The sequence below is a fragment of the Barbus barbus genome (assembly GCF_936440315.1).
Source record: "Barbus barbus genome assembly, chromosome: 45".
Classification (NCBI taxonomy): Eukaryota; Metazoa; Chordata; class Actinopteri; order Cypriniformes; family Cyprinidae; genus Barbus; species Barbus barbus.
Window position 1 is genome coordinate 2,955,239 of NC_136723.1, and position 124,555 is coordinate 3,079,793.

Here is a 124,555-nt window from a genome sequence, read left to right on the forward strand (position 1 = left end):
TGCCCCCCCCCCCCCCCCACTGTCAAAAAGATGCTAAACAGATCGACTATCTGTTCTCTCCATCGGACTTTAAACACATTCCAAAGAGAACTAAATGACCCTCGGTACCAGGCCTGGCTGACCAGTCGACTACCCCCACGATTACAAGACACATAACACACACATAGAGACATTTTCTTTATTTAGACCATAATTAATCAGTTACAAATGTATCTGGTATATGCATGTGTTGATTGTATGTTTCCTTATTATATTAGCCTAGCTACCACTCGTTATTCGTATTAGTAAGCTCTAAACACTCATATTCAGGTGTATGAAGATATCTCTGGTTTAATATCTTTTTGATGTCTCTTTCTTGATATCAAAATGATCTGCTCTTTATTCGTCAAACAATGACGTACACTATGTGATCGTGAAATGCATCATACTATTTTTACTGTCCTGTGGGAAGAATTACACCGATTCTCCAGACCAGTCATTAAACATCCAAATGAGGTGTCAAGTGGGACAAAGAAACACTTTCCCGCTGAAACTATGCGCCTTGTTATTTAACACAGTCTCATCCCAACTCGTCACATATTGACGCTTGGTTTTTGCGTCGCTTTTTGACGCTCAAGGTACCCCTTCGACGTGAAGGGAAGGTAATTTTTTTAAATAGGAAACACTTAGCGTATATTAATCATTTTTATATAAATTATGCCAGTACTTGCATCTGCCTCCTATATCTTGCGTTTTCTTCACAGATGGTAGGTTTAGGGGCAGGGGTTGGGTAAGTCACTATTTTGACTGTTTACATTCAAAAATCCCACCCCTACATATATGCAATAATGGCAACCTTATTATGACGATAAAATTCCCAATAGCACGTTAGCATATCGACGCCGAAAAGTTACGCTTCCCTTCACGTCGAAAAGTGACGGTAAAGGGGTACCTTGAGCGTCAAAAAGCGACGCAAAAACCAAGCGTCAATATGTGACGACTTGGGATGAGACCGGGTTGTGTTATTGGTCAAACTAACCAAAATGGGTGTTACAGGGAAACCAGATAAAACTTCTCCCTAACCCAAAAGGCGAAGTCTTCTCTTTAATTTTGGTGCCCTGGAGACATACTTATCACCTTGGAAATCTCGCGGCTCCCCTTCCAGGGGGAGTTTTAAGTCCAGTAACTTTGTCGATTCACTTCGGACCAATCAACCCATGGCTGGAATGATGAAGCTTTCACTCCTCAAGGAATTCATCAAGAATCTACACATTATACATGCACCAGGACACTTTACTCAGCACCAACAAAACCAGTGCAAGTAACCGCTTGTTAACTAGTTAGATGCACTTCTAGGCTTCGACCCCTTTTAATTAAGGTGATGTGATTCTCTGATGGTTCTTAACAGGTTGTGTTTAGCTGATGTGTAAATCCTGCCATTACACTTTACTCTCTTGTGCACGAGCGCTCTCTTCCTTCCTTGCGTTGGCATCTATGTTTAATGTATGTATGTTTGTGTCTAGTTCGATGTTGCATATTCCCCTGTAGTGTAGTTTAATAAACATCCATATGTATTCACGCTTGGTTGTCTGTGTCTGCTGCTCACAGAATGAGGTCACTTTAACGTTCCGGTTTTGTTACATACTCTGTGAGCAATGTATTAGTAAGGAAATTATTTTCCGTGGCCAGAGAAATTATTTTCCTTAGTCAATAGACGATTAAAACTGTCTGTACTGCGGACGAATAAATAATTTTATTGGACTATTAATGCTACAGTTAATCCCTAAAGATGAATATATAATTGATAACAACCCATTAATTGATAACATTCCGAGTAATTATGTTCATCTCACTTTGAGCTAATTTGCTACACCTTTGTTGGATACCCGTAGTCTTTGGGCTCTCAGACGACACTGCATCACTCATCGGCATGATTCTGTCATTGACATTACTAAATGGGCCCAGGAATACTTCCAGAAACCACTGTCGGTAAACACAATCCGCCGTCCCATCTGCAGATGCCAACTAAAGCTATATCATGCAAAAAGGAAGCCATATGTGAACATGGCCCAGAAGCGCCGTAGTGTCCTGTGGGCAAAGGCTCATTTAAAATGCACTGTTTGAAAGTGTAAAAGTGTTCTATGGTCAGACGAGTCCAAATTTGACATTCTTGTTGGAAATCACGGACACAGTGTCCTCTGGACTAAAGAGGAGACCTTCCAGCGTGTTATCAGCGTTCAGTTCAAAAGCCAGCATCTCTGATGGTATGGGGGTGCATAAGTGCATACGGTATGGGCAGCTTGCATGTTTTGGAAGGCACTATGAATGCTGGAAGGTATATAAAGGTTTTAGAGCAACATATGCTCCCCTCCAGACGACGTGTATTTCAGCAGGACAATGCAAAACCACATACTGCAGCTATTACAACAGCATGGCTTCATAGTAGAAGAGTCCGGGTGCTGAATTGACCTTTGACCAGATCTTTCACCTTTAGAGAACATTTGGCCCATCATTAAACGAAAAATACGTCAAAGATGACCACGAACTCTTCAGCAGCTGGAAACCTATATCAGGCAAGAATGGGACCAAATTCCAACACCAAAACTCCAGAAACTCAGTTTAAACATTTATGTTATCTATGTTCTATTGTGAATAAAATATTGGCTTGTGATTTGAAATTCTTTTAGTTTTCATTTTATTCAAATTTAAAAAACGTTTCAACATTTACAGAATTCAGGTTGGAGAAATTCTGATCATATCAGTTCAATTTTAGAATCGCACCACAGAAGGACATAGAGACATTCATATATGACTCCTAAACTTTGGAATAGCTTTCCTGGCAATGTTTGTAACTCAGATACACTCTCAGTTTAAGTCTAGATTAAATACGAATCTCTGTAGCTAAACAAATAATTATTCACCTTGATATTTGAATGCACATGAAGTACAGATATTTTAAGTATGACAAAATGTTCATAAATTAATTGTGTTATTAGTGTTACCGGCCTATGCAAGTAAGCGCTAAACCCTCCAACACCTGCATCTTTATAAAAAACAAACACACACACACAAATGCAATAGGAGATATTTGCAAAACAGTGAATTTATGAGTTTTGAGTCAAACACATCGACTAAGTGCGTTTGCTTGTTTTAGGTGAGAAACTGTTAACAGATAAATACACAATTATAAAACATAAAGGCAGGCAAGATTCATAATAAACTGAATGCAACAGGAAAGGCAGCAATGGTGAAAACTTTTATGTATTTGATCTATTAATAACAGTCTTTATAATTTCTTAAAAACAGTTCTTTATAATAACTCTGATTATTATTTGATAAACAACCATTGTAATAAACCAATTCTTGTTCCAAATCTTTTTTAATCTAATATCGTCTTGTCTACATCTGTATGGGCATTACATCAGTACAACAGTAAATAGCAAGATAAGAACAACAACAACAACAAATCATTATAAAAGCAAAAATGGAAATATGGCTTTTATGCTTTATAAAAGATATCATTTTGATAGAAATGCTAGTAGACAAAGTTGTCACAAGAGCAAACATTGACACTGCAAAAAACATTAACAGGAGATACTATTTGTAACATTTCAATTATTATTCTTTTATTTAGAAAATGATATGTTTTCTCTATGAATTGTTTCAACGCAAAGTTAATCATTGCACCACTGGTCCAAAAAAAAAAAGGTCCGAATGTTGTCTTGGAAAGCTTACAAACACTGTTTGGCCCCTGCCATGATCTCGAGCTTTCAAAACACACACTGCTCATCTAATCCGACTAGTACTGAAAAAAAAATATTATAGATCTGTTAGAAGAAATTAAAAAGAATTTGTATATGCTGCACATTATCCAAATACAAAAAAAAAACAAAGCTGGAATGGCAATTCTCAAAAAAATTAAAATGACAGAAATAAAACGCTTTTAAAATAGACATCCTGATACATAGTTCACTTTTTACTCATTGCATATCATTACTTTTCTCAAACTCTCAATGTCATTGATTAGTCTCTGATGCGGCTCACTGATCCTGTCCATCCTCTCTGAGCTCTGATGGCAGGAACTTGTACTGTTGCTGTCGGATCATGGCCAGCTTCCTCCTGGCTTCCTCCAGCTCTCTCTCCTTCCTGAGCATCTCCTCCTGAGCAGCGATGATCTGAGGGCACACACACACAGATGAAAATCCACAATGCATGCAAGATCTAGATGTAAAAACTCTACAGTTACACTTCTGCTGGACATGCTCTAACAAAACAGTTAATATGCATCTAAATGTGCTAGTGTTTGACTTGTAACTGATATTCTCTTTACCTGAGCGATACCGCCCACCATCTTGCTCTTCACCATCACAGCCTGATCATCTTGAGCCTCAAACGCAGCCTTCTGTGCCGCCTTCACCAGGTTATCTGATGCCCTCTTGACGGCATTACCTGCGGCCTAAAGAAAAAAAAAGACATGTCAGAGGGCTTTAGCATGCCAACAAAACCCAATGAAACACATTCTGCTCACAAGTACAAATTATCTGCTTTAAGAAGGCACTGAATCTCATCAAACTCACTTTGAAATAACTAAGGATGACTGCCAATGCTCAAATATGAAATACTGCAGTTATGCCAAGGTCACAGGGCTGATTCCTAGTATTAAAGCACTCTTTTATTGCTCTTCTCTTGGTGTATATATGGGGGTTCTCAATGTCTGGTTTCACAGAACTACCGGTTTTCTCCCAATAAGTTAATATACAGCCTATTAAGATAATGCTGTAAATAAGAATCTGAAAAGAAAGAAGCTTTAAATAAATATTTTAAAGGGCATGGATAAATCCAACCACCCCTATAGATTTAAATTTCACTTTCCATAATCCGTGATCGACAGAGGATCTTGGCGGCAGGGGTTTAAATCTTTAACAAGACTCAGATTGACACAGGCAGAGTGAAAGACTGGATTTGTTTTGATCAGGTAGGGTACAAGTGACTTCAAAACATTTCAGCCGGTTTATATATACAGTATATATGGTGTAAATATTATTTATCTTGTATAAGAGGCATTTGGTTGGGTTGTGCAGATAGCCTATAAAGTCTTAATATTAACGTTCTGTTGTATAAATAACAAAGCGTATAAGCGGATAAATCCCATTGATTAAAAACCTGCTATCAAATGCTTCATTTTACTAGTCATCTTCAGCGTGCGCAGCTCAAAACAGAAATGCAGAACATTAATAACTAAGGGTTTCACTGACGTTTAATGTTAACTATCTTTTAATCAAAACATAAAACATTATTTTTGTATCTGCGATGTGTCCGTAACACATTTTCCCTGTGTGTTAACATCAGTAGGCTATTTATGACGGTCTAATGACTTGATTCTTGGTAATGTATTTTGCCCCGCCCTCAAACATATGATTCTATCAGTCAACTATCAGCAAGCTATGAAAATCCTTAGTCGGGACACCCCTAATGTAAACACTTATAAACAGCATGGACATTATCAAAAAAAGAATCATGACAGCTATTTGAACAAGTAGAGGTTTGAAGTCAGACTCCACATCTGCCTGATCTGATGTTTGTAGGAAGGTTCTGCATGTGTCTGGACTCTAGGCATGGCTTTATAAGGAAATGCAGCTGTGGAGAGAGCAGCCTGAACCAAACACATCTCCGGCGATCCTTTGGCAAACGTTCCAGGAATATTTTTTTTTCTATGCCTTTTGAGGCATTGTGCAAGGCTGAAGATGTGATTTAGGGCTGAGTGTGTTCAGCTGTCAAGAGTCTGATTTATTTCTGTAAGAGGAAGGACTGGCCTGCAACTTCTACACAAACTAGCATAGATAAGAGATTCTGCACTGCTGCCACAGAAGGCATTTTACATTACTGCATCTTGTAACCAAATACTGCTGGTGCAACATGTTATTTTGTGCAGATTAGAAGACTTTTCTCATGGACAGGCTGATAACAGCAGAAGTGGGATGATGCAGAAGGGGAAGTATATCACAGGTAAAAACAGATGTGCTATATCTGGAAAAACTGACCAACTATGAATGTATTTTGCAGAGAGAGGCAGACAGACACAGAGCGGGTGCAGTTCTGTGAATAAAACTGTAGTGGATGAGCGACACCAGTTTGATCTTCTGAAGGTGCCTTTAACTCGTATTTCAAAATACTGTCATCTGCTGCTCTGATTGGTTTGAAGTCAGCTCTAAGTTATGACTGGTCAGAGTAATGTAGGCGGTAGCAAAGGAATGATTGGGTACATACTAATGGTTTTAAAATAATTAAGACAATCTGTATTGGTTAATGCCAGCATTCTACATTTGACAAATTTCTCGATCTGTTCATCACTAGTTATAATCTATAATTATTAATTTGCTTTCATATTTAAAGAGTGTGTTCAACAGAAAATTAGTGTTTCTAACAGAACGTGACAAATTATCCAACTGTGTTCAATATCTTGCTTTTCAGAACTTTGTTATTAATGTCTCAAAGCTTAATAAACAGTACACTGAATTTTTTTAGAACAGTATATTGATATAATAAATCTAATTCATGTACTGCATTCCTGAGACTGAGGACCATTTCTATAAAATGCAGAAGCCTCCCAGCAGCTCTTCACAGCGCCTCATCAGCACTGCTGTTATCACAAGCACTCATCAGTGCACATTACACATCAGACAGCTGGAGTGTGTAAGACAAGATGATGGAACTGCATCTATTCCTGCTCCAGCATTACATTCATCTCACTGCTGCAAGGCTAAAACACAGCTAAACTAAACATGGAGCTTTACCAGAGATTCCTCTAGGAGAGAGCACAGGAGACTGCAAAATGGAAAACGGCATCAGATACCGTAGATACACATATACTGTATATGTCCGAATGCCACTGCATGACAAAATAGCATGCAGCATCAGCTAACTAATCATGTTACTGATTTGCTCAGAACCAGCTTTTTATGTGTGAAAATTCAATATGGTGTCTATCCTGACTGAAAGATATGATGGTGATCAGGTTTTAAATGTAAACCTCAGCCTTCACCCTGTGCAGGACGACAGCTGTCTGACTGGAGGCAGGAGGAGTGCAGTGGGTTTCACTGTGTCACTGAATATTTAAAGGCTTTGTTGAGAGGCGGACACACTACAAACTAACTCATTGTTTATTTGTGTCAGACCACTGCAGGAGGAAAATACGGGTTTTTAAAAACACTCATGTTAGGATGCGGGTCAATTTAACCCATTTCTAGTTGTCTGAAATACTGGGTAAGCAATGATATTCCCCTTAAATAAATAATTATAAAAATATGAATTTAGTGCCTTTTTCATTTAAGAAATCACAAAATTTATATTATAATATTTGGGGGTCAATCGTTTATGCATTTGGCAGATGCTTTTACCTTATATATATTATAAATATATATATATAAATAAATATATAAATATATATATATATATATATATATATTATAATAGCGCCATGGTATACTGTTTGAGTGAAAACTGAAAACAAATAATGCTTTTCCACACTTCCTATGTTTAAAATGTTTTCTGTGATAACCAACAACAGTTTTAAAATGTGTTTTCATGTTTAATTTTTTGTAATATGTGAGAAGTGAATATTAATAATAAAGGACTACTGTTTTTATCCGATTCTTTTTTCACAGACAAATTTTAGGTGAATTGTACTGAATCCAATTAGGATCAATCTGACTTCCACTATTACTATTATACTGATGTTTGTAACCTAATACAAGGGTCTTTCAAAACATGTAACTGAAAAACTACTTCATGGAAGTCACACACACACACACACACACACGCGCTGACCTGCAGTCTCTTCATGGTCTGGGAGTCCTGGTCAGCCTTGACCTTACAGGCCACCAGCAGCTGAGCGGTGGATGCTGCCACCTGTTTGGCTGAAGAAATGAGTTTCTCCTCGCTGGCGTGACCCTGAACGGCAGAGTTAGCCGCTTCACACAGGTTGTTAGTAGCTGCCGCCACCATACGGGCCTAGAGTCGATGAATTTATGGACAAAATATGTTAAAACATCAACCTCATCAAAAACTACTTCATGTATGTATCCCTATCTGAAACCTCTGCATCTAAATATATTTTAGAAGAAACTGAGAAAGTTAAAGTGCTAGTTCACGTTCTGTCATCATCTACTCTCCTCACATGGTTACAAACCTGTATGATTGACTCTCTTGTGCAGAACATGAAAGAAAATATTCTGAAAACACCTCGGAGCTTTCATGTCCACATATGAAAGTCAATGGAGACCCAAGATGTTTTGGACTTCACTAACTTTGGCCAAAAATAATTGAAACAATATATCTTCATTTGTGTTTATAATCATATAAGGGTATAATATGACTAAATAATGACAGAGTTTTCCGTTTTGAGTGAACTACCCTTTAAGCTCAAAAGCTTGGTAACACTTTAGAATAGGGCACACTTATTCACTATTAACTACGACTTTTGCTTATTAATAGTTAGTAAGGTAGTTGTTAAGTTTAGGTATTGGGTAGGATTAGAGATGTAGAATAAGGCATTAATATGTGCTTATTTACTACTAATAAATGGCTAATATTATAATAATATTCTAGTAATATGCATGCTAATAAGCAACTAATTAAGAGACCCTAAAATAAAGTGTTAGCAAAAGCTCTTCTAGCTCTACTTGTGACAGTGACGTACAGCTGAAATGAGACCCTGTGACCACTGTCCATCATCCGCCGCGTTTGCTGGGATCGCCCCGACCTGACAGAGAGAGAGAAACGCATTACTGACTGAGCAAAGCTGAACAAAGCACATGATTTCCAGGCATTCTGGATGAAGTTTCCTTCAACAGCACGTTCATACCTTCCCTTGAGCCACCAGCTCTCTCTGAGCGGCAGACGCAGCTTTGACCAGAGCGCTGGTGGCCGCAGCGATGGATTTGGCTGCTTCCAGAATCTGTTCCTCGAAGTTTAGACTCTCATCAGCTTCCTGTTGATCAGAACAGAGCAAACAATAATTTCCATCACTGTCTGAACATTGTGACTGATCTTAAAGGTTTATCACATGCGTATGAACACATCATCACAATGGTTTTTCATTCCAGTATAGATGATGATGATGATGGAGGTCAATTCATGCTGCATTCATAATTCATATGATTTGTGTTACCTTAAATCCAAATCCAAACTGGGCAATGCAAACGGGAACAGTTTCACAAATGTGACACAATAATCAGGAACATAAGCTTCAGAGTATATGAGCACTGAGTGAGATTTTCCAAGCTGAATGTAAAATGTCAAGCAGTATAGCGTGTCAGTTAAGCTGCTCCTGAGGGATGTGGGCAAACGTTTCCTCACCTTGGGTTTGGCTCGGGGTTTGAGCTGCTCTAGTTTCTTGGCGGCAGCTTCAATGGCAGCTGCGGCTCCCAGCAGCTCATTTTCGGCGATGACGGTCGGGTCCTCAGGATCCACCCACTCTGTACCTAAAGAAAGTATCACAACCAATCAAACTCTTTGATTAATAGCAAGTTCAAAAGGAAAGCATTTATTTGAAACAGAAATAACTTTTACATGTTTTACAGTCACTTTTGACCAATTTCATGCTTGCTTAAAAAAAATAATAATAATAAAAAAAAAATACACTGACCCAACTTTTGAACGGTAGTATAAATTCATAAAGGAACATATTTTCCTTTATGTGCAATAAAACTGAAGGACAAAGACAACAGCAGAAAGTGTATCTCATATTAAATATATTTTTGTACTCATATAAACACTAGATAGGTAGAAAGACCTTTATTTTATATTACTTTTCTTATTTTTTACACAAGTTGGCACCTACAGTGGTAACTCCTCTCTCTCACACACATACACACACACACAGATTCTCCTTGTCTCTCATCATGTGTTAAATGAGGGTCTGGGTATTATCACCCCGAGCTCTAAGATCACTTTCAGTGATGGGTTGCAGGGATTATCCTGATAAATCCTGCTTGGATTCCCTGCTCATGATGCAGAACTGGAAGCGGATACTTGACTTGAGCTGATGGAGGGGACAAGAGGGCAAGAAGTACGAGAGAAGCCCTAGATCTAGAGCCCTGCAGCCATAAGATGCGTTCCACTGACCGCTGGAAGGTTAGAGTAGAGTGTGTGTACTGAGAAACATGACACACACAGAGCGCTGTCGTACCTTTCATGGCCTCCGCAGCCTGTATGAGCTCCGTCACTGAACCGGCCACACGTTTGGAGTAGTTTGCCAGCTGCTGTTTAAGGTCATGACTTGGTTTCTGAATGATCTGTGGGTAGAGATCACATGACTTCAATCAGATGAATGCATTGAAACATCCTAAATAAGAGATTGTTAAATCAATCTGATGACATATTCAACTCTTCACGAAGCGTTCATTGCTGTTAGACACTCATGCGGTCAACTAGAAGACACTAATCTAGTGATTTCTGAGGAGTGTGTGTGTGTGTGTCCTCGGAGTGTCCTCCAGGGTGGTGCTGGTGACAGTGGAACAGGTGCGTGGCATTAACAGAGCTGTTCCTTTGGAACAGACAGCTAAGAAAAGACTTGGCCATGAGCAGGAATGCTGGGAATGACAGACAATACCAGAAACACACACACACACACACACACACACACACACACACACACACACACACACACACACACAGACAAACATATGCTGTCTGTCTATACAAACCCTACAAAAGCACAAAAGGCAGTCTGTCTCTCTCTTCACAGTTCGCATGTTTTGAGCAATGCATTTCATCTGTTCCAGTCGTTCATGATTTTTGTTTTGAGACTGGGGTGCATTCCTCTTTAAATGTCAGGTGACTAGCCTATATGTGACCCTGGACCACAAATCCAGTCTTAAGTCGCTGGGGTGTATTTGTAGCAATTGCCAACAATACATTGTATGGGTCAAAATTTTATGATTTTTTTTTTTATTCCAAAAATCATTAGGATATTAAGTAAAGATCATGTTCCATGAAGAAATTTTGTAAATGTCCTACTGTAAATACATCAAAACTTAATTTTTGATCAGTAATATGCATTGCTAAGAACTTAATTTGAACAACTTTAAAGATGATTTTCACTAAAGATGATTTTTTGCTCCCTCAAACACCAATGATTTGTATATGGTATGGTATTTATATATGTATATATGGTAGTCATTTTAGACACATTCAAAACTTTTGCAACAGAGATGGAAATACAGTTTTTAAATACGTGAAGTATGCTTCCATCTTTGTTGCCACAGTTTTGTAAGTGCCTTTTTCTGTTCTAAAGAAGGGGGTGTCCAATACTTTTGTCCATATAGTGTATGTACAAATCTTTGGTGTTTGGTGATGAGTTTTTGGCTCAAGATCTGCATATAAAGTCAGAGGTGTTCAGCTGGGATCAGGACTTGTCTTTCTGCAGACCAGTCAAGTTCTTCCACACTGACTCAATCAATCATGTCTTTCTGAACCGTGTCTTATACACAGAGACACTGTCATGTTAGAATAGAAAAGGGTCCTGTCCAAACTGTTGCTATAAAATGAGAAGAAATACAATTCCCTAGAAAATCATTATATGCTTAAACGTTAAGATTTGTACTTATGGAAATTGCTAAAGTAGTCAAACCTGTTCATTAGGGTGGGGTGACCCAATACACACACTCAGCAAAGTCCAACGGAAAATACTCATACGTGATCACAGTGAAGTCTAAAATGTGGCAAATGGCAAAATGCTTCTGCAAACCATTCAATGACATTTCATTCAGTATATCTGAAAACTATAACAAATGAGTCTGTAAACAAATCATTAAGACTAATCAAGATGCTATTAATATAGGTCTCAGAATGCATCCAAATGTCATTTTCACGAAAACGAGCATGATCAAGTCACACCAGTTACTACATTAATAGGTTTTACCAGTGGTTTTACTTCAAGACAACAGACATACAGTGCAAACTAATGATTTTCAAAAATAACAATTTATCAGGATTCATGTCAAATTTCCTTTTCCTTAATCAAATGGTTGCAGAGTTTTTGTTAGTTTTTTTGTAATGCTTTTTTTTGTGTGTAAAGTTTTGTACTAAGCTTTGTTAGCTGGTGGATTTTTAGAAGATCTGACAATTAGACAAACTGGCTAATATCTGTAAAATGATTTGTAAAATATGAACTCTTTGAAACTTTTTTTTTGTGAGAGATATACATGATATGAGAGATTATACATGACTAAATTTATATGAAACACTCTAAACAGAAGTTTAAAAAGTCAAAGTCAAAATGGTGCACAAAAAACGAAACATCTGAAAATAAATATAGATCTGCAACCCACCGGTTGAGAAGCACTGCAGCACACATTATATTATGTAATTTTAGTTGTTAAGAGGTTGTGCAGTTGAGCACACACACACACACACACACACACATGCACAATGAGCCACCTTTAACTCACCGGCTATCACAGCGAACCCACACATACACAGAGAAAACAGGAAATACATTAAGGTAAACACTGAAATGAATTTCTCAGACCTGCATAGCAACGATCTAAACTTTACCTCATACAATCTCAACATCCCACATTCAACAACTCAAATGTACCTTTACAAATAAAAAATATACAACTACCTCGGTTTTATCTTATTTTAACTACCCTTTAATACATTTTAGACAAATATTTCAGTCACAGACCCAGTGATTGGCAAACATACTGTGAGTTTGTGAAATATGTGCCATTTCAGTGTGCCCTTAAAATACAAGACCAAAGGCCGTGGAGGTTATTTCACACAGCTTTAACCCTAATGATCCCCCTATAGGAGCTCTAAAGGAGTGTGTGTGTAACTCACCACTAGCACATGCTCCAGCAGGCCCAGGTATCCTGTGGCGCACTCAGAGCCGAAGTGCAGCGCTCGAGCCTGGACGTCTCGCTTCACCTCCGGGTGGAACACCGCTTGCTGAACAACACAGCAGAAAAATCATTTACACTTTAGCTTAACAGAAACACATTTACACTACAAGTCAAAGTCTGAGCACACTTTCCACATTTTTAAATACATTTACATTTAGCAGATGCTTTTATCCAAATAATAATAATATATAATAAATATTAAATAAATAAATATAATAATAAATAATATTAAACTCACTAAATAAATGATATGGAAATGATTTTTTAGATGCTTTTCTAAATTCTTTTTTAAATTTGATCCCTCCACACAGGACATTGTGTCAACTAATTTGTTTTTAGCCTTTAGCTATTTTGTCTGTTTTAGACACGCAACTATTTGTTGAATTTAAGTTGCACATAGCACAACTCAAGATTACAAAATAAGCATATTACATCATTTTACTTACATTGTTTTTTTTTTTAAATCTATGATGCTACACATAGCACACAAACATATAAAATATAATCATAAATAAATGAACAACAATGTAATTTTGAGTTTATAGCATCATTTTACAAACTAGATTTCAACATTTTACAAAATTGAATCCATTTTAAAGGATTTCATATGATAAGACCCCTTATGAAGTGCATCTGCAGTCATTAATATCACCGTGTATGAGAGTGGTCTCACCTTGCAGGAGTGCAGCATGTCAGCGATGGCTCGTCTGCTCAGGTTAGCGGTGGCGATCACGTCCTCTTGACGGCAGGAGTTCCCAGCAGCCACTGCTTTCGCCGTGGCCTGCGTGATGCCTTTGGTCATGCGGATGAACTCTTCTGGAGTGGCGGTCTTTGGAGGAGGATCTGGACTGCTAAACACCTGAACACCAACAAAACATATGATGTTTTTTGTCAAGGTTTCACTTGCTCTTCTTCATCCCAGTGGACTTTATATCTAATAATACACTTTTTCACTGTAATATAGTGATTGTGCATATTTTCAGCAGAGTTCAGTGGGAGCGTGTCTCTTACAGTCAGCTCTTGTTTGATGTGCTCTATGGTGGCCTCTAGTGCTCGTGTGCCTTTAGTGGCCTCGTCCTCCACAGCCTTCACCGTCTTCAGTAGAGACGTCACATTTGTCACCATCACCTGATCCCACAGAAACATCACACATCAGAACTCGACACACTTATGCATTATGACTTTATGATGCTATGTCATTGAAGACAGTGCTTAAAGTACTCAAAGGAGAATAATATATGAACGCAACAATACAGAAATGCTTATAATATTTAAGGTTAGCCAGTATTAGGAATTGATATTGTTTGGCACAGAAAAATAGTTGCCTGGTAAGCCAAATCAGACTAATTAATAAAAAAAAATTATTATCCAAATAATGAGCAAAACTGGTCATCATCATACTGTGCATCATTAGTAGAATATGGGATATATAAGCAATAAATAATACATAATAATAACCTACAAACTTTCAAAAAACATACCCTTACTGACGGTCTCTTTAGGAAATAAAGCTAAATAAAGAGCACAATGGAATCTCTGTTAATGATAAATTAAAAAATACCAGAAAAATAACCATTAATTTATTGTGAAAATATATCCCATATGCTTCAAATATAATTATAAAAATATAATTTAACTTGTGGTAATGAATATCCTATATGAAATACACTATTTCTCTAGTTTGTGTGTGTTAAGTATTTTAAGTAAGTATTATTTTAGTTTTTTTTTTATACTATTGTAGTATTTATTTTTTTGAGTTAATTAAGATTTTAGTTAGTTTTTTTAGTTTAAGTTTTTAGTAAATCTGTTATATGATTTTATAATTTTTATTAGTATTTAAAATGAGAAATATTGCCTTAGCATCCAAGTGAAAGTTTAAGTTTTTAATCTAATATTCATATATATATTTTTTCGATTTTATTTCTCTTACCGAAAACATTTTAAATGTTTCTTTTTCAATTTTTTTGTGCAGTTTTAGCTTTAGTTTTAGTTAACAATAACACCACCAATCTGAGTGCAAATCATTCGCAGTTCTTCACTTTGTTGGTCAATCGGACTGACTCCTGATTTCAGGTCACCTAATATTTTCTGGCAGCCCATAATAATCAGGACTGTCATTTTGATTGAGATCAGTTATTAAAGGCCTCAGGCAGAGACGGACTGGATGTGTGGATGAATGAGATGATCCTGCTCTGTGTGTCTTTACCTTAGCAGAGCTCTTGAGCTGTAACATGGCGGGATCGTCGTGAGGTTTGCCGGCCGCAGCCTTCGTGGCACTGATCAGGTCACCCAGAGCTTTAGCCACATCCTTCACCGCATTGATCAGAACCACCTGCGACACGACAACAAACACATGATCTCAGACGGCAGTGGCAACATATGCATCAGCATCATGACTTAACATGCTGCCTACATAGACAGATGCATCACTGAACCACAAACATGGGCATAATCTCACACCTGCATGAGACAGAATATATGAAGCCGTGAGTGAAACGTATAAGTACAAGAACTGTACTATAACAGTAAATGAAGAAGTCTCACAGCAAATATAAAGTTATATAACACAACTGGAAGCTGTTATGCAAATATTAACGCTGGATAAAAAAGTATCAGTCACATAACAGCATATTATCCTGACTAGCAATAAGAAGTACAAAAATGACTAGAAAAACTGCAGTATGGACACAAAGACCTCACTAAAATCCAATCAAAAACAGCTGCTGCATGTGGAACATGAAAATACAGATCTTACATATACAGTAGGTTTGAAGATAACGCTTTTATTATGTTCATAAACTTGAAAGGAGATTGGAGTGTAATTAAACCTTGCCTTGATGGCTGAATTTCCTTGAACAATACAGCTATAACAAGCTTTGAGAATATGCCATGAATTATTAAGTGTTGCCATAGGAACAGCAGAAACCCAAGAATTGTTGCCAAGCACTGGACACACACACACACACACAAACACATACAAACACAAATACACACACTAACACTAACACTCACTCACACACACACTCACACACACAAACATAAACACACACACACACACACACACACACACACACAAACACGCACTCACAGACACATACAAACACAAATACACACACTAACACTAACACTCACTCACACACACACTCACACACACAAACATAAACACACACACACAAACACAAACGTTCTGACAGCAGGTCAGCTTTGTTTGGTGTGAAGAGTTGCTGTTTCCTGTTTGAAAGTGGACAGGACAGGAAGCGGGTGTCAGTACCTGTGTCTCAGGGTCTTCAGCGCCCAGACTGGCTGCTCCCAGTTTGACCACATCAGCCAGTTTAGTGATGGTGTTAACAGACGACTGCGCAGCCTGAGCCAGTTTCTCCTGACTCGCTCCTGCTCCAGACACCAGCAGCTTCGTGTCCTCCACCAGAACTTTAGCCGTCTTCAGGATGTGCTCTCTGACAAACCACAGGAAACACAAAACTATTAATATCACAGTCCGCTAATGACAAAACTAATTTATACTAACGGATAAACAAACACATACAGGGGGCGACAAAGGTTATACTAAAGGAAAGACACTTTTCTGTGCAGTAAAGTGCATCATGTTGTTAGATTACTTCTAATAATAAAGTAATGAGTGAAGTCTTTTTAACTTAAAACATGCTAGCAAAGCTAAAACATACTAGAAACAGGCTAGACTTTTTGCTAAAACAATCTAGCAATGCCTAGACGAGTGGTCTAAATGTTTCTTTGTGGTCTTTTGAGGTTTAATTGGGTCTGAAAAGGTTTACTGGGGACTGAACTCATTTGAAATGGTTTCTTGCGAGTCTAATGAGGTCAAATGGGGTTTGAAGTGGTCTAATATGGTCTATTTGATTTTTTTGTTTTGTTTTCCGGTCTTCATCTGACTTTCTTTCTATCAATCTGAAAATAAAATCTTCAAACCTCAAGCTTTTAAAACAGTTTCACACTTTAAGGCCAGGCTTTTTCAAGCTAACTTCCAACGTTTGTCTTCAAACTTTATCTGTCTACTTCAATTTGATGTCATAAGAGTTTCATTCTGTGATTTCTAAAATGTGATCAGATCTGCTAAAGCTGACAGCATAAATGTCACATATAGGGACTGGAATCATTAGGAACTGAATGATTCTGGTTCTTTAATGGTTTCATTAACAAAACGTCCCTGGCATCTGGGCTGATCTGCAAACAGTTGTGTTCCTGTAGCTTAATAAGCAGCAGAGCAAGGTGTTTGGTGTGAGCGAGCGGTGATACAATAGCTGTGTTTTATGACTCTTCAAAAACCTTTTCATTTCACAGTCACTCAAATGTCCACTGCGCAGTATGGGCGCTGTAGTTTTGGCGGAGGGAGTACCTGTGGTCTGCAAAAGTCTCTGCGTTCTCTCGGTTGAGAGAGCCTGCGGTGGCAAACATGATGGTGGTGTCCAGATCAGCGATGATGCCAGAAACAGCACTGGCAGCAGTAATGCAGGCCTGAGTGCCACGATTGCCCGCCTGAAGAGCCGCCAACACGTGAGACACCTGAGAGAGAGAGAGTAAAGACATCAGGAGTCTGATGAAGACTGAAATGACACTCATACAGTATATCCAATAAGAGAACAACTACTGTGAACCTTCTCGGAGACTTTGCGAGCGCTGTCGATGAGCTCTTTCTTGGTGTAGGAGTCGTTTGGACTGCACTGCAGCGCTCCTGCTTTACTGACCAGACCAGTGCAGCTGTTGCCCAGCTCTGTCACCTGCTTCCTGATGTGAGAGCCGATCTGAAGAGCAAAACACTTAACTGTTAACTTAATCTTGAGATTTCAATCAAAGAAATCAAAGAAACAGCTTAACTATGCAAAGTATCTCATTTTACCTGACATATTTCAAAGTGCAACAGAATATTCCACAACAAATGTAGGGTGGGATTTGATTATATTTATTGGGAATTGACTGGATGATCAAAAGTGGTCTCTATCTGACAGCTGATTGGGGGAGGAGTTAAAAAATAAGAGGGCTCGGTGAGTTGAAAAGTAAAAGAAAATGCAATACTGTTAAAAATTTTGGGGTCATTGAAATTTTAGTCACACTTTATTTTAGCATCCAGTTCTCGCTATTAACAAACCATTAACTTTTGCCTCGAACTCCTAATTTGCTGCTTATTAATAGTAGTTAAGTTTAGGTATTGTGTTGGATTAGGGTTGTAGAATATGCTCATGCAGAATATGTGCTTTATAAACACTAATAAACAGCCAGTATGTTAATAATAGGCATGCTAATAAACATCTAATTAATTAGTGACAATTGGTCCCTATACTAAAGTGTTACCAAATTTTTTTTATTCAGCAAGAATTTATTTAATGTAAATATATATCACATTACAAAATATTTTGAACTTTCTATTCATCAAATAAATCTGAAAAAAAAAGATCTGTTTCCACAAAAATATGAAGCAGCACATTTTCAACATTGATAACAATCAGACATGTTTCTTGAACAGCAAATTAGCATATTAGAATGATTTCTGAAGGATCAATATTTCACAATATTATTGCTTTTAAAACAAACCTTACCGACAAACATTTTATGGTTAATGTTTCTTTACTAAGAATACAAAGCTCTCAATAGGACATGCAGAAACAGTAAATGGAGTCACTTTCATATAAATTATAATATTATGTGGAAAGGCCATAAATTCCACAGAAAAAGAAAGCATATGTCACAACACCTCGTCATTCTCGGCTGTCATGGCTGCACATCTGGCCTCAGACGCCAGGTCACCGAACTCTGTGGTCAGCTGATTGGCCAAACCTCCCAGCTCATCAGGGTTGGCGTTGGATTTGGTAACCTGGCAACACAGCATTTTAAAAGCACACTGTCAGCCTCTACTTCTCTATAAATACTGCATAATTATCCCCTCTGGAACTATTTTGAACCATAATATCGAAAACAAAAATAAATGAAAAACATATTCGAGGCGAGCATTTGTAAGTGAAAATGCGACTGTGGAAAAAAAAGCTAACTCATTAATTTATATGATACCAACAGAATAAAAATGTTTTATTATGCAATTGGCTGCTTGTCCTTCTCTTCTACTGACATCAATAGAAAAATGTATGTATAAAATCTATTATAGTTTCTACAATTGATTTTATCTCTGTGAACCTGCTTTGACCCAATCTGTAGTGTATAAAGCACTATATATTTATAACAAAAATAACTTGACAGGGTCTGAAATGAACTTTTCCTACAGTGCATCTTCTCTTCTACTGACTACTCAACAGAAAAAGCATGAATAAGTTTGCTGCTGTGTAACAGAATGAAGGCATGGCTATTAATTAACCCACCTCTGTCTTTCAACAAATTCATGAGCCAAACATAATTAACAATTCATGAGAACATTACTGGCTTTAATTAACTGGCTTTTCATGAATATCATTAAAGTTTGATTGACATATTTCCATGTTTGTGCATATTTGAACACTCAAAAAATAGTTAAGTGTTAAACACTACATAATGTTTGTTAATAAGTTTTTATAATACATGTTACAATATAGTTTATCAGATGTTCTTAAGGTGATTATTCAGGGGTTCACTATAAACACATTATTTACACACTTTTTAAGTTAATGTCCTTCGTCACAAGTCAAGTGTATTTCTGAATTCTGTACTAAACCCTAATTCTGTTTTCAATGCATGTTTGTGCATATGTATATTGTATTTTGCCCACTAGTCACACTGGTTTTCCCATTTTTTCCCACAATTCCTAATTCTACAGTCACTCAGACTGTTCCAGCTCTAGTTTTTACCATCTCCTGAACGGTGACAGCGATAGCTTTGGCCGTCTTCACCATCGTGGTCTGATAATCCACAAACGTTCCTTCAGGTTCGATTCCAGGCCCGTCTTCCATCTTATTGATGGCTTGAGAGATGGAGTTGACCATGCCGCCCACTGCTCCTGCAGCGCTGGCCGCCTCTGCTAGAGTTGCAGCCAGATCATCCACCGCCTCCTTCATCATCTGAACCGACTCCTCCAGAGCCTCCTGCGTGTGAGCCGCCTGAGGACACACACACACACACACACACACACACACAGAATACTGTGAAACTGAGCACTACAGCAGATCTCCCAACAGATACACAACCGTTCAAAAGTTTGGGATCAGTCAAATTTTTAATGGAGTCTGCTCATCAAGGCTGCATTTATTTGAACAAAAATACAGAAAAAACAGTAATATTGTGAAATATTATTGCAATTTCTAATATCGGTTTCCAATTTTAATATACTTTAAAATATAATTTATTTCTGTGATGCAGTGCTGAATTTTCAGCATCATTACTCCAGTCTTCAGTGTCACATGATCCTTCAGAAATCATTCTAATATGCTGATTTATTATGAGTGTTGAAACTTGTGCTGCTGAATATTATTTTGGAAGCTGTGATACTTTTTTCTTTGATGAATAAAAAGTTAAAAAAGTACAGCATTTATTCAAAATAGAAATCTTTTCTAACAATACACAAGTTTTTACTATCACTTTTTATCCATTTATTACATCCTTGCTGAATAAAACTATTAATTTAAAAAGGAAAGAAAGAAAAACTGTACTGATCCCAAAACGTTTGAATAGTAGTACATGTCGTGACACAAAATGTATATTTTAAATAAACAATGTTCTTTTTAACTTTTTATTTATCAAAGAATCCCGAAAAAAGTATCACAGGTCCCAAAAAATATTAAGCAGCACAATGTTTTTCCTCATTGATTATAAATATTAGAATGATTTCTGAAGGCTCATGTGACACTGAAGACTGGAGTAATGCTGTGATGCTGAACATTCAGCCTTGCGTCACAGGAATAAATTACATTTTAATTGTAATTTTTAATTTCAAAATTTCTGTATTTTTGATTAAATAAATTCAGCCTTGATGAGCAGAAGAAACTTCTTTAGAAAATCTTACTGATCCCAAGCTTTTGATCTGCAGTGTATAATCAAAACTACCAGAATGCAGCTGCTGTGTTTGGCTGGTGGCGTCTTACCTTGTGGTTTCCTCCAGCCTCTTTGGCCGTGTAGAGCATCTGTAGAGCAGACTCAGCCAGAGTCTTGGTTTGATCCAGCACGCTCATCTGCTGCTGGCTGTTCAGGATCTTAGACGCTGTACCGATGGCAGCCATGATGAGCGGCTCAAAGTAACTGACCATCTGAGACACCTGTGACATGACGGCACACATTTAGCTTCCAGTAAACACTGAGACTCGCGTAACCACGTTTAGAAAGGATTCAGACCTTGTGACCCAGCTGAGAGGCGTCGGAGCGGGCTGCGATGGCCACCGGCTCAATCAGGTTACTGATCTCATGCACAGACGCCGCCATCTGCTCGTGAAGGGCCTGCAATACAATATTACAATAGCGCTGTATTACATTAATGAGGAACATGACAGCTGCGCCCTCAGCTCTGAGGATACTGCCGTAGTTTATCATGACGGCTGTAAAGCCTCACCTCATGGGAGATGTCGTCTCTAGGCGTGAGCTGCTGGCTGATGGCTGCCAGAGACGCCTTGTCCACCTCACGGATGCAGTTATTAAGAGCCTCAATGGCGTCATCACACTCCCTCTGACCTGGAGCCTTTTCCCTGAAACCATTTACATGACAGTATATCAATATGATACATGGAAAATATGATATCATTCACAACTGAATTGCATCTTGCAACACTGACACTGAATCAACACTGAACTGACTCAAGCTGCAGAACGAGCATTGCTGACTGATTTTAGCTGGATTAAACTTGTTTCAGATTGATAAAACTTCACACTGTCATTGATCTAAACTAAACCAACCCTGAACTGGCTAATAATGACACTACTGTCTTTTAGAACTGCTTTACAGCAGAATCTCCATGAGTTTCCATAATTGATTCTGCTTTTCCTTTTTATCTCCGTGAAGTTGCTTCGACACAATCTGCATTGTATAAAGCACTATAGAAATAAAGGTGACTTGACATAACGTGACAACAGGGTCTGACATCAACTTTTCTATTAATTCATTTCTATTTACCATTTTTGGAGGATTGTTTTCTTAAGTAAAATATTTGAATGTTAATTAATTCAATCAAACTATAGTCTGTTTTATTTTATCAACAAAAGTCCCCTTTCATGACTTCTCACATGGCATACATGTATTTCTACAACTACTGCATAATGATATGAGGTTACGGTTGTTTTAAATAGCCTATGTAAAGTGTATAAATTATAATTCATTCATAATTCAAGGTAGGGCTGCAATATAAAAATATCATTCTTGTCAATTATTGCCCTTGATATTGTAATGAGTAATAATGATGATTAACGGAATACATTACAAACGTGTTTGTGTGTGGAGAAAAGGCACATCATATTCTTGTAGGCTACACAGACGAAACATGCTGAGAACCACTTATGAATGAGTTTTTTATGTATTAGAAAACCAAGACTTCACACTGGTTATATTAGTGGCCTGAAAAACACAAATAAATTCAGTTTGGAAATGTTCCCATCACTGAAGTGCTATTCCTTTAGTTTAATAGTGCTGGGGCATTTTTTGCCTCTGTATCTTGAATTTGGGGGATATTTTTGTTCATTTTGGTGCCATTTTTCCCATAACCACCTAATGAGAACTAAAGGTTTTACACACATGGTTTCACAGACAGTTGATTGTTGAATAAAGGCTACAAATTCTGTGAATACCTCATGTTGGTGATGAGTTTCTTGATGGAGTCGGACACTGTTCTGGAGTGTCCGGCCAGCACAGACCATTTGGGCGGGTCTTTGGGGTTGACGGCCAGTGAGCGGGCCATCTGGATCAGGCCTGTAGAGCTCTCCAGCATGGTCTTAGCGGCAGCTACGATGGGCTCCATCGCTGCCAGACCCTGCAATCAGACACAACAGAACTTGTAACTTCCAGCATGGTTTATTTCAGCCTGGAGTCTGGCTCCCACTCCTGAGCCATGCACAACCCTGTCAATTCTGCACTCATATATTCAATTTGTATATAGACAGAAAAAAAAATAGAAGAGTGACCTTTTGGCTTCTAAAGTCTGAAAGAAATTAATATGCTCTAATATGTATCCACAATTTAAAAAATATAACAAGGCAGAAAACTGTTTGTCATAGATGGGTCTTTGGTTTTTGAAACATAATGACACTTTTTGTGTTGATTTGTTAAGTAATCTTATCATTTTTTTCAAACTTGTTAATTTAAATAAAGTTTTTTTTTAAGTTACAAGATTATTAAAGTAAACTTGGACATGTAAAATATAAAATATTTGGAAGTTGAATTTGCAGCAAAAATTACTATATTGTGATATACACTACGGTTAAAAAATATGGGATTAGAAGAAGCCTCTCACAACAAGTCACATGATCCTTCAGAAATCATTCTAATATGCTGATTATAAATGCCTTTGCTGTCAATTTAATGTATCCCTTCTGAATAAAAGCATCAATTTCTTTCAAAACTGGCCCAAACTATTGAATGTTAGTATATTCTGTGATATAATGTGGTACCTCTGGGCTGATCTGTGCAGGTACGCTAGCAAACTCTGGGTTTGAAGCAAAGGCAGTCAGGTTATCCACAGCCTCGATGAGCGGCCCAGTGGCTTCCTTACACTTCCGTCTGTTCTCCTGGTTAAAGGCCCCATCAAGAGCCTGACGTTACAGCACAAACACAGAGTTACATTCACCATAATAATACCAACACTGCTGATCAGAAACAGACTGATCTGCGAGTCTCAAACTCACTTTGATGGACTTGACGAGGTTGGCGGTGCTGTTGGCCACCTCTTTGGCGCTCTGGACAAACTGTCTCTTAGCAACTGGGTTGGATGTTTTGGAGGAGGCGAATCGGCAGGCGTTGCACAAGGCCGAAGTATGTTTGGCAACAATTGTGGCAGCAGAGAGGACCTTGGGAAACGACGGTGCATAAAACACGGGAGTTATTTTGTCAGGTTAATTGTGATGACTTAAAAACTAGGTCAATGCGTTCCTTTAAGAATTCACTTCCTATTTTGAGCTGTGAGTTCAAAGGAAATATCCAGATGTGAAATACTGTATAATAAGTTGTGGAAGTCAATCAGACACTGGGAGTCCTGCTTGGCCATTTAACAGAAGCTTTAAGGACTGCACATTATCATTTTTGCTAAATTTTGTAAGCAAAAAATGTCCACTATCTGTTGGTCAACAGTGAATCCATGTAAACAACTTCAACACAAGCGAAATCTGCATAAGGAAATTGTTCGTCCTGACACAAAACTCACGAAAGTGTAGATTGAAATAACTGGATTTTGCCAGCAAAAAACCATCAAACAACTGCAGTAGTTAATAACACAGATTCGAATGCCATGTCAGCATCTGAGGCTATCTTCGTGTCAAAAATTCATGATATAAATTACAAGCGTTACAGAAATACAATAACAACAAACCCCCCCCCAAAAAGAGAGAACATTTAAAGTAATACAAGATGTATTACAAGCATTTACATATGATAAAAGTTAAAATCGTATTAAAAAAACAAGTCCTTAAGTGAGCTTACTATATAAAAAAAGTTGTCTAATTGCATTAAAAGCGGGAAAGTCATCAAACAACTGTAAATGCGATCACACCTTTAGTTCTCCCTTGTGTTTTCTAAAATCTCCAAACAGTCACAAATATGCTTTTAAATATTAAAATATTATTAAAATACCTTATCAGTAATCTACTACTACTAATAATGCACTCTCAGAGATCTAATATCTTGCCCAAAGTAAACCAGACCTTAGGTATGTGTTTGCTCCTATCAGACCGTTTCTATCTAGGAAAGAGTCATGCTGTTACCTGGGATTGGTTGCAGGACGGGTCCACTAGGTTCTGACAGGCCATCTGGATCGACTGTTTGGCTCTGGCGAACTGTGAGGGGTCCACAAGCCCCTTCTGCCCTGCGTGACTGTTCGGGTCAGACACACCCACCAGATATGCCCCCTGTGAGTGACACACAGAAGACCCGTCACTGCTGTTCTACACTAAACAATTCAAACACTCATCATTCAGCTCAGCTCAGCAACAACAACCCTCCACACACACACTCACTCAGTGACTCAGTCACACTCACACACTCTCTCACACACACTCTCACACACACACACACACACACACACACACACACACACACACACAGTCACACTCACTCACTCACTCACTCACACACACACACACACACACACACACACACACACACACACACACACACACACACGCAGCTAATTTAGATAATGAGGACATTCCATAGATTCTAATGTTTTTATATAAAACTAATTACATTTACATTTAGTCATTTAGCAGACTCTTTTATCCAAAGCAACTTACAAATGAGGACAATAGAAGCAATCAAAACCAACAAAAGAGCAATGATATGTGAGTGCTGTAACAAGTCTCAGTTAGCCTAACACAGTACACATAGCAAGGCTTTTATATAATAAATAAAAAGAAAATAAGTAGATAGAATAGAAAAAGAATAGAGAATGCTAGTATTAGAGGATCATTTTTACAATAAATAAAAAGATAGAATAAAAAAACAATAAAGGTGTTAGTGTTTTTGTTTGATATGTTTTTTAAATATAATATCATTTTTTAAATTAAATATATATTAGGGCAGTTGGGTGCAAAAAAACAAGATTACAATTACAGCAAATAGCAATATTTACAATATTATTATTTACAGTATTATAGACAAATAGTTATCTTCTGTAGAGGTTCTTTACAGCTAAACTGAATTCATTCATAATCCATGAATTTTGATTCATTGACAGTTATTGAACTGAAGCTAACAGAGCTGAATAATGATACTATTGTCTTGTTAGAGCTGCAAAATTTGGATTTGCCTCATTTGTGAACTTTGCATCATTGCCTCTGTTATTTGTGTTCATTACTGTAAAGCTGCTTTGAAACAATCTGTATTGCAGTGGTTGGCAACAGGCGGCCCGCGGGCCAAAAGTGGCCCGTCAGCAATAATATCTGTCCCGCGCCCATAGCCAGATTATTTTGATAGCGGCTGATTCTGAAATAGATCTGTCATGACAGCAACAGTTAGCCTACTCACAACCAGAGTACGTGAGCGGAGGGCGAGTGGAGCGGCGTGGTTTTCACTCGCTCCAAGAGCACTTCATCACCGCTCCTTCACGAGTACAATTGATGCCATAATATAACTGCATATTTAGCAAGAATTCACAAGTTTAAAATATTTAGCTAGCTTGATAGAGAAGGATCACTCAAATCAGAAAGAATGTGAATGACGGTAATGGACATGAGCGGGAAGTTATAATAGTTCAAGGAATTTGTTTGTTACTTCTAGATACTGAATATTTTGAGCTGAAAGCATGATTTAAACAATTACTACAACACTTATTCACATGCAATCGCTCTCTCAATAATGCATTCAAACAAATGTAATCTTTCATCTGTATCCGATTTCGAATGAGCAGAAATCTGTAAGAAATGCATCAACCATGTTATTAGCTTGTCATGTGGTAGGAAAAAAAGTTTGCACACTAGTGTTCCAATAAGCCACGTTGAAACAATCTTTTATTTATTAAATTTTTTAATATAGGCCTATGAACAGAACTGTGATACTGAAATACTTCAGCCGCGGAGCGAAGGCAGAGCGGTGTTTCTGATTTCAGTGAGCGTGGAGTGGAGCGGGAGCAGAGTTATTAAATGCCCGGAGCGCGGAGGGGAAATTGTTGACGCTCCACTCCGCTCACATAGCCTGCTCTGCCTGTCACCGCCACACAAATGTGACATTTTGTTAATGACTGTCCTACCACAGGATTTAACACCGAGTAACAGCTCACAGTTACAAAAGACACTGTAACAGTCAGCCACAGTTAATTCTAGTTGCATTTTCCATAAATTAATTTCTTAAATTATCCTTTGACTATTCTCCTTTCTGTCACAGAGGGAGTTTTGGTTCCTTGGCGCTGTCACCTCTGGCTTGCTCAGTTGGGGACACTTCATTTCTAGTGATTATCGTCAATTTGATTTGTTGAGCTAGACAATGACATCTCAATAATGAAATGCCTTTAACTGAAAATTGAGTGTTTAATCTTATTTTTATACATTACTGACACTCTATCCTCCAATCTGATACTGTTAAGTGCTTTGACACAATCTGTATTGTTAAAAGTGCTATATAAATAAAGCTGACTTGACTTGACAATGTTCTGGCCCGTCATCTAGTGGTGAAATATGTTTTTGGCCCGATGCCAAACTTACTTGCCAGCTCTTGTTGTATTGTATAAAGCGCTAAAGGTGTCTTGACTTGACAATATAAGGAACAGTTTTCAGCTTGTTTTGTTGATGTACACATCTACAAGACCTGCATAAACAATGTGGTATACCCTACACAATATAAATATTTTGATCTAAATTCGACTAGCCTATTAAAAATGAAAAATTCTGATTACAGCTTTAAGAGAGTTATGATTTTTTATCAAAATCAAGCAGCCTTAGTAGAGAAAAACTGAGTCAAGCACACACACAAATGAAATGAAGCACTTCTGAATCAAATGGCAGCTGAGTGTTCATGAAACCGCTTTTAGGACAACACACAGGAAGCAGTTAAATATGACTCACTGCCCATCAAAGCTTATAATGAATTCTATTTGCACAAGTGTGTGTTCTTGTGCCTGTAAATAATAAAAGCGTGACGGTGTGTGTGAAAGCACAGGCAGCAAAGGAGAGACCAGGAAGGCAAATGTGTTTGTTCATTTAATGCGCTCCTGTAACTCCAGATGTTTAATGCATCATAGCCCTGGCACATTTAATCATGCACTGCTTCTTTAGGTCGACTAATTTAGCAGAGAGGAGTTTCTCACACACACACACACACACACACACACAGTTTTTACCTGAGCAGCTGCCTCGGTGAGACCACACAGCGCTTTAGATGCTGAACTGACAGAGTCTCCAAATTCTGGCAAGTTACTGTTCTTGGCATTATGGGAAATGCCAGCCATGGCCTCACCCAAAATCTGCACACAACATCAACGTTAACATCAATGGCGACTGGGTGAATATATGGCTATATATGGCTTTTCATTGTGAAACTGATCTGTGTTGCACCTTTGAGTTCTCCATCACACTGTCAATGCAGTCAAAGTAGCCCAAATCATTGACCGCTTCTGTGGGATTCTCCAGCATTCCTCCGACCGTCTGCAAACACACACACAGTTAGCACACACAACACACAAAACAGATACAGCAAATTAACATTGCTCTGAGGTTTTTGGTATGTTCAAGTTTTAGGATTTAGTTCTACATAAAATCACATTCTAGAGAAAGCAAATGCTTTCTTGTGCAAATGTTTTGCTATTAAACATTAAGTGCTGTTTAGGTTTATTGTAAGATGTGAACAAATAAAATGAACACTGTATGTCCACATTAGAACAAAGATCTTTACCGTTCAGATTACATTTCTTAAAAAAGAAAATCTTAAAGTTTGGAGTCAGTAAGATTAAAAAAATAATCCCTTATTTAGCACGGATGCATTAAACTAATCAAAATGACAATAAAATAATTTATGTTACAAAATATTTCATTTTAAAATAAATGCTATTGATTTCAACTTTCTTTTAATAAAAGAATACTGAAAAAAGTACCACAATTTCCACAAAAATATGAAACAGCACAACTGTTTTCAACATTGATAATAATCAGAAATGTTTCTTGAGCAGCAATGAGTAACGATGCTGAAAATTCAGCTTTGATCAAATTACACAAAATATTCACAGAGAAAACTATTTTAAATTGCAATTATATTTTACAATATTACTTTTACTGTATTTTTGATCAAATGAATACAGCTGTTGTGAGCAGAAGAGACTTCTTTAAAAAACATTAAAGCATCTTACTGACTCCAGACTTTTGAACATCTAACTTGTCTAAAAAACCCAAGTATGGATGGATTCTGAATGTTTTAGCTGAGAAGAAAAATCTAAACAATGCTGCCTTGAAAATGTGTTCTGTTGCTTTGCTGACATTTCCAATATCATCCAAAAACAGCACAACAAATAACTGCAGCTCAATATCAAACAGGATTTAAATCATGCAACATGTGTGTACGGAAGAGCATGTATATACAAAACAAATACATATTTTTGAAGCATTTTATTACATTATTGTAATAAATAATGTAATAAAACAAAAGGGACAACTCGTGGCACAAAAGGTGTCATCTCTCCTCATAAAACACTGTAGAGTTCAGATTGAGATCAAATCTGAATATGAGAGAATTCAATCCCTGCACATGAGAGCGAGTCACACAATCTGATGAACATACAGAAGATGAGAAGTAAAAGAGAGAGTAGAAGCACCTCAAGCTCACGGAGAGCGTTGTCACACTCCTTCTGTCCCGGAGCCTGCTGGGTACACATGCTGATCAGCTGATTAATGCTGTCTGTCACCGCGCTATCGAGAGAGAGAGAGGGATAGACATTAGAGTTTGCAAGGAAGGGAAGGAATAGTGTGAGAGATCCGTGAGGAACAATCCACCCACATGCGTTACCACACACAGACTCTCTCTCTCTCTGATGCTCTGTGAGGGAGTGATGGGAGTTTTTGGATTGCGAGCGCTATAAAGCCATTAGCTGCTGTTGTTTCATCCTGTCTTCCTCTTCCCCTCACACACACATCAGAGAGCAGCAGCGATACAAACAGGTCTGCTTTTGTAGATGCCCATTACATAATTGTGCTCATTCCAACTCAGATGTGTAGAAAAGCGAGCATGCCACTTATGTAATGTATGTCAATAGAGGAGCTGTGTGTGTGCTCGAGTGCACGGTTTCTTTCTTACTATCACAGGCACTGTTTGGCTAGCATGCCATCACACAGCACAACATCTAACTTATCCTCTGAAGAAAGAGAGCAGGACTCTGTTCTGAATCACAGCGAGCTGCATTTTAGATGCTTTCAAATAGTAATTGGATAACTATAACGACCTACTTTTAGCCAAATTCTAAAGATGTGCTCACATTTACCACTGCTTTGTGAAATTTTGTGTGATTCCAATAGGTCACATGGATTCCTGTGTGTTACCAAAAAACTGCTAGGTTTGAAAGTGCCTTCTGTTTGAGCAGTGCTTTATACATCTCTGTGCTACAGATGATGGAGATTTTTCTTGCTAGAGACATTTTGCTGCAGTTTTGCTAATGTGACTGCACTTTAAAACAGCATCACATTTCCCAATCCCAAAATACTTTGCTACAAGCTAGGAGTGTCACAATATTAACCACAATATTTAAAAAAATGAAATACTCCTATCATATAAATACTGCACATATGATAATATTGTAAATAATACAGCACCAACAACCTGGTAGAAATTAAATTAAATTAAATTGACAATATAGCAGGTGGCACTATTGCATCTGTTTGTCACCCCTCATAAAATGATGATTTGGCTGTGTCCAAAATCTCATTCTCTCGGAGTAGTTACTGCTTTTGAATAAGTAATTACAGAGCGGCTGGTAAAAAAACGTAAGTTCTACAATATATGTAGGTATGAATATAATCTGGACATGCTACATTCATCGTGATGTCATTGTCACATGACCTGCCAGCATCAGTTGCACCACTTCAATGCCATTAGTAAATTTTAAAGTGTGCACACTTCAGAATCTCGCCAGAAATCGCAGGTCATCCAGGGACTTTTAGCCAACTGATTAATCCTGTGAATTTGAACTGCTCTGTTCACATACTGCTTCTAGCCTACTATATAGTAGGGAAGTATGTGATTGCGGATGCAGTCAGTGTGTGGCTACTACTGCTGCGCAAAATTATATTGCCAGAGATGACAGGCAAAAGCGAGACACTAATAACTGCACCTGAGACGGTTTTTGGATTGGTAAAAAAGACGGGAAGTTCAATATCCAGGAAGTGCTGATCAACAATAAGTTTGTTTTTACACTCTCTCTCCATTACCCTACATTTGTGTTTTGAGTGATTCATCTGCCAAAAAAGAGAAAAGACAAACTCGATTTTTACTGATTATCATTTAGCATTACATTTTTTCCCAAAATCTCTAAGATATTGCAATAACCGCTTTATTGTGAATATTAAGGCAACAATAATCATGTAGTTAAAATCTGATATCATGACAGCCCTATAACTTTGCTAACAGCCTTTGCTCACTTTTGTACAAATTTGCATTCCTATTCATGCAATGTCATTCTAGGGTGCAAAATCCTTCTTCTAATTATCCAGACCTTACAATCACAGTCTTTTTGCTTATAACCTTCTATGCTGATGCTTGTTGACAAAGCATGAATTGAACAGCAGAAGAGAGCTGATTCTAACCGAGCGGCAGCAGCGAGCTGGTTTTTCAGGTTGGGTGAGTTGGGGTCTGTGGACAGAACTTTAGCAGCCAGCAGGAGTTTTCTGGAGGACATGGAGATGGTCTTCAGGTTGGTGACCACTTGAGTCTGGTCCTCTTTAGACTACAGGAAAAGACGAGAGGAGAAGACATCGTTCAGCTATACACTCATCCATTCATCTATCCATCAAGTGTCAAATGACTCACTTATGATGACTCTCTTGTATCAGTAGCATAAAATAATCACACATCAAATGATTCTAGAGCTAGAATAATTCAGAAGTAGGTTATGAGTGTAAGTGCTATAGTCTTCAAAGTCTTGATAAAATGAATTTGACTGTCCACACCTGGGATTGTCCAGCCATGTCCACTCCAGCCTGCAGGAAGTGATTGAAGTCTTGTCCGAACTTCCCGGAGGTTTTGGCCAGGTCCTGGGTGGTGCCGCGTGACGCCTGCACCAGCTCATTGGCTGACTGGTTCAGTCCGGCCGCCGCCTCGTTCAGATTCACCTGAGCCTCCTGGAAACTCTTCCCGTTCACTGGGAACTGAAGATCAGATAGGAACAGTAACTGTGATACGGCTCAGTGTAGCATTTAACAGAAACAGGAAACACAAAGTAAACATCACAAGTAAAACTAGACAAAAAACAAAACATTTCTAGACAGACTTGGTTGTTGGCTTGAGAAACCCTGGCTAGAAAGTTTCAAGTATTTCAAGTTTAAAGTTTTGAATGTTTTAAGGCCATGCAGTCGAATGGATAGAAGGATGCACGTTTGGTTAATGATGGGTGGAATAATTTTAAAGCCAGATTGAAAGATGTATGACAACAATCACGTTGCGTAGCATCTCATGCCATAAGCGGCATGTCAAGTGATTTAATATTTTTAACCAAAAGTTATTTTTTGCAATTAATCACACTAAATTAAAACATTAAATCGACAATCCTAATTAAAACACATTTGAACGGTTTGTGAGTTTTTAGTTTCTCTTAGTTGATAGTCACATTGGGCCACATATTTTCAGATTTTCAACATGATTTTTCTGCTAATTCTTCTTTGGCAGATTCAATTTCCATGTGACTTTGGTGTTTGTAGTTTGTAATTTTACTGGAAAGTGGCAAAAAAAAAAAAAAAAAAAAAAAAAATGCAGAGGTAGACAAGGTCAGAGCTGTGCAACTTTACATTTCTGACACCAACAAAGAAAGTCGAATAGTATTAGTCTATTTTTTAAACAGTTGTTTAGATTTTTGCATTTGCTATTGTGTTTATCAAACATGGTTCCGGATTCTTCTTCTGCTTTTTACTTTTCTTTAGCAAAACTTTGTTTGTGAACACCACCGAGCCTACCAAGCGACTATTAGCGTGTCCCTATAAGCCTGAGTCTCATTGGTTGGCTAGTTTTCTTTAAAGAGAGATGCAAAAAGAGATTAGGATGGCTCTCCATGAATAATTATGTCACACTGACAACATGCAATTTCAATTACGTTATATAATTACGTTATATAAGGCACTTTAGTCACAGGACCATCCAGATGACAACAATATTGCAAATTGCATTCTGGAAAATACTTTGTAAAATGTCTTTATGGCCAGGGGGCTTACTTTATCAGACAGGAGTTTCTTGCTGGCTTCTCCTACAGTTCTGATGGCATTATCCACGTCTCTCTGCCCCGGCAGACAGTTCACAGAGCGGTTCAGAGCCTGAGACACAGCCTTAGCTACCTGCAAAAACACACACACACTCCAGTTGATGACAGAACATTTAAGATGCTTCTCCAGTAATGCTAATCATAGACACACAACAGGCAATTTTCTTCTCAAAATAATGGGCACTTCACCCTACAGCAGACCAAATCTCCCATCAGCAATTAAAAGGGAGGTTTCGTTACTGAATTTAAACCCACTCTATTGAGCTATTCTCATAAGTATTCAAGCTGAAGTCGGGTTTAACCTGGGCCAGTCTCTGCTGGCTGTCAGGGTCTCCCGGTTTGGCAATGGCTCTCTTGGTCTCCTCGATCAGGCTGGCGGATTTGTCCATGACATCTGCGGAGCAGTCCAGCATGGCGTTACGAGCATGAGGGTCCTCGGTGTTGGCGGCCACTCCACGCGCAGCCGAAGCCAGCGAACGCAGAGCCTGAGCCACATCACGAGCAGCCATACCTGAAAAACACAGGTAAACAATGCAGAAACAGACATTAGGAGAGATTGAGGGTGCCCACGATGAACACATGACTAACCCCTTATGGGTTTCTTATGGGTTGAGTTACGAGAAGGAGCTTTAACCACTGTGTCTGTGTTTGCTACAGCAGCGACAGATGAATAATATATTCCACAGACAGGGGGCGCTGCATAACATCGGACAAATAGCTAGTGGTATGTGAGGTTGATGGGGTTACCTGTGTAGTTCTCATTGCCTTGGGTGGCTTCACTGAAGAGCTGAGCAATAGCAGAGCTCACGGCTTTAGTGCTGGAGCCCAGATCCTGAGAACACTTCTCCAGCTACACACACACACACACACACACACATCTTTTAAATTCAATTGCAGTATTTTTTCGAGCTGAATGTTCTTCTGGATTCCCACTCTTGTTAATTATTAATTTGCATGTCTTTTCCAGTTGTTCATGATTTACTGGATTAAGGATAATGATTTTAAGAATATTTTTTACATAACCACAAAAATGTATATTCATTACGAAAATGTTTTAAGATTATTATTTATTATTCTACATGACTATTTCAGATCTAGAAGGTAGAAGAATAGGTAGTTATGTGATTATTATTCAGATTTTTCTTGATTATTTTAATTACTGCTTTGTCTTATTTAAAATTATCTTAAAGCCCACTGGTTGAAATCTACTTCCTAAAAAGATCAGAAGAACAACACAGATCTATCAGATCTATGCTGCCGCTCTAAACTGGTTACTGACGCCTTGAAAAGGAAAAATACAAAATAGTTCTGTCAACAGCTTATAACAGAATGTTTCTTAGCTAAAATGTGCTTTAAAAGACAAATAAATACCAGTGTAGTGGCTTCTGTCTAGCAGCTGTTTTTGTGACATGAAGCACATGACTTGGGTATAGGTGTGAAAACTGACACAGAAGAAATCATGCTTGCTCAAACATATACTAGCAGTCAAACATTTGAACACAAATACTCATTCTTCATTATATTAAAATTTTACACATTTAGAATATTGATAAAGTCAATGTGAAAACAATGAAGCAACACAAAGGGAAGTTTTGAAATTACACAGTGATGAAAACACTAGTTTCCAGCTCTGCTCACTCTGAGTATTTTCTCAACTAACTTTCTCAGGTGTGTCCTGGGATGCTTTTTGAACAGTACTGAATGAGTCTGCATGCATGCTGGACACTTACTGTCTGCAGGGATGTTCAGTGTTGGACTGGAAGTGTACAAACAAATGCATGTAGAGTAGGGCTGCACGATTCTTGCTCAAATGTGAATCACGATTTTTCATGGGAATTCAGATCACGATTCTCTTACACGATTCTCATTTTTTCAACCAAAATGTATTGCACTCAAGTACAAAAAAACCCCACAGGACATTCAGTATAATAAAGTGCCGGAGTAACAAAAAATTGTCTCTTTTCTTTATTTTAGACCCCTTAAAGTGAATCATTTTAAAGCTTTAAGTTGTTGAACATAAGAGAACATTAACAATAATAAATAAAAATATTCACATTGACACGGGGCGTCGGCGTCAACGCCTCTCGTTTACTTTGAATGGAGTGACGTCAAGCGTTGCCGAACTGAATTGTGGGTCCCTCGCGTCGCTTCACTGGCGTTGCTCGCGGCAGAAGTTGAAAACTTTTCAACTTTTCAAGCGCCAACGCAGGCGTCAGCCAATCAGATCGCCTTATGCAAATACCCTAGCGCAGACGCTAGCCAATCCCATTCATGCAGCACCAGAAAAGTATGTGATTGGCTGTTATCACTATGATGGCGCGTCAGCACCAGAGTCATTGAGAAACTCCCATAGGCTTCCAAAGGAACTTAGGAATGCAGAAGTTAAGCGTGTCATGGAGCAGCCAATAGTTCCAAACAACTGATAGTTTCAGCATTGAAGCCCATTCATTTCAGTGCTTCTCAAACACAGTCGCCAGAAAGTTGAGGAAATTACAGCATTTTTCCCATTTTAACACATTAGTTTACCTCTCGGAAATCTGACCAGTAGTTGTATTTTATGAAACGCGTTATAGTTAATGTTTATTTTTAGATAATAGGCAGTATATGCTATATTTGCTGTTAGATAACGTGGATATATTATATAATAAAATATTTTGATGAATACAGTTGGTTGCCTTTTTTATTTTGAAGTATTTGCAAAACTTAAATTTACATTTTTTTCATTTACATTTAGCAGACGCTTTTACGTGACTCCGTTTAGGTCTGCCGCCTTGTTACACGTCACGTGAGTGACAGCGGACCGTGGCCAATGAGGGAGAGGAGAAAAGTGATCAGATTTATGATTGATTGGTGAATTAATAGTGTTTTGTTATTGTGTGAGTGTGACCAATAACACGTGAATGCAGCATGATCTGAATGCAGGGAAATACACGGAAGTGAATCGCCGTCATTTAGAAACGAGATCGCATTTATGTATGAATCGTCATCGTGATTTTTTTTCGATTAATCGTGCAGCCCTAATGTAGAGCGCATTCTGTGCACTGATACACTCACCGTTTCTCCAGGCAGGGGTCTGAGTTTGCCTTCAGCAGCTGAAGCTTTGGCCTCCTGCATGTCCCTCTCCAGCCCCCGTACCATTGTGAGCGCGTTATCAATCTCCAGAGGACCACACGCCTCCTGAGCCTGAGACAAACAGAGACAGACAGACAACCGTATGAAATTCACTGCAAAAGAGCTACATATGTTCACCAAGCCTGTGTCACGTTCACTTATTTTGTATACATGCGTATATCACAGTTCTAGCAGTACCGTTGCAGAAACGGACCCTACTGACTTTCTAAATAACAAGTCCTCAATCGTCCTGTGGATGATTCATCTGCGGATATAACAGGCTTCATTATCTTTCATCGAAATGTAATAACTTGCTCTGCCTCTGAAATGACTTTCCTAGTCGGTGGACGACACCAAGCTCTTATATTTTAACTTTCAACCACATGTCAAATATAGATCATTCAAAAAAAGTTTCCTATATTTTTCTAGTTGAATGTTCTGGTTCTTCACAGAAGTAAAGTTGAGTTGCAAACGCATTTAGGTTCTAAATACAACTGGTAAGTGTGTCATTATCAGGGCACTGTTTGAGAATCTGTACCCAGAATATAATAATTAATAATATTTTTAAATTGTATTACTTAAATTATAACAATTAAACAAATAAAGAAATTAATATATAATTTTTTGCAATAATGCTGTGGTACTGTAAATTATAAAAACAAGTTTTATAATAATAATAATTTTACAGAACAAAAGTAATATTACAATACACAACTGTCTTGATGTCTTTATTTTTAAACATTCATCCATAAAGCTTTTATTTCGGTGGAAAACCAAAACTTCATTACATGAAAAGAAAACCTAACACTTCTCCACAACCTAAATGATCTGTCAGACTGCATGTAAATCTCTGCTGTGGTACCTTCTGGGCAGCGGTGCGCAGCTCAGCGAGAGCGCTGGCCAGGTTTTTGGAGCACTGACTGAGCTGCATGGCAGACGCCTGGTCACTGATGGTGGGAACCGTAGCTTTGGCTGCCGTCACCATTTTCGCTCCGGGCTGATGAAGAGAGCAGACATCATGAGCTCAAATGATGCAGATGTGCACATTATAACAGGAAGTGAAGGTCAGAGGAGTGAAAGGACCTGCATGAAGTTCTGACTGGCTCCGATCAGGGCGAGCTGGGCGCTGGGGCTGTCGGGCTGAGCCTGACTCCCTCTCACACCCTGAACCAGCTGAGGGATCTGCTCCGCCACCAACTGCAAACAAACCAGCACAGTGTTCATGTTCAGTTACTCCTTTAGCTCATATGTGATTACATAGGCCTTGTTTACTATACAGTCAAAGCAAAAAATTATTCAGACACCAGATATAATTTTAGATATCTTTTTACTAGTGGGTGCAGGACACTATAGTTCATAAATGTAAGTGATGATAGCAAAATAAAGTAAACTCTGACATATTGTACCCAAATGGACAATGGACTACCAGTAAAATTTATAAAAATTTGGGAGCAAAAATTATTCAGACACTTTGACCTGAGCATGTTTTGCTGAAGTGTTTTTTCTTTAATTGCTAATGCGACCTTTTACACCACAGACTGAACTAAATTAAGCATTGCTTGGTAATCACAAGCATTGCTTGGCAATTACCTACATTTCACTGCTGGTTATACTCTGTATAATTGTGTATGTGACGAATAAAACTCTTGAATCTTGAATCTTGTAATCAGTTGACCTAAATTGGCATTATCTGATTGTGTACTTAAATTAAATCCATTTACATACCTTTCTATCAAAGTTATCTGACATTATCAAGATGAATTTGTTCTGACAGTTTAACTCTGAGTTCTTGTCATATTTTATGACCATTTTCTAAACTATAGCAAATAAACCGATAATGTGAGAAACATTGAAGGTGTCTGAATAAATGTTGGTTTGACTGTATATCAATCATAACAAACTGCAAGCAGGAAAACTGTAGCGATTTATCAAAAATGAGTGTTAAGCACAGAATTATGCTTTATGTTTCACGTCTGTTCACATCAGCCAGTCACAAACACAGTGCCTATGTGAACTAGTTTTAACCCGAGAGGAACAGGAAGTGGGTGTTGAGACACACACCTTGCAGCTCTGCACGAGTTGCTGCTGGGCCGCAGGGTTCTTGTTGGAGGAGGCGGCGTTCTGCGCAGCAGCGATGGTCTGAGTGGCAGCCGCCGCCGCCTGTTTGGCTGCATTCTGACCAACAGATATGACACAAATATATTTATTATAAAACCACACATATAGCTGCCATAGATATAGACCAACTTCTATCTACCTGAATGACGAAATTCTGAAATCTCAAAAACTGCTTGTTAAACTCACATTTAAACATTTATTTCAAATCAACAATAAAATCTGCCATCGACTGTCAACCCTCAAATTGGTGATTGGCTCTTTTATTCAGAAAGCAGGACTTATTCTGCCATATCTGCGCATTGCATTTGCTCCCATTCATAGTGAACGGTCTCTGTATACATACACTACTGGTCAAAAGTTTGGAATAAATACAACTTTTTAATGCATTTAAAACAAGTCTCTTTTGCTCTCCAAGTTGAAACTTAGGTCCCACTTTATATTAAATGGCCACAATATGACCATAATAAGTACATTGTACTTATTTTTGATGTAAGTTCAAAGTAGTAAGTACAAAGGCCACTTAATATAAAGAGGGACAGAAACTTATTTATTACTTTTTAAAATAATGGTTTTCTTTGAATATTTTAACAATTTTAAAAGGATCACATGACACTGAAGACTGGAGAAATGGCTACTGAAAATGTATAATGGTAATAAAATGACTAGTGCTGTCACACGATTAATCGCATCCAAAATAAAAGTTTTTGTTTACATAATATATGTATGTGTGCTGTGTATATTTATAATGCACATACAAATACACATACATGCAGGTATGTATTTCAGAAAAATATGTTATTTTTATATATTAAATATTTTATTTATAATATAAATTATATGAATATAAATGTAGACATGTAAATACATGTAAATATTTTCTAAATATATACTGTATGTGTGTGTATTTGTTTATACATAATCAGATCACACACATATATTATGCAAACAAAAACTTTTCTTTTGTATGTGATTAATCGAGATTAATCATTTGACAGCACTAAAACTTACATTTAAAAAAACATTCAAGCATTCATTTTTAATGAAATAAATGCATCCTTGACGAGCATAAGAGACAGATAGACAGGCTTAGTTGGTTTTTAGGGTCTTTTGCCTGCTTACTAGGTGTCACTATGTAGTTCTGATATTTTGGTTGGTTAATAGACGTGATTAAGTTTCTATTTAGTAGTTGCTAGGCATTGTTAGAGCTAGGCTGTTCTAGCTGGCTGCTAGGGCTACTTGGGTCTTCTGGAAAGTTACTGGAGTCTTTTGGCTGGCTGCTGGAGAGCTCTGGCAGGAGGCTGATAGGACAGGCAGCCAGTTAGATAGAGACAAACGGACAGATATCACAAAGAATTAAGCCGCACACTCTGTTCTTTTCACTGCTGATAATAAGCAACAGTATAAAACAGAGAAACAGGTCTGTGGAGTTTGCGAAACCTAATAGTTCTTCTTTCTCACAAGTTGCAACAAGTTACTTGTGAAACTGCACCAGTGAGCTATACATACTGCAGTCTTTTAAAAACACGATAAATCTTTTTCACCATAGCCTTTGGCAGGATTTAACTCCGTGAGCTATAAAACATCATAACTTTACCCAAATAGGGCAGCAAAGAGATGTTATAGTTGGCAGCAACTCTAGAATTCATCTCAGTGCAGTCTTTTATTTTCAAAAGAGAATGTGACCTAAAAAAAAAAAGTCATCACATCTTCGAGTTCTTGGAGGTTTGGATTTGTGCGCTTCAGTCCTCACCTCCAGTTTGTTGACCAGCCTCTTTTTAATGGCATTCTGTGCCGCAGCGTTGGTGGCCATGCGCAGACCCTCCGCAGCTTCACGCAGCTTCTGCTGCTGCTCCTCGCTGTCCGGGTTAGCAGCCGCACCCTGCCGGCACACACACAATCAATCATTCAGCTCCGAATGCACAGCTATCCAGTCTAAAGCACACACTGAGGCGTCTTCTGTCCCACCTTTGCAGCTTCCACCATCTTGGCCGTGGCGTCAGCCAGGAGTTTGGCAGCAGACAGGAGTTTGCGGGAGTTCTCCAGGTCAGTCTCGCCCTCCGCGTCGGCCTTGATTGCATTGACTAAATCTGAGGTGGCCTGAGCAAGGATCCGAGCCTGTCGCACCATCTCCCCTGAACACAGAGGAACGCGCCTGTGCGTGAGCTCCATTCATATGCATATCAACAAGTCTCTGCACATCAGTCCAAACTATATTAAACACAAACTATTAAATGTTCCTGTTTTGATTTGTTTTCTTTAATGCCATGTCAGCATCTTAGGCTATTTTCATGGCAAAAACAAATAAAAAATACAAGTATAACAAATACAATAAAAACCAGCATGTTCCTGTTTTGACATTCAGCAGACACTTTTCTATAAAGTGACTTACAATCAGTGTTGGGGGTAACGCATTACAAGTATCGCAAGTTACGTAATCAGATTACTTTTTCAAGTAGTCAGTAAAGTAACGCATTACTTTTTCATTTACATGAAAAACATCTGAGCTGCTTTTTCAAATAAGTAACTCCAGTTTGTTTTCCCATGTATTGACTGACAGCTCTCCTGTCTTCATGTTGAGAGAAATCAGGAGTAAGTGCAGAGGCGTTATGTTCGCTGTGTGAACATGATGCTACTGTGTTCAAGACTAAATGTGATATTTACTCATCTCACTTGCACAAAAACTAATTCAGTTTTCCTCAAAATGAATAAAAACTGAGAAATGCAAACTCAGAATATGACATAAACCTGCAATAATTAAATGTTGAATAAAACTAATATTATTTATGTATTTAATCCCATTTTATTAACTTTGCTTCTGACCTTCGATGATCCAATTCAACCAAACCAATAAGCAAAAATGACTTTAGATAAACATAACATTTGTGTTTTTTTTTAATTGGTGGAGAGTCTACTCCTGTGTCCTATTCTTCATGCAATCAAGAATGGCAGCACAACTGAAAGCTTTGTTTCTGCACCCTTTACACATTTCACTTTTGGTGTGAAAGGGCTTTTACATTTGCCAAAACTAGAACTTTTTTTATAAAACAAACAAACAAACAAGCCCAGATGAAAAAAATAAAACAAACAAACAATTTGTTTTAGGGAGTAACGCAATATTGTAATGCATTACTTTTAAAAGTGACTTTCCCCAACACTGCTTACAATTAAAGAACAGCAGGCAGTTTATCAGAAAAGCCCAAAATATTTAAAGTACATACTGTAACTTTAATGGTAGGGATGCACGATATTGGATTTGTGCCGATATCTAATACTTTTCAACTCATTTTGGCCAGTCGCCGAAGCCGATACCGATATATTTCCTTTTTTTTTTTCCTCAGACAAATGCAGTGGTAACGTTAACATTTTATTGAAAGATTTAACATTTGTAGCCGGTCTAAAGCAAAAGAGTTGTAAAAATTCAACAGCTCCTTCTATTTAAGTGCCATAATTAATTTGAAAAAAAAAAAACATATTACACTGTAATGAATAAATCAGTATATATTAAATTATTTAATTTACAAGTGTCATGTTTGTGATTTTTATTAATGAAAGCTATAGCTTCTGACCTTTACATCAAAACACACTCATGATTTTATGACATAGATTACTGCTTTATTCAATCAGAAACACAATCTTAATGTTATTTGGGTATTTTACTTTCATTTTATTGCAAGAAGACAAACAGCGTCCCCTAAATAAATAAAACACCTTACCAGATGGGCTTTAGGACCCGGGGTAACGTGCTAGTAACTGCTGACTCTATCGTACAAAAGATGCATCATTCTTTAGAATGTGGCGTTCCAAATCACCATTCACACAAACGTTTGCCTTAATAATGACCACACTGGTGACGTGATCTTATCGTTATTATTTTATAATTATAATTAATTATGTTTATTTGTAAGTTTAAATGCATAATGCTTAGGTAATCAATGTGCTTCTACTTTTGAAGTGAATTTTATTTATCAGTCTCGTCATCTTTATATTAATTTAGTCAAATGTGGAATCCAAAAAAGTTTGTTTTTTTTGTATGGTAAATAGTCTAAGTGTATATATATATATATATATATATATATATATATATATATATGACTGTATGTGTATGTGTGTATGTATATGAACAATGGAACCGGACATTTTTGGAATGGATTTTGTTTTACCAACATATAATCTAGCCATATCTTACAATACATTGCCACATCAAATATAGTAAAGAAAAGGCTTAAACATGTCCCTAGTACCTGCGTCTCCCATGGAGCTGAAGATGTTATCCGTCACATCCAGGATGCGGTCAGTGGCCTCTCCGTGTCGTCCGATTGGCTGTCCTCTGCTGGCGTACTGTCTGATATGCTGCAGCAGCTCGTTAAGAGCCTGAGTGACACCTGTGGCAGCCACGCCCACCTGTTTGAGCAGCTGCTCGTCATTGGTCGCCCCCTGTGATGCCTCCACACAGCCCTCCACAGACTTAGCCACCAGCTTCCCGGCCTCGATGAGCTGCTCCTGACACACGGGTGAGCTGATGGTGGGAGCCACCACCTGAGACACAGATAAAACACACACACATGAGCATCAGCTGAGGTCAGCGAGTCCATCTGTGGATGAGACAGGTGTGAACGCTCACTCGTGTGCAGGCCACCAGCTGGGACGTGGACAGGGCACACTGGGTGGCAGCAGTAATCACTCGGTTCTGTTGAGCTGAATCCTCTGATTTCTGAGCCACATTCTTGGCCTTTAACACCAGAGCTGCCGCTGCATTAGCCACAGCCTTTGCCAACTGCATCAACATGTCCTGCACACACACACACACACGCGCACACACACGTTATTTGACTTAATCTGACAGACATAGTAACAAATCATGGACATTTTTGCATTTTTCTAATTAAACAAATTTGTATTGCAAATTATTAAAATGATCCATTTTATCAATAAACATTTGATTAAAAAGTTGAATTGGACAATGAATTTCAGAGTTTCTTTCTATTTAGTATGTGCCCTTTTAATGGCAGCTTGCACTCGAGCCAGAATAGGTCAAATCACATTCATGTTATAGGGGTTAAGAGCATAGTGATTTCTGCTGGACAGCTGTTCAAAACAGTAATCATTTTACTATGCTACTTGTTGTGAAAAGGCAATTTCATATGAATTTTATAATGATTTCCAAAACATTCTAATGTCACATGAATGTTTGCTCTAATTTTGCAATGTTAAAGCATGGAAGAAATAGCATACACTTCACAATTTCAAGCCTACAGTTTTTCCAGAGCTGCTCCATTCGTAATATATCGCACATAATGTGAGTCTGCACTAAACATTTGGTTTGCAAAGCCCACTTTCTATGATCTAATCAATTCCCAGAGGACAAAATCATATTCCTTCTTATCCGAGAAGCTATTTCACCTCACTTTCACTTATGTCTCAACAGGAAAGAAAATTTGGTCGCAATTTCTATTTCACACTGACTTAACATTTTACTTTTGTGAATATTTTAAAATGCATTCTTGTTATGCATGTTAATTTGAACTCTATTCAGAAGAATTCTATTCTATAAATGACATGTTACACTAGAGTGACTTTACCAGTTCTGACGAGAGACATCATCTAATCAGTTTATACTGAATTTTTACAATGTCTCAGAAGTGTAACCAGAAGAGTTACTAGTGTAATACGGCCATGACAGAAACTAACCCACACTATATTCACATGCTCTAGATCATTTACATGCAGGATAAGGGTCATTCTCAAAATATAGTTACAGACATGTCCCTTGAGTTTATGAAAATGATTTCAAATAAAAAAAAATGACATGATTCATCATGTAATTTTTGGGTTAATTGAAGAGTGCACTGATTTGAGTCTGATCAGTGTTTTGAGACAATGCTAAAGCAAAAAAGTTGTCAAGTTGCTAATAAATACTTTTAATTGACTGTTTACCACATCTACAGAGCAAACCTTGAGAATGACCCAGATACAAGCACTACACACTATACAGAGAGCTGTAAAGCTGTCAGATACAGCGCTAGAATCACTTGTTCAAAGAGCAGGAATAAAGAACAAGCAGTGTTGTACATAAACAGAGGGCAGGGCAGCACTAGAAATGTCCTGTTCAGTATGATTTCCGTTAAACTTCATGTTACCAAATGTATTAAACATGTTCTGATAAGCGTTCTGTCCAAATAAGGACATTCACGACTGTAGCACACAACTTCCCCTTCAGTTCGGCTGTGTGAAGAGTGATAAGACATTTTCAACCAAGCACAGGGGGTTTCTTTCGAATATTATCACATTAGAGCTGACAAAAGACTTCAGGACATTCAGAACCATTTCAGCTGTTACAACTTTAAGATTCATGAGCCCAAACCACACATATGGAATGCAAACATCATGAAAACAAAATCATGTTTATTTGCTGTTAACATAATAAGTGTAGGCTAATGTAATTTTAAACATTGACAAAATCAGCTTATAGAAGATGCATTTAAAATGAAAAAAAGTGTCTCTTTCTAGGAATACAGACCCAGAAACTCAAAATGCTCAGGAGAAATGCTTTCTAGAACAAGAAGGTCCCCCTAATTCACCTGCCTCTGACTAAACATGCATCCCATCAGTGTGAATTAAACTTGGCTTTGCTTTAGTGTCACGCAAACTACCGCAGCGCACACCACTGTTATAGGATACTGCAGAGCACATCATTTGCACAAACAGGCTTGCCTTGATATCACATCACACAACACATGTATCTGACCTATTTCAATGCTACACAGGATATTCTGTTTTAAAGCGCTTTGGAAGAGATCAAACATCTCAAACGGTTGGACAGCCTTGACATTATAACAACATTGACGAGACAAGAAGACAACACCAGTTCCATGGACCAACATAAATGACACCCGTAAATTACACTTCTGTCAGGACCACTATCGTTAAAGATGACAATTAGCATACAGTTTGGATTGGCGGAATGGTTCTGTTCTGGGCAAGAACTCCCTGCGCATCCATGCAGGCTAGCATGGATGAGAGCAGGACGAGCAGCGATAACTCCCCAGGGTAAACAGAACAGAACCAACATAAATGTATTGCAGATATCATTAAAGTTCAATAATTTTATGTACACATTCAAAGGAGAATCAGAAGGCTGAATCCTGACTGACAAGAGGAGGAGCTGGGGATGGAGGAGGGTAATTAGCTATGATGATACGGACTGACCTTATTTATGAATGCTTAGATAGGTGTCGTGTTCCTATAGGTAGATAGGGATCAGCTGAGAGTCAGCTGATGCTAGCTTGACTAACGTGACCTGCCAGAACTAATGCTACTCTTGATATCATAACCATTGCAGCATGATATAGCAAACTAAAAATGATATAGTGATATGGATTAGTGCCATTTTCAAATTGCAAAGGTGTATTAAATCTATGTGAACACCCAAATTTGTCTCGAAACATTTAGCCCTTAAAAGGATGGATCACACAAAAAATCTTCAGGCATTTTTCCAGCTTTTATTCTGTTCTATGCAGATGCACTCCCCCAATGCTTCTAGAATTATCAGTTATTTCCAAATATAGCTAGTACTCCATTATCTATTAGTAATCTAAAATTCCTGTATTTTTTCATATCGCAATATATAGCAGAAAAACAAAGTATCATAATGTCAGTTTTTTTTCCAATATAGTGCAGCCCTAATGATTACTAAAACAATGACTAAAAATTATCACTGTTTTACCGTAGTTAGAGTAACTGGTAATTATTAGAAAAATGTTACAGTGGCTGTCATAAGCTCTAAAATCAGGCTTTACTAACTAAATGCTTTTAGATATTAAAAAAGGTATGAGCTCTTTGATATGTTTTAAGTTACACAGAAACTGCACCAGTTCATTACTGATAGTTACAGGTCTGTATACACAAAAACTTCAGAATTATGATATAATTAAATAATGAAATCTATCATGCAGAGAAACAGCGTGGATAATGAAATGATTGATTTCCTGTGGATATGGATGAGAATACAGAGACCCGTCACCACACCGTGATCTTAGGTACTACTATTATGACAGGATGGCACAAATGACAGGCTCAGTGTGACTATATGATTTCCATTACAATCCTGATCAACCTGTGATCATTGAATGACTGATTTAATAATGATCACTGTTTCATTAGTATGATTGGCTGGTGAATATGAATTGTTCTTTCTATGTGTTGTTACCAGCATTTGACTATAGAATGTCCGTCTGGAGTGAGTGAACGCTGCTGTACCTACAGACTGATGAGAACACAGGTTAATGCATTACAGTCACAGTGTGTGTGTGTGTGTGTGTGTGTGTGTATCACACCTGGAAGTGCTGATCGGCATCGGACTCTCCAATCTGCTGCAGGAGTTCACCGCTGGTCTGACCCACATTACCCGCCGCTTGCAGGAGGTTCTGTCGCGGCTGAAGACACACACAGTTATATTAACATATCATAACAGCAAAGTCAACATTAAAGCAGTATTTGCTCATAACATCTAGATTTACAGAGCTATTAACATTTTCTAAAGGATACAGCAGTGCTTGCAAGGCAGCAAAACAAATTGTGTTAAAGTTTTAGCTACACTACTGTTCAAAAGTTTGGGTTCTGCAAGATTTTATTGAAAGCAATTAATTTATTTGGCAAGGATTCATTAAAATTATCAAAAGAGAGAGTGACATTTATATTACAAAATATTTATATTTTTAAATAAATGCTTTTCTTTTAAACTTTTTTATTCATCCAAAAAATCCTGAAGTAAAATTAATCGTGGTTTCAACAAAAACATTAAGCAGCAAAATGTTTTCAACATTGATAATAATGATTTTTGAGCAGCAAATCATCATATTATTATGATTTCTGAAGGATCATGTGACACTCAAGACTGGAGTAATGATGCTGAAAATTCAGCGCTACATCACGTGAATAAATTACACTTCAAAATATACTCAAATAGAAAACAGTTATTTTAAATTGTAATATTTCACACTATTACTGTTATTACCTAGTTTCAGAAAAAAAAAAAAAAGCGGGCTTGGTGAGCCTAAGAGATGTCTTTCAAAAACATACAAAAATAAAATCCCAAACATTTGAATGGAAGCGTTTGTTTAGGTTTTAAGCTTTAAGTTGAAGTTGAAGTTTTTAAGGTAATACCTCAGTACTGGTGGGCTGAGCGGTCTTGAGCATGTCAGACACAGCACACGCCAGGTTCTTGGCAGCACCCAGAAGCTGTTGGCCATTCCCTCCCTCGTCCTCCATCAGCGCCGCCAGCAGTTTGACACCTTTAGACATCTCGGTCAGGTTGGAGGAGATGGTGGTGACAGCACAGCCCACAGCGGTGTAATCCGTCTCTGCTGGGTCACCTGACACACACGTTCAGTGAGAAACTTTTACCACATGACCAAACTATGTGGGAAGCATGACTTTTCAAATATCTGGCATCCCACATGTTTTAGTATGTTTTTAGTTTTGATAAAGCGTCGTCACCTGCAGTCAGATTGACCATGGAGGCAGTTCCCGCAGTGATGGCGTCCACCTGAGAGTGAATCTCGTGTTTGGACTCATCCATTTTGTTCTTCCTCCATGCTTGAGAGGCCTAAACATCAGAGAGAGGACCTTCAATACTGTACTGAGCACATGATACACATTCCTCACTACAGCAGATTACAGCAATGCCAGAAATCTTTCTTTCCACACATTATGTGCAGTATATTGTCTTCTAGACTGGATTGGCTAAATCAGTCCCACACCATTTAATCAGAATCACTTTTAATAATTTCTGAACCCTATCAAAGCCTTTTTAGCTGAAATGTCAATATCACTAGAACATTTTTCAGTAACACTTTAGATTAGGGAACACATATTCACTATTAACTAACAGTTTTCCCTCAATAAACTTCTAATTTGCTGCTTAATGATAGTAAGTAAGGTACTGGGTAGGTTTAAGAGATCTATAATATGGACATGCAGAATAAGACATTATCGTGTACTAATAAACAGCCAATATGCTAGTAATATGCATGCGAATAAGCAACTAGTTAATAGTGAATAGTGTGCCTGATCTAAAGTGTTACTGCTGTGTCAGTCCCATATAAAAAAAAGACAAAATATTTTTACCTCCAGGCAAAGAAAGAAGAAAAACAAGAGAAAACAACTTCAAAGATGACATTTTAACGGATTAAAAGATGCACCTGTATGCTCAGTTCAAAAATGACTCCACTTCAATTAAAAAAAAAAATACAGCACTATCCTATTAATTTTGTACATTAAATTTAGTATATGCTAATTTAGATATTCTCAACCCTATGGTTTGAGAAATGGTCAAAATTATGCAAATGCCAATTGAAAAACAATTGCTGGGAGAAGCAAGTAGTGACATCTGTCATGAGTGTTTGAAAAATATGCTGCTTGTGTTTCTGCTGGATCGTTTTTATAATTCCATAAATATACACAAAATTATATAATATATATATATTTTTGGAACAATGTTGCAGGGAAACCAAAGTCATTTTGAAAAAAAACCTGAAGATTAGGATTTTTATTTTTCACCCAAACAGAACACTGGGGTAAATAAAATACGGCACATTTGAAAAGTGACTGAGACAATTAAAATATATATTTATATGAATAATGCATCTCACCGCATCAGTTCCTAGTGGAGGCAGGGCGTCGAACTCATCGAGAGAGGCCTGAACTGCCTGTACCGCCTGCATACTGGAGTTAATGGTGCCGGTCAAAGCCTGCTGAGCTGATGTCTGCAAGATACAGAGAACACCGACAGCTCACTGTACAGCTCACTGTAGAGTGACTACAGTTAAATAGACATGTCTCATATTCATATCAAGACCAGAACCCATCCTTTAGAACACATTCAGTGGTCGTTCCTGTAGTTTCAGAGGTATGTTTGTGCGTGTGTACAGTATCTGACCAGAGGAGGCATGTGTCCTCTGTGCATCTGCCCGCTGGTGATGTGCTGTTTGGCCTGTGGCATGGAGCCCATCTGGAAGTTCTCCGGACCTCCGGCACCAGAGCGGATGATGGCCGGCAGAGCGACGGAGCCAGTCTCCACCTTCCCAACCTTATTAAACTGCTGCTGGAGAACGGTTGACCTGGAGCATAATACGTCGCAGGTTCCCATTAGATCCAATGCCATAACTCAGACTTATTAACAGGAAACGATGTGTGACATATGGAAGCACTTGGAGTAACACCATACTACATTCAAACACACTAGTACACAATGAACTATGAAAACACGCTCACTTTTTGGGAGATACCGAGTCCTCCAACATGGTTGATTCCTCATCGCCTTCCAGGCCGAAGTGATCTTTGCTCTTTTTCTGCAGATAAAGAGGTTTACAGACACAAAGATACTTGAGAGCAGGACATGAATGAAGCACTTTGTTGCCAGAGCAGACTGGTCAAACATGAAGGTTTGTTGAGGAATTCCTAACACCGCAGAGAACCTGCAGCAGCAATTTCACAAAGAACCATTACACAACCATTAAAAATTAGATTGATATGATAAGAAAAATATCTGCTTAATAACTGAACTCCATTAGTCCTTCAACAAAGTTGCAACTCTGACCTCTCTAGGTCATGGGGTTATTGTGAAACTAGGAGCGTGATGGTTGTGAATTGTGCCCATGTCAGGGAGTGCTGCCCATTGCAAAATCCCTGCAATGAATACCTGCAGTAGCAGATTATGTGTGATTATGTGTGATCAGCAGAAGACTTGTGGAGCCAAACCTTTGAAACGGCATAAAGTCTGGTCCACAAAGCAGTTCATTCTGTCTAGGAAATGCCCACTTAGACAGGTAGAGACATGTAAATCAATGCACCACCGTTTGTGTCAATATCACCACATAACAAATTAACAACTTAAATAATTTATACATTAATAATTAATAGCAAATTATACAAAATGTATAAGTATATCAAACCTTGCCTTGTATGTATGTGTGTGTGTATGTGTGTGTATATATATATACACACACACACATATCAATCACAATATATACTATGTTATCTCTATATAAACTAATAATTTCTAAACCTTGATTGCCTGTATGATCGCATATATCTACATTACACAACTCTAATCTGCTAAGAACCTATACATTTTGAATAAACCCTTAGAAGTAATTGAAAAGGCGTCAGAGATTTCTTAAGGAGTTGGTTACATAACTAAAATAGTTAATTGCACAATAATAGTCCATCATGGAAAAAGAAAATATTAAAATGATGCATCAGTCTCCGCAAATGGTTGTATAAAAACACACAAATATATTGAGGAAAGTGTGTACACTTTCTGCATACACAAAATCTACAATCAAAGAATTGTCTGAACATATTTCAAAGATTTAAAGCACCAAACATGGATAACTTTATCAAATCCAGTTAATATTTTTTTCTTAAACGCACTCTTTGTATTAATCTGGTATTGTGTCAACTTGTGCAAAAACCTATGTGCCCTTATTCCTAAAAGCTGCCTAATGACAGCCAGTTTCCAGTTTTATATGTAAATATATGATCTGTAACCTGAGTGCATGCCTTTCTGAGGGTGAGGCTAGACTTGTGAGTCCAAAAATATGTGAAATTAAAATAAGCCGTCAGGCTTCACATGACTTATAAAATTTTAACAATGAGATTGGTCAAGGCATGTTACCTTTTTGAGAATGATGTCGATGTAACCAGCGATGAGTTGCGCAATCTGCTCTCCTTCAGTGGTCTGAACTGAGTAGTATCCATCCTGATAGTCTCCAAAGTCCTGAAGAAGAAAGATTAAACGTATGACATGACACTTATAGGGCAACAAAAATAACAACTGTGTAAATAATACAGCAAACTATAAAAAACTAGATAGTAAAACAATAGTTTGGGTGATTAATTGTTACTGAACATTGAATTGTGCATTCATACATTAGGCTGTATAAAATGAGCAAATTTTGTCTTAGGTTTAGATTTATTTTAATTTTTTTTAATATTCACGGTGAAATTACAAAGCAGGCATGGAATAGGTCCACCCTAATGCACAATGTTTGAGAATTCTGTGCAGCAAGAAAAAAAGCTAAATGTATTGAGTGTGTAGTAACAGAGAGCTGGAGGATGGAAATAATTAATTTAATGTGATCAAGAAGTCTGCAGGAGGAGTCTAAATACTGAATTACTGCTGTGCTTTGTGATGCATAAACAATATCTCTTCCTGGACCCAGTGTTCAGCAGTGATCACTGGTTCAGTCTATTACAAGAAACAGGAACTGATTAAAGGTCTGTCGCAGCTTTAACATTCCTGCATATGTCTGAAATTATTATCAGGCATTATTAGTTTCCCAAACTGGGATTTGTGAGGGAACTGAAAGAGGTTTGTCTGTTAATGAAAAGCTAATACTGAATTAAATCATAAAAATGTACAATTAAAATAAAAATACATCACTTCGTAAAAACACAAAATATTGTGTTTACTTCTATATATCTTGTGCCCATTAACCCAGAGAGCCATAAACGTGTAAATGTGTTGTTAGATTATTGAAATATTAACTGTAAATCTCAAAAGATATTTAAAAGTAAATATTTTAGTTCAAAGAGGCTCAGCTGACAAAAGTTTGGGAATCTGTTGTTAGAGGATGATATAAAAAATACAAATATTACTGTTAGAAACAGCCAGTGTAACCTATGTCAGACGAACTTCATAAATCACATAATATATAGTGATTGTGTATAATTGTGCCCTTGATGTCAGAGCTAAAAAAAAAATAATAATGCGAATCAAACTTCCAGTGGACACTAATCTGAATCATAAGGTAAAAATTAAGTAACAAAGTCATCGTAATAGTAAACTCACTGCCAAAGGAACATCATAAAACTATTAGAGGACAGCACGCTCTGCACAAAGGCTGGCTTGAAAAACAAACATATGTACTGCGCTCATTCCAAAGACTTTGGTTCATCTTCAGAACAATTTTTATGACTTCTTTTTGTACTTTTGGATACATAAAACATTTTGGTTGTGTGGATTTTCAAAGGATGGACATAAATGACGAAATTTTATTAAAAATGACCATTTTCATTTTAGGGTGAACCCTTTAAATATTTAGTGATTATATTATTAACCTAAACAATCCTAATTTTCCCCAAAATTGACCAAATCAAACCGAAACCGTGACCACAGAGCTGTGAAACAAACAATAGGAACTCTTCATATCCACATCATATCCACAGTGTCATCTGAGTTCAAGTGTGAGTTATTATCAGAACACAGTGTGTGTATTTAGAGGAGTGTGTTGGTACCAGGGTGAAGCTCTTGGGAGAAGCCGCCCAGCGTTTGATGTTGGTCAGACTCCATTCCTGTATCACCTCTTTGGTCTTCTCATCCACTCTCATCACACACTCTTTAGTGATGCCCAACAAACGCGGAACAAGCTTATTCTTTCCTTTCATTTTTTCCTGTAAAGAGAATAAACATTACCATTAACACAAGAAAGCAATTATTAATATTAATATAGCTGCAAGCAGCGATGACGGGCCCAAGCCGCCAGTGCATACGCCACCCCGGTGGCATCGATAAAACGGTGCCCAGCGAGCACACACAATACAGTAACCCTCTGGCAGTTTGGTTTTAAGGGATACGGCAATTAAAGGGTTAATCCAAACCATCAACTCTGTGAAACACACACACACAGAACAACATATAAAACTTTAAATTCTGTGAAAATATATTTTTCATTGGTAGTTGATGTTAGTTAATGCATTTACTAATGCTAACAAATGAGAAATTATTATAGTTACCAAAGGTTTTAATGATTTATTTTTCCATTAACTAACATGAATAATTTTTTCTAACACAAATGAATAAAGTAAAAAATATATTGTTAATATTTAATGTTATTTGTGCATTAACCAATGTTTAAAAACAACATTATTTAACTGTTGTTAGTTAACATCATTAATAAATATATACCATTTAATGTTGATCAAAATCAATTCCAAAATGTGTTAATATATTATTACATTTTAAAGTTTTATCTTTTGAACATGACTATTTTTCTAATATTAAAAATATTTTGTTCATTGTTAGTTCATTGTAAGTTCATACTATCAATGAAGAATTAACATGCTGTAAAATATATATTTTTCATTGTTAGTTCATGTTAATTAATGCATTCCCTACTGTTAACAAATGAGACTTAATTATAAAGTGTTATCAAAACCTTTAATGCTTTATAAGCATTTTTTAAGGATTTTATTGAGAAGTTTAAACAGACCCTCTCTCTCTCTCTCTCTCTTTCTCTCTCTCTCTCTCTCTCCCCCTCCACACTCACTGAACTCACACAGTCAGTCACCCACCCAGTCACCCACCCAGTCACCCACCGCACACATTAGAAGCAGTGACAGGAGATCTCTGATAGTTTTAATTTTCTGCTCTCCATAGTGTATTGTAAATTCATGAAATTAATCACATATCCTCAGACGGTCTTGTTCTGTGTATGTAATTTTTTATGAAGTGTTTGGAAGCTGCTCTTTAAAGATAAAAAAAAAAAAGTGTTATTTTTTACTGTAACTTTAATAAATTGCCATTAAATCACCGTTCAAGATATCCTAAATCGGTCCGTAATGAAGCATCTTCAGTATCTTGGAAGCATGTGAAAAAATGTTTGGTGTGAATTTTTGGTTTCTGCTTGGAGGAGTATGAATTTGTTTACAGCCCGTTTTAAAAAAAAAAAACACATTAAAAAAAAAATAGCCGATTTCCTGTTGGTCGTAGCTAATGACTGTAAATTAGAAAGTTGTCCGGATTAATAAGAACAATTTATGTACCGAGTTTGGTGTCTGTAGCTATCATTATATATATAATCATTTATAATTATATACCATTTAATGTTGATCAATATTAATCCAAAATGTGTTTATATATTATTAAATTTTAAAGTTTATCTTTTGAACATGACTATTTTTCTAACATTAAAAAGATTAATAAAGGCTTTAAAAAAATTGTTCTTTGTTAGTTCATACTATCATGGAAGAATTAACATGCTGTAAAAATATATTTTTCATTGTTAGTTCACGTTAATTAATGCATTTCCTAATGTTAAGAATTGAGACCTTATTATAAAGTGTTATCAAAATCTTTAATGCTTTATAAGCATTTTTTAAAGATTTTAAAAAACAGACCCTCTCTCTCTCTTTCTCTCTCTCACCCACTGCCTCAACTCACACAGTCACTCACAGCCCACCCCACCCCACCCCCACCCCTCACTCAGCTGCAGGCTGACAGGACCTCTCACTCAGAAGCATTATATCAACTCTCTGATAGTTTTAAAATTTTCTCCTAAGCATAGTGTATTGTAAATTCATGAAATTAATCACATATCCTCAGACTGTATTGTTCTGTGTATGTAATTTTTTATGAAGTGTTTGGAAGCTGCTCTTAAAAGAAAAAAAAAAAAAAAAAATCTCTTTTTTACTGTAACTTTAATAAATTACCATTAAATCATCGTTCAAGATATCCTAAATCCGTCCGCAATTTAGCATCTTCAGTATTTTGGCATCATGATAAAAAATGTTTGGTGTGATTTCCGTGTTTTTGCTTGGAGGAGTATTAATTTGTTTACAGCCCGTTTTTAAAAAAAACCCACATTAAAATAAATATAGCTGACTTCCTGTTGGTCGTAGCTAATGACTGTAAATTAGAAAGTTGTCCGGATTAATAAGAACAATTTATGTACCGAGTTTGGTGTCTGTAGCTAAAACTAACCCCCCCATTTTTGACAAAAGGTGGCGCTATAGAGTGCCTCTTCCATGCCCGTTTATGAGCTTTTTCCAGTGTCTAACTATCATTAATACTCATATGTGTGTTGAGTTTCATGACATTCTAAACATGTTATCTGCCTCAAAATCACCAGAAACGAATTTTCAACTTTGACACGTTGCCATGGTAACATAATTTTAGATATCAATATTCCCTTCACAGTTTTACATCGGCCGTGTTTTGACATTATTCTGGTGAAGTTTGAAGCAAATCGAGTAAAAATAAGATGCTGAATTCAAAGCATTTTGAAAACGACACACTTCCTGCAGCCAGTTGGTGGCGCTATAACTTTCAGTCATAATAGTCACATCTATCCGATCGGCATCATACAACGAACAAATCACTGAAGTTTGATCTACATCATACAATGTATGTGGACGTTATTAGGCATTTCCTGTGTCTCATTTTTCGCCATAACTTCATCGCCTCGCCACGGGCAAACCGTTCGACATATCAAAAATATCTTCGCAATTTAGCGTCCCCAATGTCTTGAGATCATGTTCACCGAGTTTGGTGGCAATCGTATGGAAATCCTCAGAGGAGTATATCAAATTCCAGAGCATGCGCTTTTTAAACAGCCCTGAATAGCCGACTTCCTGTTGGGCGGAGCCTAAAACATGCAGCGTGAAAGTTGTTCAGCTCAATGAGTTCTATATGTGTACCGAGTTTCATATGAATACGTGCAAGTATGTGTGAGCTATACATCAAGCTTTCTGACAATTTTGCAGGGGGCGCCGTAGAGCCCCTGTGCCACGCCCGGGTCCCAGCCTCAGCGGCGTCCTAATGGCCGCAGGTTCCAATGTGTGTGCCAATTTTCAAGAGTTTTCGGGCACGTTAAGGCCCCCAAAAGTACCCGGATAGTCGAAATAAAAAATAATAAAAAAAAAAATAAATAAATAAAAAAAAATAATAATCCTTAGGGGAACAATAGGGCCCTGCGCCTTACTGGCTTGGGCCCTAAATATAGCTGCGAGCAGCGATGACGGGCCCAAGCCGTCAGCATACGCCACCCCGGTGGCATCGATAAAACGGTGCCCAGCGAGCACAAGCATTACAGTAACCCTCTGGCAGTTTGGTTTTAAGGGATACGGCAATTAAAGGGTTAATCCAAACCATCAACTCTGTGAAACACACACACACACAGAACAACATATAAAACTTTAAATTCTGTGAAAATATATTTTTCATTGGTAGTTGATGTTAGTTAATGCATTTACTAATGCTAACAAATGAGAAATTATTATAGTTACCAAAGGTTTTAATGATTTATTTTTCCATTAACTAACATGAATATTTTTTTCTAACACAAATGAATAAAGTAAAAAATATATTGTTAATATTTAATGTTATTTGTGAATTAACCAATGTTAAAAAACAACATTATTTAACTGTTGTTAATTTACATCATTAATAAATATATACCATTTAATGTTGATCAAAATCAATTCCAAAATGTGTTAATATATTATTACATTTTAAAGTTTTATCTTTTGAACATGACTATTTTTCTAATATTAAAAATATTTTGTTCATTGTTAGTTCGTTGTAAGTTCATACTATCAATGAAGAATTAACATGCTGTAAAAAATATATTTTTCATTGTTAGTTCATGTTAATTAATGCATTCCCTACTGTTAACAAATGAGACTTAATTATAAAGTGTTATCAAAACCTTTAATGCTTTATAAGCATTTTTTAAGGATTTTATTGAGAAGTTTAAACAGACCCTCTCTCTCTCTCTCTCTCTCCCCCTCCACACTCACTGAACTCACACAGTCAGTCACCCACCCAGTCACCCACCGCACACATTAGAAGCAGTGACAGGAGATCTCTGATAGTTTTTAAATTTTCTCCTCTCCATAGTGTATTGTAAATTCATGAAATTAATCACATATCCTCAGACTGTATTGTTCTGTGTATGTAATTTTTTATGAAGTGTTTGGAAGCTGCTCTTAAAAGATAAAAAAAAAAAAGTTCTCTTTTTTCTGTAACTTTAATAAATTGCCATTAAATCATCGTTCAAGATATCCTAAATCCGTCCACAATTTAGCATCTTCAGTATTTTGGCATCATGAGAAAAAATGTTTGGTGTGATTTCTGTGTTTCTGCTTGAAGGAGTATGAATTTGTTTACAGCCTGTTTAAAAAAAACCCACATTAAAATAAATATAGCCGACTTCCTGTTGGTCGTAGCTAATGACTGTAAATTAGAAAGTTGTCCGGATTAATAAGAACAATTTATGTACCGAGTTTGGTGTCTGTAGCTATCATTATATATATATATATATAAACATTAATAATTATATACCATTTAATGTTGTTCAATATTAATTCCAAAATGTGTTAATATATTATTAAATTTTAAAGTTTATCTTTTGAACATGACTATTTTTCTAACATTAAAAAGATTAATAAATGCTTTAAAAAAAAATTGTTCTTTATTAGTTCATACTATCCTGGAAGAATTAACATGCTGTAAAAATATATTTTTCATTGTTAGTTCACGTTAATTAATGCATTTCCTAATGTTAAGAAATGAGACCTTATTATAAAGTGTTATCAAAACCTTTAATGCTTTATAAGCATTTTTTAAGGATTTTATTGAGAAGTTTAAACAGACCCTCTCTCTCTCTCTCTTTCTCTCCCCCTCCCCCTCCACACTCACTAAACTCACACAGTCAGTCACCCACCCAGTCACCTACCGCACACATTAGAAGCACAGAGACAGGAGAACTCTGATAAGTTTGAAAATTTTCTTTTCGCCATAGTGTATTGTAAATTCATGAAATAATCACATATCCTCAGACTGTCTTGTTCTGTGTATGTAATTTTTTATGAAGTGTTTGGAAGCTGCTCTTAAAAGATAAAAAAAAAAAAAGTGTTCTTTTTTACTGTAACTTTAATAAATTTCCATTAAATCATCGTTCAAGATATCCTAAATCCGTCCGCAATTTAGCATCATCAGTATTTTGGCATCATGACAAAAAATGTTTGGTGTGATTTCCGTGTTTCTGATTGGAGGAGTATGAATTTGTTTACAGCCCGTTTAAAAAAAAAAAACACACATTAAAATAAATATAGCCGACTTCCTGTTGGTCGTAGCTAATGACTGTAAATTAGAAAGTTGTCCGGATTAATAAGAACAATTTATATACCGAGTTTGGTGTCTGTAGCTATCATATATATATATATATATATATATATATATATATATATACAAATTAATAATTATATACCATTTAATGTTGATCAATATTAATTCCAAAATGTGTTAATATATTATTAAATTTTAAAGTTTATCTTTTGAACATGACTATTTTTCTAACATTAAAAAGATTAATAAATGCTTTAAAAAAAATTGCTCTTTGTTATTTCATACTATCATGGAAGAATTAACATGCTGTAAAAATATATTTTTCATTGTTAGTTCACGTTAATTAATGCATTTCCTAATGTTAAGAAATGAGACCTTATTATAAAGTGTTATCAAAATCTTTAATGATTTATAAGCATTTTTTTAAGATTTTAAAAAACAGACCCTCTCTCTCTTTCTCTCTCTCACCCACTGGCTCAATCCACACTCAATCCACACAGTCACTCACACAGTCACTCACAGCCCACCCCCACCCCTCACTCAGCAGCAGTGACAGGGAGCTCTCACTCAGAGGCAGGCTGGCAGGGAGCTCTCACTCAAAAGCAGCTCTGATAGTTTTTAAATTTTCTCCTCCGCATAGTGTATTGTAAATTCATGAAATTAATCCCATAACCTCAGACTGTATTGTTCTGTGTATGTAATTTTTTATGAAGTGTTTGGAAGCTGCTCTTAAAAGATAAAAAAAAAAATGTTTTTTCTTGTTTACTGTAACTTTAATAAATTTCCATTAAATCATCGTTCAAGATATCCTAAATCCGTCCGCAATTTAGCATCATCAGTATTTTGGCATCATGAGAAAAAATGTTTGGTGTGATTTCCGTGTTTCTGTTTGGAGGAGTATGAATTTGTTTACAGCCCGTTTAAAAAAAAAACCCACATTAAAATAAATATAGCCGACTTCCTGTTGGTCGTAGCTAATGACTGTAAATTAGAAAGTTGTCCGGATTAATAAGAACAATTTATGTACCGAGTTTGGTGTCTGTAGCTAAAACTAACCCCCCCATTTTTGACAAAAGGTGGCGCTATAGAGTGCCTCTTCCACGCCCGTTTATGAGCTTTTTCCAGTTTCTAACTATCATTAAAATGGATATGTGTGTTGAGTTTCATGACATTCTAAACATGTTATCTGCCTCAAAATCACCAGAAACGAATTTTCAACTTTGACACGTTGCCATGGCAACACAATTTTAGATATCAATATTCCCTTCACAGTTTTACATCGGCCGTGTTTTGACATTATTCTGGTGAAGTTTGAAGCAAATCGAGTAAAAATAAGATGCTGAATTCAAAGCATTTTGAAAACGACACACTTCCTGCAGCCAGTTGGTGGCGCTATAACTTTCAGTCATAATAGTCACATCTATCCGATCGGCATCATACAACGAACAAATCACTGAAGTTTGATCTACATCATACAATGTATGTGGACGTTATTAGGCATTTCCTGGGTCTCATTTTTCGCCATAACTTCATCGCCTCGCCACGGGCAAACCGTTCGACATATCAAAAATATCTTCGCAATTTAGCGTCCCCAATGTCTTGAGATCATGTTCACCGAGTTTGGTGGCAATCGTATGGAAATCCTCAGAGGAGTATATCAAATTCCAGAGCATGCGCTTTTTAAACAGCCCTGAATAGCCGACTTCCTGTTGGGCGGAGCCTAAGACATGCTGCACGGAAGTTGTTCGGCTCAATGAGTTCTATATGTGTACCGAGTTTCATATGAATACGTGCAAGTATGTGTGAGCTATACATCAAGCTTTCTGACAATTTTGCAGGGGGCGCCGTAGAGCCCCTGTGCCACGCCCGGGTCCCAGCCTCAGCGGCGTCCTAATGGCCGCAGGTTCCAATGTGTGTGCCAATTTTCAAGAGTTTTCGGGCACGTTAAGGCCCCCAAAAGTACCCGGATAGTCGAAATAAAAAATAATAAAAAAAAAAATAAAAATAAAAAAAAATATAGCTGCGAGCAGCGATGACGGGCCCAAGCCGTCAGCATACGCCACCCCGGTGGCATCGATAAAACGGTGCCCAGCGAGCACAAGCATCACAGTAACCCTCTGGCAGTTTGGTTTTAAGGGATACGGCAATTAAAGGGTTAATCCAAACCATCAACTCTGTGAAACACACACACACACAGAACATATAAAACTTTAAATTCTGTGAAAATATATTTTTCATTGGTAGTTGATGTTAGTTAATGCATTTACTAATGCTAACAAATGAGAAATTATTATAGTTACCAAAGGTTTTAATGATTTATTTTTCCATTAACTAACATGAATAATTTTTTCTAACACAAATGAATAAAGTAAAAAATATATTGTTAATATTTAATGATATTTGTGCATTCACCAATGTTAAAAAACAACATTATTTAACTGTTGTTAGTTAACATCATTAATAAATATATACCATTTAATGTTGATCAAAATCAATTCCAAAATGTGTTAATATATTATTAAATTTTAAAGTTTTATCTTTTGAACATGACTATTTTTCTAATATTAAAAATATTTTGTTCATTGTTAGTTCATTGTAAGTTCATACTATCAATGAAGAATTAACATGCTGTAAAAAATATATTTTTCATTGTTAGTTCATGTTAATTAATGCATTCCCTACTGTTAACAATTGAGACTTAATTATAAAGTGTTATCAAAACCTTTAATGCTTTATAAGCATTTTTTAAGGATTTTATTGAGAAATTTAAACAGACCCTCTCTCTCTCTCTCTCTCTCTCTCTCTCCCCCTCCACACTCACTGAACTCACACAGTCAGTCACCTACCGCAAACATTAGAAGCACAGAGACAGGAGAACTCTGATAGTTTTTAAATTTTCTCCTCCGCATAGTGTATTGTAAATTCATGAAATTAATCACATATCCTCAGACTGTATTGTTCTGTGTATGTAATTTTTTATGAAGTGTTTGGAAGCTGCTCTTAAAAGAAAAAAAGAAAAGAAAAGTTTTCTCTTTTTTACTGTAACTTTAATAAATTGCCATTAAATCATCGTTCAAGATATCCTAAATCCGTCCGCAATTTAGCATCTTCAGTATTTTGGCATCATAAGAAAAAATGTTTGGTGTGATTTCAGTGTTTCTGCTTGAAGGAGTATGAATTTGTTTACAGCCTGTTTAAAAACAAAACCCACATTAAAATAAATATAGCCGACTTCCTGTTGGTCGTAGCTAATGACTGTAAATTAGAAAGTTGTCCGGATTAATAAGAACAATATGTACCGAGTTTGGTGTCTGTAGCTATCATTATATATATATATATATAAACATTAATAATTATATACCATTTAATGTTGTTCAATATTAATCCAAAATGTGTTTATATATTATTACATTTTAAAGTTTATCTTTTGAACATGACTATTTTTCTAACATTAAAAAGATTAATAAATGCTTTAAAAAAATTGTTCTTTGTTAGTTCATACTATCATGGAAGAATTAACATGCTGTAAAAATATATTTTTCATTGTTAGTTCACGTTAATTAATGCATTTCCTAATGTTAAGAATTGAGACCTTATTTAATGATTTATAAGCATTTTTTAAAGATTTTAAAAAACAGACCCTCTCTCTCTTTCTCTCTCTCACCCAGCTCCTCAATCCACACAGTCACTCACACAGTCACTCACACCCCACCCCACCCCCACCCCTCACTCAGAGGCAGGCTGGCAGGGAGCTCTCACTCAGCAGTCTAAGAGCTCTCTGATAGTTTTTAAATTTTCTCCTAAGCATAGTGTATTGTAAATTCATGAAATTAATCACATATCCTCAGACTGTATTGTTCTGTGTATGTAATTTTTTATGAAGTGTTTGGAAGCTGCTCTTAAAAGATAAAAAAAAAAAAAAATTATCTTTTTTACTGTAACTTTAATAAATTGCCATTAAATCATCGTTCAAGATATCCTAAATCCGTCCGCAATTTAGCATCTTCAGTATTTTGGCATCATGATAAAAAATGTTTGGTGTGATTTCCGTGTTTCTGCTTGGAGGAGTATTAATTTGTTTACAGCCCGTTTTAAAAAAAAACCCACATTAAAATAAATATAGCCGACTTCCTGTTGGTCGTAGCTAATGACTGTAAATTAGAAAGTTGTCCGGATTAATTAGAACAATTTATGTACCGAGTTTGGTGTCTGTAGCTAAAACTAACCCCCTCATTTTTGACAAAAGGTGGCGCTATAGAGTGCCTCTTCCACGCCCGTTTATGAGCTTTTTCCAGTGTCTAACTATCATTAATACTCATATGTGTGTTGAGTTTCATGACATTCTAAACATGTTATCTGCCTCAAAATCACCAGAAACGAATTTTCAACTTTGACACGTTGCCATGGCAACATAATTTTAGATATCAATATTCCCTTCACAGTTTTACATCGGCCGTGTTTTGACATTATTCTGGTGAAGTTTGAAGCAAATCGAGGTAAAAGAAGATGCTGAATTCAAAGCATTTTGAAAACGACACACTTCCTGCAGCCAGTTGGTGGCGCTATAACTTTCAGTCATAATAGTCACATCTATCCGATCGGCATCATACAACGAACAAATCACTGAAGTTTGATCTACATCATACAATGTATGTGGACGTTATTAGGCATTTCCTGGGTCTCATTTTTCGCCATAACTTCATCGCCTCGCCACGGGCAAACCGTTCGACATATCAAAAATATCTTCGCAATTTAGCGTCCCCAATGTCTTGAGATCATGTTCACCTAGTTTGGTGGCAATCGTATGGAAATCCTCAGAGGAGTATATCAAATTCCAGAGCATGCGCTTTTTAAACAGCCCTGAATAGCCGACTTCCTGTTGGGCGGAGCCTAAAACATGCAGCGTGAAAGTTGTTCGGCTCAATGAGTTCTATATGTGTACCGAGTTTCATATGAATACGTGCAAGTATGTGTGAGCTATACATCAAGCTTTCTGACAATTTTGCAGGGGGCGCCGTAGAGCCCCTGTGCCACGCCCGGGTCCCAGCCTCAGCGGCGTCCTAATGGCCGCAGGTTCCAATGTGTGTGCCAATTTTCAAGAGTTTTCGGGCACGTTAAGGCCCCCAAAAGTACCCGGATAGTCGAAATAAAAAATAATAAAAAAAATAAAAAAAAAAATAATAATCCTTAGAAGAACAATAGGGCCCTGCGCCTTACTGGCTTGGGCCCTAATAATAATAATCCTTAGGGGAACAATAGGGCCCTGCGCCTTACTGGCTTGGGCCCTAATAATCCTTAGAAGAACAAGAGGGCCCTGCGCCTTACTGGCTTGGGCCCTAATAATTTATTAATATTAGAGCTCAGATAAGGCGCGAGATCTTTACCTTGACTAAGAAGAAGGACACTCCATAGGTTTTCAGAGATCTGGCCAGTTTGACGTAGCTGACTTTGGCCTCAATCTCTGTCATGTTTTGGCAGTTTTTGTGTGCCTTAAAGAGATGAGTTTATCATTAAATTAAAATTCATATAGCGCATATTTTTCAACATGGATATGAAAAATAATTATATGCATAACCTCACCTGGAAGATTTTCTTCTCGCCCTTGTTCTTGATGTACTCTTTGGGCAAGAATTCTTTCAAACTGGGTGAGACAGACAGGAAGCAAGAATGAACGGTTTTATTTTCATTAATATTTTGAGAAGCAGTCTGGACTGGTGAATTTAGCAGTAGCTTGTGCAGGGATCTGATTTTACAACACGGGCCATTAAAAGTGATGGCTGATTATCAGTAGTGCTGGAAGTTTAACAAAAGTCACATGTTTTCTGTTTGTACTGCATGTAATGTAATCAAAACCCCGACATGTGAAATATCATGCACACATGAAACATGGTTATTATTCATAGAAACAGAGGTAATCTCATCAACTCTGTTCCTGATGAAATTGTTAACAAAGACAAGACATAACAGCCGCCATGGCTAAACTATTACTACTACTGTTTATGAAAATATGATTAGGAAAAAAGTAAAAAATAGAAAGATTTTATGCAAATAAATCAATATTTTGAGAGTTGATCGATCGAGCCGAAAGAGTAAACTGCCTGTACTTTTCACTTACTTGAACCTAACAGTGAATGTAGAAGCAAACAAATGTTGTTATTATAAGTTTGACTTCAGTGTTTGCATTTGTTTTCATGCAGATTGAGAAATGCAGAATCAGTTGGTTTTGAAGGCTCTGATGGCATTAACTACCACATACTTAGGTGATTAAAATGTGATTAAACATTTTGATACCTTAATAAACCAAATAAAAATGCAGTACTCTCCCATAAACAGGTAAGGTAAGGATAAATAGAAATGTGTTGAGCTCACTCGAGGAATCCAGGTTTGTGTTTCAACTCATTGTGGTCTCCGAACTGGATCTGGCACTGGTATCCAGCAAACTCACAGGCCTTATCAAAGGAGACAGGGTGGGAGCCGTTCAGGATGTCATCACGGGCCTGGAATACAACATACAATACATTAATGCAATTCAATTTGAACAAAACTAGCAACGACCTGATATAACTAAGCAGACACTGCATGATACATTTCTAGCAAGAAGTAACTTGTCTACACTAAAAGTAAAACGATGCACAAAGCATCACAATTACAGCCAATCAGACCATTTTTGATGTTTAACACACAGTTATGTAGACTGTGATTTTAGACCAATGAGATTTCGAAGTGTGTGTACAGTAGCTTTCCCCATATAATTGCCACATAAGTAACTGACAGAATGCTTTGTCACTAAGGACAAAAACTCAGATTTACATGCAAAAGACTTTGATCCTAAGAGAAACAAGCTCTCTCATTTTCCTCTAACGTTGTGCAGAGATATCATTCAGTTTACAAATGACATTAGGACATGATTATGATGTAAAGGTGATGTTCTGTGCTGTTTACCTGCACATAGAGCAGGTTGAGCTGTACTGGGTCCCTGGAATCCACATTCTGGTCCGAGTAGAAGAACTTTCTTCTGAGAAGCAGCATCTCAGACTCCTCGACACCCTGCTCTCGCAGCGTTCGCCCATGATCCAACCAATTCACTGTTGAAATATAGCTCTGACATCAGTAAATCACAGTAAAGTTTCTCATTATCTTAAAAACCTTTGAATTTCTTTTCAAATCCAAAAATGTAATTATATGTATTTTTTAATGGACTAGCCAGAGCGCAGAGTAAAGAAATTCAGTCAACAAGAATCTAGAATACACGAGAATCTGCATTTTGTCACAATGAAATTCTCTTACAGTCAACAGGTTGAGAATATACTGTATGCATTGTTTTGAAGTCCTGCTAAAATAGCAAACAACATGCATCCATGTTTATTTTATTCATGGTAAGCAGGAAGCGACATACACTCATCATCTGTGTGAAGTTTCTGTTTGAGCTTCTCCATTTTTTTGTCATCCCTCAGGAGGGTCTTGTCTCTTTTCAGTGTCCCCATGGTCTCTTCCTTCTTTTCTTCACCCACGTCACGCACCAGTGAGTACTCGTCATAGTTTGTGATGCCTGAGAAACCAGAAGTGTTTAACTCTCTCATTGCATTAAAACTGCTCCTCAAGGGTCATAATAGTTCAATTAAACCTCTAAATATAATTTTTACAGACCTCCATTAAGCATTGTTGCAGACCTCCATTCATAATCTTAAGTGCTATTGACTACGTCCAAATGTAGCTTTAGTAATCTGATCACAAAATGTTTTAGACCCTGCTTCCACCTATATTTAGCACTAACCAATTCTTATTGGATCATCAAAAAATATCTTTATACCAAGTGAAAACGGGGCCCATGTGACTGGATGACTATCCCATGTGGTCAGGTGTAGATAGAGAAAAACAGCGGTCCCATCACTGAACCCTGTGGTACCCCAATGCTGAGAGCACTCAGTGAGCACAGTGACCTAATCCAACTTGGTAAGACCTGTTATCCATGTATAATGTAAAACAAGAGAGATCTGGCCTAGAAATTACTAAAAAGCAGGCAAAATGGAGTTCTCGCTCCTCATTTGGACACTAACTTACCTATTCTGGCACAGATGGTCATGAGCATGTCAGTGACGATTTTTGAGTCATCCACCATGACTGTTTTAACAGTTCCATCCAACATGCGGATCTTCAGGGGTCTCTGTTTCTTTTTGTACTCCAGAGTGTCCTAAAAAGTGCATGTTCTTGTGAAAACTCCTATATAAATCCCAGCAAATTATGTTCAATATTATTATCTGCTGTAGCTTAAATAAGTATCAGTTTTTAAGGACTGACTATCACTTTGATATAATTTTAATATAACACTGATTTTACAAATAATATTGTCATTTACATTTTATCAGTCAATACACTGGAAATCAACACTTGAACCTGGTTTTACCAGTAACAGATGCTTAAAAGTGTTAAATTTCAAAGTGTTGATTTCAAATACACATATAAAATGTAATTTTCCTCAAGACAATCCCAATGAAAATATAGAAACAATGGGCATGAATTTCACACTTGATGTTTTATTCGAAATATTCTAGACTCACCCCATTTCTCAGCATGTAGTAGTCCAGGGCTTTGCCTGCTTCCAGCCAAATACCTTTCTTTGGGTCCTCATCTGATAGGAAGAGGCCATAGTCACTGGCTGCAAGAAGACAGAAGAGTTTGCATTTTTTCAGATTGCATTTTACAACCTGATAAGACTGTCAAAATCAGAAGGTGCATTGATTGAACATTTCCCAACATTTCCTGAATTAAAAAAATACATGATTCCTAATGCTTATGTGCAGCTTATTGTTTTAGGGGCCTTTCACACGGAGCACATTTTTGCATTTAAAAAAGCCAGCTGTGTCTAGAGATGTGTTTTTTTAAAAAGATGAACTATTTTTAATTTGGAGCGACACATTTTTAGACCATTGTGTCAAGCGGTGCTAAACAACCAAGATGCAAGTGCAATGGTCAAAAATTTCTGTCTAGTGCATGTTTAGATAGAAAATGGAAAAGCAGCACATTCTGTTGCATTTTGTTTTTTTTGCCCTTTATGGAAGTTGGCAATATAAATTACCATCCACTTCTATTGTGAATGAGTAGATTTGAAATGATCCTTGTCTTTTAAAAATAAATTACTATAGCCTTGGAATTACGTGAGGGTGATACAATTGTTAACTTTAACTTAGAACTCAATTCAGTATTCGATAGTTTTCTGCGATAGCTTTCTAATGTTTATTTTATTTGCATCTTTGTTTTACTGTATTAATTTGAGCTACTTACTAACTTTTTTAGAGTTACTTTCATGAAACTTGACTATTTGTTCATATGACTGCTTACTTGTCATTAATAATGTTTGAACCAGTAGTTGTTGCTGTGGTAATGAAATGGGAAACAAGAACTGTAAAATTTCCCAGGTATCTAAAGTTCTAGTCAAAAAAAACCTTATTTATTAGAAAACAAGGTTACAAAACAAAGAAAACAATTACTTATTTTTATTTTGTGGCAGAGCCACTGTTTCATCTGGGCTCGTAGAAAAAAAAATTAAATCCTTATCGCTTAGCCCTGCATAAATGACATGTTTTGGAATTTTTAAAAAACAGCTACTGTCGTAAATTTCAAGTACTAGAGACACTATTTGGTTTCCAAAAACTTTGATTTTCTTCCTTAAGTGATAAAGTCAAGTTAGAAAATACAAATTGTTTTACTTAAAATTAGGCCCAGATTACTGCTCAGTTTATGAAACACTTTGAGTATAATTTTCATTGGTGATGCCAAGAAAGATAGGGATTAGATAGTGTCCTCCAAATGTAATGCAGCAACACTGAGAGACGAGCTATTTAAGACCACTACACATTCTACACATAAGCTGCGGAGTTTGGACGAAAGCAGCCTGTCAAACAGACGAATGACTCACAGGTTAAGACAAGTATGTAGAGCGGTACTGAGGACTATTACATAACAGCTGGGACCCAGCCGCACCCTGATACAGGCCCATTATAGCGCCGCAGCACAAACTAGATTTACGCTTGATTTCTGTGGTATGTTTTGGCTTCTCTGGTATTTTTCTCTCTCTTCACTCTTTGGAAGGAAGAGAATTTGAGTGGAACAAATGCTAAAAAGGGAAACCAAAATCAGAGATATTATGCTGGGATTTTAGCCCAATATGGATAATTTGACTAGGGCTGCTGCCCATGACAGCTGTAGGCTATGTATTAGGTTTTTATGAAATGTGGGAGAAGTTATTAAATGTGGGATAGTGGAAGATTAACAGTAAATGACAAATTGATGTTACGGATCTGATTTTAAGCCAAAAATGACGTGCAGTAAAAATAACAAAAAAATTCTACAAGTATCATATTATCTAGTGTAACATCAGACGTGACACGATGGCACAGCATGTGATGAAAGTTATCTTTTGAAAGTTAATCAGTTTTTGTACTAACGAGCTGCGATGGTGATATGTGACGAGCGACGGTGGATTCAGCTCAATGATTTTCTCAGGTACTTGTGTGCTCTGTACAATAATAATATTGTTAAATTGGAGATTGAATATCATTTTTGCATGCCTTTATAGCCATTATGAAAGGAACAATGGATAAATTAACAGATCTTGAAAATAATTTAAAGGAAACCAACGTCCAAACTGTGCTCAAACAAGTGTATTCTATAACAAAAATGGTTAGTCACCAGGTATGTATTTTTATTAACGTTAAAATAATTGGTCACACTTTATTTTAAGGCCCATTTCTCACTATTAACAAACCATTAATTATGACTTTTGCCCCAGTAAACTCCTAATTTGCTGCTTATTAATATTTAGTGCAGCAGTTGTTAAGTTTAGGTTTTGGGTAGGATTAGGGATGTAGAATTTGGTGATGTAGAATATGTGCTTTATAAACAGCCAATATGTTAATAATAGGCATGCTAATAGCAATTAGATCATAGTGAGAATTGGTCCCTATACTAAAGTGTTAGAAAATATTTTACTTTATTATTAATTTGATTATGTGGAAATATGATATAAGTTAGTAATCGTGCTTTACATTTTTACAGTTGATCAATCTGTCATGAGCTGTGAATATTTCAGCCATCAAATGTTTAACGCTTTCATTCACATGAGAACTTCCAATGCTTTTTGTCTGAATTTGGCACTTTTCAGGTGTGGGACTCACGCTGGCCGAGCTGTGCTTCTGGAACTCTCTCCCTGATGATGCGACAGGCGTCGTACACCACAGTGGAGGGCTCGAACTGCATGGTCTTCACCACATTCCCCACCCCGATCTTCAGCGACAGCGCCACCATGACTGACACTACGGGACTGTGCCACTGCTACTCCTGCAAAACAAACACCACACAAACTCTCAACTCTCTTTTCAGGCTAACAGGATGACATTATTGATGATTTAGACCAGGGGTGTCAAATAAGTTCCTGGAGGGCCGGAGCCCTGCAGAGTTTAGATGCAACCCTAATTAAACACACCTGATCCAGCCTCCAGGAACCGAGTTTAACACCCCTGATTTAGACTATCTAATGTTAACTTCTTGATTAAAGCATCACAGAAAAATAGTCCTGATATTTAATTTAATTCACTAAATACTTAATTTTTTTTTTTTACAAGTTTAATACATTGTTATGTAAAATACATTGTGTTTTCTCACACTTTTCTGTTGTTGATGCAATTATGCGTGAGAAAACGACACAGAGAGGCTGAACTTCCCTGTTAGAGTGGGATTTCACTCTAAGATTTTACCAGAAACAAGGAACAAAGTAAGTCCTTTTTCACTTTTACTTAAAGATCTATTTTAAATACCAGTCAAGTAAGGTAAAAGCACACCTTCACACGATAACTCCTACATGAAAGTCCACTAATAGTACTTTAAATTACTCTGCTCTGTTTGCAAGAAAACAAGTCTGTGCGTCAAGAGCAAAACAAGATGCAATCACATAAATGATACCACAACAGAGAATCCAAATCAGCAAGAACATCAGAGAGAGAAAACAAGAGTCTCCTACATGAAGTCAATGTCAAGTAAAATACAAACACTCTATGTTAAAGAAATAAGAAAAATATTCAAAAAGCCAAACTGCTCCCTCAGAAGTTTTGTGTGTTTATCTTTTCCATATCCTTGCTTGTACATCCCCAAGAAAAAATCCCCAGCTTTGGGAAAACACCTCAGTGAAGCAGAGGAATGCTGGCAAAGACTAAACAACAGCAATATGGGATATGAGCTATAATGCATCACATTCGATGGAAAATGTGAACTATGATGAGAAGAAGATGAGCTGTCATTGGAAGAAGAAGAAAATATAAAGGAGTAGATGCAAGAAGAAACAGAAACTACTGTTATAGCAAGGAAGGAACGGGACAAACACAGTACTCCTGCACATCCACATCACACAGAATCTATAAAAACAGGAACCAATCATTGGTTCCTGTTCCACCAATCAGAAACTAAAATAAAGAATTCTGGGAGAAAAAGATAAAATTATACCTATATTCATCATTCATAACTATATTTTTCATGACCATGATTTAGTATTAGTATTAGCAAATCTGCATGTTAAATATCTTCAGCAAAAAAAAGAAAGAAATTGAAATGTTTATATACAGCTCAGCTTTAATTCGAATTTTGAGTTGATTCTTAAATAAATTTGATTAACTGATTCGTTATTAAACAAACTTTATATTTTGTTGACTATTTGTGGATTTTCAGGGCAAAGATGACAAAAATGTATTTATTTTCTACAAATTCATTATTTAAAGCTGCTGTAAATGTTGTCATTTTGAGCCTTAATGAGGTCACATTAATTCTGATTGTGAAGGCTACAGTACATCACATAATACTTACAAACTGTTTTATTTATTGATTGATTCATTCACTTTTATATTGCTTGATATGAGCCCTTTAAACCTTTATCAGATGCTCATTTCCTGTAAGGTTAACCTAAGAACAATGTCACACATCTAGTGTGAACGGCAGTGTTGAGGTCAGCTGTGTTTATAAGCTATGCAGAGAATGGACACACATTCCTGAGGAGGGTGAGTGTGTGTGTGTGTGTGTGCTCTCATAGGGAGATCATTACACAGTCATCTCTCTGGGGAAGCATTCCAGCTGCCCGATCCGAGCCGTGTGTCTGTGTTTTGGGGGAGGAGCTGAGGAGGGACACTTCTCCACATACTTCCAGCATTCCCTTCATAGTCCAGTGTAACACTCCCACCAAACCAAAACAAGTGAAGGAAGAAAACAATGCAATTCTTATAGAACAACGTACTCCACTACGGGCGAGTAAAACACAGCTACTTGACTAGTCTGTGTTAAAGCTGATAAAAAATATGCATGCTAATAAGCAACTTGTTCAGAGACCCTAAAATAAAGTGTTCCCGAACATTGACTTTTGGTCAGGCATCTTTAGCAGCGTCTCACACAAGAGATGCCGATCTAAAAATGTGCCGCTCAAGTTAAAGTTTTAAAAGACGTTTGCGTTTTTTTCCATTCCACTGGGCCTCGCATTTTAACCACACAAATTTTGTTAGAATGACCCCTATAACTGTACATACAGACAAACTAAACAAAACATTATGCCTGTAGTGATACAATGACAATGATAAAAGCAACTGATCTAAATCTTTTCTGGTAGTAGGCAGCACAAACAAAGAAAAGGGAAGTAGCCGTTCATACAGCATGTGTTGAAAAGTTGTCTTTCTGCATGCGTATAACAATTAAAAAGCACAAAAGGAATGCAAAACAGTGTCCTTTGGATGGTCCTGGTCTGCTTCAGTTAAACTGATGAGCTTGATTGATGTTTGACTGATTGCTGTAGGCCAGTGACAGGCTCATGTTCAATGATATGGAAACAAATCAAACTCTATATTGATCACTCTTTATAAGTGAAGTGAAGTGAAGTGAAGTGAAGTGACCCATACTCGGAATTCGTGCTCTGCATCTAACCCATCCAACGTGCACACACAGCAGTGAACACACACACACACAGCAGTGAACACACACACACCGTGAACACACACCCGGAGCAGTGGGCAGCCATTTATGCTGCGGCGCCCGGGTAGCAGTAATATAATATATATATAATATAATATAATATAAATCATGTGCTTTTATCTCCCGCAGTAATGTCTTCCAATTATCTTTATTTGGAGAATTTTTTCAACAAATGTGATTCATCAGCATATCATGTAGGCATAATTATTTATCTAATTATAAAAAAGTATGGTCACACTTCAAGATCTAATTATGCTATAAACAAACCATTAACTATGACTTTTGCTTCAATAAATTATGTAATAAATATGTTAATAATAGGCATGCTAATAAACTACTAGTTAGTTACCAAACGTATCTATTGACAAATACTAAAACAAGTCTGACAGTTTTCCTGATAATATCAGCATCTTCACATGAGTTTTGACACATTAAATGGTTTAATTAAACAGTTCAAAAACATTTTTTGTGAGGTTACAGCTCAATTCCAGGAACAACGTGTGTGTCTGAACTGAAGGAAACGAAACAGCTGAACAAGGAAATCTATTAATGAAGAGCCCTCTGGGTGTGTTTGTGATGGCTGAGCAATAGACCTGCTATTTACCTTTGGTTGCATTGATTCTATTTGTGACCCTGGAGCACAAAACCAGTCATAAGTAGCACAGGTATATCTGTAACAATAGCCAAAAATACATTGTATGGGTCAAAATGATCCATTTTTCTTTTATGCCAAAAATCAGGACATTAAGTAAAGATCATGTTCCATAAAGATATTTTGTGAATTTCCTACCGTAAATATATCACAACTTAATTTTTGATCAGTAATATGCATTGCTAAGAACTTCATTTGGACAACTTTTCTCAATATTTAGATTTTTTGCACATTCAGCTTCCAGATTTTCAAATAGTTGCATCTCGGCCAAATATTGTCCTATCCTAACAACACATACATCAATGGAAAGATTATTTATTCAGCTTAATCAAATAAAAAAAACTGACCCTTATGACTGGTTTTGTGGTCCAGGGTCACATTTGTCATTTAATGCCATTAAGAAAGAGCAGATGCAGGTTCATTTAATAGAAAGCCAAAACTGCACGTAAGTAATAGACGGACTAATATACAGTGTATTTAAATCCTCTATCACTAGAGGGAGAAAAAAGCAAGTGGACAAAAACCCTGGTCCAAAATCAACGTGAGGTTGTGGTATAGTCTATTTTACGGCCTCAGTGAGAATCCTGTACTTAAGGCAGTGACCTTGACCCAACTGAAGAATGCAAGAGTCCCACACACCCAGCACCCGCTGAGCTAGAGTTACACACGTCTACATCAGCCGTTATACTGATGTTTCCACACACGTGAAAGTGCCATTTACATTCACTTACATAAGCCAGCTTCAACGCTGCATAAAGTCAAAGGCAATGCAAAGTACATCAGCAGCAAGACAAACTGTGGTTGTGAAGTTTATTTTTGCTTCATATACAAACTCTGTCTATGCCTCTTTTAATAGCGTCACATGTCTGAAGCTGGCACGATTGATATTTCAACTTTTTCGATAAATACCAGACTCGAAACAGCATTTATTTGAAACATTTTGAAACGTAACTGTTTTTACTGTCATTCTTGATCAATCCTGTCATCCTTGCTGAATAAAAGTATAAATTTCTTTCTTTCTATTCTATTCAATATTACGCAATAGGAGTGTTTCTGTCATACATTACTAGGGTTGGGCATCGTTTTGATTTGAACGATTCTGATTCCGATTCTTCCTTTCGATTTCGGTTCTTTTCGATTCTCAATTCCGATTCTTTGTGGGCTGGAGTCAAAACATGTCACAGGCTCATTTGATTTCACAGAGGATAATTTTATTTTGATTCAATATGAGTTTTAGTTTTAGGAGCTGCAGCCCATGTAGGAGAAAATTACCACATATGCGGTAACTTTTCTGTGGCACTCTTCCACTTTCTCCGCTGGCATTTTCCCCTGCTTTGCTGCCAATGGAGTTTCACAACGAGTCTCCACCGGTTTAGCATTAGCAGCAGTAATATTAGGACTGCTACTAGCGTGGGCAATTTGCATAACGCTACATTCATCTACGAGGGAAAAAAAAATATTTCAGTAACGTTGTTGTTCACCAAATTTGGTCAAGCGCTTTATTGTTGTCACTTATCTGATTGTTGTGACGAGGTAACGTTACTAACGTTGGTTAGCGCAGGGTTGCCCAAGGAGGACGAGACAGTGGACCTGCGCAGCACGTCAAACACGCTACACTCCTTAATTTGTACATCATGTAGGTGTTTCGTCATATTCGTAGTGCATCCTCCCGTGCAAGATATCATTTTGTCACATGTGTTGCACTGTGCCGACCCAGGCTTTTTTAGTGTGAAATAAAGCCACACTTTTGAGCGCCGCTTACCGTGCTCCATAGCTGCAACTGAACAAGCGCGCGGCAAGCACTTCCGGAAATACGGTGGCCACAATGGAAACCAAAACTTGCGCGTTTGGAACCGATGATCGGAATCGAAAACAAATTTTAGAAACAATTCCAATGGCATCGTTATTTTTTTAACGGTTCCAAGTTGGAACCGGTTCTCGATGCCCAACCCTATACATTACACAGTATCAGAGCTATAAACCTTTATTTTGCACAAAGACCTACAAGTCTCCATAGAAGCAGCCTAAGCAGGTCATCACCTCACCTTAAATTAAAGTGAAGCAGATTTTCACAACAAGTCTTTAACAACCTAGAATAAATGAATAGAAATGATGATTCTGTCTGAGCTATGTGTTTTAAAACGAGCACGCACTAGTGTAAACTGAAGTCTATTTGAGCTTTATTAAAATTATTTGTACTGATGTATTGTGTTGGCTATATTTTGTTCCTTTGTGCAGTGGCTCAGGAGATGAGTCTTTGAGTCTGTATACATGTCAACAAGCTGAAAAAAATAAAACTAAAGTTTTTTAAGATAATGTAATCTTGTTAAAACTGGTTTCATAAAATTGGTATCGAAAAAAGTATCGTTCAGGAACCGGTATTGAACATTTTTGAACGATACCCAGCCGTATATATGATGCTGCAAGTCTTTTTTTTTATGATGCTGCAAGTCATCTCCGGTGTGGAAATGTTATGACGTTTCGAGAAACAATGAAAAATTCGCTATATGTCGTGTATGTTTTGCATGATAATATCTGACCCTGGACCACAAAAGCAGTCTTAAGTCTTTAACTTTAAAGGCAATTTTCTCAGTATTTTGATTTATTTGCTCTCTCAGATTCCCAAATAGTTGTATCTCAGCCTAACAAATAGTCCTACCCTAACAAACCATAAATCAATGGAAAGATTATTTATTCAGCTTTCAGACGATGTATATATCTCAGTTTCGATAAATTGACACTTATGGCTGGTTTTATGGTCCAGGGTCACATATGATGAATGGATGGTTCATTTTTAACAGCAGATTCAATGACGTTGGAGCTGATTTGCGCATCACTGCATGCATCTGCGGCGCGTTACGGCTCCACGGGCACCGGAGCTGATCGCGGCCGCTCTATGAACATTTATTTATAAAACAAAATATCTTCTTTGGCCATATTAGCCTACCCAATGGCATTAAAAGAGGCTTTACTCCTTTTAAACTTTATCTGGAATGTCACCGTTTCTGTCACTGCAACTTCCCGATCAGGTGAACACACACAAATTAAATCGTCTGCCTAATGAAAAAATGAATTTAAAAACAATTTAGTTAATATTGCATCATTTATGATTTATTTTATCCACCCGCAAATAATCATTTTTTTTTATTACCCGACCCGCAGATTTATCCGCAGCGCCACTCTGTTTTGTTCTTTCAGTAGTTTAAATGTTTCGATTTCTTTTTTCCTCTTCAGTCTGATATTGGACAGTATTAAACCTTACATCAGACTTAGCACCTAGAGATGACCTCTACAGCCAGGACACTTAGATGAGCCCCAGAGACTGATCCCCAGTGAAGACCCTGTCTCTAATTCCCCGTCTAAATACTGTAAAGCTGATATAAAGCCACCCAGCTTTATATCAAGCCGATGTAAAGCTGCTTTGACACAATTTACATAGTTGAAAGCGCTATAGAAATAATATTGACTTGACTTATTCCGAGGTCACCGTAGCCACCAAGATCCAGACTGTATCCAGATCAGATGGTGGATCAGCACCTAGAGATGACCTCTTACAGTCCTGCCTGTCAGCGGAGATCAGGACACCTAGATGAGCCCCAGAGACTGATCCCCAGTGAAGATCCTGTCTCCTAGACGGTCATCAGGACAAGACCACAGGAGCCAGATGAGTCCTTTGTACAAACTGCTGGTTTGTTTGGCCAGAAGAGAACTGCCCCCCCGACTGAGTCTGGTTTCTCCCAAGGTTTTTTTCTCCATTCTGTCACAGATGGAGTTTTGGTTCCTTGCCGCTGTCGCCTCTGGCTTGTTTAGTTGGGGACACTTCATTTCCAGCGATATCATCGACCTGATTGCACAGATACTATTTAAACTGAACTGAGCTGGACGATGACATAATTGAATTCAATAATAAAATGCCTTGAAAATTGAGTGTTTAATCTTGTCATTTTACATTATTGACACTATTTTCCTATTTTGATATTGGAAAGTTGCTTTGACACAATCTGTATTGTTAAAAGCGCTATATAAATAAAGGTGACTTGACTATGTGACAAGGTGTATAGTAAACAAGCTAAAAAAAAAAAAAGTTTATATAAGCTGTCGACCCAAAAAACGAGCGTTTAAGGACACAAAAGTAGAGCGCATCACGTCATACTACTCTGAGAACTACGCCCACTGGAGGGAAACATAATCGGCGACAGGAGCCGTTCGTTATCTTTAACCATGTCAAAGAATTATTTCACCACCCTATGTGAACCTGAGAGGAGGAGATATATTGAGAGACTAAATTTTATTGGTCTACGTTAGCACCCCCTTTTCCTTACCTTCTTTTTGTTTGAGAAATGATCCAACTGAATGGCCCAACGTGAAATACCCTGACATCTACAACTATTTGTGTTCTTAAACACTCGTTTTTTGGGTCGACAGCTTATAAAAACCTAGTTCTGGGTTTTTTTGCTTGTTTACTGCACACCTTGTCACATAGCAGCTTTTAGAAATTGCTCTGTTTTTTGTTATAAGTCATAAATGACAAGGTGGCAGCTTCCCACAATACAAACTCAATGGAGAGTTTTAAAATGGAGTCTATTTTAAAAGACTCCTTTCTTGAACGCTGTCGGTCTGTTTCAGTGGATGTGTTTACCAGTTTTGAAGTTCAACGTCTCCTTCTTGACTGGAACGGTCCTGTTTTATTAGGGGTGTTTTACCGTCCCCCTCATTCAGCAAAGGACTTCATACAGCAGTTTACTGAATTTATCTGCAATATTGCCATAAAATACGACCGCTTTTTATAAGTGGGCGACTTTAACATCCATGTATGCTGTCAGTCAAACTTGTTATCAAAGGAGTTTCTCAATCTTATTGACTCTTTTAGTTTGGTTAAGTGGATAAAGGACTCCACTCACGTTCAGGGCCATATTTTGTGTCTTGTACTCTCTCATGGGTTTGCCGTTTCTGATATTGAGATATCTGATTTTCTGCTTTCTGACCATAAGCCGATTTTATTTTCAATGTCTCTTCCTAATCTTTCTCATTTTACTAAGCAATCTGTAACGCTGTCTCGGTCTTATTCTTCTAAGTTTGGGTCTAATTTTAATCAGTGTTTTATGGAGTCTTGTTCTCATCTATCTTTGGATCTACCGCTACCTGACCTGGATGCTGACCAACATCCAAGTCTTCTAAATTCTGCCAGGCAGGATGTTTTAGACGTCACTGCTCCGCTCAAGCCTGTTTCGTGGCAAAAAAAATGATACCCGACTCTTACGACAAGCTTGTAAAGGCCGAGCGCAAATGGAAAAAAGGATCAATTACATATTTCATTTCAGTTGTTTAAAGACAGCTTATCAGCTTATCAGTCTGCTGCTAAATCTGCTTATTTTTCTGATTTAATTTAAAAAAATCATTCTACTCCTAAAGCCCTGTTTTCTGTTATTAATCCTCCTGTTAACACAGCATCCGTTGCCTCCAATGCTCTATGTGAAAGCTTCTTGAGACATTTCATTGATAAAATCTCTAATTTGAGACCCAATGTCTGTTCTCTGTGAACTCTCTGAATTTTTCAATCTGGTTTTAAATCTGCTCACAGTACGGAAACGGCCCTTCTCAGAGTGCTAAATGATATTCTTTTAGCTACCGACTCTGGTGATTCTGTGGTCCTGGTTCTTTTAGATCTATCAGCAGCATTTGATACTGTGGACCACTCTATTTTGATATCCAGATTAGAGTTAGATGTGGGCCTAAAAGGTACGGTTCTTAAGTGGTTTCAGTCATTTTTATCCGACAGAATTTTTTTTGTCACAGTAGGTAACTTCTCTTCCTCCATTGCTGCATCTCTTCCTCTTCAGTTCTCATACAGCGCGCGATCAGTTCTTAGCGCTCAAATACACACACAGCAGTCCACATGTCTATCGTGTAGACTAGAGTATCTCACGTAAATACAGTCGGTTATGGCTTAAGTGAACGTAAACAGGTGGGTGAAAACTGATTGTGTCAGTATTACATGCATGCCTTCCGTCTTAAAAGGGACAGCATTACTAATTAAATACATATGTGTCATTAATGTTAACCAACAAAAGATGTTAAATAAATGTATACTAAACCTACTGTATCTGAAACATTTTGCAAAATTCAATCCATGATTCAAATTTCTCATAAGCTTAATTGATTTGGTGTAAAGAGAGAAGAAGACTATTTTTGTTTGAAGACTACATATAAAATAGCTACCAAAATAAATGTTGGTAACTGCAGTTTGACTAAAAGTTGACAAAAATGCAAATGACTTTGTCAACTAAAATTAGACTAAAACTATAAAAGACGCATCAAACATGCCTGCCAAAATTAACACTGGTGTCATTCTGGTGGTCTCTTCCTCTTCCTGGGCAGCTCTTGTCTGGAGGAGGACCCAATAATCCTAAATTTGTCTATGTCTATGCTTTTCTACAAGAATGTGTGATGACTGATGAAGAAAGAGGGTCTCTTTCAGACACACAAAAGCTGGGAAGGCATGTTAACGACCCCCTCAGGACACCTAACACGAATGACACACTGTGTGTCTTGAGGGACCGAGACGAGTTCTCACCTGTCTGAAGTGACACGCCGAGGCCTTGAGGCTCACTTCAGTGCCTGACGAGATAATCGAGTGCTGACAGATCGAACCACACGCACACCAGCTCACATGAACCAATAATTGGGCCAACTGCCCATTGGCTATTTAGAAAAAGTGATACTGACTCAAACCAATCATAAAGCCACAGACAGAGGAACAATTTTTTTTCCCTTAATTTATCAGATTCAAACAATTTGAATTACATACTGCAGTTAGAGGTGCAACTCTACATTGGTTTTTATTTAACATCCTGTTTGCCTCGAAAATAAGTCACATTACAGAAGTAGCAGAGGTTTTGTCATGCTGACTTTATCAGATGCAGGACACCCCTTTCATTGAATGATTAACACAATTAGTGGCTCTGGAGACTAGAGTCATGCTGCGATGTTTCTGTGGTGATGAATACTCAAAAACAGCTCATTTCCTAAACACACCCAACACTCATGAGCGGCTGTGAATCTGACCGTCTGACTGTTGACTCATGTGTGAGTAACGGCCGACAGACATCAGCAGAGCCATGTATCCCTCAGACAAAACACACACGAATCCTCCTGAAGAACAACAAACTCGTCCCACGCTCGACCTGACCACAGCACGGCCCATTCTTCACCAGTTTCCATTCACTCTAAGCACAGATCTCACTGGATTCGATCCCCATCTGCTCTAGATCCCAGCGTGTTGCGTCTCTCGGTGTGGAATGCAGTGCAGTAGTAGCAGCTTCTGCTCTAGCCCGGCATGCAGTGATGTCATTTCCTGTTTGAAAGTCTCTTCACTGCCATAAAAGGGAATTTCGGCTATCTGCAGGCGCAGAGGAGCACGTGCTCACACACACATCCTGTGCAATTACAGCTGAGCGCAGGAAGGGAGGGACTGTTTAGCTCATGGAAAAGCAGGGAATACAAATCACAAGTAAACGCGTATGAGTCCAGTTCAGATACTTATGTAAAGGAAACAAATGTATGGACTTATCAAGCTCGTGGGTGTGACTAACTTTCAGCTGTCTATAAATATCTTCATAACTCAGAGGTAACTGAGTAAAAGACATTTACAATATGTCTATTTCTATAGTTCAACCAAATTCCGACAACTTATAGCGTTCTAGCACAGGTTACTTCTTGGCTTGAGTTTTATTGTTCTCTTATAGTGTTCCTGAACCCTCACCCAGATGAGGAAGTTCCTGACCTAAGCTGCTATTACAAATTCACTTCCGCTACTGAGACAACAGTTTACATAAAGACTATATGATATTATATCTGATATTAAGAGACATATCTGATCTCCTAATTAACATCTAGTCCTACTGTTTACTTTAATTACACAAACTCACATCAAGTTCTCACAAATTCCCTTCAGTAACGCAGCACACACTGATCGTGGAGAGTCTAATATAAAAGTGTTATAATAGTTATAATAGCACGTTATGGAGAAAAAAAAGAATTGTGATTTTTGGGGGGAGGGGATAAAAACTGATTAAAATTTGCGATTGCAAATGTCACTACACAATAAGAAAAATAATAATCATATTTATGAAATTATTATTGAATGCTCAATAATTTTTTTTTGTTACAGTGAAATATTACAATAGTAATTCTTATTATTATTACTATATGCTTCATCCTTGTATTATTTTACAGTAATATATTTCAATTGTAATATTTGTGCAATAATTTTATTAATATAACACAACAAAAACATTATTTCTACTATAATATTAATACAAATATTACAAAAACAAAATTGTTTTTAATTACAATATAAAAAAAATAAATAAATAAAAAAAAACAATTAGTTTAATTACACATGATTTTTGGTTATACAAAATCAAGCCATTAAAATGGAATCCATAAAAATTTAAATGGAAAATACAGAATTTGATACAAATAAAATATAATTTGAGAAAAACATAAAACATATTTTACAGGGCCCTACATTTTTATTTTAAAATAAAAACTTTTAACTTTTCATAAATTATTTTTAAATTGTATATGTTTTATGACTTCAATTAATTAGACATGTTTTATGATTACTAAAATTTAATTTATCCATTAAATGGAGCCCAGAAAAATTAATCCAGAAAAAAATTGGAATCCAGAAAAATCACCAGAAATCACCAAAAATCAATAAATAAATTTATGAATTAATAAAATAAAAAAAATGAATTTGGGAATAACTAAAACAGATTTCATAGGTACCTAAAGATGATTGTTCCGAAATGAAAGCAGACATGGAGTTTGCGTGGAGCAACATTTACTGCAAATCGAGCTGCTCTGAGACACTGCAAACATCAGAGTCAAAACACAGTGAATAATTATGCTATTGTCACAGATGATGCATATCACACTCCTCTATGTGACTAAATGAAGCACATGAAAACATCAAAACACGTCTTGGCCATACAACAACTGATGATTTTTATGTGAAACTGAACATTATAACATCTACAGTAGAAAAGAACTGATATTGAAAGAGTTTAGTGTCTGCTTCCAATATCAGACTGATGCCAAATATATTGTGACCAGCATAATGTGCATCATACTGCAGTAGTTGGTGTTGTTACATTTCTGATCACACTTGTGATCTTCATCAAACACATTCATACAGCTGTTGTGATGTGATGCTTCTCACGCTCCAGAATGCATAAGTGGGTTTTGTGTTATGTTACTACTGAGACATACTTTTGGTTTCGCTAAACTACTCCAAGTTACTGCAGACGGCAATGTGGTTCAACAAACTAAATCCCAGACCTCACAAACACATCAGAAATCTCAGTCCTTTGATGTCACAGCAGACAATGCAGGCACCAGATCACAGTCAGAGCTCCTGTAATTCAATCGGTCTGACCGCTTTAGTGAACAAGACCTCTCAGCCACACACACACACACACGCTTCCTGCAGGTCCAGAAATGTAATTGAGCAAGTGCAGAGAACAGAAGGAGCTTGAGGACGGTTGAGGTTGTTCTCACTGTGGTCTCCTCACAGACATATATGTTGATGACACAGACCATAGGTGGAGTGTGTGTCAGGCTGCTGGCCATGGGGACTTGGGGCAAAAATGCCACTAAATTGGACAAAAATGCCCCTGCACAAACAAATTAAAGGGGTCATATGATGCGATTTCAAGTTTTCATTTCTCTTTGGAGTGTTACAAGCTGTTCGTGCATAGATAAGATCCCTAAAGTTGCAAAGACTAAAGTCTCAAACCCAAAGAGATATTCTTTATCAAAGTTAAGCCTTGTCCACGCCTTCCTAAACGCCTCATTTAAACACACCCCCACATGTCTACGTCACGATGAGGGAAGATTTTCATAACACCGCCCAAATGTTAACGCAATGAAAGAAGGAGGAACTATTATTCTGGCTGTAGTATTGTTGCTGCCGCCGACGCCATGTCCTGGAGACGCTGTGTTTCGTCGTGAAAGTGAAACTATGTTTGGGCTTCCAAAAGACACAACTAGAAATCAGTGGTTAAGTTGTATCTACAACACTGTTCCAGAACAGTTTAACCCAAATACTCAGATGTGTGCAGCGCATTTTACGGAGGACTATTTCCTGAAGCTGGAAGAGTAGCCTACAATGCTGGCTCGCACAAAGGCTGTTTCTATAAAGTGGGGCAATTCCAACTTAGCAAGGACAGTCTGGCGCTTCAGACTCACAGCCTGTAAGTACGTTTTCTTATTTAAAGAATTTGCCACTGATGATTCAGACGCGAGTTTTGAGCAGTGTAGAGTAGCGCTTGTTGTTTGTCGTTTCTCTGATCACAAATGCAGACATCTAATGTTTACACGTGCGATGTAATGCGATGCGTAAAAAGACAGTATAAGTCATTATAATCAGTAATTATGTCCCCACTGGATGCAACAAATGCCTGGTTTATAATTAGGGCCCAAGCCAGTAAGGCGCAGGGCCCTATTGTTCTTCTAAGGATTATTATTAGGGCCCAAGCCAGTAAGGCGCAGGGCCCTATTGTTCTTCTAAGGATTATTAGGGCCCAAGCCAGTAAGGCGCAGGGCCCTATTGTTCTTCTAAGGATTATTATTTTTTTTTTTTTTTTTTTTTTTTTTTTTTTTTTTTTTCAATCATCCGGGCACTTTTGGGGGCCTTAACGTGCCCGAAAACTCTCGAAAATTGGCACGCACGTTGGAACCTGCGGCCATTAGGACGCCGCTGAGGCTGGGACCCGGGCGTGGCACAGGGGCTCTACGGCGCCCCCTGGAAAATTGTCAGAAAGCTTGATGTATAGCTCACACATACTTGCACGTATTCATATGAAACTCGGTACACATATAGAACTCATTGAGCCGAACAACTTCCGCGCAGCATGTCATAGGCTCCGCCCAACAGGAAGTCGGCTATTCAGGGCTGTTTAAAAAGCGCATGCTCTGGAATTTGATATACTCCTCTGAGGATTTCCATACGATTGCCACCAAACTCGGTGAACATGATCTCAAGACATTGGGGACGCTAAATTGCGAAGATATTTTTGATATGTCGAACGGTTTGCCCGTGGCGAGGCGATGAAGTTATGGCGAAAAATGAGACCCAGGAAATGCCTAATAACGTCCACATACATTGTATGATGTTGATCAAACTCCAGTGGTTTGTTCGTTGTATGATGCCGATCGGATAGATGTGACTATTATGACTGAAAGTTATAGCGCCACCAACTGGCTGCAGGAAGTGTGTCGTTTTCAAAATTATTTGAATTCAGCATCTTATTTTTACTCGATTTGCTTCAAACTTCACCAGAATAATGTCAAAACACGGCCGATGTAAAACTGTGAAGGGAATATTGATATCTAAAATTATGTTGCCATGGCAACGTGTCAAAGTTGAAAATTCGTTTCTGGTGATTTTGAGGCAGATAACATGTTTAGAATGTCATGAAACTCAACACACATATCCATTTTAATGATAGTTAGACACTGGAAAAACCTCATAAACGGGCGTGGAAGAGGCACTCTATAGCGCCACCTTTTGTCAAAAATGGGGGGGTTAGTTTTAGCTACAGACACCAAACTCGGTACATAAATTGTTCTTATTAATCCGGACAACTTTCTAATTTACAGTCATTAGCTACGACCAACAGGACGTCGGCTATATTTATTTTAATGTGGGTTTTTTTTTAAAACGGGCTGTAAACAAATTCATACTCCTCAAAGCAGAAACACGTAAATCACACCAAACATTTTTTCTCATGATGCCAAAATACTGAAGATGCTAAATTGCGGACGGATTTAGGATATCTTGAACGATGATTTAATGGCAATTTATTAAAGTTACAGTAAAAAAGAGATTTTTTTTTTTTTTTTATCTTTTAAGAGCAGCTTCCAAACACTTCATAAAAAATTACATACACAGAACAATACAGTCTGAGGATATGTGATTAATTTCATGAATTTACAATACACTATGCAGAGGAGAAAATTTAAAAACTATCAGACAGTTGTTACAATGCTTCTATGAGTGAGAGTTCCCTGTCAGCCTGCAGCTGAGTGAGGGGTGGGGGTGGGGTGGGCTGTGAGTGACTGTGTGGATTGAGGAGCTGGGTGAGAGAGAGAAAGAGAGAGAGGGTCTGTTTTTTTTAAATCTTTAAAAAATGCTTATAAAGCATTAAAGGTTTTCATAACACTTTATAATTAAGTCTCAATTGTTAACAGTAGGGAATGCATTAATTAACATGAACTAACAATGAAAAATATAATTTTTTACAGCATGTTAATTCTTCATTGATAGTATGAACTTACAATGAACTAACAATGAACAAAATATTTTTAATGTTAGAAAAATAGTCATGTTCAAAAGAGAAACTTTAAAATTTAATAATATATTAACACATTTTGGAATTAATATTGATCAACATTAAATGGAATATAATTATTAATGATTATATATATATAATGATAGCTACAGACACCAAACTTGGTACATAAATTGTTCACATTAAGCCGGACAACTTTCTAATTTACAGACATTAGCTACGACCAACAGGAAGTCGGCTTTTTTTTTTTTATGTGTTTTTTTTTTTCAAAACGGGCTGTAAACAAATTCATACACCTCCAAGCAGAAACCACAAATTCACACCAAACACAGAACAAGACAGTCTGAGGATATGTGATTAATTCCATGAATTTACAGTACACTATGGCGAGAAGAAAATTTTAAAACTTATCAGAGATATCCTGTCACTGTGCTTCTAATGTGTGCGGTAGGTGACTGGGTGAGTGACTGACTGTGTGAGTTCAGTGAGTGTGGAGGGGGAGAGAGAGAGAGAGAGAGAGAGAGAGAGAGAGAGAGAGAGAGAGAGTCTGTTTAAACTTCTCAATAAAATCATTAAAAAATGCTTAAAGCATTAAAGGTTTTGATAACACTTTATAATTGAGTCTCATTTGTTAACAGTAGGGAATGCATTAATTAACATGAACTAACAATGAAAAATATATTTTTTAAAGCATGTTAATTCTTCATTGATAGTATGAACTTACAATGAGCTAACAATGAACATAATATTTTTAATATTAGAAAAATAGTCATGTTCAAAAGATAAAACTTTAAAATTTAATATATTAACACATTTTGGAATTGATTTTAAACATTAAAACATTGATTTCAACATTAAATGGTATATATTTATTAATGATGTAAATTAACAACAGTTAAATAATGTTGTTTTTTAACATTGGTTAATTCACAAATAACATTAAATATTAACAATATATTTTTTACTTTATTCATTTGTGTTAGAAAAAATTATTCATTTTAGTTAATGGAAAAATAAATCATTAAAAAATGCTTATAAATCATTAAAACCTTTGGTAACTATAATAATTTCTCATTTGTTAGCATTAGTAAATGCATTAACTAACATCAACTACCAATGAAAAATATATTTTCATAGAATTTAAAGTTTTATATGTTGTTCTGTGTGTGTGTGTTTCACAGAGTTGATGGTTTGGATTAACCCTTTAATTGCCGTATCCCTTAAAACCAAACTGCCAGAGGGTTACTGTGATGCTTGTGCTCGCTGGGCACCGTTTTATCGATGCCACCGGGGTGGCGTATGCTGACGGCTTGGGCCCGTCATCGCTGCTCGCAGCTATATTTTTTTTTTTTTTTTTTTTTATTATTTTTTATTTCGACTATCCGGGTACTTTTGGGGGCCTTAACGTGCCCGAAAACTCTTGAAAATTGGCACGCACATTGGAACCTGCGGCCATTAGGACGCCGCAGACGCTGGGACCCGGGCGTGGCACAGGGGCTCTACGGCGCCCCCTGGAAGATTGTCAGAAAGCTTGATGTATAGCTCACACATACTTGCACGTATTCATATGAAACTCGGTACACATATAGAACTCATTGAGCCGAACAACTTTCACGCTGCATGTCTTAGGCTCCGCCCAACAGGAAGTCGGCTATTCAGGGCTGTTTAAAAAGCGCATGCTCTGGAATTTGATATACTCCTCTGAGGATTTCCATACGATTGCCACCAAACTCGGTGAACATGATCTCAAGACATTGGGGACGCTAAATTGCGAAGATATTTTTGATATGTCGAACGGTTTGCCCGTGGCGAGGCGATGAAGTTATGGCGAAAAATGAGACCCAGGAAATGCCTAATAACGTCCACATACATTGTATGATGTAGATCAAACTTCAGTGGTTTGTTCGTTGTATGATGCCGATCGGATAGATGTGACTATTATGACTGAAAGTTATAGCGCCACCAACTGGCTGCAGGAAGTGTGTCGTTTTCAAAATGCTTTGAATTCAGCATCTTATTTTTACTCGATTTGCTTCAAACTTCACCAGAATAATGTCAAAACACGGCCGATGTAAAACTGTGAAGGGAATATTGATATCTAAAATTATGTTGCCATGGCAACGTGTCAAAGTTGAAAATTCGTTTCTGGTGATTTTGAGGCAGATAACATGTTTAGAATGTCATGAAACTCAACACACATATCAGTATTAATGATAGTTAGACACTGGAAAAAGCTCATAAACGGGCGTGGAAGAGGCACTCTATAGCGCCACCTTTTGTCAAAAATGGGGGGGTTAGTTTTAGCTACAGACACCAAACTCGGTACATAAATTGTTCTTATTAATCCGGACAACTTTCTAATTTACAGTCATTAGCTACGACCAACAGGAAGTCGGCTATATTTATTTTAAAGTGGGTTTTTTTTTAAAACGGGCTGTAAACAAATTCATACTCCTCCAAACAGAAACACGTAAATCACACCAAACATTTTTTCTCATGATGCCAAAATACTGAAGATGCTAAATTGCGGACGGATTTAGGATATCTTGAACGATGATTTAATGGCAATTTATTAAAGTTACTGTAAAAAATAGATTTTTTTTTTTTTTTTTATCTTTTAAGAGCAGCTTCCAAACACTTCATAAAAAATTACATGCACATAACAATACAGTCTGAGGATATGTGATTAATTTCATGAATTTACAATACACTATGGAGAGCAGAAAATTAAAAAACTATCAGAGAGTTATTAAACTGCTGAGTGAGAGCTCCTGCCAGTCTGCCTCTGATTGAGGGGTGGGGGTGGGGTGGGCTGTCAGTGACTGTGTGGATTGAGGCAGTGGGTGAGAGAGAGAAAGAGAGAGAGAGGGTCTGTTTTTTAAAATCTTAAAAAAATGCTTATAAATCATTAAAGATTTTTATAACACTTTATAATAAGGTCTCATTTCTTAACATTAGGAAATGCATTAATTAACTGAACTAACAATGAAAAATATATTTTTACAGCATGTTAATTCTTCCATGATAGTATGAACTAACAAAGAACAATTTTTTTTAAAGCATTTATTAATCTTTTTAATGTTAGAAAAATAGTCATGTTCAAAAGATAAACTTTAAAATTTAATAATATATTAACACATTTTGGAATTAATATTGATCAATATTAAATGGTATATAATTATTAATGATTTTATATATATATATATATATAATGATAGCTACAGACACCAAACTCGGTACATAAATTGTTCTTATTAATCCGGACAACTTTCTAATTTACAGTCATTAGCTACGACCAACAGGAAGTCGGCTATATTTATTTTAATGTGGGTTTTTTTTTTTTTTTTAAACGCGCTGTAAACAAATTCATACTCCTCCAATCAGAAACACGGAAATCACACCAAATATTTTTTCTCACGATGCCAAAATACTGAAGATGCTAATTGCAGACAGATTTAGGATATCTTGAACTGCGTTTTAATGGCAATTTATTAAAGTTACAGTAAAAAAGAGAAAACTTTTTTTTTTTTTTTTCTTTTAAGAGCAGCTTCCAAACACTTCATAAAAAATTACATACACAGAACAAGACAGTCTGAGGATATGTGATTAATTCATGAATTTACAATACACTATGCGGAGGAGAACATTTTAAAACTATCAGAGATCTCCTGTCTCTGTGCTTCTAATGTGTGCGGTAGGTGACTGGGTGAGTGACTGACTGTGTGAGTTCAGTGAGTGTGGAGGGAGAGAGAGAGAGAGAGGGGGTCTGTTTAAACATCTCAATAAAATCCTTAAAAAATGCTTATAAAGCATTAAAGGTTTTGATAACACTTTATAATTAAGTCTCATTTGTTAACAGTAGGGAAGGCATTAATTAACATGAACTAACAATGAAAAATATATTTTTTACAGCATGTTAATTCTTCATTGATAGTATGAACTTACAATGAACTAACAATGAACAAAATATTTGTAATATTAGAAAAATAGTCATGTTCAAAAGATAAAACGTTAAAATGTAATAATATATTAACACATTTTGGAATTGATTTTGATCAACATTAAATGGTATATATTTATTAATGATGTAAATTAACAACAGTTAAATAATGTTGTTTTTTAACATTGGTTAATTCACAAATAACATTAAATATTAACAATATATTTTTTACTTTATTCATTTGTGTTAGAAAAAATTATTAATGTTAGTTAATGGAAAAATAAATCATTAAAAAATGCTTATAAATCATTAAAACCTTTGGTAACTATAATAATTTCTCATTTGTTAGCATTTGTAAATGCATTAACTAACATGAACTACCAATGAAAAATATATTTTCACAGAATTTAAAGTTTTATATGTTGTTCTGTGTGTGTGTGTGTTTCACAGAGTTGATGGTTTGGATTAACCCTTTAATTGCCGTATCCCTTAAAACCAAACTGCCAGAGGGTTACTGTGATGCGTGTGCTCGCTGGGCACCGTTTTATCGATGCCACCGGGGTGGCGTATGCTGACGGCTTGGGCCCGTCATCGCTGCTTGCAGCTATATTTTTTTTTTTTTTTTTTTTTTTTTTTTTTTTTTTTTATTTCAATCATCCGGGCACTTTTGGGGGCCTTAACGTGCCCGAAAACTCTCGAAAATTGGCACGCACGTTGGAACCTGCGGCCATTAGGACGCCGCTGAGGCTGGGACCCGGGCGTGGCACAGGGGCTCTACGGCGCCCCCTGGAAAATTGTCAGAAAGCTTGATGTATAGCTCACACATACTTGCACGTATTCATATGAAACTCGGTACACATATAGAACTCATTGAGCCGAACAACTTCCGCGCAGCATGTCATAGGCTCCGCCCAACAGGAAGTCGGCTATTCAGGGCTGTTTAAAAAGCGCATGCTCTGGAATTTGATATACTCCTCTGAGGATTTCCATACGATTGCCACCAAACTAGGTGAACATGATCTCAAGACATTGGGGACGCTAAATTGCGAAGATATTTTTGATATGTCGAACGGTTTGCCCGTGGCGAGGCGATGAAGTTATGGCGAAAAATGAGACCCAGGAAATGCCTAATAACGTCCACATACATTGTATGATGTATATCAAACTTCAGTGATTTGTTCGTTGTATGATGCCGATCGGATAGATGTGACTATTATGACTGAAAGTTATAGCGCCACCAACTGGCTGCAGGAAGTGTGTCGTTTTCAAAATGCTTTGAATTCAGCATCTTCTTTTACCTCGATTTGCTTCAAACTTCACCAGAATAATGTCAAAACACGGCCGATGTAAAACTGTGAAGGGAATATTGATATCTAAAATTATGTTGCCATGGCAACGTGTCAAAGTTGAAAATTCGTTTCTGGTGATTTTGAGGCAGATAACATGTTTAGAATGTCATGAAACTCAACACACATATCAGTATTAATGATAGTTAGACACTGGAAAAAGCTCATAAACGGGCGTGGAAGAGACACTCTATAGCGCCACCTTTTGTCAAAAATGAGGGGGTTAGTTTTAGCTACAGACACCAAACTCGGTACATAAATTGTTCTTATTAATCCGGACAATTTTCTAATTTACAGTCATTAGCTACGACCAACAGGAAGTCGGCTATATTTATTTTAATGTGGGTTTTTTTTAAAAACGGGCTGTAAACAAATTAATACTCCTCCAAGCAGAAACACGGAAATCACACCAAACATTTTTTATCATGATGCCAAAATACTGAAGATGCTAAATTGCGGACGGATTTAGGATATCTTGAACGATGATTTAATGGCAATTTATTAAAGTTACAGTAAAAAAGATAATTTTTTTTTTTTTTTATCTTTTAAGAGCAGCTTCCAAACACTTCATAAAAAATTACATACACAGAACAATACAGTCTGAGGATATGTGATTAATTTCATGAATTTACAATACACTATGCTTAGGAGAAAATTTAAAAACTATCAGAGAGCTCTTAGACTGCTTCTGAGTGAGAGATCCCTGTCAGCCTGCAGCTGAGTGAGGGGTGGGGTGGGGTGGGGTGTGAGTGACTGTGTGGATTGAGGAGCTGGGTGAGAGAGAGAAAGAGAGAGAGGGTCTGTTTTTTAAAATCTTTAAAAAATGCTTATAAATCATTAAATAAGGTCTCAATTCTTAACATTAGGAAATGCATTAATTAACGTGAACTAACAATGAAAAATATATTTTTACATCATGTTAATTCTTCCATGATAGTATGAACTAACAAAGAACAATTTTTTTAAAGCATTTATTAATCTTTTTAATGTTAGAAAAATAGTCATGTTCAAAAGATAAACTTTCAAATGTAATAATATATTAACACATTTTGGAATTAATATTGATCAACATTAAATGGTATATAATTATTAATGTTTATATATATATAATGATAGCTACAGACACCAAACTCGGTACATAAATTGTTCTTATTAATCCGGACAACTTTCTAATTTACAGTCATTAGCTACGACCAACAGGAAGTCGGCTATATTTATTTTAATGTGGGTTTTGTTTTTAAACAGGCTGTAAACAAATTCATGCTCCTCCAAACAGAAACACGGAAATCACACCAAACATTTTTTCTTATGATGCCAAAATACTGAAGATGCTAAATTGCGGACGGATTTAGGATATCTTGAACGATGATTTAATGGCAATTTATTAAAGTTACAGTAAAAAAGAGAAAACTTTTCTTTTCTTTTTTTCTTTTAACAGCAGCTTCCAAACACTTCATAAAAAATTACATACACAGAACAATACAGTCTGAGGATATGTGATTAATTTCATGAATTTACAATACACTATGCGGAGGAGAAAATTTAAAAACTATCAGAGTTCTCCTGTCTCTGTGCTTCTAATGTTTGCGGTAGGTGACTGGGTGGGTGACTGACTGTGTGAGTTCAGTGAGTGTGGAGGGGGAGAGAGAGAGGGAGAGAGAGAGAGGGTCTGTTTAAACATCTCAATAAAATCCTTAAAAAATGCTTATAAAGCATTAAAGGTTTTGATAACACTTTATAATTAAGTCTCATTTGTTAACAGTAGGGAATGCATTAATTAACATGAACTAACAATGAAATATATTTTTTACAGCATGTTAATTCTTCATTGATAGTATGAACTTACAATGAACTAACAATGAACAAAATATTTTTTATATTAGAAAAATAGTCATGTTCAAAAGATAAAACTTTAAAATTTAATAATATATTAACACATTTTGGAATTGATTTTGATCAACATTAAATGGTATATATTTATTAATGATGTAAATTAACAACAGTTAAATAATGTTGTTTTTTAACATTGGTTAATTCACAAATAACATTAAATATTAACAATATATTTTTTACTTTATTAATTTGTGTTAGAAAAAATTATTCATGTTAGTTAATGGAAAAATAAATCATTAAAAAATGCTTATAAATCATTAAAAGCTTTGGTAACTATAATAATTTCTCATTTGTTAGCATTAGTAAATGCATTAACTAACATCAACTACCAATGAAAAATATATTTTCACAGAACTTAAAGTTTTATATGTTCTGTGTGTGTGTGTTTCACAGAGTTGATGGTTTGGATTAACCCTTTAATTGCCGTATCCCTTAAAACCAAACTGCCAGAGGGTTACTGTGATGCTTGTGCTCGCTGGGCACCGTTTTATCGATGCCACCGGGGTGGCATATGCTGACGGCTTGGGCCCGTCATCGCTGCTCGCAGCTATATTGGGTTTTATTGTTTTTGTGTCGACGCGCCAGGACACGGCATCACAATACTGTAAGATTGTAAGACTGTAACATTTACGTCTCAGGCTTGAGGTATTCGGCCAATCACAACGCACTGGATAGCTGGCCAATCAGAGCACGCCTCGCTTCTCAGAATGATGAGCTTAGTAAAAATCGGCGCATTTCAGAAAGGTGGAGCATAGAGGAGCAAAAATATTGTACAGTATGTGGAAAAAAATGTGTTTTTTTTTACCTTAAACCGCATAAACACATTGCATTACACCAAATATATATATCTGGTTCTTGCCTAAAAAGACGGGTTTAATACATTTGGCTGCTTTTAGCCTTACCCTGGAGTTGGTTCACCCTCCGCCTATGACACAGACACACATATGACTATATATAACCTCTGTATAACTAGGTATATACTACCCAACCAGACATTTTACTATGCAATTTATTCTGCAGCAGACACAATTGTGTGACTATCAGCAGACAAGACTGCTTTACATTATATCAAGTTAATTTCAATGTACAATGCACATTGCTTCACAGCAGCTTCTCAGAAATTCATAATATTAATGTTCAGAATATATTAATGCCTCATAGTGCACATTTAGCAATTTAGTTTAGACATTTTACATTTGACGACAGAATGATCAATTTGATATTTGTTATTAGCATTTCATGTGATTATAAGTATGTGCATATAGAACCAGCCAACTGAAGTTAGTAATTTATTTGTAAGAATTATAAAGACAATTACATAGACATGACTTGCTGTGAACCTGCTGAAAACTCAAGTGTGTGATAGTACTGATGTTAAACAAATTAACAGACCATCTCATCTTCAAGTTCAAAAATAAAATGATAAAATGATATATATTATATATTTTAAGTAGCAAATGTTCGATAATAGCCAATACACCACATGATGATTTGATATATAAATATTTTTAATTAAAGTTCCAGCTCTGGATCACGATACTGTATATTGTAACTCTGTCAATTACTCGTTCCATGATCGTAAAGTACAGCGGTTCAATCTCATTGACCAGTGTCAGTGTGGTACTGATTTGTGCCAAAAAGAGTTTAAGAACTCAAAGAGCATCAAAAGTAAATTCAATTACTTTTGTATGAGAAATGTGCATCTGTCTTTCATGTCAAAAGCAAGTGTTCCTGCCACAGAAAGCCGAATAAATGTGTAAAGCAACACAATGTTAAGGTATATTTGTGAAAAAAATTATTTTTATTTCCACATTTTTTAACCCTAAACCAATGTTATATTTCAGAGCTTCCATAACCTTATTCATATTTTGTCTTGATAGGAATACTGACCTTAAACATTCAGCAAATGTGTTTGCACAATTATATTCTGGCTATTAATGACCAGGCACTTCTCAAGTCAATCTCAAGTTTCATACATAAAAATAGACTCTGTGACTGGATCAATTCACAATATAGAGCAAATAACCATCCAGAGCCTTCAGTGACTCATTTAAACATGACAGAAGATTGAGAAACGGGAGTTTCCCATGATTCAGGCGTGTCATTTTTCCCTTGTTTCAAGCATTTCTTCAGCATTTCTTCCACACCCAGAGTGGACAGTCCCTCTCCGAGCACTGCATCTATGATTCAGCCCAGCATCCTCACTTAACCTCATCAGCATCTCCTCCCGAACTCCTCCCGTCTCTGCTGTCACACATTTTAATGGTAAAGCATTTCTGGGACATCAACAACTGAGGAATACTCTGGAAAAACCACAACACATAAACAAAGATGAACTGCTAATGGAAGAGACATTCTCACAGGCGATGCTGTAATGAACATACATGCAGAACAATAAACAAATACATGTCATGCAGTGTAATAAATCAATCAAAAACAACTGCAAATCAACAGCTGTAATGATGTAGAAGTGAAGGTTCAGTATTCAGAAATGCTTTGTGTCTGTGGATCCATGGATCCAAATAAATGAGAAACGAATGTAAAAAAAAAATCCAATATCACTTTAGATAAATAGCAGGTCAACAGGCTTTTCAAAATCCAAAATATTTTTAACGGGCGCGTTTACATTTGGTTTTGAAACTCTTCTGCCATCGTCTTGTCTGTCTCACCTCACTCTTCGTCAGTCAGCTCGACTCACTCTCCTCACGTGATAAATGAAATCTGATCTGTGATGCATGACTGTCGTTCGTTCGGTGTGCTGCATTGAGCAGCTGTGTTCAGTTTTAATTGTAGTGTCTGTTCTCTAACTGAACTAAATTATTTTTATTACTATTAAAAAAATCTAAATGACGGTGAGGGACGGTGCAGCGTCTCAGATCTGAGTGACATGTCGGTTCACTACAGGATGGAGTCAGCTGTCATGATAACTTTGTATGTATTAACATCATGTATGTGGGGCAGAGTCTGATGGGATGTTGTGTGAGTGTCACACATACCCAGTCAAATCATGTGGAAAATCAGCATGTATTTACACAGCACACAAGCCCTGTGTTGCGGATTTGATTTCTTCTACATTTAAAACAATACATCCTTTGAAGTCCTCTGTATTATTCAAAATTAGATGATAATGTGCCTTTTACAATTTAGATGTACCTTGAAGGGACAGTTCATCCATAAATAAAAAATGTCATCATTTACTTAACCTCAAGTTGTTCTAAACAATTGACAGCAGCCATTGACTTCCATGGTATTTTTTTCCATACTATTTTCCATGAAATAACTGTAAAGCACACCATGCATGCAGCTCAGTATTTACATTACATTTACATTTAGTCATTTAGCAGAAGCTTTTATCCAAAGCGACTTACAAATGAGGACAATGGAAGCAATCAAAACCAACAAAAGTGTTTTGACAAGTCTCATTTGCATGCAATTCTTTTTCTTTTTTTTACTTCATTTAAAAGGGGCAAAACATATTTGAGAATATTACCAAAGGGTCAAACAACAGACATTTTTCCACATTTTGTTTTGCTCATGTTCACAGAGGCTGCCAATATTAGTGGAGGGCACTGTACCACACCAAACTGACATCAAAAACTAGCGGCAAAGAAACTGATGCATCTGGGCCAAAAGGATGCATTTAAATATAACACAGAAACTACAGCCAATAACCAACTAGCACGTACTTTCTGCTTCTGCGTGAGAGGAAATAACTCTCCATACCAGCAGATGCCAACAGTCTGTGTTTGTCATTCAAAAAAACGGAAGAGCTGGGACTGCGGATATACAGGCCGACAACTAGGTCAACAGGCTCTCGACGATGGCCTGATATTGGCCGATGGTCAGCTCGGTGTGAGATGGCCTTAAGCCGCCGCAGTGCCATCAAACTGTGAATTCCCACAGCAGTGTGTGAGGTCTAAGCATCTGATGACTTCTGCAGGAACACTGGACATCTGCTGGCATGTAATCTGCAGGACAAATCCAGCCGCTTTAATCTTACTGCACACATTAGCACAGAATAGCTTCCTCTAAAGTCAGATCAGCACCACACTAGGGTTGTAACGATATACCGGTATGACGGTCTATCGCGGTTTGAAGGTACACTCTTATCATACCATAAACATTTGCATATCTATGGTTTTAAAAAAAATATATACATATAATAATCTCACCCGCGCATATGCAATTTATTTCGGCTGCTTCACTCTGCTGAAATGACAGAGACAGAGATTGTATCTAATCTCTATCCCCCGCCGAAAAAAAGTTTAAATTTGCAGTATGTGAATACTTTGGATATAAAAAAAAAAAAAAAAACAGGAACGTGGGGTTGTCCTTGAGGACGAATCTAATTTGCAAAAAATGTGGACGCAAAGCGGCTGCAAAAGCAGGTAATACATCCAACATGTTCGCTCATATTCACAGATATCATCCCTCCGTGCAGATAAAGGTATGTCGCATTTATAACACGTTATAAGGCCGTATAATTATAATTATAACAAGTTATAAGGCCGTATAATTTCCGTGATACACTATACCCGGTGCAGTCGTGAACATGGGATTTACAGAATAACGTTAATGAGGTTGTCACTTAAAACGCTCAATCTGATGGATGGATAAATCAAAAGTAGATATGAGCGGCACCGTTTAATCTACTACATACTGAAGTATGCATGCATGACACTAATGGTGTTTTCAGCGTCTACATAAACACATCGGCAGAGCTGCTCTGAGAGAAAAACTGAGAAAAGCCATCGTCAAATACACTAAACTCAAAGGCCTGCTACAACCCGTCAAAATAAATGTTCAATTTAACTTGAAGTCCTGACAGAAATAAATTAGCATTGTACAAAGCACTTAAAAGTTATGACAACAACAATAATAATATTCTTTATAATAATTCATTTATTTAAACATTATTTTTAAGGAATATCATGTTTGTCCATGTTTTAACTTAGAATACCTCTGTTGTGCAGCACTTTGCCAAAAAGTGTTGTTAAATTTTCATTTGATAACATTTTAAAACATTAATTAAAATGTTAAAGTGTGATATAGATATACATAAGACTTATAGCTTTATTTTCTAATTATTTCTGTTGTTTTTTTCCCTCAGAAGGGAGGCTTACTTTCATTAAAATGATTTCAAGTTTGTTGCAATAAAGGATTTGTTCATCAAATAACTTGTTCTTATTCTTTTATTGTTACTGATAAGAATTATTGTTTAATATATAGCGTGAAACCGTGATATTTTCAGAGACGATTATCATACCGTGAAAATCACATACCGTTACAACCCTACACCACACAGCCATATCAGCACCATGATAAAAGCCAGTCAGACTTCAAAAAGCCTCAACACGTGTGGCCCTGTCTGTGAAAAGCCCGATTTAAGATTTACTGTTTTCTATATAAAATCATCCTACATTAGGTAAAGAACATTCTGTGAAAATGTAACATGATATCTTTATTACTGACTGAGTAAAACCATGTCTCAAACCAGATTGAAATCATAGTGAAATTAATGGTTGAAATCAAACTTTGATGCTTGTTATCTCATAATTAGATTTTGAGACTTTAGCCTGGATTTCACAGAGAGGGTCACAAATGTGAGCGCAAATACTGAGGATTTCTGCTCCTCTTCCTCGTACACTTTAAAAGTAGGCATACACTGAAACACCGGCCACTGAAAATAGGTCCAAAACGTGAACACATAAAATAACCTAAGCAGACGTGTGTTTGTTTGTGTAAACTGATCCTGGTATAATCATATTTAGTGTAAACACCATCTGATGATGATATCTTGCATTTACAAATGACGAGAGGCGTATCCGCTCTGAAGTGTGACTAATGTGTGTTCAAATGTTACTGCTAAGGTATAGTGTACGTTTAGTGCTACAGTAACCTGGACTTGGGAAAACAGACAGCAGATTACAACATTTATTTTAATTGTTTTAGTTTCAATTGAATTGTTTTGCTTTAATTTAGTTTCATAGGCAGAGGGTGAACCATTTCCAGGGGAAACTCGTCTTTTTAGGCAAGTACCAGATATGGGTGTCATGTTATAAAATATTTTAAACTGCTTAATAATGTTGTTCAATCGATTAATATAATTGAAATAAGACTGGTCAAAACAAAGATTGGAATAATTCAGATTTTTAAATGTTTTTGAAAGAAAATCTCTTATGCACACAAGCTGCATTTATTTGATCAAAATATAATAAAAACAGTGACAGTGAAATGTTACAGATTTGTAATATTGTGCTGATTTGCAGCTCAATTTCAATAAACTGCTATTGATGCTCAAATATTAATAATACTATTACTAGAAACTGAGATACATTCTTTAATGAATACAAAGTTTAAAAGAACAGCAATAATTTGAAATATAAATCCTTAGTAATTTTATTATTGTAAATGCCTTAACTGTCACTTCTGAACAATTTAATGCAACTTTGCTAAATAAAACTCTCTTAAATATTTTGTATTTATTGTTTATTTTTTAATTATCAATGATTCATCATTGATCACAGTGCTCATCAATGATTACCCCATCAACTTCGGTCAGAAATCTTGGTGTAATCTTTGATGACCAGCTGACCTTCAAAGAGCACATTGCAAAGACTGCTCGTTCCTGCAGGTTTGCACTACACAACATCAGAAAGATCAGGCCCTTTCTGACAGAGCATGCTGCGCAACTTCTTGTCCAGGCCCTGGTTGTTTCTAGACTGGACTACTGCAATGCTCTTCTGGCTGGTCTGCCATCAAACGCAATCAAACCTCTACAAATGATTCAGAATGCAGCGGCACGACTGATCTTCAACGAGCCCAAAAGAGCGCATGTTACACCTCTCTTCATCTCTTTGCACTGGCTACCAGTGGCAGCTCGCATCCAGTTCAAGTCACTGATGCTTGCGTACAGATCTACCACAGGCTCTGCACCCTCCTACTTCCACTCACTATTACGAACCTACATCCCCTCCAGAAGTTTGAGATCTGCTAGCGAGCGACGCCTTGTGGTACCATCACAGAGAGGCTCAAAATCACTCTCCAGAACATTCTCGTTCACCATTCCTGGCTGGTGGAACAATCTTCCCACCCCTATCCGGAACGCCGGATCCCTGTCAATCTTCAAGCAACAACTGAAAACTCATCTCTTTCGGCAGTACTTGACTTCATCCTAAACTTAAAAAAAAAAAAAAAAAAAAAAAACACTTTCCCTCTATCTTTCTCTCCACCTACTAGTTTGTGCTTATTTGAACAATGACTGAGACTTGGTGTTACAAGCACTTCCTCTGTCTGACTGCCTCTTCAAGATGAATCGCTTTTTGTATTCCCCAATTGTAAGTCGCTTTGGATAAAAGCGTCTGCCAAATGACTAAATGTAAATGTAAATGTAAATTATACTTACCTCAAACAGTTGAATGACAATGCATCACAGTTTTAGATTAAATAAATGCAGACTTGGTGGGCATAAGATACTTCTTTTAAAAACAAAAAAGCTTCAATATTCCATACTTATTCCTTATCAAAGCCTTATTCCATACTTTTGACAGCTAGCGTATAGGCCTATACATACTATAAGCATTATGTAGCCATAGGCCACCCTTTTCTCTGAAGATCAGGATCAGTGTCAGAAAATGAGTATAACCCATATTGTTTCTCAACTACTGTGTAACAGGTGAAACGTCAACAACGCAATGAAACAAGCAGTCCAAAAACGCTGTGTATTTATAGATTATAGCTGAACTAGACAGCCCACACAGCTCTGAGCAAGCCATGGTCGGCTGAACCCATGACACACTGAGAACTGCCATCGGATCAACTTCACTCACAAGTGTCCTCAAATGCTGTCAATCTCTGCTGTCTTTTCTCTATGTATCACAAATTGATTCATTAACAATTTGTATAAGGGTTGCTGTCAAGTGGCAAAGATAATGTTGACCCGGGCCCCGCAATAAGCAGCCACTAAGGCCAATTTTCTCGAAACTTGTGGATTTTAGTGCCGATGACCCAGCTAATCTATCACACTGTTGTCCTCTGTTGTGTACTGAATGAATGAATGAATCTAGTCCTACAGAAGAACCCTAATTCGACCAATGGCATGAGTATGACTATCTGTTTATTCAATCAATGGCTGGCAGTGGGAGAACTCTGAAAGCAGTATTGAAAACAATGCTTAGTTGGTTTTAGTTTTGCAGTTCAGTGGTGCTAATGGCAATACATACTTTAGCTTAATGGCTGTAGGCCTTAGGGATGTAACGATTACCGGTTTGACGATAAATCATGATAAAATTCCCCACGGTTAGTATTACCGTTTTATATTTTAATTATCATTAAAACCGTATTCGATTACCGTGATTTGAACAACTCGCGATAAATAAATACTGTCCGGCATAAAGCAGAGTTTTCAGTAACAGTCTCACGTGCGCACGGCAGCACAGTAGTTTCGTTCTGAGTGAAAATAGGGCGGAAAAGCTGAGAGGTTTTAAAAGAGTGCTAAGGGAATTATCAATGAATTAATTATATGAATGTAGCTCTGAAGGTTCGGACTGTCTTCAGAAACGATTTGATGGCATTTTGTTCTCATCTTCAATCCATGTAATACCTAAAGGAAGTGTTCGCGGAGTTCACGGGAATCAGCTGTAATTCAGCTTTTCCGTATAAAGCGCCACCTGCTGCCAGAGAGTGGATTTACAGACACTTATTTACATTCGGTCTGTGTGCAGTTTCTGTCTGGCCAAAAAATTGACCAAATTTGCATGACCTGCTGTAAATTTTAACCGGTTGATGAAAAACAAGCTTATGTACATTTAAACAATTCAGATATGCTATATAGAATTATTTATGGAGCAGATAAAATGCATATAATCATTTATTAATTATCATTTTAATTTAACCCTTTTCTTTAAAGGCTGAAATGTGTGGTCTACCTTTATGTTAAACTTTTTCAAAGCTTTATTTGAACATTTACATTATTATGAACATGCTATTAAACTGGTGTCAGTCAAGTTGTCATTTAAAATCCAGACCTCATTGGTAATGTTATTGCTTTAGTGATTATGCAAACAAAAAGTCATTTTATTTGCTGTTTGTTGATTTTTAAGTATGAAACTTGGAGAAGTGATTTATGTTTCGGTACTTTTTGAACATCTCCAGCACATTTTAACAATACCGTGATAATACTGATAACCGTGATAATTTTGGTCACTATAATCGTGATTAGAAATTTTCATACCGTTACATCCCTAGTAGGCCTATATGTAAAATAAGCAGCAAATGCATCTTTAGGAATCTCTCAGGCAGGTAGGGATGCACTAAATGTTCGGCAACCGAAATTGACTGAATAAATTGTACCAAACAATGACGTGGCACGATCAAACAGAGGTGAGCACTAATACAGCAAACACATCTGCAGTGTGGAAGCATTTAAAACTGTCTGAGAAAGACAAGCGAGAGACTGTTTAGAGCTGCATCTCATGTCTCAGATGAGAGGAGGACGGGGTGGTTGTTGCTGGTTACTCTATGATGACTGAAATCACGAAATGGCCTTAAACGATTAGTAAAATTAGTAAAACGAGTAAAATGAATTGCATGCATTGAAATAGCACTGCACAAACTCGCGGTCGCCAGGGTTCAAAGTCCAAAGCGTGGGGAAAATCTGTGCTGAAACAGTGTTACTCGTCATTTGCTCAGCAACATTTTTATTAGTCTTTTTAAAGGCATGTGACAATGTGATACGTGCGACAAACATAATTTATAAATCTTCTGTTGTCAACAAAAAGAAGCGCTGGAGGTCTTCCTGCAGGTTTCTGCCAAAATAAAAGCTGAGAAAAAGCAATAAATATCAACATTCATAAATGTTAGTATTGTAATTTTACTGTTGTTCTGTAAAATAAAATAAAGTTAATAATGATAATATTTACAACAGATCTATTAATACATTTATAATAACAATCACACAGTGTTCAAACCTGTAATAGATTTGTATCTATCTGTGGGATCTGTAATATATTCTAATATTTTAAAAGAAGTCTCTTCTGCTCAGCAAGCCTGCATTTATTTGTACAGTAAAAAAATACATGCCTGATTCAAGAAGGGGGTCTCAAAAATGGCCCAAAAATATTATTTTACTAACTTATTAATTATTAAAAGTTCAATTGTTCTTTGTTGGTATAATGCCTGATAGAATGCTAAAAAATGTCCAGTGTTAAGTTAATATTTTTAAATTGTTGTTTTGTAATTGATTTTTTCTTTGAAAAGCAAGACAAAAAAGCTTTTTTTTTTTTATTTAATTTATGCAATGTTAAAAAAAAAAGAAGGGCAAAATACATGGGGGAAAATAGCCCACCTTCAGCACCTTCGGCTTCAGCAGCCCAGTTTCATTTTGTTCGGCTTCGGCCAAACATTTTCATTTCAGTGCATCCCTACAGGCAGGTGTGTGTTTGTCAGCTTGTCACTTTGATATGAGCTTAATATGCTTAATGTGCAATTTGTGCATTCAGAAAAGCAGCTGTGAACAAACTTTAGTACTGAAAATAGAATAGCACAGGAAATAAAATCTCTTGTGGATAAAACATTTGAACGCCTTCCGTCTTTTGTTTGGAGAAAACATTTGGCCATCATCCCAATAAAGGTGGCTTACACATTATATCAGGACAATATAGTGCTACTTTCACTTTAAAAATACACAAACCAATGACCAAAGTGAAGAAACTGCCTTTAAAAAAAAGCAATAAACAAAACATACTGCAATTTGCCTTTCAATCAAAAACAATGCAAGTCAGGAATATCATGGAGTTTAGAACTGGACTCCAAATCTCTACTGAAACTAGAGCTTGTACTGATCTGTATCCTCAGATGTGTCTGTAGTGAGGTGACATCTCATGGATCATGGTAAGATATGCCCAGTGATATGAAACCACATTCCTCTGGTCAATTTCCCACACACACAGGAAGTCTTCAGTCTCTCTTCCGTCATGTGCTGGTCTTCTATGCAGCTATCTAAGAAATGCAGCTGCTGTCTCTCCCTAACACACAAAAACCATCTGCTACAACACAGAGCTCCTCTCCTAACAGCCAAACGTTACATGTCACAGCTTCTAGCTAATATTACCGGAGCAGATATGGAAGTCTCTATATCACACATTTACATGTGCGCAAAAAGGCTTCGTTTCAAAAGCTTAGTAAGAGGTCTACATAAGGCTGTTTATGTGGACATGCCTTTTAAGACGCATTGCATTTCATACCAAATGAATACCAGAAAACTATTCAACAAGATTAGAGAAAATACAATGCTCTACTTATAATTCAATAACAAAATGAATTGTTAAAAAGCAATCAGCAATATATGTTGTATTGGAGCAAGCACTTTTTGAACTTAAGAACTTAACAGTTTCTCCACTCACACTTTAATAATCATGTGCTCACACTGCAGTTGTGACATGTTTGGTCATCCCAAATATCTCACACCTCTCCTGATCCAGACACTCAACGCTGCTCTGTACACTGTTAATGCCACTTTGTGGAAAGCAGTCTACCAACACATGAGAACATCTCCAGCAGCCACTGCTGATGTTTGCAGATATGCAGCATCATCAGCATCCATCCATGCCGTGTGTCATGAACTCCAGATACAGCAGGTCGTGGATCTTTTGAGTCATTTCTTGAAGCATGACTGCAATGAACAATTACGTATTTTGAGAGTCGACTGATCTAATCATTATTACAATGATAAATCGACAATTAATTCAGCCTTTTTCCTCAGTTAAGAGGTTGTATTAGGCCATTAGGTTGGACATACTGTATGTTTAGGACTGAAACTAATTATTATTTTGATAATTGATTAATCTGATGGTTATTTTATTTTAAAAAAAGATCATTTTACTTTCAAAATAAATTCATTTTAATCTATTATTTACTAAACTATTATTCCACATCTTGCCCAAACAATGTGCAATTTGAAGGCAACGGAAACAAATAGTGAATATAACTATGTAGGTTATGATAATAACAAATGATAATAAAGAAAAACAACAGCACAAACAAAATGTTAACTGATAAAGAGGAGGAACAAACATTCACTAATCTAAATTTACACTATAAACATTTTACATTATTCAACAACAAAAACACTTCATCATCAATAATGTTGATGAATAATTATTCAGATCCAGTTGTGATGTTATGAGCTAACTTACCTATTAAAACTCTACACATGAGTAGATTAGATGTGACCCTGGACCCTTAAGTCGCTGGGGTATATTTGTAGCAATAGCCAAAAATACATTGTATGGGTCAAAATTATTAATTTTTCTTTTATGCCAAAAATCACTAGGATATTAAGTAAAGACCATGTTCCATGAAGATATTTAGTAAAATTCCTACTGTAAATATATCAAAAGTTAATTTTTGATCAGTAATATGCAATGCTAATTTAAAGGTGATTTTCTCAGTATTTTGATTTTTTTGCATCCTCAGATTCCAGATTTTCAAATAGTTGCATCTCAGCCAAATATTGTCCAAACAAACCATACATCAATGGAAAGCTTAGATGATGTATAAATCTCAATTTCGTAAAATTGACACTTAAGACTGGTTTTGTGGTCACAGATAGTATTTGTGTGTTCCAGCCGATTATTCTCTGTCCTGTCAAAGGGGATTAATTGATATTATAAGACATCATAGTTTCCTGTAATGGACTGAATACACTGTCACTATTTTAGAGGCTGAGGCAATAGAATTGGCCTCCAAAGATTTCCCTTGCCACTGGAATAACACACCAAGTTGCTTTGACCAAATATGGCTGCTTCCAAATACTGGCAAGAGAAACAAACCAGCAGTACAGATCTCCTAAACGGGAACGAGCGTAGGCCACCACGCACACGCCGGGACATAAATCCAACACCTGTCCCCTATTCAAACCGACATACTGCGGGAATCGTAAACGAGTGCTATGGATTTCATTGACGATTAGCAGACATTAAACATCGGACTGACGGAACGACTCTGTTAAAAGTACTTGAATATAAATCTATAAACACATGCTCCACATTGAACGCAGAATTGTCATTTTGTCCCAGCAGTAAAAGCTCCTCGTGTGTGTGTTGATCTGAAAGTTACTAGCGCAGCTCTTCCCCGGGGAATGACAGAGCACATCCTGTTCCTTCAGAAGAATTCAGCACCACCACCAAGACATTCATACAATTCAACTCTGTCACTTCTTAAGCCACATTAATTACTACAGGGTTTATCCATTTCTTTGATTTTCTAAAGGACAAAGCAACACAAACCAAACCGACTAACCTTTAACCATGAACTATCCTGGTTAAAGGATACTTCATCCAAATATGAAAATCATGTCATCCATTACTCACACCGCTGTCCCAAACTGGCACCACTTTATTTGTTACATGGAACACAAAAGGAGAAATTTTAAAGAATGTATTGACGACTCATTTGCATATACTGGAAGTGACATACAGCTTCAAAATGACAAAAAAAAAGATTGTTAAAGAAGTATAATAAAAATACTCTGAATGTCTTTGCATGCTGAACAGACTGAAATGTGCTTTTCTCTATCCTTCCAAATATGGTGCATTTAAACGCTTGACATCAAGATATCAATGCAATGACACATGACCAATCACAACACTGCAAGACTGAATTTGCACCAGTGCCGGTGGGAGGACAGATCATAAGTTCAACTAAAAAGACTTTTGTTATTTCATTAAGGCTTTTATTCACATATAAACATTGACTGATCCACACACATGGTGAATGGAAGATCAGATGTGCTTGCTTGACATGAAGGACTGAGTTAGCTGGATGAACAGGTCATCATCCGCTCCGTCTCTACACCCTCTCAGACCCCTGAACACAAAGGGACCCTTCATGTCTCTGAAGCCCTCCGCAATTCTACCCAGTATGCCTTCAATGGCAGGCTTGTTACGCACTGGGGTGTGAGCAGAGACACACGCTGCTGACCGCATTGAGCCCGTCTGCAGCATCATTCACACCGCACTGGACTCTGTGTGAGTGTGTGTTTTAATAAAGAAGAACACTACTGACATGTCTTGGGATTTCTTGAGAACAATACATAACCATAAAAAACATACTGTATTATATTTGACATATGAATTTCTAAGGCGTCTAACTTAACAACGATCAATTAAAATACAACAACTTTTAACTGAATAAAAAAAGTAACCTTATACTTTTTGAACAAATAAGAAGTCAAATATTTAGTATAATTTATGTAGAATTGTAAAAACATCACGGTCTCAATGTCTTTTTTGTGAAATCGTTTATGATTTTTAAAGTAAATGTAAAGACAACTTTTATATTGTTATTAATATCCCAAGATGCACATTTATGTTAAACATGAATGATCATCAGACATTTTGAGGAATGTTCATTTGTTAATCTCTCAAACATCACTGCATTGCACTACATCATATGTTTAACCCCTGACAAATAAAACTGCAGAGCATTGATCATAAAACTAAGCAGGAAAATATATTTGTATTAATAATAAGATAATAAGATAATAGCAGCTGATATTAATATGTATTTTATGTAAGCAATCATAAAGATCTCACTGATTTACATTACAAGCTATCAGAATTTCTTATACTTTTTGCTCTGAATTAAAATGATGTGCTTCATATTTTCTCATCATACTACATAGAAGCCTAATGTATCCCATATGACATAAAACACATTCGTGTTTTTGTATATTTTGTCTAAAGGTTCAATGACACATTTTCTCACTATTATTACATATGCGATGCATTACAGTGTTAAAACAGCTTTTGCTCAAGAGTGACAAGATTTTAGCATGGTGTGGGATCCTTTAACCTGCTTACTACTTCAGAAATGAATGGGATGTCCAGATAAGAGCCTCTGAGTTGTAATTGAACTGAATGCTTTTTCAAGCAGCAACACACTGCTGCTCAGAGCAGAAGCCACAACAGCTCACAGAAACTAGCACAACATCTCTGAATAGAGGAAGACAGTTAGGTTCAACCCTGGATTAAATGAATAACAGCTTCAATAATGTCATGCAACTGTTTCTTCCTGCAAGTTTCACGTCTCTCACCACACCCGATCTGAGCTCAGTTATGTCAGCCCTGAGGGCGCATATTCCTCCAGCACTTCCTCTATCAAAGCACTTCAAACACAATGCAAAAGAAAAGCCAAAAGCCAAATGATTCAAACCACAACAGACATATTCTTTGCGAAAATATCATTTCTACAAGCCACACTTGTGAACTGTCTCAATTTCGCAGTGAATATATAAACATATGGAATAATCTGACATCCGTTTCGACATATTAGGACCGTCTGTGTGTTTCTGCATGATTCACAGCAAAACCATGACAGGAATAACATCCATCTGCATTAATACCAGTCGCTGTAGGCCTCAGGTTTTTACAGTTACAGTATCTCAAGACTTCATTGCTTCCGTAACGTGTGACTGCTACACTTCAGAGTATATAAAGCTGTAGGCCATCACAATAAACCACTTTATGATGAGAACAACAGACAAACGTGTTTTAAAATGTACTTTAAAAGCGCGTTTAACCGTTAAAAGCCGTTTCTTCCGTTATAAACTATGCCTGAGGAGGAAAAGTGAACTGTTATGAGCTTAAGTCTCCTCTAAAGCCTTATTCACAGCTTCTCCAGAATAATTACCAAACCAAGGCGTTTTCTTGAAATCCCAAACCTCCTTTTAACACAGATTCAATGCCGTTTTGTTGAGTTTTTAAGATAAGAAAAACTTCCCACCCTTGAAAAAGTTTAGCAGCTTTAGCTCAAGTGTGTCGAATTAGTTTTTAGTTCTTACCTCAGCTTTCTTTGATCACTAGTTGTCCACCCTCGGACAATAACCAGTATATTATCAATCCCTGTCCCCCAGCAGAAAGTTTGAGTAAATGCTGGTATGTAATGTCAGAACAGAAGTGATTTCTGCACCGTTGCTTTGAGGCGCTGTGTTAAACTCCACCCTGCAGGGAGCGCGCACGCACACACGCACGCGCACGCACCGCTGAGACTCGCTCAAATTATTTACTCGCATTTAGTTTTATCCTTCCTTGTAATTACTTTACTACGGTCGGAAAACGACACAATGTAAGAATGTAGGAAATTAAAACGTTAAAATCGTTGGTTTATGTTACGACAATAAAATATACTTTTCGACAAGTAGAGAGACTCCGCATTATTTTTAATCGAAACACGGTTTTATTTGATTAATTTAGCTTTAAAATGTTGGGAGCGGAACAATCATCATGATTATAGCACCATCTTGTGTTGAATATATTGTTTAATAGTGAAAACTCAGTACTATATCAGATCTCTTAAATAATACTAACAGTAGTGTTGGGGAGTAACCGTTACATGTAACGGGATTACTGATTTAATTACAAAATAAAAGTAATCTGTGAAAAATGTGTAATTAAATTACAGTTGCATGAACATGTTAACGATTACATCTGATATTTTCACACAGATGGAGATTATATTGGTTTCCTTCCCAAATTGACTGATCTGTTTTTGGAGTTTAGGATATGTTTATTTGTTCAGATGAACTGTTTTTCCTGTCATAACTATGTAAAGATTCAAAAACAGCGTCATAGCTAATAAACTATATCTTGTTACGATGTTAAATCTGTATTTAACCTCAATCTCAAAGTAAAAAGAGCTGCTAAAGTCTGATTTTGTTATAACTGTGCTATAAAATGTATATTTTTCTAATCTTAATTCAAGTGATGGAGGATTATGAAAGTCTGACAGTAATCAGCATATCAAAATGATTAACAGTTGAAAACTACATTAGAATTTAGAAAAGTAATTAAAAAATCAAATGTAATCAGTTACATTACTTTAACTAAAATGGTTGCAACAGGGTAATCAGTGACCTATTACATTTCCAAAGTAACACAACACTCCAAGTCTTCCTTTTAGAGGACTCCTTTCACTTGACATGAGTCATTTCCAAGGAAAGCGGTAATTCAAATTTATTGAATGCAGAAGTATGGAAACTGCCCCCCCCCCCCCCCCCCCCCAATTCCATGATGACTTGAAAAGCATCATGTTTTCAATTACCACCTTCTGCTATTTACAACCTCAATTCCCAAAAGTTGGGACATTCTGTAAAATGCAGTGAAGTCAAGAATGTGTGATTTGTTCATTCTCTTTAACCTTTATTTAACTGACGAAAGTACAAAGAAAAGATTTCCAGTGTTTTCACTGACCGGCTTAATTGTGTTTTGCACATTTTGATGCTGATGGCTGCAACACACTCAGAAAAAGTTGGAACAGAGATAAAATAAAAGTGAAAAGGTTATAGAATATCCAAGGTAAACTGTTTTGAATCAGTCCACTGTAAGCCTGTATTGGTAATAGATGAGGGGATCGTGTTTGGGTATAAAAGAGCATCTCAGTCTTTGCCAGCAAAGCCACTTTGTGCCAAATTTCATGAAAGAAGTGTCAAAGAAATCAAAAATCACATTTCTCAATGCTAAATCGCAAAGAATGGTCTTTCACCAACTAGCATGCATACATAATATTGTGAAAAAAATTCAGGGAATCCAGAGAAAGAGCAAAGCAGGAAACCTCATGTGAATGTGCCCTCAGATGGCATTGCATAAGAAACTGTTATGAAATATAGCCACATGTGCTCAGGAGTACTTCAGAAAACCACTGTCATTTAGCTCATCTCAGACAAATCCATGGTTCAGCTTGTTTCTGGGAAAAATGGACGTCGAGTTCTCAGTCCCAAAGACCAAAGGGACATCCAGACTTTCATCAGCGACAGAAGCAAAAGCACTGGACTATGTGAAGATTCCTTTGACATGGAGGCATATTTTGGGATTGTTCAGTATACCATCAAGGTGACATCTTTCATGGGACGTCCACATGGTTATTAGATCAAGAATGCCAGTTCTCATTCTTTAATAATTAGTATCCTCAATTCCCAAACAATTAAACATTGTACTTAAAAGGACAGTTGATATAAGACACAGTGTTAAACATGCCTCTCTCCCAAGATTTTTAGAGTGTGTTGCAGCCATCAAAATCAAGATGGTCAGTGAAAACATTGGAAATCTTTTCTTTGTACTTCGTCAAATACAGGTTAAAGAGAGTGAACAAATCACAGATTCCTGATTTCTATTGCATTTTACAAAATGTCCCAACGGTGGAAATGTGCTGCTGGAATAGCAAAATGCTAGAATGTGACTATTGTAATGCAGTCAATCACTGTTTATGGATAAATAAATGAGAAGTGCCATAAACTAAACTACAGTTGCAAAATTATAATAAAACAGTAATATTTTCATTGTAAACTCCAAATAAAGCTAAATATTTAATGGAAAGTATGAGGACATGTTAAAATGAACTACATGGAATAAAAATTAAATGTAACTTTTACTGAACACATAGGGAAACTGAACTTTGACCTTGACGGCTTTTGCAAAAAAGCAAAACAAGTATTTATAAATTGTTAATAGCATATTTTTATTTTTTATTTTTTTTTGCCAATTTTTTTTGTTTACCCCAGAAAACAAAATGATTAAAAATAAGTATAATAATAAACAAAGGGGACAAGGGTTTTTCAGCCACTTGACTCATAAAAAAGGAATATAATATACAGTCAAAAAAGTTTATTAATATAAATCAATAAATGTATGTTATAAACTTATGACTTTGAGCTTCTTGATTATTTGAAAACCTTTAATTATTCCAGTCATTGGACAGGTTTGTCACCATAATTTGAGAGTGAGCCATGACATTCGGGTACAAGACCAGGATTATTATCTTCCTGGATTGTGGATTGCCACAGCATATGCAGACATGGAAAATGAGCTTGTGCCCTGGAGCACTGAGTGATTCAGAGAACAGAGTGGGCGACTTTCAGAGTGTCATTCATGGCAGACAGGAAGTCAAAACTGTGAATGGTGCAATCCAGGAGTGTCCTGAAGCGTTTCTGTGGGGTAGAGGTAAAGAGATAACGCTTGTGTACATATAACCTGCCAGCTGTCTGGCAGCCCATTTCCAACTGTGATCTACAACTCATTAACTGATGGGAAAATTATTCAAGTCAAGTCAATATTATTTGTATAGTGCTTTCAACAATGCAAATTGTGTTTACATCGGCTTGATATAAAGCTGGGTGGCTTTATATCAGCTTTACAGTATTTAGACGGGGAATTAGTTTGTCGAAATAGTGTCATTCTCCTCTGGCCAGACAAAATCAGCAGTTTAAATCTAGGCTAAAGCAGAGTCAGATTGTGCAAAGGACTCATCATGTTCCTGTGGTCTTGTCCCGATGGCCGTCTATTCAAACACAAATAATTGATTTGTTCTTTAAAATTTCATATAAATATTGTTTATTTTAAAATAAACTTTATTCACAATTTTATCAAAAGTAATAGATATTCTAGGGGCATTTATTAATTGATATCACCCAGCTTTACAAGCCACACTCGCCGTCTGAAACTGCTGACAAAGGCAAGTGCTCATCTCGATGTTAAATATGTAAATATTTGTGATACAAGTTACTTCAGTGGATACAAAGCATTAAAATCCAAACCTCCAGAGACAAAGAATAAACAGAGACATCAGCAAATCAACATTTAATCCTCAGGTCATATATTATCAGATTCCCACATACACATTGTCTACACAGCTTGTTACACCTGATCGCAAACCAGTTTTTGTCCATCTACAAATATAAGTTAGTGCTGTACATTACTTTCCAATTATTGGTATGAACTGATCTGAGGCAGACGTCTTGTAAACATTGGCTGCTTCAAGTTCTAACTCTATACAGTCATCATGTCCTGGCAGCAGAATGAAAAAGAAAAATATCTCTAGAGTTTCCAGAATATATTTGTGTGTTCTGTACATGCTCAGAATAAGGCTTCTCAAAGCTGATGGATAAGCAGTCGGAGCTGAAGAGCTCTTGTTATTCAGACGTTAACATGGACCCACGGATTGATGAATGTCCCGAAAGGAAATACCATCAGTGTTTATGCAATCAAGCACAATCTTTTGCTTCTAGCTCAGTATATCTGCCATGAACCATTTAGCATCAAGGTGTTAAGGTGCTCACATTAATAATATTGCTTCTCTCCTACTATAAATCTGAAATCGATAAATCTTTAAATAAGTTGCATCATTACTGAGAAGTGCTTTGTAGTTTGGAACAATCACAGGTCAAACATTTGATCATATAAGCTCTTCAGATCGCAATTTCTCAACAGATCGAGGGAAATTAGCTAGTTGTGATCTACAAATAGTTGATAAAGAGTGAGTTAAAGGCACAGTTCACCCAAAAATGAAAAGTCTGTCATTATTTGCTCACTCTCATGTTCTTCCAAACCTGCATAACTGACTTTCTTCTGTGCATCATGAAAGATATCATGAAGAATAACCAAACAGTTCAGATAGTGCTCACTTTCATCGTCTTTTGTCCAAAAGATGTTACCAGTTTAACTGATTATATTATTTCATAGCTTTAACACATTGCCACTAAGTTATCATCACATTTTTATCTTCTATACAATTGTCATGACTTTATTTCCTCGTCTGAGTTCATATAAATGAACACCATCTACTTTGTCTAGATTGAAAATCAAAAAAACGATTCTCATTTCCAAGGACATAAATGCAAACAGAAGTTTAGCAGCGACTAAACAATTATTACTGTACAGGTGAATGTAATTAAAACTTGTAAAGCTTATGGCTCATTAATATGTGATCCAGGCACATTTCCCTGACATGGCCATGGTGATAAGACTGACTAGAAAGGAGTTTTATAAAAGCAAAAACAAGACGAGGACAGAGAGACAACGTTTAGATCAATTAAAAACAACGAGGGACGCTCTTCAAGACATCCATGTTTTCTCCTAAACGTCTGTTTTAAATGACGGGGGTTAGTTTAATGCATGGGGCATGGAGCTTGTGAAATGCCAACAGGTAGATATTTGGACTTAAAAGAATGAAACAATTGAGGATTTCTGCATAGACGACTCTGAGCAGCAGTTTGTGGGAGCTCACCACAGAGAAACACTTCATTTCCACACTACCCTCTGCCATCTTCAGCACAGTGACGGTCGAGCTGAGTCTGTCCTGGAACATTCAAAAGCTTTGAGTTTCATTTCACTCATTGATAAGTAATCTGGCTGCAGAAGTCCTGGGGCCCTTTTTAGCGTGTCGTTTTTTCAGATCAGTGTCCTCAATGTGATCTGCCATTGTGTGCACCTCACAGAGGTAAACTTAATGGTCCCCGTTACTAATGAGCACCTCGGGGCCAGCTGTGGCAGATGGGATGCGGGGCATCTTCTTGAGCGGACTGGGAATATGCTGAGAAACACAGAAAACCACAATCAGAAAGTGCTATAGGTACTGTAAACAAAGTTGAGGTCAAAAGTTTACACCCCCCCTTTCAGAATCTGCTAAATGTTAATTTTACCAAAACAAGAGGGATCATACAAAATGCATGTTGTACTCAAGTACAAGTACTGACTTGAATAAGATATTTCACATAAAAGATGTTTACATATAGTCCACAAGAGAAAATAATAGCTGAATTTATAAAAACGACCCTGTTCAGAGGCTACAGAAGATAGTTACATGGTTCCCAGGAGACAAAATAAGTTAAATTTACCCTGATCTTCAAATTCAAAGTTTTACGCCCCGGCTCTTAATGCATGTTTTTTTCTACTGGAGCATCAGCGAGTGTTTGAATCTTCTGTGATAGTTACATACGAGTCCCTCAGTTGTTCTCAATGTGAGAAGATGGATCTTAAAACCATACAGTCATTGTTGGAAAGGGTTCAAATACACAAAAATGCTGGAAAACCAAAGAATTTGTGGGAGCTGGGGGATTTTTCTGAAGAACAGCAGGCAGTTTAACTGTTCAGGACACACAATGGACTCATGAACAACTATCACTAAACAAAAAACACCGCTGTGGATCATTCAGGTAACAACACAGTATTAACACCTTCTTATAACCTTAGTTTCCTGTTCACACTCACTGCATTTGGGGTATATATGACCCCAAAATTTAAAGAATGATTGTGAAAAAAATGTACATTTTTAATAGTACATATAATATATTATTATTTTTTGTTTACTTCTCATCTGTACAGTAATGCTGTGTTTTTGGATATACAAAGTACTTTTGTACCTATTTACCACACAATTCCTCAACTATACCATTAGCTTGCATGTAAAATATTATTTTTTTATGAAAAAAATACTTAAACAATGATCTAAATTAAATATAAGTTGTTTCTGGATATTGATCTAGGTGTTAGCTGTACAATTCTGCCATCTGTTGGTCAAAGACAAACCTTTAGGAATTAAAATTTAAGAAAGAAATTGTATTGTCCATAGATACCCAGAAGAGGGCAATAGAGATCCATTCATTTTACTGGATGTAGCCAACTGCTCATATTATAACTTTTGTGATAGATTTTGTGAATTTATACATGTATAAACATTATTAAAGACATTAAAAATAAATATTCTTTCAAATAGTAGAATTTTGGTCGTTTTTGAAGCGATTTGAAATGTCTGTTTTTACAAAATACCACAGAAATTGCCACATAAGAAACACCTAAAGGACAAGACTTAGAATCAGATTGTAGTTGAATATTATTTATTTTAATGAACCAAATGTCTCAAATGGCTCAGAGTCATCGCCCTCAGTGTCTTCCAGGCATGATTCAGTTTCACTTGAATCAAGCAGGCAATCTAAAGTCTCCAGGAGAGTGTAACGCTTTGCCATACTGACACAGAATGAACTGTGTGACACCAAAGACCCTCTTTTATACCTTTGGTGTGGGAACTATTTCTTTGTTTTCAAAATAAAGTTGCAGCTCTTAGATCTCAGAGTAAACTTTCTCAAAGTTGAACAGGTCAGTTGCCTTTCATCTCTCCCTTGCTCTCTCTGTCTGTCTGTGTGTGTGTGTGTGTGTGTGTGTGTGTGTGTGTGTGTGCGCGTGCGCATGTGTGTCTGTGTGTGTGTGTGTGTGTGTGTGTGTGTGTGCGCGTGCGCATGTGTGTGTGCATTAGGTCTCACCCCTTTTATCTTTGTTCTGCATTTGTGGCTGATTTTATTTGGCTGTGGCAGTCATACCTGTCTGTGTGTGTGTGTGTGTGTGTGTGTGTTGAGTGAGCATGTCTTTTCTACATTGCATTTTTGCTCTAGTACCAGGCCTTCATTTCTGTGTGGAAATTTTCAGATTTATGCTGGAATTATTGATTTTATTTGTCAATTTCTAAAAAAAATGCTTTCAATTGGAGTCACACCTGTGTGTGTGTTTGTGTGCGTGAGCATGTGTGTGTGCAAGTGATCATGTTCGTTCCACATTACATTTGTGCTCTAGTACCAGGACTTCATTGTGGTATGGAAATTTTCAGGTTTATTCTGGATTTATAGATTTTTTTTGACAAATGAAAAATAAAAAACATTTTTTTTTTGATTTTCCCATTCATTTCAATGTGGGGTCATATTGACCCCAAAGGTCATGAGTGTGACTTTTTTTTTTACATACCTTTAGAACAACCAAATCAAGCCCAGTTTTTTTGTGTGTGTATGGATAGATAATTTAGAAAAAGTCACAAGATTTTATTCCACTGAGATAAAGGGAACCATTATTTTTAACTAAAGAAAAGTCGCTTGGGGTCATATTGACCCCAGAGGATAACTTAAGGTTAAGAATCAAGGGGATGTAAACTTTTGAACAGGGTCATTTTTATAAATTCAGCTATTATTTTCTCTTGTGGACTATATGTAAACATCTTTTATGTGAAATATCTTATTCAGGTCAGTATTAAATAAACAATAACATGAATTTTGTACGATCCCTCTTATTTTGGTCAAATACTTAACATTTTGCAGATTCTGAAAGGGGGATGTACACTTTTGACCTCAACTATAACAATGACAAAATGCAATAAATTGTAAAACTATTTGCTTTTATTATTATGACAATAGATTAAAATCATATGAAACATATCAGTTTGAAAAACATACCTCAGCTGCAATGCTGGAACTGACCAGTCCGGCCTCCAGCGGTCCGTCATCGTTCATCGAGCGCCTGGCGTACTGCCTGCGATGCTTCTCGTCCACATGAGTGAGGTACCATGTTCCTGGGAAGAGTTCGTCTACCGAGCCCTGAGGGATGTAGTTTGCTGTGGAAATGTGAGGAACATCACAACGTCAAGCGGATCCAAGATTTGAATGGAGACAAAATGATTGAGAGAAGGACAGAATGCAAACGCTCGATTACCTAAATGGTGGGTTTCTTCTCTGAGCTTCATGTTCTGAGCAAAAACATCCGGTGAAACCTTCTTTCTAGAGTCCAGTCTGGCCTGCAAGTCACACAGGCTGGAGACCAACTTATCCAGAGCAGATCCTTATAATAATAATAGAGATGAGTTATTAATGACTGTAATTCTGGACGGGCAGGATGACTAGCTTATATAACTGTAGGCAGCAAAATGTACATTGCCGTTCAAAAGTTTGGGATCAGTAAGATGTTTAATGCAATCTCTTATGCTCTTCAAGGCTGTATTTATTTGATAACAAAATACAGAAAAAAAACAGTAATATTGTGAAATATTATTGCAATTTCTAATATTGATTTCCTATTTTAATATACTTTAAAAATAATTTATTGCTGTGATCAAAGCTGTATTTTCAGCATCATTACTCCAGTCGTCAGTGTCACATGATCTTCAGAAATCATTCTAATATACTGATTTATTATGTTGTTTTTTTTGGAACCTGTGATGCTTTATTCTTTGATTCTTTGAATAAAAAGTCCAAAAGAACAGCATTTATTTAAAATAGAAATCTTTTCTAACAATATAAGTCTTTACTATCACTTTTTATCCATTTAACACATCCTTGCTGAATAAAAGAATCAAATTCAGTAAATGATGCTGAAAACTCAGCGCTGCGCCACAGAAATAAATGACATTTTAAAATAAGTATATTAAACTGATATTTAAAATGCAATAATATTTCACAAAATTACAGATTTTTTTTCTGTAATTTTGATCAAATAGATTCAGCCTTGATGAGCATAAGAAACTTCTTTAAAACACATTAAATCTGTTGAATGACAGTGTATTTTATAATGTTACAATATATCTAAAACATTTTTGGGTTGACTTTACAGAAAAAACAACTGTGTTGTTATAAAAAAAAGTGAATTTCTTACACCATAACTGCGAGCTTTGTCACACTGCCCACGCTAGTTTAGAGTAATGACACTCTAATAAAGTCTGTGTGTGTGTGTGTGTGTGTGTGTGTGTACCAGGTGTAGCGTCTTGCGTGACTTTGATGGAGTAGAGCGTAGCAGCAAAGCCTGATCCGTATGAAAACACTCCGATTCTCTGTCCTGCCAACTGCTGCGGTGTATGTCTAGAGATTTAAAAAAGAAATAATTCACTAGTGCATCACATTTACAGCGGCTCTGAAGAAGCACAAAGGCTGTAATCTACACTCATGAATGTAAGATGAGGCACGAGGAGCACTTACTGTGCGAGAACCGAAGCCAAGCAGCCGTACACTGATGGTGTGTACATGTTACCATTCTGGTTTGATATAAGGAGAGACGCCTTGGTCTTATTCTCAAACACTTCTGAGCTGGCCTTCATAAAGGCCTTCTCCACATCTCTGTCAAAATAAGTGTCCTCAATCTTCACATCTCTGCAAAAAAAAAAAGAAATTTTAAATGTTTGGTTTCTACAAGATGAGCTGCTTTTGAATAGAAAACAGCTGTGAGAAGAATCTACAAACACTTTCCAAATTGAAATAATTATTCAATAAATGTGGCCGCTGTGTAAGCTGTTATGTCACTGTCTGTTGGGTGACACTCATTTGGTGGGACCTTTCTTAAAGACGAATCACCAACCTGAACGCTTCCAGTCCACTGAAGGGCCCGCTCTCTGTGTTTGGACTGGGATGACAGAGGAAATCGTTGAGCATTAGTCGAGCCAAAGACTTCTGCACCAGTTTACAGTAAGGAGAGTGGAACACCATGAAGCCGAAGTCTTCAAGACTGCAACGCTTGTCAAGACGCTCTGAAACACAAGCAACAGAAGGCCTTAAACAACACAAACTGATTCTATCAGACACTATGACAGAGTTTACACACAGAGTTCACTGCTGGAATGTGTATTCATGGACCCTGAAGAAACAAAAGATGGAACCGAAACTTCAGTTTGTTCCTCATTTACTGTAGCTTCAGAAGATTTAGAATATAGTGCATGAAGCATGTTTATTGGAGATGCATCAATTGTTTGGCTGATACTGTGAACACATTCAGTAACGTGCATGATGAATGATCATGGTTTAGTTGGGGATAACAGCATGTAATGCATTAAAGGAGGAATTGCTTCTTATGAGAAACTACTGGGACTCCTTTATACCAACTAGCTGACTAATGTTTTATCCAAACATAGAAAAACAGAACATTGGGAGAATTTGTGTTAATTTATTTAAAGCCTTTATGTATAATGTATTATAAAGGGTTATTAAAGAGTAAAATGCATTCTAATTATTCATAATGCGTGTTTACATCTTCTTGTAAATAATTATAACCAAATTTGAAATGCATAGTGTAACAATGAATTAGTAAGTGTTATAATGTATTAACTGCGGTTACAATTATTCATGAGACCACATAATGCATTATAAGGTGCGTTGCAAAGCATAATTTATGAATTATAACAACGTTTATTATGCATTATACATAAAGGCTTTAAATAAAATGTTACCAGTTTTTTTTTTTTTTCATCCCAATGTGTCTTTTCATTTTTAATGATGCCTTTTGACCTTTTTTCTGTTTGGCAAAATATTTGTCAATTTTCATATTCAATAAATGAATAAATGAATAAATGCTAGCGCAGGGCTGTCCAAACTCGGTCCTGGAGGGCCGGTGTCCTGCAGAGTTTAGCTTCAACTTGCCTCAACACACCTGCATGGCAGCTTCTAGTGTACCTAGTAAGAGCTTGATGAGCTGCTTCAGGTGTGTTTAATTAGGGTTGGAGCTAAACTCTGCAGGACACCGGCCCTCCAGGACCGAGTTTGGACAGCCCTGTTCTAGACAATCTGAATTATGGGATCCTATAGTTTGAGAATACGTGGATGTATTTGCTCACCTCTCTGCCACTGGGCATGGATCTTGTTCCTGTAGACGGAGTAGCAGCGATCTAAAGCGCTGAGGTAACACTGGATGGAAAGCTTGCCGTCCACCACTGGATACTCAGACACCATATCTGGCTTATAAAAATCATACGCATGTTGCATATGTGTCCCACGAAGCCCTGTTAAAATAAGTGATTACATTTTCATTACTTCATGAAATAAAAAAACATAAAATGTGGTAAATAAAGTTATGTAAATATAGTGGGAAATAAAAGTGTTGACTTGAACCTTGTTATCACAAAGATAACAAAACCTGTTTTGTTGTGTCTCTCTAGGTTATTGTGACATAGGTCATGAATGCTGGTGGTTACTGCAGGCCTCATACCTCTCTCGAAGGCCAGAGGGGCGTTGGGTCCGACCAGCATGGCCACGGCTCCGGCTCCCCCTGTCGGCCTGGCGCTGCCCGTGGCATAAACGGCAATGTCACCCGCAACCACCAGAGCATAACGGCCTGTCACATCAGATCACATTAGCTCCACAGGCAAACACTCCATGTTCACAATTCACCAAATAAGAAGAGCTTAAATAAAAAACAAAGCCAAATATTATTTTGCACAGGAGATAATGAAGTGTGTTTTAGGACCATTATGATTGTTTGCGTTGCAATATTTCTGACATAATAATTAAGGATATTTTCTGTCCAAATTCTTTTTTTTTATATATTGTAAAAGATTATATATAAATATAAAAAATTCAGATGCAAAAGCCTCTAAGTGCTGTCTGAAATTTTTATCAGGCTTCTATATTTATGTTCAATAATTTAACTTTTTACACATTGCCATTAGAGTAAAATTACTGAACCTAAACATAGCAGCCTGATAAAAAAATGCTCATTTTAAATGAAAATTTCAGATGGCACTTAGAGGCTTTTGCATCTGAACTCTTTATATACTCTTCATAATTTCTTTTTACTGTAAATAAAAAATTAATGAATTACTGTAATTCAAAAACTTGAAGATTAACAGCTTAGATGACTGTTAATGTTGAAGGATTACAGTAATTTGTGTGAAAAAAATAAATTTAAACAATTTTCACAATCTTTAAGCAAAATGTTACTATAAATATTATTTTTCTTTTGATTTTGTGGTGAAATGTGGGCTGTTTTGTTTTAATGAATGATGATTTGTGGGTATAGTGCGAGTGAGAAGCGCACCGTCCCAGGAGCTGGACTCCACCCAGTTGACGGCGTTGAAGAGCGCGGCGGTTCCTCCGTAGCAGGCGTTAGTGGTGTCCACTCCCTCCACGTCAGTGTTGCCCGACTCCTCGAACAGCTGCATCAGGACGGTCTTGGTGGACTTGGACTTGTCGATGATGGTTTCGGTGCCTACCTCCAGCCGGCCCACGCTCTGGTAGGACAGGCCGCTGCGCTCCATCAGCCGCTGCACCACCGTCAGGCACAGAGAGCTGATGTCCTCGCGGTCCGAGCAGAAGCCCATGCGCGCCTGGCCCAGCCCCACGGTGTACTTCCCCGCTCCGACCCCATCGAACTCTTCCAGCTCCGCTTGCTCCACGTACTGAGACGGCACATACACCTCCACGGCCATGATTCCCACATCCTTGGGCCACGCGGCCTCACAAACAGCAGGGAGTGATCCAGGCATCCTGAACGGACTGAGACAAGAACGTGCAAGCTTTAAAACAGACGTCTGATCATTTAGTTTATTACTGTTTCAGCTCTATATGGTTGACCCGTATGCTTTTTTCAACAGACAAGATTGATATTAAGAAAACAGGTTCACTGCTTACAGATTTAATGCAGATATTATTCAAAAGTGTGGAAAAATTATGATTTTTTATGTTTTTGAAAGCTGTCTCTTCTGCTCACCAAGGCTACATTTATTTGACCAAAAACACTTACAATTACAAATATTATTATGCTGAAAATTCAGCGCTGCTCCACACAAATATATGACATATTTTCAAATAGAAAACAATTATACACCTCAAATAAATGCAGCCTTGGTGAGCATAGAAAAACTAAATCAGACACAAAAAATCTGAATTAGTCCAAACTTGTAACTGGCAAATGAGACACAAAACTATTTTATCTGTTAATCGACTTGAAAAAGGTCAACACAAATATGAGGAAGAGTGGAGTCGCAGCTAGAGACGAGCTCTGCTTCAGCTGGGGAAGGACATGACCTTTAACCCTGAGCAGCCGGTCTCGTGCCATGTAAACACACTTCACCACTCGATGTGGAACAGAACAAGTAAACACTACTCGTAGGCGTTGATTTACACACAGAACATGCAGATTTCACAAACAAACGCATTTTTTCAGCATTATGTGATCTTGGGACAAACTTTAAAGAGGCTTACAGACATAGCATGCAGGTTAAACAGCGAATAACTTTAGTTATTATGGCTGTTCTTGTTTGACTAGGATGATCTAATTATTCCTCTGTAATAATCTTTACATCTTAATCATCCCATCATAGCATAATTACACTGACTATAAATGAAAAATAAAGCGTTCTGGTTAGTCGTGTTGCTAACAGCTCGCCTAATGATAATAATTCATTTTTAGTTCATTAATAACTAACAAACGCACACTATGTAAGTATCTCATATGTTGTAATAATTGTGGAGAGGAGTCCCTCCTTCTTACCTTACAGTCATATATTAGTTTCTATAACTGTGCTGTCAGATGTTTAGTAAGTGTGCAGTCGAGCAGTGCACGTGAACGGAGCTTCCGCCTTACGCACGAGCGCGTCACAACTCACGCACGCCTACTGCGTACTTCAATCTCCGTGCATCTAAGTATGTAGTAAGCACGAACTTTTTAATGCAGAGTGCACTATTTCTAATCCTAATATTCGGACCGCGTTAATACTAATCTGAATAATGTATGACTAAAGCGTTTTTAAACAATTTAGTTTAACACATGTGACCCTGGAGCACTAAACCAGTCTGAAGTCGCTGGAGTATATTTGTAGAAAATACATTAATAACCAAAAATACATTGTATGGGTCAAAATGATCAATTTTTCGTTTATGCCAAAAATCATTAGGATATTAAGATTACGTTCCATGAAGATATTTAGTAAATTTCCTACCGTAAATATAACAAAACTTCATTTTTGATTAGTAATATGCATTGCTAACTTAATTTGGACAACTTTAAAGGTGATTTTCAATATTTTTTTGCTCCCTCAGATTCCAGATAGTTGTATCTCAGCCAAATATTGTCCGATCCTAACAAACCATACATCAATGGGAATATTTATTCAGCTTCAGATGATGAATTTTGATAAATTGACCCTTATGACTGGTTTTGTGCTCCAGGGTTATTTTATTAAATGCGTTTTTTTTAGATGTTGTCGTGAAATTAATAACAACATGAAATGTATATTCACCATATGTTGCTTAGTTCTGTCAAATATATTCAAGTAACGTGTGTTTACTATTTTAGTAGGCTGTTTAACATGACAGACTTTAGCTGCACAATCAGTGACATTTTTATTTATTCTGAGTTTAATCTTAATATTTTATTATTGTTGCACAAATATTTTATTGAACTAAAATCATACTAATAATTATTATGAATAAAAGAACGTTTCTGGACTGTTGTTGAGATTAAGTCTACTGAGATCATTAAGAGTATAACTTACCTGTAGAGCTGAATTCAGGTTAGTAGTAAAGGTAGTAAAGACATACTATTTAAACACGACAAGCGTGCTTCAGTTTCCTGAGCGCTTTCCGCGCAGCCAATCAAAACACAGATGCTGTTCTGAAGGTCTTGTATTCCCGCCCCTTTAAGTCCTCAGCCAATAAGCGGTCGAGAAAGGAGTGAGGCGCGCATAGTGGTTCAATGGTGTGAGTGAATGACGGTGTATGGTGAGAGAGCGGCAGCCAATCACAGCGCGCGTCTGATTTACTCGCCATTTCTGCGCGAATCACCAGGGAAGCATGACATCGTTTCCATGACTACAGGAGAGGATCAGCACACATAGATGGAACATATGAAATATTATATTTGCAAAAAAAAAGTCTTCATTTTAACAGCCCAGCTTGAGAATGATGTTACTAGTGTTTAAATACTATAACAGCTCATTTAGAGGTTTAATATTTTATCTGAAGAGATTGATTCACAGAAACTAAATCAATAAATATAAATGCTTCTCATTTGCTCTTTTCTTTACATTTTAAGTGGTCTAGTATATAATTTATAAAAACATCTGTTTTAAATAAATAGCAGTGTTTATGAAAATGAATAGTGCAAATATTTTAATAGCTTTTATTTCCATATTTCTAATGTATTGTAATCATCACACATTCAAGACATTTTATCAAGGTTCAGAAAAAAGCATTTTTCTCTTGAAACACTTATATTATAAACAGAATAAAATGTTGAAACTTCAGTTAAAATGACTGAACTAATATTTAGTTGCGTAACCGATCTGATTGATAACTACGGTGCATCTGCCTTGCATGAGTCGACCAGCTTCTGGCACCTAGAAACAGTTCCTGGGAATTTGGGGGTTTTGCTTCAGAAAGTGCATTTTTAAGAAGTGTGCAACTGCTTTTATTTCTAGCAAACTCAATAGGCTCATTGAGACAAACGGAGCAGGTTTCCCTGAACAAAGGGCAGGTGAATAATGTCAGTGTCTTGTGTGTCCAACAGTATAAAGTGCATCTCATCCTTATAAAGACCCATTTACAGAACACCGCCCACTTTTCAGCAGCATTTCCCCTTCATTTTCTCCACCAAAAAAATAAAGTGGCATCTCTTTTTAGCATAGAAAAGCACCTCACAATTGATAATAAACTTTGTTTGTGAATGCTTTAAATGTCTTTTATGATGCAATGAACAGCATTAAGGCTGACGTTATCAAAAATTAGTAAAAATTTACATTGATTAGGAGCATGAAAAATTTATTTTGCATTCAGATAAATACAAATAGATAAAAAGCTTGAGCTTGTAAGAAGACTCACTCGATGTCTGCTGCAATCAAAACAACAAAAACTCAACTGCACTCTTATATACCAATTCAATAATCCTAATTTTTGAAACTCCTGTGGTCTAGAAAGTAATTATTCATTTACTTTTCTAATTTTTTTTATTTCTAGGCCATTACAAATGCAT

At 36.8% G+C, this 124,555-nt stretch overlaps 2 protein-coding genes across 4 annotated transcripts; both read right to left on the reverse strand.

The window, feature by feature from the left end:
- Nucleotides 1–2,646: 2,646 nt before the first annotated feature.
- On the reverse strand, nucleotides 2,647–108,291 carry LOC306864179 (talin-1-like). Its single transcript, XM_079407940.1, has 56 exons — nucleotides 108,082–108,291; nucleotides 69,224–69,386; nucleotides 66,608–66,705; nucleotides 66,111–66,240; nucleotides 65,446–65,598; nucleotides 64,992–65,134; nucleotides 64,419–64,546; nucleotides 63,630–63,690; nucleotides 63,434–63,538; nucleotides 52,439–52,594; nucleotides 50,817–50,918; nucleotides 49,412–49,488; nucleotides 49,077–49,257; nucleotides 48,790–48,903; nucleotides 47,636–47,744; nucleotides 47,303–47,511; nucleotides 46,474–46,572; nucleotides 42,762–42,929; nucleotides 42,382–42,676; nucleotides 40,106–40,272; nucleotides 39,891–40,019; nucleotides 38,084–38,197; nucleotides 37,106–37,219; nucleotides 36,885–37,019; nucleotides 35,966–36,094; nucleotides 33,659–33,761; nucleotides 33,214–33,422; nucleotides 32,865–32,984; nucleotides 31,611–31,808; nucleotides 31,248–31,387; nucleotides 29,267–29,360; nucleotides 28,017–28,106; nucleotides 27,803–27,925; nucleotides 24,735–24,878; nucleotides 23,664–23,825; nucleotides 23,430–23,570; nucleotides 22,611–22,792; nucleotides 21,385–21,517; nucleotides 21,171–21,272; nucleotides 20,924–21,094; nucleotides 19,694–19,942; nucleotides 18,613–18,732; nucleotides 17,519–17,665; nucleotides 17,260–17,426; nucleotides 16,159–16,342; nucleotides 15,094–15,219; nucleotides 13,899–14,015; nucleotides 13,561–13,746; nucleotides 12,826–12,933; nucleotides 10,169–10,274; nucleotides 9,337–9,461; nucleotides 8,843–8,968; nucleotides 8,678–8,740; nucleotides 7,807–7,989; nucleotides 4,310–4,435; nucleotides 2,647–4,154 (listed from the first exon to the last, which is right to left on the reverse strand). Exons 2-56 carry the CDS (start codon nucleotides 69,351–69,353, stop codon nucleotides 4,020–4,022), a joined length of 7,626 nt encoding a protein of 2,541 aa, XP_079264066.1. The 5' UTR covers nucleotides 69,354–69,386; nucleotides 108,082–108,291; the 3' UTR covers nucleotides 2,647–4,019.
- Nucleotides 108,292–111,856: 3,565 nt separating this feature from the next.
- On the reverse strand, nucleotides 111,857–123,196 carry LOC306863745 (hydroxymethylglutaryl-CoA synthase, cytoplasmic-like). Of its 3 annotated transcripts, none has more exons than XM_079407277.1 (10): nucleotides 123,081–123,196; nucleotides 120,623–121,080; nucleotides 119,795–119,920; nucleotides 119,424–119,588; nucleotides 118,175–118,343; nucleotides 117,799–117,969; nucleotides 117,575–117,681; nucleotides 116,543–116,668; nucleotides 116,287–116,444; nucleotides 111,857–113,603 (listed from the first exon to the last, which is right to left on the reverse strand). In XM_079407277.1, the coding sequence occupies exons 2-10, from the start codon at nucleotides 121,068–121,070 to the stop codon at nucleotides 113,517–113,519; spliced, it is 1,557 nt and encodes a 518-aa protein (XP_079263403.1). In that variant the 5' UTR covers nucleotides 121,071–121,080; nucleotides 123,081–123,196; the 3' UTR covers nucleotides 111,857–113,516. The 3 variants fall into 3 exon arrangements, with proteins under 3 accessions (XP_079263403.1, XP_079263402.1, XP_079263404.1); XM_079407276.1 differs by lacking the exon at nucleotides 123,081–123,196 and adding an exon at nucleotides 122,078–122,174; XM_079407278.1 differs by lacking the exon at nucleotides 123,081–123,196 and adding an exon at nucleotides 122,083–122,123.
- Between the last annotated feature and the right edge of the window lie 1,359 nt (nucleotides 123,197–124,555).

Excerpts from the sequence above, each read along its gene's own strand:
- LOC306863745 (XM_079407276.1), bottom strand. Across the intron at positions 119,921-120,622 it reads GGAGTCCAGCTCCTGGGACG|GCCGTTATGCTCTGGTGGTT; the intron begins GTGCGCTTCTCA and ends CTGATGTGACAG. Across the intron at positions 118,344-119,423 it reads CCATGCCCAGTGGCAGAGAG|AGCGTCTTGACAAGCGTTGC; the intron begins GTGAGCAAATAC and ends CTTGTGTTTCAG.
- LOC306864179 (XM_079407940.1), bottom strand. The coding sequence starts at position 69,353 with ATGGTGGCGCTGTCGCTGAAGATCGGGGTGGGGAATGTGGTGAAGACC. Across the intron at positions 65,135-65,445 it reads ACTTCACACAGATGATGAGT|TGAATTGGTTGGATCATGGG; the intron begins GTATGTCGCTTC and ends ATATTTCAACAG. Across the intron at positions 4,436-7,806 it reads AGACCATGAAGAGACTGCAG|GCCGCAGGTAATGCCGTCAA; the intron begins GTCAGCGCGTGT and ends TTTTTTCTTTAG.